General features: G+C 40.2%; 3 protein-coding genes across 7 annotated transcripts; 2 read left to right on the plus strand and 1 right to left on the minus strand.

Annotated features, from left to right (window-relative positions):
• The first annotated feature begins 3,989 nt into the window (after positions 1-3,989).
• On the plus strand, positions 3,990-117,608 carry LOC106093527 (tetratricopeptide repeat protein 21B). Of its 5 annotated transcripts, XM_059363475.1 has the most exons (8): positions 3,990-4,109; positions 4,161-4,540; positions 36,674-38,962; positions 39,035-39,176; positions 68,232-68,478; positions 107,351-107,548; positions 115,933-116,173; positions 116,246-117,608. In XM_059363475.1, exons 3-8 carry the CDS (start codon positions 36,860-36,862, stop codon positions 117,302-117,304), a joined length of 3,990 nt encoding a protein of 1,329 aa, XP_059219458.1. In that variant the 5' UTR covers positions 3,990-4,109; positions 4,161-4,540; positions 36,674-36,859; the 3' UTR covers positions 117,305-117,608. The 5 variants fall into 5 exon arrangements, 2 of the variants coding, with proteins under 2 accessions (XP_059219458.1, XP_059219459.1); XM_059363476.1 differs by lacking the exon at positions 4,161-4,540; XR_009397265.1 differs by lacking the exons at positions 39,035-39,176; positions 68,232-68,478; positions 107,351-107,548; positions 115,933-116,173; positions 116,246-117,608 and having other exon boundaries at positions 4,001-4,109; positions 36,674-36,850; positions 36,932-36,946.
• LOC106093529 (survival of motor neuron-related-splicing factor 30) lies at positions 107,554-108,571 on the minus strand. Its single transcript, XM_013260591.2, has 2 exons — positions 108,368-108,571; positions 107,554-108,313 (listed from the first exon to the last, which is right to left on the minus strand). Exons 1-2 carry the CDS (start codon positions 108,407-108,409, stop codon positions 107,630-107,632), a joined length of 726 nt encoding a protein of 241 aa, XP_013116045.1. The 5' UTR covers positions 108,410-108,571; the 3' UTR covers positions 107,554-107,629.
• Positions 117,609-128,744: 11,136 nt separating the features above from the next.
• LOC106093530 (nucleoporin NUP42) lies at positions 128,745-130,511 on the plus strand. Its single transcript, XM_013260592.2, has one exon. The coding sequence runs from the start codon at positions 128,896-128,898 to the stop codon at positions 129,997-129,999; it is 1,104 nt and encodes a 367-aa protein (XP_013116046.1). The 5' UTR covers positions 128,745-128,895; the 3' UTR covers positions 130,000-130,511.
• Positions 130,512-144,056: the final 13,545 nt, after the last annotated feature.

Below are 144,056 nucleotides of genomic sequence, written 5' to 3' on the forward strand. Positions count from 1 at the left end.
AGCCTCTGCTACGGCTTCTCTCATCTCACTTCGAATTACCTGCAAAATAGAGGCCGGGGTCTCTATACCCGCTCTAAAAAAAATCAAAACAAAAATATATGATGGTTCTTGGCCACCAAGGCCGAATACCGCTTAAGAACCTACAAAACAAAACGTGACTCCAATGATTGAGATCATAAATAGGGTCCCGGTCGGTAAATCGTTCAAACTATGATAATTCCATTCGTCTTCCAATGATAAAATATACAAATATCAGAAACTAAGTATCATAAACAAAAATGATAAATCAAAATAAAATGTTATTACAAATATATGAGTCTGAAGTTTTTTGGTAGGATTAGGATATGTACATCAGCCACTACAAAAATAAAATATCCCACTTTAAATCTTCCGCTTCAAAGAACTCCTAGCACGCTAATGATAAACTCCGAAGAAATGTTGCTACTATGAGAATTCGTATAAAACTCGCACAGGACTAAACAATAACTTCGCAGTATTAGAAAAAAAACGTCGTCCATGTTGGTGTAGCGCGATTCCTGGCCGTAATAACCAAAACAAATCGGACTATACGCCAACACTTCGGATCTGAATCTAAAAATATGAACGTTCGAATTGCTATTCGTAGCAAATTGAGGTTAACCGTAAAACGTTAAAACCTAATGACTATACGAAAACTCATTCATCTGCTCAAACGTTGGGCGCCATCTATAGTGTTGCTGTTTGTCCTCACATATGTGTGTCGAATCTTGCCATTGCGCTAGGTCTTCCCCCCCCAAACAGATCCTCTCGTATCCGCAAATTGGCTAGTGAGTGGATGAGGGGTTATGATTTCATCTGGCAAGGTTGCCATTCACTTAGCCAAAGTGGCAAACTAATCCTATTTCCATTAGGGACCAAAATACAAATAGAGTCAGCACACATATGTTATATCGACGTTGGTACCGGGCAGTGGTACTTTGATGTTTCCTTCCGACTTAGCTCAGCCTGCGTAGGTCCTTGGGTTACCAAGCCAATATAAAACAACACAATAGAAATATTAATAGTACCACCTTCAACTATTCGTTCCTTGTAGCATGATATCGTCAGCGAAATATTCCGGTGGGAATCCAGGTGTCGTTGGATTCTCCTATTGCCCTCCCATGGATCACACGATTATGACCCCCTTTGGACCATCTACCAAAATCTACGATAGCCCCCTAAAATGTAGTGGCGATAATCCTCCCTACCTTACCTCATCACAAATTTACCCCAAAATCATATTAAAGCAATTCACGTAAAATTTAATTTCAAGATGTACATGGATTTATTCATTTACCTAATTCACTCGTAAAAAAAAAAAATCCATAATTGGCTATTAATAACCGTAATACTTAAATATAGTTAGCGCTATATACAGACTAATACTGAAAGTTCGTGAAAAGGGCAAAATTTTCGTTTTTTTCTTTTACGAAAAACCCAAAATGCTAGAAACCGACAAAAATAATAAAAATCCCCAACTAGGTTCGAGCTCGATTCCTAATGGCAGGGGTCCACGTTTTATCTATAGAAATACTCTCACAAATATAGCAAATTTAACTTTGCCCTAACCACTGCTTATTTATACTAATATTTCTTATGAACTATGAAGCACAACGGCGTATACGATAGTTATAGAAACATTCTTTAGAGAATTCAAGACTCTGTCTTTTTTTATAACTTATTTGATAGTGATTTAAATCTAGTGACACGACGAAAAACAAAAGTTCTCAAAACGTATAATTGATGGCGAAATTTTGGTATGATTCCACGTAATTTATGGTGACCAATAATAATATAAAGTCATGGGAATTAATTACAGATGAATATAATTTTGATTATTTTTTTGGGACATAAAGAAATTCAATTACATTTAAATAGATATATTTCCTTCGGGTTCACGAAAATTTATTGCATTCACAGAAAAAACCCAACGCGAATGTGAAAACAATCAAACAAATACATTCCGACCGTTTGCACTCGTTTCTTTATAAAAAAAGCGATATGTAAAATAATCGTGTATATATTCGCAGCCAAAGTGTCACAAAATTACCAAAAACTAGAATTTATTTATGCCCGCACAGAAATTGTAAAAAAAGGATACGTATAAAGGAATGGTTTGGGAGGTGGAGGGTGACTAATACTAAGGTAAAGGTAGTTGGTTATAGGTGGTGTTTGTAGGCTGCAGTAGGAGGTGGGGTAAAGATTTCGATAATTCAGGTACCGTTACAAACGGAGCACACACAACCACGTGTGGTGATCACATTGGCTGTGGCCCTTTCAACGGTTTGTCGGTCTGCCTCTCCTTGGCTTATTTTCGGACTCACCAAATGTATTTCCTTTACCCTTGTTGCCATCAAATCTCACACTCGAATGCAACTTCTCACTAATGCGTTTCCCTCCAAACGATTCATCGATGCACAGCAAATGATCTCACGAGCTCCTGAACGGCGTTCACAGGTGCTCCTGCCGATCTCAGTGGCCTTGAATCAGAGTAATCTGCCCCTTCTGCCCACGTGCAAATATGTAAGACGTCCTCTATATGGCTGTGTTGGTGGTGGTGTTAGTGGAGTGACGCAAACTTTGCCCCGTGTCGCTGGTGGCTCGGTGGAATATGTCCAAGAAGACGGATACGCCGATAAAACCGACCGTGTATGGAAAATACCCCCTGATACACAGGTGGTCCACATAAAGCACACCAGAGTGCCTATCACCAATCCTCCACGAGGTAGATACACCCACCAACACAGTACCTAAAAATGGAAAATAACGAAGTAATTTAGAACTTCGTTTTCTGTCACCACCTGAGGCGTAAGGAAATCTTACCTTCTCCTTGTATACCAAGCGCCTATTACACAATTACAATCAATGTAAATAATAATTTCGACGGCAGCACGATTTACCAAGTGCCGAAATGTGCTCTTGGGCTCTAAATATAATGTCTCATTAAAAATTGGACTTTCTGAGCGGCACGATGTTAACGGAGTGAGTATCAAAAGGAAAAGAATAATTTACGAGAGCCTGACACCTGCGAAAGCTCGGTGGTGACCGTGATGCCACGTGGCGATGTAAAAAAAAAAAAAACCCTTTGACAGTTGAACAACCCTGTCTCCCGGTTCAAACTAAATGACTGCGCACTGAATAGCCGCGCACCGTGCCATGAATCGTAAATCATGTCACCTGCCCACCGCAAGATCAAGGGATACCATTACAGACAACACAAAACCAACTGTCATTCAGACTGGGGTCGTGGCATGACATATTTACCAGATAGTTTACCGTAAACAGCTGAGGACAAATCATCCTTGCACTAATCACTGGTTTTGACAGAAAGTGCACTCAATATTTTGCCCCTACTTGTAAATGAATATATCTTGGGTCGTGGTTCATGCTTAAGCAGCCGACTACGTTCGGTAATTGCCGCTAGATGGCGCTTCTAGCGATATCAAGGCGCACGCGACATTTGTGTCCAGAATTTTGACGTAATGGGAATTTTCGTTGTTGTTGGGCAAGTGAGCCAACTTTCTTAAATAAGTCAACCATGGACGCTAACTTTAATTTGATTCTACCATCTAGGCAAATTTATACAAGGTAAAGTCATTAGCCCAACAGCAACGAAACCAACTATATCCCTGTGCGAATGGTGGCGCAAATTTCCACTTGGCTGTCAAATTTCTTGACTCTTCCTAATTGACATTCTAGTTTTTGTTTGCATTATCATGTGTAGCATCCTCAAGATCAAAAGATTTATGATTATAAACGAGTAAATTATAAATCCAAACAATAAAAATATGAAAAAAGAAACAAAATGTAAACAAATCCTTTAAAATCTAAACAAAGCATTTGACCATGGTGCATTAGTGCATCCTGGAATTTGCATACAACTCTGGAATTCATCAGCTGGGCTAAAGACATAAATTTGCCTATTCTACTATGATTCAACCATGTTTGCGGGGGCAAAGAACGGAGAAAAAATGGCAACTCTGGTTATGACGTTGCCCATGGCAAATTATTTGGTTAATAAATGCAACGCAGAATAGGACATACAAGCAATTTGGTTTTAAGTGAAATTGGCTTTACGAATAAAAGTGCATGTAAGAGATTTTTTTATTTTTTTTGCACCAAATTGATTTTTTTTTTGTTAGGACGCAATATCATGGCTGTTAGTATATTGAGTAGATTCAAGTGGACATCTTTTCGTTTATTGGGCTGTATCATAAATTCACCAGAAGTTTTTTGTAAACCAATTTCTGAACCTCATAATACAAATCAGCGGAGTTCGCGATCCATTTATTTGCATAAGATGAGACATTTTTGTAACAAAAGTGAAAGTTCTTTCACCGACTTCGCAAATTCAATACCAAAAGTAGAGCATAATGCACACGATCAACGTTTTTTTGTTAATGTAAACGGAGTTGGATGTGCATACTTAGAATATGTCCGTGACGACAAGCTCATAAAACTTTTGCATACAGAAGTACCAACCTCACTGGGTGGAAGAGGAATTGGAAAACGATTAGCCAAGGTCAGTTTTTGGACACGCAAAAAATAATCGCTTGCTACAGTTTGTGTTTTCTTAACTAAAACCTCAAAGGCCCTTACTATGTTTGCGTTTCAAACTGGAGAACCCATGTTTTTCACGATTACTTTTGTGAAACACTACAAAAATCTCAATAATAACATCACTTTTATTAAAAGGTTATAAGTTGTGAAATGTCATACTGAATGAATTTAAGTTGTTTTGTTCCAAAATCTTTATTTTAAAAATATATGGATTTCCTGCGCGAAAAGCGAACATAGTGCCCGCCTTAAAAACGTTTAAAATTTAACAAATTTCCACTTTAAAATATTTACTACCCAATTTGTAATCAAACATTTTTCGAAAATTTCTCAGCTGGAGTGCAATTTTTTTTAAATCAACAATACCGTTTTCGATCATTACACAATGTCGCCAACCGAAACAAGGATACATTAAAGTAAGCTCCATACTATTTATACGAACAGGAGTGATGTACTTGAAAGTTTTAATAACCTATATACTAATAGTTCTCGCCAAATTTGATAGTCCAATTTACTCTCGAGAGAAGCAGATTAGATTTTATTTTGCTCTGCATATTTTTGAATTTTTGTTGTCAAAAAGACTTAAAAAATCCAAATTTCGTGCAAATTGTTCGAAATTGTATCTGCTGCACATTTGTTTATTTTTCTGTCGTTTCCTTCCTACACAAGAAAATCACTTCTGTGTATACAAACATAACAAAACAAATCTATTGCTGCTGTGTATAAAACAATTACATTAAAATGTGGAAAATAAATGAGAAAGCATTTGAAGAAAAGTTTTTGGAATAACTCTGAACTCGAGATACGCTTTGAGCGGCAGTGGTGTTAAATTAAAGACGCTTAAAAGCACAGAAGAGCGACTAAATACATATATCAATAAGGGAGGAAATGAGGTACTACTAGGGTGCGATGCGAACTCACCACATTTCGTGGGGTAGTACCAACATAGATATGTGGGGCCAAGCCCTGGCAGAATTCTTGAATACTAACGACCTAATAACTGAAAGGAAGCAAGAAGGAGGTCAGTATAGTTTTTGGTATCATAACCGGGCACCTAGGACTACGAGCTCACTTAAGTAAAATCGGTGCGGCAAGTGATAGCATGTGTAGGGCATGCGGGAAAGATGATGAGACGTTGGAGCATTTCCTTTGGCATTGACCGGCTTTCGCGTCCAACAGATACCGGTACTTAGGTGGAGACACAATATTAGACATGAACCAACTTATGGGAGTGGCATTGAAAACAATTAAGCATTTTGTAAATAGCACGGAATTCCTAACTTAAAATTTTCTTTTTAGAGGTTACTTTATAGTTTTTAGAGCGCACAACAAGCCGATTACAGGCTTAGGTGTATGTCCATAGTGGCATGGGGCGGATTAATATCTGCACCCTCTTTTAAACCTAACCCTAACCTAGCGACACTTAATATTGATAACACCACTACCTTTGTTAATAGTATTAGGGTGGAGGTTTTAGATGTGACAATATGTTCGGAAAATCTAATTGATGAGGTTCAAGATTGGAGGGTCTCCATGGAGCATTCCTTCTCAGGCCATCGCTACATTAGGTTTAGAATAGCTCGGCCAGCGCCGAATCCGATAAGCTTCCGTAATAAGTTGAAAACCAACTGGCCAACATTCGGAAGACTACTCAGAAGAAGACATGAGCAAGACAATTTAGATTTTCCAAGCATATAAGACATTGACAATGTCAACAGGATAACGACTGCACTAGTGGAGACTTTCGAAGATAGTTGTCCTCTTCGCGAAAGGAAATCATCCCAATAAAAACCCTGGATGACCGGGAACATTCGAAAAGAGGTCTGCAGACTTTTTAACACAGCACATCGTAAAAAATCGGAAGTATATTGGGATGTGTATTACACACGGCTCAAGGAATACAATTAGACTACCAGAGCGGCAAAACGTGTCTCTTGGAAGCTTTTCTGTCATCAGGTCGATAGCGTTAATGACGCTGCCAAGATGAAATAGTTTCTCTCAAAAACCCATGTCTAAACTGAAACGTTAGGAGACGACATGAGAGAGAGCAGAAACAACGGAGGCCACATTGAGGCTTTTGGTGAAAACGCATTTTCCACAGGATACGACGGGACTCACGGAGACACCAGAATTTATGGTCATGGAAGCCTTGAGAAGCTTCAAACCATTTAAGTCACCCGGACATGATGGAATATTTTCAGCGTTTCTACAAAAGGAGGCCGACTATCTGGCGCCTCATCTGGCAACTATTTTCACAGCGTGCCTAGGACTTGCATATACTCCGAAAGCCTGGCAGGAGGCAAGGGTGGTGTTTATACCCAAGCCCGGCAAGGCAATTTATGCGACATCAAAGGTCTACAGGCCTATAAGCCTTACGCCCTTTCTACTCAAAACCATGGAACGCATTGTAGATACCATGATTAAGAGTAGCGAACTGCTAAAATACAAATAGCATTCCCATATCAAGGTAAAGTCGGTGTAGACTGTCCTGCACGAGGTTGTGCATAAAATAGAGGAATCTTTCGATGCCACGACTTACACATTGGCGGTTTGCATTGACATCGAGGGGGCGTTTAACAATATGCAGACGGACATATTGATCCAATCTTTAGAGCAGTACCGGGTGGACCCGGTGCTTAGAGATTAGATAAACCATATGCTGAGAAACAGGTGAATAAATTGTAAGTTCCATGACATATATATAAGGGATAAAGTGACACAAAACACGCCACAGGAGGCATTTTATCGCCACTCTTATGAGTGACCACCATAAATGACCTATTAGGGATGCCGTCTTCTACGCAGACGTTGTAATAAAACTTCTAAGGGGTAAGGATACGAACCAGCTATGCAGAAGGGCCGAATGGGTCTTGCATATGGCATATGACTGGGCTAGACCCAGAGGTCTCAATGTTACCACAGAGAAGACTGAAATATGCCTGTTCACGAGGGGGACGAAGGTTGGCCAATTTGACGCACCACGTTTCCTCAACGAAACGATTTCGATATCTGACAAAGTGAAATACTTAATAGTGATCTTGGATAGGAAACTTAATTGGAAGTGTCATATTCAGGAGCGTACTGAGAAGGCTCACAGATGTTGGGCACTATGTAGACGGGCCGTAGGATCGAAATAGGTCCTTAATACATACTTACGCTTCAGTAATTTGGTGGACTGCTATGGAGAAAAAGTGCATCGTTAGGACCATACAACAAGTTCAGAGAACATGTCGTTTTAGCATAGGCGGAGCGATGAGGACCACGCCCACTAGGGCTGTGGAGACCATTCTAGATATCCAACCCATTGACATATTAAATGTGAGCCAGCCACCGGTTCTATGAGACTTAAGGCGATGGGAGAATGAATTGAGGAGGTAAGCAACTTATACCATCGTGGAATAATCGAGGCAACGATAGGAAACCTGGAAGGCGACGATAGGAAAGAAGGGAAGAGGTTTCCGATCGGATACCTGGGACGACACTTGAGGTCGAGTGCGAGGCACTGCACAGTATTGCCGTCTGGAAGATCATGTTACACGGATGGATCGAAGCTAGGGGAATCTATCCTATCTATCTGTTTTAGACTGCCTGACCATAATACGGTCCTGCAGGCAGAGATCCGGACGATCACGGAATGCGTGAGGTGGTGTGGTACTTATGCGAGGACATTGAGTGTGAACATCTTTACGGACAGTAAACAACCAGGACGGTAAGGCCACGAACAGTCTTGCAGTGTAAGAAGGAAACTAACGCCTTCTTTGAGAATGGCACAATCCATACAATGTTTGTGTGTCCTGCTACTCTAAGCATGGCCTTATATTTATGACGTTTAATGCCGAAACTCCCAAGCAACAGCAACGAACTCAATACCACAACTTCCAGAAAATTAACCATTTTCCTCTTGAGCGCGAATTACTGAAAATTGATTGGAACTTAATCTATTATATGCTGTCATCTGATTACCAACTTAATTTCATAAATGAAAAATTACTACACCTTTTAAATTGTGTGCCTCATTTTGTCACAAAAACAAAAACAGGACAATTAAAGATTTGAAAAACCAAAGAGACATTGTATACTGTCATTGGAAGAGATATAAAACGGAACGCTACACAATGAATTTCGAGCTTTACGCAATGAAGTAAAGAAAACTATACAAAGAGCTAAATCCTATTATTTTGCTATCAAGTTCCTGAAGGCAACTGCTTCGAGAAGCAAATGGAAAGCTATATGTGAAATTGGTGTCGGAGTAACACCTCGAGCTAAAACAAACGGGACTCAAAGTTTTCGTGATATTACAAATTTTGAATTTTCTTGCGTCCAGCCAAATGATGTATACCAAAGCTGCATGTGTATAAAACCAAACGCAATTGGACTGGATAATCTACACCTAACATTTATTAAATCTACGCTATCTTACATTCTGCAATACATCACACATATCTTCAACTCATTATTAACGACCACCAAATTCCCGCCTGCATTGAAACGCCCAAAAGTGATACCAGTTCCTAAATCCAAAACCGTAAACGATTACCGTCCTATATCGATCCTACCTTTTCATTCAAAGGCTTTTGAGAAAATTATAAATAACCAGACATGCGAAGATAGTGCCTATCCCTAAGTCTAAAACTGGATACGATTATCGCCTAATTTCTATCTTGCCATTTCTTTCCAAGGGTTTTGATCGCATTCTTCACAAACAAATGCACGGATATATAGATAAGCATTGCTTACTCTCGGACAAGCATTCAGGCTTTAAAGAAAATCATAGATGTGTTACATCTTTGATAGATGTCATGGATGACCTAAGATCTAGCATTGATGAAGGACTTGCAGCCTGTTAGGTACTACTAATGTGTTGACCACTATATTCTCTGCCTAAAATTAAAAAAACTGTCTTTCCCAACACAGCTATCGAACTACCTACGAGATAGAACTCAATCAGTAATAATTGGTACATCCAGGCAAAGCATATTTTGTGAGTTTCCAGTTCTCATCGGAGACCAGCAAATTGACCAAGTTTAACATGGAAGGATCACTTCATCGCAATCTCATGGCAGCCGGTTGTACGCACCGGATTGACCCGATGGAATCTTCATCGGCAAGGGCTGCCGCCTCAGTGTACGTGTTCCTCTTTTTTCGCCATGGGAGAGGCACATCCCGGAGTGCCTTCTCCGTATGCTTTTGGTCCGTGCCGGGATTGAAAAGAACCCCGGACCCTGGTTCTGTTCCGTTTGCCAGAACCGCCTTCATCATCGGTCAGTGTCGGTGAGGTGTAACAGGTGCTTGGAGTGGGTACATTTCCGTTCTTGCTCTGGCCTAACTTCGCTACGGGAGTATAGTCATACTGGCTATGTCGCTAGGTGCTGTGCGAACATAGCCAGCAGTGGGTCACAAGCGTCGCCGTCGTCGCCTTCGGCGTCCTCGTCGTCGGACTATGTGACCCCCCCGACCTTTCCCGTACGGCAATTTATGCAAAGACAGCACCCTAGCCCTACTATTGCCAGGCCAGTGTCGGGAAATGTATCGTTCCTGCAGTTAAACTGCAATGGACTGCGAGGCAAGATTGATGAGATTGTAGATTTTATGAGTCGGAAGAGCATATCGGTCGCAGCGATCCAAGAGACAAAGCTGACTAACACCTGCAGCTTGCACAGTTGTCACGGCTACAATGTGCTACGTAAGGATCGCTCAAGGAATGGAGGTGGGGGATTGGCCTTCGTTATACACCATTCCGTGCAGTATAGACCTATCTCGCCTGCGCTTGACGCTAGTGACCCATACATGGAATGTATGGGGGTAGCAGTCAGGTCTGGTACTGCCGAGATAGAGATATACAACGTGTATATACCGCCGGTTGGCAGCTGTGTCCCGATTAATGGCCAGGCCTACAGCCCCGACATAAGTGGGTTGCTATCTGGCCATAGTCGTCTGGTTCTGGGGGATTTCAATGCACATCACTCGTCATGGCATTCTCCCCTAGGCAACGACCAGCGTGGCATAGCTTTGGCAGAGCAGATAGATAGCTCCACGTTTTGCACGGTGAATGAGGATGCCCCCACTAGGATTACGAGGAGGTGCAGCAGCTCGCCAGACATCTCAATCGCATCCCCTGATCTCCTGAGTGACGTATCCTGGCAAGCCGTCATCTCTTTGGGGTCAGACCATCTCCCCATAATCCTCACCATCGACCGACCACCCGACTTCATAACCTCTGAGCGCCGAACGTTCATCAACTACAAGATGGCCAATTGGACTGGCTTCAGAGAGTATACCAATCGCCGCTTCAATGAACTGCCACCCCCCTCTGATGTGCTTGTGGCCGAGAGGAAATTCCGAGACATCATCAACGCAGCAGCCGCTCGCTTTATACCAGCCGGTCGAATACCGCAAGTGCGACCCAATTTCCCGGCGCAAGCAGTGGTACTCGCAGACGAGCGTGATGGGATTCGTGCTATGGACCCCGCTAACCCCAGAATCAGCGAGCTGAATCTGGAAATAAACAGGGTAGTCAACGAACATAAGCGGAATTTGTGGCTGGAACACTTGGAGCAATGTAACTTAGGCACCGGTGCAGGCAAATTGTGGGCCACTGTTAAGTCTCTCTCGAACCCCGGTAGACGGGACGACAGCACCTCAGTCACTTTTGGCGAGTTAACCGTGACTGATCCGAAGAGATGCGCCAGGTTGTTCAACCGTCAATTTATCGTGCATCCCGAGAGAGACAGGGCAAGGAGGAGAGCCATTCGCCGTATTCGTGGTCTCCGAGCCGATGAACAGCCATCACAATTTACCGTGGGCGAAGTTACGAATGTCATCCGTGGCGCCAAATCTTCCAAGGCGTTGGGCCCCGACGGAATCTCTACATTGATGCTGAAGAATCTGGATTTACCTGGAGTTGAGTACCTTACCACTGTCCTTAACCTGTCATTGAACACTCTTATAGTTCCCGATGTCTGGAAAATGGGCAGAGTGATCCCGCTACTGAAGCCTGGTAAAGACCCGAGTTTGGGGGAGTCGTACAGACCGATCTCCCTTCTCTCACCAGTGGCTAAGACGCTTGAGGCATTACTCCTCCCGAGCCTCGTAGGAGAATTTCCATTCGCCGAGCATCAACACGGATTTCGGAGACTGCACAGCACAACAACAGCTTTGCATGCCATCACCACACACATTTGCCGTGGCTTCAATCAACCCAGGCCATGTGATAGGACGGTCCTCGTGGCATTGGACCTATCGAAGGCATTCGACACGGTCAGCCATGCCAAATTATTTGAGGACATCGCCAACACGTCCCTCCAGCCAGGCCTTAAACGTTGGGTCGCGAATTATCTGTGTGGCCGCCAGTCATTTGTGGAATTTAGGGATAAGAAGTCAAAACACCGTAGAGTGAAACAGGGAGTTCCCCAAGGCGGGGTGATATCTCCGGCTCTGTTTAACCTCTACCTATCCTCCATCCCACCTCCTCCAGACGGCATAGAGATCGTATCATATGCGGACGACTGTACGATCTTGGCATCAGGCCCCCCACCCATTGATGACATCTGCGATAGGTTGAACGTCTACCTCAACAAGCTTGCCTCATATTTCGCTGCAAGAAATCTGAAGATATCCGCCACCAAATCTTCAGCCACACTGTTCACTACAAATACGCGTGAGGTGAATTCTGAGCTGACTGTGATGGTCGATGGAGAATTGATTCCGACCATCAAGTGTCCCAAAATACTTGGCGTCACATTTGACAGCTCCTACACTTTCTCCCCACATGCCACAGCAATCTGCAATAAAGTCAAAAGTAGAAACAAGGTCCTCAAGTCACTCGCTGGCAGCACTTGGGGTGCAGACAAAGAAACCTTGTTGACCACGTACAAAGCAATCGGCCGGTCTGTGGTAAGTTATGCAGCGCCAGTGTGGTCACGTCAGCTTTGTGACACGCAGTGGAATAATATTCAGATCTGTCAGAATGCCGCCCTCCGAACTGCGACGGGCTGCCTCCTTAGTTCTCATGTGGACCACCTCCACCAGGAGACAAAGATCCTACCAGTGCGAAGACATAACTACATGCTGTCTAAGCAATACCTTTTGGGCTGTTATCGCAGAAATCATCCAAATCATCATCTTGTGGATAGATACCCACCGCCCAGAAGCCTTAAGGTAGATCTACATGATCTAGAGCGTGAGGTCCAGCGCTACAAGAGAGAACCTCTAGATCAAGCGGCATATCAAGCGGGTCTGAACAACATTCATGCAGACACGGTAGCAGACGCGTTAACTGGCTACCGGGTGAATGTAGTCCTTGGAGAACGACCGCCACCCATTGCACCCGAAGAAATCGACCTCCCCCGGCAAACCAGAGTGATTCTGGCTCAATTACGTTCCGGCAGATGCAGCCGCCTCAATTCTCACAGAGCTAGGATTGATGCCGACGTGCAAGATGTATGTCCCGACTGTAACCAGGGACCGCACGATACACGTCACCTGTTTAACTGCCCGGCCAGACCCACTCGACTCAGACCCAGATCCCTGTGGACGCACCCCATCTTAGTCGCGGAGTTCCTGGGTCTTGATGACACTCAACAGAATCAAGCAGACGAAAGATAGTACACAATAAACTGCTACAACAACAACAACAACTTCATCGCAACGACAGGAAAAGTATTTGGAATGCTTAGGACACTATACCAAACTCAACTACTTAACCCGCATCATATCCGAACTCTTCTGACAAAATCTTACTTACTGCCAATACTGATGTATGGTTCTGAATTATACGGAAAACGTGACTCAAAAAACAAGCACAGATTGCAAACAGCTTATAATGCCATCACAAGATAAACCTTTTAAACATCAAAGCTCTTAGGATGATGCATAAAATTATTTATAAAAAAAATACCAATATAAAAAAATAATGAGATAAATTACAACAAGAGACTAACGCTAGAAATGCTACACATCATCAATACGACAACAACAAAACACATGAATTACAAAACAGACACAGAGGGATGCGCGAGCAACTATAGACTGTTGGTACAACAAGTCCAATAAGAAAAAGAAATGAGGGTTAAGAAGCCATTCATATTTGGACTCTGGAAAATAGGCTTCACATAAATCCACAAAAGCCAAGTTTTTAGTGATTTCCCACCGTACTCAAAACATCGATTGTGAGGAAAGAATATTAATTGCCAGCCTTGTTGAGAAAGCAAAAAATTGCCTGCGCCGGAAAATTGGGCCACACGTGGGGTATTTGACCGCCTGGTATAAAGTGAGCGGTTGCTGCATTAACTGTCTCGGAATTTTTTGTCAGCAGCTAGCACATTTGAGGGCGGTGTCAGCTTAATGAAGCGGCGATTGGTTGTTGTTGTTGTTGTTGTTGTAGCAGTTTATTGTGTACTATCTTTCGTCTGCTTGATTCTGTTGAGTGTCAAGACCCAGGAACTCCGCGACTAAGATGGGGTGCGTCCACAGGGATCTGGGTCTGAGTCGAGTGGGTCTGGCCGGGCAGTTAAACAGGTGACGTGTATCGTGCGGTCCCTGGTTACAATCGGGACATACATCTTGCACGTCGGCATCAATCCTAGCTCTGTGGGAATTGAGGCGGCTGCATCTGCCGGAACGTAATTGAGCCTTCGGGTGCAATGGGTGGCGGTCGTTCTCCAAGGACTACATTCACCCGGTAGCCAATTAACGCGTCTGCTACCTTGTCTGCATGAATGTTGTTCAGACCCGCTTGATATGCCGCTTGATCTAGAGGTTCTCTCTTGTAGCGCTGGACCTAACGCTCTAGATCGTGTAGATCTACCTTCAGGCTTCTGGGCGGTGGGTATCTATCCACAAGATGATGATTTGGATGATTTCTGCGATAACAGCCCAAAAGGTATTGCTTAGACAGCATGTAGTTATGTCTTCGCACTGGTAGGATCTTTGTCTCCTGATGGAGGTGGTCCACAAGAGAACTGAGGAGACAGCCCGTCGCAGTTCGGAGGGCGGCATTCTGACAGATCTGAATATTATTCCACTGCGTGTCACAAAGTTGACGTGACCACACTGACGCTGCATAACTTACCACAGACCGGCCAATTGCTTTGTACGTGGTCAACAAGGTTTCTTTGTCTGCACCCCAAGTGCTGCCAGCGAGTGACTTGAGGACCTTGTTTCTACTTTTGACTTTATTGCAGATTGCTGTGGCATGTGGGGAGAAAGTGTAGGAGGTGTCAAATGTGACGCCAAGTATTTTGGGACACTTGATGGTCGGAATCATTTCTCCATCGACCATCACAGTCAGCTCAGTATTCACCTCACGCGTATTTGTAGTGAACAGTGTGGCTGAAGATTTGGTGGCGGATATCTTCAGATTTCTTGCAGCGAAATATGAGGCAAGCTCGCTGAGGTAGACGTTCAACCTATCGCAGATGTCATTAATGGGTGGTGGGCCTGATGCCATGATCATACAATCGTCCGCATATGATACGATCTCTATGCCGTCTGGAGGGGGTGGGATGGAGGATAGGTAGAGGTTAAACAGAGTCGGAGATATCACCCCACCTTGGGGAGCTCCCTGTTTCACTCTACGGTGTTTTGACTTCTTATCCCTAAATTCCACAAATGACTGGCGGCCACACAGATAATTCGCGACCCAACGTTTCAGGCCTGGCTGGAGGGACGTGTTGGCGATGTCCTCAAATAATTTGACATGGCTGACCGTGTCGAATGCCTTCGACAGGTCCAATGCCACGAGGACCGTCCTATCACATGGCCTGGGTTGATTGAAGCCACGGCAAATGTGTGTGGTGATGGCATGCAAATGCAAAGCTGTTGTTGTGCTGTGCAGTCTCCGAAATTCTACGAAGCTCGGGAGGAGTAATGCCTCAAGCGTCATAGCCACTGGTGAGAGAAGGGAGATCGGTCTGTACGACTACCCCAAACTCGGGTCTTTACCAGGCTTCAGTAGCGGGATCACTCTGCCCATTTTCCAGACATCGGGAACTATAAGAGTGTTCAATGACAGGTTAAGGACAGTGGTAAGGTACTCAACTCCAGGTAAATCCAGATTCTTCAGCATCAATGTGGAGATTCCGTCGGGGCCTAACGCCTTGGAAGATTTGGCGCCACGGATGACATTTGTAACTTCGCCCACGGTAAATTGTGATGGCTGTTCATCGGCTCGGAGACCTCGGGATGCACAATAAATTGACGGTTGAACAACCTGGCGCATCTCTTCGGATCAGTCACGGTTGTCTCGCCAAAAGTGACTGAGGTCCTGTCGTCCCGTCTACCGGGGTTCGAGAGAGACTTAACAGTGGCCCACAGTTTGCCTGCACCGGTGCCTAAGTTACATTGCTCCAAGTGTTTCAGCCACAAATTCCGCTTATGTTCGTTGACTACCCTGTTTATTTCCAGATTTAGCTCGCTGATTCTGGGGTTAGCGGGGTCCATAGGACGAATCCCATCACGCTCGTCTGCGAGTACCACTGTTTGCGCCGGGAAATTGGGTCGCACTTGCGGTATTCGGCCGGCTGGTATAAAGCGAGCGGCTGCTGCGTTGATGATGTCTCGGAATTTCCTCTCAGCCACAAGCACATCAGATGGGGGTGACAGTTCTTCGAAGCGGCGATTGGTGTACTCTCTGAAGCCAGTCCAATTGGCCTTCTTGTAATTGATGAACGTCCGGCGCTCAGAGGTTATGAAGTCGGGTGGTCGGTCGATGGTGAGGATTATGGGGAGGTGGTCTGACCCCAAAGAGATGACGGCTTGCCAGGATACGTCACTCAGGAGATCAGGGGATGTAATTGAGATGTCTGGCGAGCTGCTGCACCTCCTCGTAATCCTAGTGGGGGCATTCTCATTCACCGTGCAAAACGTGGAGCTATCTATCTGCTCTGCCAAAGTTATGCCACGCTGGTCGTTACCTAGGGGAGAGTGCCATGACGAGTGATGTGCATTAAAATCCCCCAGAACCAGACGACTATGGCCAGATAGCAACCCACTTATGTCGGGGTTGTAGGCCTGACCATTAATCGGGACACAGCTACCAACCGGCGGTATATACACGTTGTATATCTCTATCTCGGCAGTACCAGACCTGACTGCTACCCCCATACATTCCATGTATGGGTCACTAGCGTCAAGCGCAGGCGAGATAGGTCTATACTGCACGGAATGGTGTATAACGAAGGCCAATCCCCCACCTCCATTCCTTGAGCGATCCTTACGTAGCACATTGTAGCCGTGACAACTGTGCAAGCTGCAGGTGTTGGTCAGCTTTGTCTCCTGGATCGCTGCGACCAATATGCTTTTCCGACTCATAAAGTCGACAATCTCATCGATCTTGTCACGGAGTCCGTTGCAGTTTAACTGCAGGAACGATACATTTCCCGACACTGGCCTGGCAATAGTAGGGCTAGGGTGCTGTCTTTGCATAAATTGCCGTACGGGAAAGGTCGGGGGGGTCACATAGTCCGACGACGAGGACGCCGAAGGCGACGACGGCGACGCTTGTGACCCACTGCTGGCTATGTTCGCACAGCACCTAGCGACATAGCCAGTATGACTATACTCCCGTAGCGAAGTTAGGCCAGAGCAAGAACGGAAATGTACCCACTCCAAGCACCGGTTAGACCTCACCGACACTGACCGATGATGAAGGCGGTTCTGGCAAACGGAACAGAACCAGGGTCCGGGGTTCTTTTCAATCCCGGCACGGACCAGAAGCGTACGGAGAAGGCACTCCGGGATGTGCCTCTCGCATGGCGAAAAAAGACGAACACATACACTGAGGCGGCGATTGGTGTACTCCGGTGATGGGCCACACTAACACTGTGGAAAAACCAATCTGTGTTTATGTTCAAACATCAATTAAATGAAATAGCTTTGAAATAGAGGCAGCCGAACTAAGCCGCACGATGTTGTTTATACTATCCGCGTGCTTCTATTCGTTTTGTGTACGGGTGTGTATGCTGCCCATCTATGGAGTACTCTCTAAAGCTGGCCCAATTGGGCTTCTTCCGATTGATAAACGCCTGGCGCTTAGAGGTTTTGAAATTGGGTGGTCGGTCGATGGTGCGAATTATGGGGAGGTGGTCTGATCCGAAAGAAATGACGGCTTGCCAGGATACGTCACTCAGGACATCAGAGGATGAAATGAAACTATCTGGCGAGCTGCTGCACCGCCTCGTTTTAACTACAAGCTGTTTGACGACGATAGAATAGTTAAACACATTAAAAACAATGTTTGCATTGGCTTGGTCATATTATCAGAATGGATGAAGAAGCTCCAGCAAAGAAGTCTTGAAGGCGATCATAGATTGATGCAATGGGCATCTATTCTACTTTCGGCTAGGGGAATAAATTTTCTCTAATGGCCAATTAAATTAAAGTGGAGTAATATACTCATAATATACAATATACCAGTCCATATTTTGATGTACCTACCATATAGATCGATCTACAGATTAAACATTTTAAGCATATAAAATGCGAATATATCGAATATGGTCAATTTCGGTCAAACTTTAGGTGTAGGTACCATATTAACCTAACCCCAATTTTCGGTATTTTTGCTCTGAAACCCACATTTTTAATCCAATTTGTCTAAAATTTTATAAGACACTTTTTCTCGGCCTAGCGAAAGTATAATCCATGGACGAATCGATCAATATTTTATAATATACTATTATAACTCCTATATTTTAGTCATAACTCACATTTCACAAATATAGATTTTTGCACCGAATTCAGAGAAGTCTAGTTGGAATTTAGAATAAATAGACTCCGATTTGGGGTAGGTGGTCTTTTTTCATGTTTAATGGTGACGACAACAACATAATTTGGAAAATTCTAGATTTTTGAAAAATGGACTTTGACAATGCCGAACACATAAAATCGGATAGAATAGAGAAATGTTTGTTTCTTTTTGGGTTTTGTAGAGGAAGTGATAGAGAATAAAAGTTCGTTACTCATATTTGCAATAAAATGTGATGTTCTGCTTGGGTTTTAACATTCAGAAAAACAAGAACTGCCAGGACATCTGGACCATTTCAAGCTTTAATTCATATATCAGAAAAAAAACTAAGCGGGAATGCGAAAACTTTTGAAATTTAGTAAAAAAATATTAGCCATATTGGTTTCAAGATGGCGGGGTGGTTAAGACATAAAAATGCGCAAATTTTGCTTTTAAAAAAGTTCTTAACAACTCCTCTTTATGAAAATACAAAGAAACAACATCTTGATGGTAAAAGTTTATAAAAACTTGTAGAAAATTAAAGTATCTTAAAGAAAAAAAGTCGAAACGTGAACTTTCGACTTTTTGCAAAGAAAAGTCGACTTGTCCACATTTAAATATTCAGTTGAAAGTTATACAGTTTGGAAAAAAACAAATGCGAAAAAGTATATTTTTTGCATTTTTTGGTCAAAAGAAGTATTTTCATTCATTAGTCTTTATTGAAAAAACTTGCGAAAATATCTAATTTTTTCACTTTTTGTCTGTTTTGCTTGTGAAGAGGACATATTGCAGTGGCGATATAAGTGAAATTTTGTCTATATAAGTCAACTAATACGGGTGCTTTATGTGCTTCAAAATAAGCAATTTTTTATTACAAAATTGGGAAAACTCGTCGAGGTCTCAAATTCCACTATATTTTTTTCTGCCCAAAGTTTTAAAATTTCAAAGAGTTATCTCTATCCGTTCTCAAATGGCATATTTTTTACTGGTTTCGAAATTCTCCCGAAATTCTTCTGTGCGTTGGTAGGTTGAACTTACATATATCGAATTCATTGCTTCGTTCATTTCGAATCTTTACACCTAGCGGAAAACACATTTTTGGTATTGAATCGGGGTTCTTTTTCCAATGCACGTGTTTGTGTGTTGTAGTGTCAGACTATATTTCCACTCAACGACATTTTTTTAATTTTCTGTAAAATTTTTAATTTTATTTAATTTAATTGTAAATTCGGAGAATTTTGTAATCTTTCCAATGGGGTGAACAGATTTGCAATTGGTAAAGAATAGTGCCACAATTCCAAAAAGGCCGACGATACCTTGACTTTCTAAAAAAATTGTTTTTACTCCAATATCTCATAAACCGTTAGCCATCTAGGCATGTTTATTGTAGGATTTCACGATCTCTATATGTTGCAAAAAGAATCATGACGATCGGCCACAGCCCACCGCAATTTGCGATAAAGTCAAAAGCAGAAACAAGATCTCAAGTCACTTGCCGGCGCACTTGGGTTGCTGACAAAGAAACCTTGTTGTACAAAGCAATTAGTCGGTCTGTGGTAAGTTATGCAGTGCCAGTGTGGTCTCGTCAGCTCTGTGACACGCAGTGGAGTAATATTCAGATTTGGCGCAATGCCGCCCTTCGAACTTCGGGCTGTCTTTTCAGTTCTTATGTGCGAAGACATGTTGTCTAAGCAATACCTTTTGGGCTGTTATCGCAGAGACCATCCAAATCATCATCTTGTGGATAGGACCAGACCAGAAGCCTTAAGGCGGATCTAGAGCGTGAGGTTCGGCGCTACAAGAGAGAACCTGGATCAAGTGGCATATCAAGTGGATCTAGACAACATTCATGCAGACACCCTAGCAGATGCGGTAAATAGCTACCATGTGAATGTAGTCCTTGCAGAACGACCGCCTCCAATTGCACCTGAAGAAATTGAACTCTCCCGGCAAACCAGAGTAGTTCTGGCTCAATACGACCCGGCAGATGCAGCCGCCTCAACTCCTACAGAACAAGGATTGATGCCGACATGCAAGATGTACGTCCCGATTGTGACCATGGAGCGCACGGTACACGTCGCCTGTTTAACTGCCTAGCCATACCCATCGCCTTAGACCCAGATCCCTCTGAACGCACCCCATTTTAGTCGCAGAGTTCCTGGATCTTGACACTCAACACAATCAATAAGTCGAAAGACAGAACACAACACTCTGCTACAATAACAAACATAAACGCCCCACGTCAGCCACTGGACCTATTAGGGTCTCCAAATTTTGCATTCTTTTTGGAAACTATCCCCACACTCACTATGTCAAGTTTCGTGTAGATATTTTTATCTGTTCAAATGTTATAAATTATTCCAAAGATTTTTCGACTGCGGGACATGTCTTCCAAACATTTCTTGAATTATGGCCTTTTTGAATTTTTTCCACTAAACGAAAATGGGGCAAGAACGGGCAGCTAAACTCTTTTGAATTGTGTTTAGGGACATTCAAATATGGCGAGAGTATAAATCGGTGTATTTTATTTTTATTTTTCATCAAATGGCTGGTACTATGGTCGTTTTACACCGTTGAAACCCCATGTTTTTCGCAATTACTTTTTTCAAACACTACACAAATAATGATAAAATAACAATTTTATTAAATTTTTACCACAAGTAATGAGACAATGTCCTACTAAATGAAATCAGCACGATTAATTGCTTTAAAATGTATTATCTAAAAAAGGTAATCGTCGAAAAATACCGCGGAAACAGTAAAAAAACGGTCCTTTTAAAAAAGTGATTTATCTAGAGAATATCAAAGAAATCATTTTTGTTTATTTTTTTTTTATAGTTCTACATTTGCTAAGTGTATCCAACGATAGAAAAATAGAAAATAACAATTCCTTTCTAGTTTTCGAGATATAACACTTTCAAACGGAACAATAACCTAAAAACAGTTTTTTTTTTTGAAAATCGGTAAAATTTGAACGGTCATATCTCCTGAACTAAAAATCTGACATTTCTAAACGTACCATTTTTGAAATCGTTGGAAACGTTTACATAAGGTAGGTTCTTTTTAAATTTCGTAGACGCACATGAAAATGTTGATTTTTCCACCTGTTTCCTCTGTCTGCGCCACTATGCGACGCTTATGACCCACTGCTGTCTACACTGCTTGCAACATACACGGTGCGAGCACCCACTCCATGCACCGAACAGAACTAGGGTCCGGAGTTCTCATCAATCCCGGCACAGACCAGAAGCATGCGGAGAAGGCACTCCGGGATGTGCCTTTCCTATGACTAAAAAACGACGAACACGTTCACTGAGGCGATATCGATGTTGTCTGCATAGGCGAGTAATATGGGTTTTCTTGTCAGTAGTGTGCCATATCTATTCACATCTGCATCTCGTATAATCGTCTCCAGCAGGATATTAAAGAGATAACACGATACGTTGTCTCCTAGTCTGAAACCTCGTTTGGTATTGAATGGTTCGGAGAGATTCTTTCTTATTCTTACCGCGGAACGTGTATCAGCAAGTGTCAACCTGCAGAGGCTTATAAATTTTGCAACGATACCAAACTCAGACATAGCTTGAAATACCTTTGAATGCATAGGGATGTCGAAAGTCAACGAAAAGATGTAAGAGTTGACCTGTCCCTCTCGGGTCTTTTCCAGTATTTGACGCAGCGTCAATATCTAGCCTATTTACCACCATAGTGTATATGCAACAAGATCTTTTAATTATAGTATGTAAAATTTTGTTGGTAAGAATAAATTGTTGCAAAAGTTGATTAAATAAATAAATAAACAAAATTCCATAAATCATAATAAGAAAAGACAGGAAATTCTAACCAAATAAATGAGTTTTTTGACATAAGTGGACATCGATAACATTAATGCAAAGAGACAAATATTAAAAATGATCATATAAAGCTCTTAAATTTATTTGCGTTGCCAATAAATTGAGATCCAGAGACGAATAGCATTGTAAAAAAATTGCCATTCTGATATGAAGAGACGATAGCGAATAGGTACCAATACAATTCTGATGCGAGATCTACCGATTTTGAGGTTGTTGTAGAGGTTTTTGGGAGATCTGGTGTACACTAGCTTAAGAATCATCGAGTGGTGTACACTAGCTTACGAGTCATTGAAATATTCAGTAAGTCACCAAAAGCAGTTCCACGAAAATTTTTTATGAACGAAGAAACACTTGTTGTAACCGCATTTTCATGTGAAGGTGGCGATCCTCGTCAAACTCCTGTAGATGAACAAGCTCATTCCGGTCCAAAGGATCGATCGCCGCGGGAACAGAGTGGCCATTGGTTTATTAAAGGCGCCATTACCTCGCCTTGTGATATCGAGCATCGTAGGCACTTAGTATTGGGTTGCCTAAAAAGTAATTGCCGAGTTTTTTAAAGAAAGTAAATGTATTTTTAATAAAACTTAGAATGAACTTTAATCAAATATATAATTGCCATTTTGTCCGATAACCTTTTGCCATCTTCCTGGCAAATTTAGTATTCCACGCTCGTAGAACTTCTGGCCTTTATCTGCAAAAAAACGGAACCAAGTGCAATTTTATAGCCTCATCATTGCCGAAAGTTTTACCAATTAAGCAGTTCTGCAAAGATCGAAATAAATGGTAGTCTGATAGTGCAAGGTCAGGGCTATATGGTGGATGCATCAAAAGTTCCCAGCCAAGCTCACTCAGTTTTTGGCGAGTGACCAAAGATGTGTGCGGTTAAGCGTTGTCCTGGTGGAATATGACACCTTTACAATTGACCAATTCTGGTCGCTTCTCCTTGATGGCTGCATTCAATTTGTCCAATTGTTGACAGTAAACATCCGAATTAATCGTTTGGTTCCTTGGAAGCAGCTCAAAATATACCACACCCTTCCAATCCCACCAAACAGACAGCATAACCTTCTTTTGGTGGATATCAGCCTTTGAAGTGGTTTGAGCTGGTTCACCATGCTTGGACCATGATCGTTTTCGACTAACGTTGTTGTAAACAATCCATTTTTCATCGCCAGTTGTGATTCGTTTTAAAAACGGATCGAATTCATTGCGTTTAAGGTGCATATCACAAGCGTTGATTCGGTTTGTTAAATGAATTTCTTTCAATACATGTGGTACCCATATAAAAATTGACGCCAAACAAACAAATGTAAACAAAATTTCTCGCACTTTTTTTCTAAAGCAAACTAAAAGTAACAGCTGATAACTGACAGAAGAAAGAATGCAATTACAGAGTCACAAGCCGTTGAAAAAATTTGTCAACGCCGACTATATTACTACTTTATTACCGACAATTACTTTTTGGGCAACCCAATATTTGTGCAAGAGCCGCTGCCTGCCGCAACATTGCCTAAAAAATTCACAGCCATATAGGGGCATAGGTACAAGATACGATTTCGCTAAAAGAGTTCTGATGTGCTGTAGTGTCTATAAGTGGGTTTTGTAGAGCGTTCTTAACATATTTTGCCAGTCACTGGTATTATGTGGTCCTTCCAGGTGATTGATAATTGCACCAACATTTTTTGCTTTATATACCTGTTTGGTTGCGTTATTTCCAAGTACGCGTTATTTCTAAGTGCGTGCGCGACGTACGCATGTAACTCAGTGGAACAGCGAAACGGTCGGTATGACGGAGAAAATCCTATGGGGAGATCTGGATCGTGAGAAGACGAGGCTGTTACGGAAAGGAAAGGGCGTAGACATAGGTCTACGAGCTAACTTATGCAAAATCGGTACGACAAGATGATGCGACGTTGGAGCATTTCCTATGTCATTGCCCGGCTTTCGCGGCTAACATATACCGGTACTTTGGTGGGGACACAATACCAGAGATGAACCAATATAGAGTCGTGGAATGGAAAATAATTAAGGCCAAAACAGAATGAGCTCGTTGAGCTTGTTGGCCTTGCGTTGAAAAATGAAACTCTGCAAACTAATCCTATAAATGCACGCGCAAAAATAAAAGAGGGGGGAGTACCCAAGTTTGTTTCTCTCTCCAGTTGCCACCATGCTCTGGTCTAGGAGCAACGGGTCTTCGCTGTAGAGAGCTTCTTTTCTAACTGTCGTTCAATTGTTGCTACGCTACGTGGCTACTCACAGGAGGCTCGCTTTGAAATTTCTCCTCACAGACTCGTTCCTAGCCGTAGTTCGATTTTATCGTGGGTTAACTCGTTTCGGGAGTGTGGAAGTGTCGATAAACCCAGAAATGGACTTCAACGGACCATCAGAACTTTGGGAAATATTGAAAGAGTGAGGCGCTGTGCGATCTCCCTAGCGTTTTTTTTTCGCAAATACGCAGTTGCTAGGGAAGTTTTGTTCGACGAATTATCCGTCAAGAACTTAAATTTCATCCGTCAAATGCATAATGCCGATCTCCAATGGCCAGCACGCTTTCCAGTATTGAGTCCATGAGATTCCTTTTTACGGGTTTATTTGAAATCCCTGGTTTATGTCGATCGACCACGGATCATAGCACACCTCAAGAATAACATTCGCAACAGTATTTGCGCAATGGGGTCTTCATTTACATGATGTCACCAAAAATAATTGGGACATTTTATTCTCAAATAAACAAAGAATTAAAACAATAAGTGAAGTACTTTTGTTTTTATTGACCTTTCAAATATGTAAGTTTCTCTGGCGCACCCTATATATATAGTATGATTTAATGAATATACCTTCTTCTATATACGGTGGTGGGTATAGAAATACAATTTTGCTAAAAATCTACCAAAATCGAAATGGGCCGTCCATCCGTTTGCAGAAAAACGTTGGTCACACAGCAATCAGTATTGATATTACCGCGGTCGTGTAAGGACATAAAATCGGAAAGTAACAATTTTCCATAAATTATTTATTAGATTACGAAAATATATCAAATACAAATTAAATTGCAAATAAAATCAAATTTTGGCCAAATTTGTTTCAACCAAGGCGTATTGGTTTCAACCAAGACGTTTTGGTTTCAACATATCAGAACAAGATGTTTATTTAATTTTAAGTGGCAATTATTAAGAAACGTACTCCAACACAAGTCAAAAAATGCCCACGATAGTAAAGGAAATCAAATGGTTAGGAATCAGGAACAGGCAGCTCATTAGACAGCTCTATTTCACGAGGATAGAAAAGGAAAGGTAAAGCCCGTCTCGTTTCCATTAAAACCAGGGACTACACATCACGTGTGTCATATACAAGAATCTCGGGTAGACAAGAGGTTTCCTCCTCTCCAAACGAATTTAGTTTATATGATCTTCAAAGGCAGAGTAATTAACACTCCAAAGGCCTTAAATAGGAAGATTATATCTAGACAGCATAAGGAGTCCTGTTTTGAAGATCTTGGTTATGCAGAGCAGAGGACGTAAGTTGGTGTCTACGAGGATGGCGTTATCTTTGTGGGTGGATGACTTCCTTATACTATTACATACATGTTTTATATATGATGCTGTCTAGATTAGCGATGGCTTATTGGCTTGGTATGAAACCCAGACATATTGAAGTAATACCAGAAGGACGAAACTTGGTGTGTTCAGTGGACCTGTACTGAATGGAGTGGAACTGCCGCTATCACTACAGGCATTTGCAATGTACTGGCCACATGAAGGGACGGACTTATCCGAGTTTATGGTGATGATAAGCTATAGACTACCTATCTGCCAGATATGGCAGATAGATAGGTTAATGGCTCCCGTTATGGTTAAAGGCATTGGATCCTTTCCTGTCTGGCACTGCACTGCTGTTAATTTTCCCTGTTTTCTGCGTTTTTTTTTTTTTACTTTTCTAGGGCGTTCACAATGGTCCTAAGGTTAAGGTTCGCGAGTGAAGAGGATAGCGATTGGGGGTGCTAAACGCTTGTCATTCAACCTTGAAATAAACTAAGATTAACAATCAGCACTGCAGAAATCACAAAAACAATTTTATAAAATCTTTATTTTGAAGTTTACATTTATGTTATGTTTTTGTAAGACGAATTCAAATTTTTTTAACATTTGCATTTCTATCAGCTATGGTGATGAGGCCTCCTCGCGAAATTTGAAAATAACAGTTATTTTTTGATCAGACTTCGTAAATTTCAGATTTTCGGTCATTTATTTTTTAATTTTCTTCAAATATCAAAAAACAATTTTTGGTTAATATTTAATTAAATCATATAAATTTAATTGTCCAAATCTCGACAATCTCATGTTAAAGATAGAACCAGTTTTAAAGCAAATTAATAAAAATTGCTTGGAATATTTAATAAAAATAAAAAATCCTCTTTAAAATACTTATAGCCTGTTTGTGGATGTCGAACAATAGTCCAGACGAACAAACCAACAACAAAATATTGCACTATCTGCCGAAATCAGTGATTAATGCAACTCTGATTTTGTATATGTAACTAGTTCGCGCCATTTTTGGTTGTTTGTGTGAGTATGGTTCTTAACTATAATACACACACAACAAAAACTTATTGACAGATAGTGCACTTCGCGAGAAAAAATTTTACTCAGCTGTTTACGGTACACTACATGGTTGCTGTTGTTGTTGTTGTAGCAGTTTATTGTGTTCTATCTTTCGTCTGCTTGATTCTGTTGAGTGTCAAGGCCCAGGATCTCCGCGACTAAGATGGGGTGCGTCCACAGGGATCTGGGTCTGAGTCGAGTGGGGGTCTGGCCGGGCAGTTAAACAGGTGGCGTGTATCGTGCGGTCCCTGGTTACAATCGGGACATACATCTTGCACGTCGGCATCAATCCTAGCACAGTGGGAATTGAAGCGGCTGCATCTGCCGGAACGTAATTGAGCCAGAACCACTCTGGTTTGCTGGGGGAGGTCGATTTCTTCGGGTGCAATGGGTGTCGGTCGTTCTCCAAGGACTACATTCACCCGGTAGCCAATTACCGCGTCTGCTACCGTGTCTGCATGAATGTTGTTCAGACCCGCTTGATATGCCGCTTGATCTAGAGGTTCTCTCTTGTAGCGCTGAACCTCACGCTCTAGATCGTGTAGATCTACCTTAAGGCTTCTGGGTGGTGGGTATCTATCCACAAGATGATGATTTGGATGGTTTTTGCGATAACAGCCCAAAAGGTATTGCTTAGACAGCATGTAGTTATTTCATTTTTCATTTTCATTTCATTTATTTAACACCAAGCACAACAAGATTATATCTTATATTTTACTGTGCTGGTTCACAACAGTGCAGTTTCATCAAATAATTCCATTATAAACTATAACTTATAAAAAAATAAATAAATAAATTAATTATAACTTATACTACTAGACTACATACAATTTCTACTTATAATAATCATGTAGCTCCTTTTTGAATTCAATAGCATTGCTTATGAGTTGTATATATGATGGGAGGGTGTTCCAGAGACGAATACTGTTTACAATAAATTGCCTTTCAGTGATTTGAGATTCAAATCTAGGTTGAATCAGTTTGCGCCCTCGATTTGATCTAGCAAATTGTAGGTGTTTGTAAAGATATTCAGGTTCTTTGTTATAAATAACCTTATGTAGTAATTGCAAGCATTTAACATTTAGTAAATTTTCAACTGAAAGATCAAAAATCTGATAAGCAAATTGTGATATGTGGTCATACCGTGGTCTGTTGTATACATATCGTGCAATATCATTGTAGGCAACTTTGATTTTCCTATTGTCATCAGCACTGCAACTTGCAAATAATTCACAATTATATAGAAGAGTTGGGATTAAGTAAGATTTAGCAAGAAGCATACGAATTTCGAAAGGAGTTGACAGACGAGCTGCCCACATATTCCGCAGCATACCACGAACTTTTCCCACAGCTGCATTTATATGGTTCGTCCAAGTTAAGGTAGAGTTGAATGTTAAACCCAAGTTTGTTGCTGCTTGAACACGGTTTACAATCGTGTTCTCAATCTTTACTTCAACTTGGTCAGGGATTGTTACACTTCTTTTGTGTATGATGATCAGCTTAGATTTGGTAGGATTTAAACGTAAGGCATTATTAACAGCCCAACAATATATTAAATTCAAATCATTATTTACATTAGAAATACATGTTTGAAAGTCATTCAGTTTCGTGCAGGTATACAGTTGAACGTCATCAGCATACATTTGTATCTTACATGTTAAAGGTACATCGGGCAGATCATTAATGTACATGGTGAATAACAATGGGCCCAAGATTGAGCCTTGGGGCACAGCATTTGGAACATGAAGCGTATTTGACCAGATATCATTACAATATACAGACTGAGATCTTTGAGACAGGTACGATGATATCAGTTGACAGGCAGTTCGGGAAAAATTAAATAGTTTTGAGAGCTTGACTACAAGAATTTGATGGTTTACAGTATCAAATGCTTTACTGTGATCCAATAGAAGGAGAAAAGATACCATCTTGTTGTCCATATTTTGTCTAATATTTTCAACAACGTCTATTAAGACAGATGTGCAACTTCTCTTTCTTCTAAAACCAGATTGCCATTCTGATAATAGATTTTGAGTGCACAGGAATTGTTCGATTTGATTCGCCATTATGCATTCTAGCGCTTTGGATAAGAACGGTAAGATTGCAATGGGGCGGTATTCATTATTCGATTTTCTAGTCGGTATGATTTTAGCGAGCTTCCATTCATGCGGAAAGGTGGACTTGGTCAGAACAGTATTGAAAATATATGTTACATATGGCAGCAATTTTGGCATGATAATTTTGATAAATCTTGGATTTATTCCGTCAGTTCCAGTTGCATCAGATTTTATTGAGAGTATGCTGTTCAAATCGTCAGTTTGGTCTACACAGCAAAAGGAAAATGGATTTTCCACTTGTACAGTGTTCATATTTTCATATATATTTTCATGGGGACATATAGAGCAAACAGATACAAAATGCTCATTCAGTTCATTGATGTTTAGATTGGGCGGAAAGTTGGTGTTGGTTTTCGCTCCTATGCCAATTTTACGAATTTCCTTCCATTTAGATCTGCTATTAACAGCATTCAGAAATCTTTTCCGAAAGAATAGCGTTTTGGCCTCGTTTATGCTTTTCCCAACATTTCGCCTGGCACACTTAAAGCGCTCATGCAGTTGTGTTGTTCTGTATCGTTTCCATCGTTTGTATGCAATATTTCTTTCATCGATTAGTGCACGTAACTGTTCATTAAACCATGGCGGTTGCTGATTTTTTATGGTAATGGTTTTTTCAGGAACACATTGACTATATATTAAGCTAATATAATACTGCAAAAATGCTGTTTGATCATCCACAGAATTTAACTGATATATAGAATCCCATTCGACATTATCAGTAAGGCTATTAAGAAGATTATAGTTCAGTTTTTTAAAATCACGTTATGTCTTCGCACTGGTAGGATCTTTATCTCCTGATGGAGGTGGTCCACATGAGAACTGAGGAGACAGCCCGTCGCAGTTCGGAGGGCAGCATTCTGACAGATCTGAATATTGTTCCACTGCGTGTCACAAAGTTGACGTGACCACACTGGCGCTGCATAACTTACCACAGACCGGCGAATTGCTTTGCACGTGGTCAAAAAGGTTTCTTTGTCTGCACCCCAAGTGCTGCCAGCGAGTGACTTGAGGACCTTGTTTCTACTTTTGACTTTATTGCAGATTGCTGTGGCATGTGGGGAGAAAGTGTAGGAGGTGTCAAATGTGTCGCCAAGTATTTTGGGACACTTGATGGTCGGAATCATTTCTCCATCGACCATCACAGTCAGCTCAGTATTTACCTCACGCGTATTTGTAGTGAACAGTGTGGCCGAAGATTTGGTGGCGGATATCTTCAGATTTCTTGCAGCGAAATATGAGGCAAGCTCGTTGAGGTAGACGTTCAACCTATCGCAGATGTCATCAATGGGGGGGCCTGATGCCATGATCATACAATCGTCCGCATATGATACGATCTCTATGCCGTCTGGAGGGGGTGGGATGGAGGATAGGTAGAGGTTAAACAGAGCCGGAGATATCACCCCATCTTGGGGAACTCCCTGTTTCACTCTACGGTGTTTCGACTTCCTATCCCTAAATTCCACAAATGACTGGCGGCGACACAGATAATTCGCGACCCATCGTTTCAGGCCTGGCTGGAGGGACGTGTTGGCGATGTCCTCAAATAATTTGGCATGGCTGACTGTGTCGAATGCCTTCGATAGGTCCAGTGCCACGAGGACCGTCCTATCACATGGCCTGGGTTGATTGAAGCCACGGCAAATGTGTGTGGTGATGGCATGCAAATGCAAAGCTGTTATTGTGATGTGCAGTCTCCGAAATCCGTGTTGATGCTCGGCGAATGGAAATTCTCCTACGAGGCTAGGGAGGAGTAATGCCTCAAGCGTCATAGCCACTGGTGAGAGACTCCCCCAAACTCGGGTCTTTACCAGGCTTCAGTAGCGGGATCACTCTGCCCATTTTCCAGACATCGGGAACTATAAGAGTGTTCAATGACAGGTTAAGGACAGTGGTAAGGTACTCAACTCCAGGTAAATCCAGATTCTTCAGCATCAATGTAGAGATTCCGTCGGGGCCCAACGCCTTGGATGATTTGGCGCCACGGATGACATTCGTAACTTCGCCCACGGTAAATTGTGATGGCTGTTCATCGGCTCGGAGACCACGAATACGGCGAATGGCTCTCCTCCTTGCCCTGTCTCTCTTGGAATGCACAATAAATTGACGGTTGAACAACCTGGCGCATCTCTTCGGATCAGTCACGGTTATCTCGCCAAAAGTGACTGAGGTCCTGTCGTCCCGTCTACCATGGTTCGAGAGAGACTTAACAGTGGCCCACAGTTTGCCTGCACCGGTGCCTAAGTTACATTGCTCCAAGTGTTCCAGCCACAAATTCCGCTTATGTTCGTTGACTACCCTGTTTATTTCCAAATTCAGATCGCTGATTCTGGGGTTAGCGGGGTCCATAGGACGAATCCCATCACGCTCGTCTGCGAGTACCACTGCTTGCGCCGGGAAATTGTGTCGCACTTGCGGTATTCGGCCGTCTGGTATAAAGCGAGCGGCTGCTGCGTTGATGATGTCTCGGAATTTCCTCTCGGCCACAAGCACATCAGATGGGGGTGACAGTTCATTGAAGCGGCGATTGGTGTACTCTCTGAAGCCAGTCCAATTGGCCTTCTTGTAATTGATGAACGTCCGGCGCTCAGAGGTTATGAAGTCGGGTGGTCGGGTGGTCGGTCGATGGTGAGGATTATGGGGAGGTGGTCTGACCCCAAAGAGATGACGGCTTGCCAGGATACGTCACTCAGGAGATCAGGGGATGTAATTGAGATGTCTGGCGAGCTGCTGCACCTCCTCGTAATCCTAGTGGGGGCATTCTCATTCACCGTGCAAAACGTGGAGCTATCTATCTGCTCTGCCAAAGCTATGCCACGCTGGTCGTTACCTAGGGGAGAGTGCCATGACGAGTGATGTGCATTAAAATCCCCCAGAACCAGACGACTATGGCCAGATAGCAACCCACTTATGTCGGAGTTGTAGGCCTGGCCATTAATCGGGACACAGCTACCAACCGGCGGTATATACACGTTGTATATCTCTATCTCGGCAGTACCAGACCTGACTGCTACCCCCATACATTCCATGTATGGGTCACTAGCGTCAAGCGCAAGCGAGATAGGTCTATACTGCACGGAATGGTGTATAACGAAGGCCTATCCCCCACCTCCATTCCTTGAGCGATCCTTACGTAGCACATTGTAGCCGTGACAACTGTGCAAGCTGCAGGTGTTAGTCAGCTTTGTCCCCTGGATCGCTGCGACCGATATGCTCTTCCGACTCATGAAATCTACAATCTCATCAATCTTGCCACGCAGTCCGTTGCAGTTTAACTGCAAGAACGATACACTTCCCGGCACTGGCCTGGCAATAGTAGGGCTAGGGTGCTGTCGTTGCATAAATTGCCGTACGGGAGAGGTCGGGGGGGTCACATAGTCCGACGACGAGGACGCCGAAGGCCACGACGGCGGCGCTTGTGACCCACTGCTGGCTATGTTCGCACAGCACCTAGCGACATAGCCAGTATGACTATACTCCCGTAGCGAAGTTAGGCCAGAGCAAGAACGGAAATGTACCCACTCCAAGCACCGGTTACACCTCACCGATACTGACCGATGATGAAGGCGGTTCTGGCAAACGGAACAGAACCAGGGACCGGGGTTCTTTTCAATCCCGGCACGGACCAGAAGCGTACGGAGAAGGCACTCCGGGATGTGCCTCTCCCATGACGAAAAAAGACGAACACGTACACTGAGGCGGCAGCCCTTGCCGATGATGCCGGGTCAATCCGGTGCGTACAACCGGCTGCCATGGGATTGTGAAAGCTGCAGGTGTTGGTCAGCTTTGTCTCCTGGATCGCTGCGACCGATATGCTTTTCCGACTCATAAAGTCGACGATCTCATCGATCTTGCCACGCAGTCCGTTGCAGTTTAACTGCAAGAACGATACACTTCCCGGCACTGGCCTGGCAATAGTAGGGCTAGTGTGCTGTCGTTGCATAAATTGCCGTACGGGAGAGGTCGGGGGGATCACATAGTCCGACGACGAGGACGCCGAAGGCGACGACGGCGACGCTTGTGACCCACTGCTGGATATGTTTGCACAGCACCTTGCGACATAGGCAGTATGACTATACTCCCGTAGTGAAGTTAGGCCAGAGCAAGAACGGAAATGTACCCACTCCATGCACCGGTTACACCTCACCGACACCGACCGATGATGAAGGCGGTTCTGGCAAACCGAACAGAACCAGGGTCCGGGGTTCTTTTCAATCCCGGCACGGACCAGAAGCGTGCGGAGAAGGCACTCCGGGATGTGCCTCTCCCATGACGAAAAAAGACGAACACGTACACTGAGGCGGCAGCGCTTGCCGATGAAGATTCCATCGGGTCAATCCGGTGCGTACAACCGGCTGCCATGGGATTGTACATGGTAATTATGTCATATAATGTAATTATGGCCTGCACATACGCAAGTCAATGTATATTACGATCTTGGGATTGCCAGAGGGGTGTTTTTTCGATTTCTTCTTCGTGTCCACAGGTTGCGGATAGTGAAGTGTTTCGTACCGAGTAGCTGCAACTACATTTGCGGACAGTCAGTGGTATAAGTTGGAGAGTCTCAGTGATAAGCACCGGATCTTGCATAAATACTGAGTGCCTATGATGATAACCAACCAATCTTGTTGCCGCGGCGATCGGTCCTTTGAACCGACACGAGCTCTCTCATCTATGGAGCTTGACGAGGATCGCCACCTACTCATATAGAAATGTGGATACAAAATCAACAAACTCTAGGAACAAAGGAATAATTTTCCCTTTGGAGCTCCTAGAAGCTCAAATTGGTGTCCAAATTTGCTAAAGTACTCTTAAGAGAAATGTCCGTAAATTGTTGTAGACAACCTTTCTTGGCTCCTAGTTTTTATCATAGAATCCGTAGTGGGCATCTAAAAGAGCGTTTACATTGGCCACTAAATACGGATTTATGGCAACTCCTGTGCTTTTTTTTGCAGGTTTTACCATACAAAAATAAATTCCGATAAAAATATCAAAATATGCAACTGTTTTTAAGACTTGTGTATGGATGTGACGCATGTACGCTTGCGTATGACAAATTTGTATAAATTTATAATTTCACTTGTGTGCTTTGCGTTTTTGGTTTGGTTTTGACATTTGCTTCGCATTGTTGACAATTGTTACGATATACCATGGTTGAATTAAGAAGCCTTGTGGGATGGTGGCACAAATTCCCACTAAGCTGTCAAATTTCTGGCCACTTCCTAATTGACATTCTTGTTTTTATTTCCATTATCATGTGTAGCAGCCAAAAAATCAAGATATATTCATTTACAGGTAGTGGCAGTTGCCTAACAACAAAATATTGAGTGCAATGTCTGTCAAAATCAGTGATAAGTGCACCTCTGATTTTGAGTATGTTACTAGTTCGAGCTATTTTTCTTTGTTTGTGTGTGCAATAGTTCTTTACTATAATACACACACAACCAAAACTCGTTGGCAGATAGTGCACTTCGCGAGAAAAAATTTTACTCAGCTGTCTACGGTACACTACCTTATGTCATGCACAAAATCAAAAGATTAATGATTATAAATTGTGAGTGACAACAATTAAAATGTGAAAATAGGAACAAAATGTGAAAAAAGTTTAAAATCCAAACAAAGCATTGGGAATTGGATCCAACTCCGAAAATGGAATATTGCATCAGCTGGGCAAGTGGCCTAATCTTCTTTAGTGAACCCTGTAGATATACATGAACTCATTTTTGTATGGAAATGTTTATGTTTTGTTCGGCTTGTCGTTCGATAAATTCTTCGTTAAAAATGAGATACGTTCGACGTCATCAGTCAGTCGGAGTTCCATCCGAATTTTTTAAGACGTTATTTAAGAATTCGTACAGAATTCAAGACGACACGTCATCCGGATTCAAAAAGAGTTTAATTCAGAATTCCCATTAGAAACTCCATGATTTATGTCCAGAATCCTGTCAGAATTCGCTGCGAAGTGTCGAGAAAAGCAACGGATTTCCCTCCGAGCGTTCGGTCAAAGGAAACGACAAGCAATCCATATATTTTTTGCAACAGTTCAGACATCGTTCAGTATTCTTCAGAACTATACGACCTAAAATTCCTGGCGTTCCAAAAAAAAAAAAAACGGAAAAAATAAACACAAAGAAAAAAGCTCTTAGTGGTTAGAAACCCGTACAGCACACAGTTTAGAATTGTCTCAGAACTGTCAGAATAAAAATTTCTTCAGACGGGCAGTTCAGAAATCGTTTAGAACTCCTTCCGAACTATCGGAATAATATATCGGAACGAATTCGGTTAGATCTTATCGGAGGAGTTCAGATTTTGTTCAGATGTGTCTGAAATTCGACATTTGGTTCACTGAGTAATTTTTCACACATTTTTTTGAACCGCTAGGAATTTTTGTTCCGACAGTTCTAAAGGAATTCTGAACGGTGTCTAAACTGCGTTTGTGATATTCAATATTTCTTTTGTGCTTGGGTTTGTTTTTCGGACGATCTCGTATATATTTCTTGTTCCGTTAGTGGTTTTGGTGAAAAGTGGACAATGTGGTGTTTTTATTTTTCATGTTTTGATATAACTGTCTTACTGCCTGGGTCTAACTGCCCGGGCAGACCCACTCGGCTCAGACCCAGATCCCTGTGGACGCACCCCATCTTAGTCGCAGAGTTCCTGGGTCTTGACACTCAACAGAATCAAGCAGACGAAAGATAGAACACAATAAACTGCTACAACAACAACAACATGTTTTGATATAAATATAGAATCGATCTCCCGATTTGACTTCTTGGGATTCTAGAGAGGTGGAATTCTTATTCGAAATTCTTTTTGAAATTTTGCACGTAGGGTTTTGTTTCAAAAACTGTGTTAAGTATGGTCTAAATCGGTTAATAATCTTATATAGCTGCCATATAAAACCAATCTCCCAATTTGACCTCCTGAGCCTCTGGAGGGCGCAATTATTACTTTATGAAAATTTTGGCGGTGGAATTTTTACTTGACTTCTAACAGCCACGACAAGTACGGTCCATGTCGCTATGTCATATCGAGCATCAAAGGCAGTCAGTATTTGTGCAAGAGTCAGTGCCGCCCGACATCTCACTGAGACTCTCTGCTTGATACCACTGATTGTCGGCGACTGCCATTGCAGCTACTCCGTATGAAGCATTCCACTATCCGCAACTAAGTGCAAAGCTTCTCTTGACAGCAATGAACACCACACAGATTGGACTTCAATTTTCAAGCCTGTGTGGTGCTTACAGCTATCCCGTGCCGGGACTGCTTTTGTAATATGACTTTGTTTGAGCTCAAATAAATGAATCTTATGTGAAAAGCAACAACAATTTGCTGTGTTTGATAATTTACTTATTTTCAAAAGTTTTAGCAAGAATTTTCAAATCTTCAGCCTTTCTCGCAACTACGTACCAAGAGTGATCATCGAGCACAATCCGTTTCGTCAGGGCGAATATCAGCCAGTAACATTACTACTTTTTGTTTAAGGTCTGTTCGCGTACTTTACCAGTAACAATTTGCAGGAGAGTAAGTACGGCTATTTATCTGAATTAAAGAGCTGATTTTCATAAAACATCTTTCCAATGCTGCAAATTTCTGCTGGCAAAAAACCCCCCGGTAGAAATTTGCAAGCTCTCAATTAGCTTCTTCTTCTACTGGCAAATAATGTACGCTAACGACTTCTAGTAACAATTTGTGCAAATTTGCATCAATTTTTGAGTAAACGACCACATTTATATATATTGTAGATTAAACAATTGCAGATTTCTTTTTATGCTTACTTATTAACATCACGCATTTTCTTTTCAGGAAGCGTTGGACTATTCAATTAAAACTGGTCTTCAGATAGAAATACATTGCGAGTTTATTCTTGATTTCGTATCAAAGAATCCTTCTCTGTACCCTAAATTTAAAAAATAATAAACGCATTCGATTTGGTTGAAATTAAGACATATTAAGGAGTGCTTTTTTGTCCTATTTTGTAGAGTGAGTATAATGGATATCCAAGATTTTGAGAATCTCTTACTATACTATGGACGATCGGAATTTTTTCACACTATGCAAAAGTTTGCTTTAGATGGGTTAGCTAAATACCCAACCCATATCGCATTCCGCTTGTACAACGGTATTGCATTAGTCTTAGGCAATAGAATGCAGGAAGGAATTCGTGAATTGAACCCTTTGAAAAACGATGCAGAACTTGGTGTTGGCACCGTGAAGGCTCTAATATATGCCCATAATCGGTGTAGTGTGGTTGATAGAGAAGCAATACAAATTTTGGAACAGCGTATGAGAGAGGACAGGGCCAATGTGAATGCAAATGGCTTCTACTACGGCGCGGTGTTTCTCTTTTTGACAAAAAATTTTACCAAAGCACGAGAGTACATCGATAAGTGCCTCAGGATAAACAGCGACCACGAGTCAGCGATTGTACTTAAAGCATGGATAGATATGCTACAATATAATGCTAATGTAAGTGGAAATGTAATGCATACACTTGAGCAAATATTAACAAACTCAAAAAGCATAGATGCTACCTTAGCGTTGGTTCGATTTTTTCAATTGCGAGGCCAGTTCGAAAATGCAAATAGCACACTTATTAAACTTTCGATAAAATATCCTCAACTTAACATACCACTTGTCGTTAAAATGGAAACACAGTTAGCAGCACTGGATTGGGAACGAGCTTACGAAACTGCTTTGCGTATTATAAACTTGGATCCCACTAATATTGCGGCACTTCGAATTAAAGCTTATATGTTGGTGGTGCGTGAGGGTAACGTCAAGGGAGGTATTTCAACTCTTCAGCAATTACTCGTAGCCACAGATCGTGTGGAATCAGGAAATTCGAAACTGTTACTGGAAATTTGCAAACTGTTTGCTCGCATTAGCTCACGTAATGCGGAGATGCTGGCATTAACGTTACGCTTCATCGACAAGCTCATTCAAGCTAATCCCACATCGGTTGAGTGTATAGTGGAATTAGGAAATCAACGCATGCTGCTTGGAAATATCAATGAGGCATCTATATGCTATCGTTCAGCAACAAAAATTGAACATAACAACTATGACGCACTATGTGGCTTAACCTTATGTCAATTATTAAAAAATGGAAATTCGGATGAAATATCTCAACAAGTGGAGTTTTTAGATAACTTACAGCCTGGCGATTTGGATCCATTACTGCTTCTTATAAAAGCAAAAGCCACAAATGTGAGTGAGGAAGCAATAGCACTTCTTAACAAAGCCATAGATCGACATATGGGTGAACTGGAGGGCACATTATATGGATATGAGTATTTTTTAAAATTAGATCCCGACTTTCTTTTACAAGTTGCAAAAGAACTCCTTCGTCACTCACCATTGCAAATGAATGTCAAGCAGGGTATAAATTTAATGCAGGATGCAGTCCATATAAGCTTGAAACATTGCATTTCGATTTTGGATGTTATTCTAAAATTTTGTCCTGCTCATATACACGCTAACTATATAAGGGCTGAGGTTCACTTCCTGTGTGCTGAGACTAATTTCGCACACTCTCTATTGCAACGCATAATTAATGAAATTGATTCCACATACACCGACGCTTATCTTCTTCTCGCCCAAATTCAAATACAAAACCAACAATATACAAAAGCATTACAATATTTGGAAATGGCCCTGTCAGTTAATTTCGCCGTTCGCGATGATCCGAAGTATTTTCTTCTCTTGGGTATTGGGCAACGACAACAACAGCAATATTCAGAAGCACAAAAGAGTTTTATATCAGCTATGCATATTTTGGGAAAAGACATAACAACAGATTCTAGGATTCCTGTTAAAAAGCGAGATCAAAATTTCCTTATTGATAATTTCACTGTTGCTGATAAAGTCACACTGTACTTGGAACTTATAAGTACCTACAAAGACATGGGTGATACCCAAGGTGTCTATGAGAGTGAACGCTTATTACAGTCTGCAATGGAGGAATTTAACAACACGACAGAAGAAGGTCGATTAATTATAGCACATGCTGAATTTATGCTGCAGAATTCAAATGTCAAAAAAGCAATAGAATTACTTTCTGCAATACAGCCGGGACAATCTTATTATATACAGGTAGCTTTTCTCTGTTATAATATAGATTGGTTTAAATTAAAATCCCTATAAATAATTATTTTCTTTCGAAAGGCGAAAACTCATTTAGCAAATATCTTTTTGCACAACCGAAAAGATCGCGTGGCATTTGCATCATGCTTTAATCAATTGGTTGAGTCGTGTCCCGAACCTCAAAGTTATCTGTTGCTCGGAGAAGCGTATTTTTCTATTCAAGGTATGTAAAAATAAACACTGCATTTTTTACCCTGATCTATGAAGTTTTCAATAGGTTGGGTGCGCGGATATTAATCCGCCCCATGCCACTACGGAGAACACCTAAGCCAGCAATCGGCTTGTTGTGCGCTCTAATACAAAAATTTTCAATAATAGTTCTATTTTTTGACTAAATTTTAATATAGCTGCTTGGCTTGCTAGAAAAACACAATCGGTTTATATAACTTCTAAAGATGTGATTTTATTGTACCTCATTTGTTATTGTTGTTGCCACATTTGCATCTGGAGGTGGCGATCCTCGTCAAGCTCCAATAATTGAGCAAGTTCGCTCCTGTCCATAAGACCAATCGCCGCGTGAAAACGATAGCAATTGATTATTTAAAAGTGCCAATAACTCGCCTCGTCATATCGAGCATCATAGGCACTCCGTATTTAAACAAGAGCCGGTGCCGCCCGACCTCTAACTAAGACTCTCCACTCGATACCGTTGATAATCCTGGACAATAATTACTGTTATTCTGGATGGAGCATTCCACTATCCGCAACCTGTGGACACGCTCTCAGCTAAGCTTCTCGTGATAACGATGAACACCACACAGGTCGGAGCTCATAGATTCAGCACGCGTGGTGCTTATGGTTGCAAGTGCTATCATTTGTTATTTGTAGATAGCACTTGCAACTTCCTGCAAAAGAATTTGTCCCTTGTACAAGTTGGAAGGTATTCAACATAATTTAACCGAGAGTGGTCTTTTATTTTGTGATTTTCGCAGTCGTTTGTGTGTAGATTTTTAGTCCAAACACTGATTTGGAATGTTGATTAAAATAATTTTGCAGCAACATGTACCAATAAGGCATTTGCATGTGTCGAAAAATGAAAAATTATTATTTTATATCTCTGTTTGGTAATAGAGAGCTAGGCAAATTTATACAAGGTGAGGTAACTTGGGGATTTTGGAGGCCAAGCAACTGTTCTGATTGGTTTGGACTTGGCAAAATCCAGGTTTATCGCGGCCTCACCTGGATAGCTACTTTTAACATCCGTTAGTGGTAGTGCGCTAAAATGTGCCACGAGTTCAGTTGTAGAACAAAAAAAGATGGGTTGGGGCGTTAGTAGCCCATCAACCGGAAAACTTAGAGAAATTACTATGAAAAAACGAAGAAGTTTAAAAACAGATCCCCCTAAGTTGACGATCCCCGCAAACGTTTAAAGACCATAATTTGCGTATCTGCACCTGGAATGTCCGCACTCTTTATAGAAAGGGTGTAGTATACGCACTGGCGGATGTATTGGAGAAATACAGGAGTATACAATACTGTCATACAGGAAGTGCGATCGCTCGGAAAGGATTCCACAACAACACCGAGAGGTGACACCCTATATTATAGCTCCCATGAAACGAGGCATGAATTTGGCTTTGGATTTGTGGTTAGTCGGAGACTGAAACACCTTTAGCTGTATTCACAAAAAGTTATGGGGGCTTTATAAACTGCAAATAGGCATTTGCACCAAAAACAGTATTCACAAACCTTTAATAGCCTATTAAGCGTTTAAAAAAGCTTTGTTCAGTGAGCATAAGTTATTGTACGCTTTGACCTTCTTTAACCAAATATTAACTTCATTGTAATTTCTCACTCGCAAAATAATAATACTATCTAAGAAAACATTTCTGTTGAAGAAACAGATACAATTTTTACGAGACTTTGGAAAATGATCTCCAAACGATGTGCAGATAAATATATTTTATACTACATTATTAATTAAACAATTTTTTTTAAATAATTAAAAAAAAATTGCCAAAACAATTCCTTTGCCGCTACGGCAGATAATCGAAAGTAATTGGAGCGGACGCGTGTACATATTATGAAACATGGCCACAGAGTCGGTGCAATTAACAAGAGTGTAATCAATAAGAGAGAGAGAGAGAGAGAGTTTCGTAGTGCGTAGGAATGTTGTTGTGGAGGACGGAAAGATTGCAGCGAGTTAATGATAATTTAAGACGTAAATACTTTCTAGAATCTTAAATATCACAGTTAGTCTCCTAAAATTATTACATTAGAATATCTAGCAACGATATCAGAAATTACATTTTCTAAAGCATCTAAGCGGTAAATATACAATTCCCACAATTAATTCATCCATTCCAGAATTGATTCTTAAAAACAAGACTTCACAATGCCTAGGCTCAGAAGATGACAAGAGAACTTTTGCATTAAGATCTCTTGAAACATACATACCGACACCCCCGCCGCGCATTCCACTCCGATCAGCTCTAAAAAATTTATATCCAGAAATGCTAACAGTCTTAGTAGAAACAAGGCTTCAGCCATCTATCAGCTACACCTATAATGCTAAGATAACCACTGCTCAATAAATTATTTATCTCGTCAAATTTTGAAGAGTAACGGGAAGGCTTCAAACATTGTGCATTGAAAAAGCCGATGTTCAAGAGGTTCCGGTTGGAGCAAAATTGTCTTAAAAATGAGTCATCACTGATATTCTCACCGATGCAATTAAAACTGAGACTCCTGGGTCTAGCCCAGTCATATGCCATTTGCAGACCCTTTCGGCCCTTCTGCATATTTAGTTCGGATCTTTACCCCTATGGAGTATTATAACATCATCTGCATAGCAGATCCCTCCTCAGTCAGCGTCCGTAATAGGTTATTTATAGTGGTCACCCAAAGGAGTGGCGATAAAATGCCCCCCTGTGGCGTGCCCTGTGCCACTTTCTCCCTTATATTTATGTCATGGGACCCGCAATTTATCCACCTGTTCCTTAGCATATCGTTAATCCAGTCTCTAAGGACCCGGTCCACCCGGTATCAATGTGTCGGTCCACACATTATTAAACGCCACTTCGATGTCATGCAAACCGCCAATGTGTAGGTTTGGCATCGAATAATTCTTCTATTTTATGCACAACCTTTTGCAGAGCAGTTTCCACCGACCTTCCCTTGACATAGACATGTTGTTTGCGTGCGGTGGTTTTGAGTAGAAAGGTTTTGGTGTCACATAACTTGCGTTGCCGGGCTTGGGTATAAACATCAGCCTTGCCTACTGTCTGCCTTTCGGAGTATATGCAAATCCTAGGCACGCTGTGAAAATATTGGCCAGATGAGGAGCCAGATAGTCGGCCTTCTTTTGTAGTAATGCCGGAAATATTTCATCAGGTCCGGGTGGCTTAAATGGTTTAATGCTCCTCAAGGCTGCCTTGACTATAAATTCCGTTATGATAAACCTTGGATCAACCTCATTATGTCTCCGTGAGTTCCGTCGTATCCTGTGGAAAATGCGTTTTCGTCCTTTCTCGAAGAGAACAACTATCTTCGAGACACCACTAGTGCAGTCGTAATCCAGTTGATGACATTGTCGTCAATGTATTCTATGTTTGGACAATCTAAATGATCCTGCCAAAATCTTCTTCTGAGTAGTCTTCCGAAATTTGTCCGGTTGGTTTTTAACTTATTACTTATTACTAAACCTAGTGTAGCGATGGTCTGACAAGGAATGCTCCATGGAGACCCTTCAATCCTGAACATTCTCGTTTATATCTTTCGAACATATTTTCACATCCAAAATCCCTGTGTAAGGTAACGGTGACACCAATATTAAGTGTTATTAGGTCGTTAGTATTCAAGAATTCTGCCAGGGCATGGCCTCGCTTATTAATGTTGGCACTACCCCACGAAATGTGGTGAGAGTTCGAATCGCACCCTTTTAGTACCTCGTTTTCTGTCTGTTTTTCTTTCCTCACCAACCGTTGCAACTCCGACTTGGGTGGCTCCCTGTCTCATCACTGTTGCATCCGACGTTGACAACTCTGGGGAAAATACATAATTTAAATTTCTATGACGAATGACGCAGGTTCTCGGCCGAGTATCAGTGTTAGTACCTCATACCTGTTAACATATAATATTCGGTAGTTGATATGGTTCAGTCAAGAAACTTTGTTCCGGGTCGTCCATGGCTCCTGAATTAAGGCAATATGAATCTTGCCTTGCTGATTTTCACCATCAGAGCGTGAGTAGCTGCCTCGCTCCGGTGGAGATTTATCTGTATGACCTCAATTATTGGTCCTCCATTACATGAACTTCTTGGGAGTAGGTTATGGTCTCATCGTCGGCTCCCTGTGCGTTAGGCGGCAGTGAGTTATCTGTCACTGCACTGCCTGTCTGTTAGGCGTTATTGAGTGTACCGCCACAGCATTGCCTGATGGCTCAATATGAGGATATTTGCCTATCCTCGTTTTCCCAATCCTGAAAAAGACGGCCATTGCCCCATTGATCAATGCCCACCATTGATCAATGCCCACCTCCTTCAACTCCCTGTGGAAAACCTTTCATTTCTCCACGACAAAATCTTGATTTTGCTTGTTTAACACTTCCATCATGCGTTCCGTCGCGATTTTGCCGCCCACATCCTTGATGAAGACCGTCGCCTTGGTGAGCTGTGGGATTTCGATCTTTCTCATAAGGTCGAGCTTTGCGCCCCAGGGAGTGTGGATACTTTCAACGAGCTTTTTGACAGTATCAATACATTCCGCTGTCGCATAGCGCAGCGTTAAGATGTCCCCTCTATTCTCATAACTCATAATTCGTTTGGGCGGACCCTCTTCAGAGTTCAATACATGTTCGATAACCCGATCTTTTACCAAATGCCTCACTTGGGACCGACGATCTGGTCGAATTCTACCGGATGCACAGCCGAAATCGATGACTCAAGTCATCTCATCTCTGTTGTGCTTCCTTGCCACTCCGGCGTAAGAGGGCGACTCCTTACCTTTCTCAGCGACCATCTTCCCCTTCCGTGATGACTGTGGCATACTTTTAGAAGTCACAGTCCTTCGTGAAGACTCTGGGGCCGTGCGCGCTTCCTTTATTGCTGTTCCGACTTTGATTCTGTCTGGTGTCTCCATTGCGGGGGTGCTGGCTTGGTCATCCCAGAGTACCTGAAAGCGGGAAGCTCTTTTTCTTCTTCATCATTTTAGCAGTGTTATGTTTTTCGTGAGATCTGAATCTCTTTCCAGCTTCCGTAGAAGTGCTTGAAATGTCAGTTCTTTCCCTTCCAGCATCCTGCACTTTCGCACGATTGCGCTGCCAGTACATACTCCTTCCTCGTGTCCCGCATCGCTTTCCCGGTCTGCTTGTGAGCTTAGCAAAGCCATCGCTCACATCTGCCGTCATCCCGCTGCTCTCATCTCTCGATTCCGCTGCGATGACTGTTTCATTGACACTGTCGCTGTCTGAATCCGACTCGGAAACACCATCTTCACTTAAAGGCTGGGGACGAACTGTGCATCCCTCTGGTTTATGCGTCTCTTCTTTATTGATTAGTTGTGCGCTTGGTGCATTACTTTCGACTACAGGTGCCAAGGCACCCACACCTATAGGAGGGGAGGACAACTGATGCAACACCGCAGCTGTTGGGTCTTTGGAGTTCATTTTGAGCCTACTCCAAAAAGGCTTTAAAATTTTTTCGTAATAGATAGTACTTATTCCGATATACGGATTTTCTTTGTTTTTTTTTGAGGAGCGAGATGAAAACACGCCTGCTCCACTCAACGGCTACTAAAATCATCGCAAGAGATAGCTACACAGAAAAAAAATTACAATTAAAAAATTTGTACATTCAATTAAAAAATTTGCTAAAATAGAACCTATAAAGGAATTTGTATTATTGATTATAAATTTTGCAATTTGGATTTATGATAAGCTCAAAAATCCAATGTAAGTGGTTAACTCAATTAACTATTAATTTGAAATTTGCAATTGCTTTTAAATAACGTGTTTACTGTTTTAATAAACATAAATAAATGATATTTTTTACATTAATAACAAACTTTTATTTCATTGGATTCATAAAAATCGATTTGTGTTTGTAGGTTTGTTTGTTTGTTAGTTTGTATGTTTGTGTGTTCCTTATAGACTCAGAAACGGCTGAACCGATTTTCTTGAAATTTTCACAGATGGTGCATAATGACCCCGTGGTGAAAATAGGGTAATATATTTTTTTATATCTGAAGGGGTTGGGGGGGGGGTTGGGTTGGCGTACCCTCCCCCTTACCCTAATTTTCAGAAACGCCAGATCTCGGACATGAGTGGTGCGATTTAAGCGAAATTTTGTGTGCTCTCATATAGTACCCTAAAAACAAAAATTTGGTATCCAAATTTCGGATGGGGTACCTAGGGGGGCTGCCCCACCCTAATACCTACAAAACATATATTTAGATCAATCACGACAATATGGGACTCAAATGAAAGGTATTTAGGATAAGAAAACGTATCTGATATCCAATTGTCGAACCAAGTGCTAGGGGGACCACTCCAACCCCAAAACACCCCTAAATCGGACATATTTACCGACCATGGCAATATGGGACTCAAATGAAAGGTATTTGAGTGTACAATTAGAATCTGATATCCAAATATGAGACTAAGTGTTTGGGGGGGCCTCCTTTCCCCAAAAACCTCCGCCAAAGGGGACATATTTACGACCATAGCCACATTGGGCTCAAATGAAAGGTCTTTGGGAGTAAAGCACAAATCTGATATCCATATTCGGGAAAAGTGTCTATGTGGCCACCCCACCCCCACAACACCACCCAAATAGTAAGTATTTGCTGACTTTTTCAATATGAGGCTCAAATAAGAGGGTTTTTAGAGTGGAACACGAATCCGATATATATTTTCAAGGCCAACTCACTGAGTGGCCGCCCATCCCCAAAACACCCCCCATGCCGGTCATGTTTGCCGACTATGGAAATATGGAGCTCAAATTAATATCAATGATATCAACATTAGCGACCAACTGTCTAGGGGACGTCCCACCACCATCACAACCCCCAAATAGGACGTATTTGCTCACCAAGACAATTTGGGTCTTTAAGAAAATGGAACTAAATATTTATAGTTTTTAGGGCTAATACCCCAAACCGGACATATTTGCTGACTTTTGCAATAAGGAGTTTAAATGAGATTTGAAAACGAATTTGATATCAAATTTTGAGAGCAATGGCAATATGGGGTTCAAATAAATGATATATAGATATATAAGAATAGAGCACGTTGCTGATATATTTTCCAGGCTTAGTGTTTGGGGGACCACCCCAATCCCCAAAACACCTCTAAATCGGCCATATTACCCACCATGTCAATGTGGAGCTTAAATGAAAGGTATTGGGGGGTAGAGCAAGAATTGATACCCACTTTCGGGACCAATTTTCTGGGGGTCAACCCCAAATACCCCACAAACAGCAATTTTTAAGTGACCATCGCAAAATGGGGCTCAAATAAAGGTATTTGGGAGTAGAATACGAATTTGATATACAAATTTAGGACCATGTATTTAGGGCATCACCCCTTCCCCAAAACACCCTCCAAAGAGTAAAAATTTTTCAACCATGCCAATATGTGGCTTATATGAAAGGTATTTAAGATTAGAAAACGAATTTCATAACCTATTTTGGGCCATGTGTTTGGGGGACGCCTCATCGGGTAAACTCCCTTGAACCAATGGCAATATTGGGTTTAAAAAATGGTATTTAAAAGAAGAGCATAATGCTGATATTTTTTCAAGGTCAAGTATCTGGAGGACCACCTCATCTCCGAAAACACCCCTAAATCAGATATCATGAGAGTAGCGGGCTGAAATAAAGTATTTTAAGAATGGAGTACACCTTACATCCAAACTTAAATTCGTATACCAATAAAGATCATATGGGATTCGGACAAAGGCACTTATATTGTTAAACAATTAGTCAAGCGATATACTATATTCGTAGCATTGTATTTCACTAAAAGCTCTTTAATTGTCGAAAATAAATATTCCAAGGACAACAACACATGAAAAACGTTGCTTAGAAATATTTATATCTTTTCTTAATGGTTTAATGATCACAGGCTTCTAAAAAAAAAGAAATCTTGTCGAAGCCGTTTTGAACCTCTCTTCGTTGTCGGCGACATCGTCTGTAAAGAGTATTATAAACAAAATAATTTATATATGTACATATTTAAAATCAATCGTATTAAATGCCAATCTTAGCATTTTGCGTAAAATATCATGAATCCACATGTGTTATCTCCCATCCTCAGCTCCTAAGTCAATATAATCTATATATGGATAATAAAATACTAAAAAAGGATAATAAAGGGTGATTTTTTTGAGGTGAGGATTTTCATGCATTAGTATTTGACAGATCACGTGGGATTTCAGACATGGTGTCAAAGAGAAAGATGCTCAGTATGCTTTGACATTTCATCATGAATAGACTTACTAACGAGCAACGCTTGCAAATCATTTTCAGTGAATCATTTTCAGTGAATCGACAAATTTTGTTCAGCGATGAGGCTCATTTCTGGTTGAATGGCTACGTAAATAAGCAAAATTGCCGCATTTGGAGTGAAGAGCAACCAGAAGCCGTTCAAGAACTGCCCATGCATCCCGAAAAATGCACTGTTTGGTGTGGTTTGTACGCTGGTGGAATCATTGGACCGTATTTTTTCAAAGATGCTGTTGGACGCAACGTTACGGTGAATGAACACATTTCGAACCGAACACTGATTTTGGTAATAAAATTCAATGATTTGCAAGCGTTGCTCGTTAGTAAGTCTATTCATGATGAAATGTCAAAGCATACTGAGCATCTTTCTCTTTGACACCATGTCTGAAATCCCACGTGATCTGTCAAATACTAATGCATGAAAATCCTAACCTCAAAAAAATCACCCTATATAAATAATATGCATTTATATAATCATGGTATTATTACATTCTACGCCGTCCTCCAATTTGTTGCGTTTGGCATTTATCCATAAATAACAATTTAATTTATGCCTTCTTTACCAATCACTTGTCGTGAAACAAAAAACATCGAATTTCTATATCAAAAATAATTAAAGCAATTAACACCTTGTATGAAAATATTTTTGTAAGTCAATACCATGTTTAATCGGTTAAATTTAGGTCTATATTTTTCCTGTGTATTTTCGGAGAAATTCTTTAAGTCACTCAAGGATAGCTACGATTGTTTTGTTATTCATTAGGCTATTGATGATCTACGTCTATTTCCAGTGGAGCGGCAGATCTAGAGTCTGCGAATAGGCTTAGAATAGTTTCCAAAGACCCAACAGCAACGGTGGTGGTATCAGGCCGTAGCATGGTGTCTGCTACCGAGAGCTCGACTGGTTGAGAGGTTGCGCCAGGCTCCACTAGCTGACAGATGACTGTTTAGCAGGGGTTTTTGACGAAGACACCGGGTTCAAGTCTTAAGGACAAAGCCGAACATATTTCCGGCAAACCAACACGCCCTTTAAGAGGTTGGAATTATATCAGGTTTATAGAGAGGCTTGGTGCAAATGATCCTAAGACTCTCACTAACAAGAAGAGAGACTCCCTAAACTGGGCTCCGCAATTCGCTGCACAGGCTACCCCAAAGACTACACGTCTATATTCGGAAACTGCATCGCAGTCAGCCAAAAGGCTGCGGTCATCTGGAGGGCATCCCATGCCTAAAAGAACTAGGGCGAACAATAGCAAGATGGGTCCAAGAACCTTTGCTAGTGTCGCTAGGGGCAGTTTGGTGATGGCTGTTGTCGACAAGGGAGAAGAACAGGGCTGCATACTTTACTTTACTTTAATTGGCTATGATAGAATATTTCTTCCACTAGCCGAACGTAGAATAGCGTTCCAAGCGCCTCGATCTTCTGCGCTCATTCTAAAATCTCTGACACCAAGTTTCGAGGTGTCTCCCACAACTTGATCTTTCCATCGGGCTTTTGGTCCTCCCGGTTTGCGTGTACCACCGGGTTTGCCTTCAAAAGACTTCTTTGCTGGAGCTTCTTCATCCTTTCTGGCAACATGACCTAGCCAACGCAGCCGTTGTATTTTGATGCGTGTAACTATGCTATCGTCGTCATACAGCTCATACAGCTCGTAATTCATACGTCGCCTATATTCTCCGTTAACGCAAACTGGTCCATATATTTTACGAAGAATCTTTCTCTCAAATACTCCAAGCATTGCCTCATCTGCTTTCACAAGTACCTATGCTTCAGAACCACATAACAGCACGGGTAGTATCAGTGTCTTGTAAAGTGTAGTCTTCGTCTGCCGAGAGATGGCCTTGTTTCTAAACTGCTTACTTAGTCCAAAGTAGCATCTGTTTGCCAGTATTATTATTCGCTTTATCTCAAAACTGGTGTCATTCGTTTCGGTTACGGCGGTGCCGAGGTAGATAAAGTTACTGACTATCTCAAAGTTGTGATTCCCAACTTTCTCCATGTTCTTTATCTGCTCGGTTGTACAAGGCTTTTTGGGAGTGGAGACCATCCATTTCGTCTTATCTCCATTTACTGCCAGACCCATTTTCACTGACTCTCTTTCGATTCTATCACAACGTGATCAATTTTGTTTCTCGTGTTTTGATCGGGTGACAGCCATGTGGCTTTGTGGATATTTTTATGTTGAAATCTGGTGCTACTAACTACCATGTTTTTTTGCCGCGGCGAAATCTATCAGCCTCAACCCATTACTGGACGTTATCTCGTGGAGGCTAAACTTTCCGACTGTTGGACCAAAAATTTCTTCCTTCCCTATTTTCGCATTAAAATCTCCCAGAACGATTTTAATATCATGGGCGGAGCAGCGCTCGTAGAAAATATCCTTGGTCTGCTCGTCTTTGTCTTCCGTCGGGGCATGGGCACATATAAGACTGATGTTGAAGAATTTGGCTTTTATGCGGATTGTGGCTAGCCTTTCATCCACCGGAGTAAAGCTGGAGACTAGGTGTTTCAGTCTTCGACTAACCACAAATCCGCAGCCAAATTCATGCCTCGTGTTATGGCAGCTATAGTATAGAACAGGGCTGCATAAATAGGTATAATTGGAGTGGGATAGTCAAAGGACTGTCATCAGTATACTCCGATGTCTTTGCGGAATTTGTTGGTTCTCCTTCAGTTTGTGACGACGCAGGCTGGTATCGGGGCCGATACAGACTAATTGCTTTCGGGGATCAACGCTCAATTGAAATGTATCGTTTTGCGCTAAAAAAGATTAGTGAGATCTGGCCAGGTGCAGCACCAGATTTAGTCAAGAAGAAAGATATTCCTTCTCGACCAATTGCGCATGCTTGGATACCAAGGATTCCCTCAGATCCTGAATCGATACTTGGTAGACTAAGGAAATGTTATCCCAATCTTTCAACCACCGACTGGAAGACTGAAAGATTGGATGAGGCTGATGGCGTGACATGCGATATTCATACTAAACTCCGGCTGTCTCACAGATTCAACAAGTTAAAGCTGAAGATCTATAGAAGCGGTGGGGTTTGGGAATCAGGAAATGATTCAGCAGTTGTTACTGAACACTTGTCTGAGGAACTATCGACCACATCTCTAAAGTCTTGAGTATTGCAGGAGACTGAAAATCACCCTGCCACAATCGAGACAGGAGAGGAAGGCGTCGAAACGGGACCCGAAAAGCCCTGTGTGGGTGGGTCATCCGGTTGGATTGCGCTAAAGGTGTGCGCCAGGTTGGAGGGACAGTATTAAAAAGGTACTTCTGCAGAAGCAGCTAGTGAAACATCTAAGGAGGTATCGTCCGCACCGCAAGTATCCGGAGTACTCAGGAAAATTGGTTCCACAGCTTTCTCAACTGTCCCCAGATGCGTAAGGAAACTCATCATGACAAGATCGAACGAATCTTGTGAGGATGAACTGATGGACTAAGAAGGCGACGCTAACACAACAGTGGTGGAAGTTCTAAATTCTGACTATAGCCCGGTTTATGCAGATAAATCTCCACCAATGTAAGGCCGCTTCGGCGGCACTAAACGTCTTTCTGATGGCAGGGAATTTCGACGTGGTTCTTATACAAGAGCCATGGGTGTGTGGAGGAATGGTTCTTGGACTAAGAATTCTTGGGTTTAAACCAGAGATCCGGAGCGGGTACCATTTTTCCGCTTCCGCTTGGGCAAAAATGTTTGCGCTCCGCTCAAGCAATTATTTTTTCACTCTGGTCCGCTCCTTTATATTTAAATTGACTATTTCTTTTTCACAACTTTATAAGGCAAGTTATATACAGATTCATTTTGTTATAACGTTTGCAACATCAAGCAATTTTCAGCTCCCATTTTTTGTATGTATTCTTGATTGCCGTATAAAGCCCCCATATAAACCGATTACCTGCAAACTTTTTGTTAAGTATAGTCTCAATCGGTCCATATCCGTAAAAGCTCGCATAAAAACTGATCTCCCGATTTTATTTCTTGACCTCCTAGAAGGCGCAATATTAATACGATGTGGCTAAAATTGCGCATAATTTCTCCTTCGATCTCCAACATTCTTACCAAATATGGACTGAACCAGTCTACAACCTGATGAAACTTCCATATAATCCGACCTTCCGATTTACTTTCTAAAGGCTCTATCACTTTACATGTTTTTGTCTTATGGCATGCTACTTTTTATATATCATTGATATTTCGTTAAGTGTGTCAAAATTGCCAATTTACATGTGATTTATCATTTTTGCTATCACACTAGTATGTTATTTCTGTTTGACATAACCTAAAAATTTGAGTAAAATCTGATTTTTACGGCTACCATTTGTTTAAGTTGTGAGAAAGCTGTTTAAATCATAAAGTTGGGAAAAAATTTAATTTGGTGTTGCATTCATTCAACTGACAACAAAAAAAGTTGATTTCTTTATGTTTTTGTCAGAAGGAATAGATATAATCATCGCTCTATCGCTCTAATCGAAAAATAGTGCTATTTTGAAGAGTGATGTTCATGTGTTATTTTCATTTGTATCACACTATGTGAGCAACTTTAACACAGCAAAGTTTGACATGTCATAAGACAAGAACCTGTAGTATGAGAGCGCAATTCTTATTCAATGTATCCTAAAATGTCCATAAAGATTTATCTTATAACCTCCAACATACATGTCAAGTAGGGTCTGAATCTGTATCTTAATTTATATTGCTCCCATATAAAAACGGATCATCCAACTTAAACATATGCCGGAAGCAATTCCCAAACTGATCATTTTAGTTTCTGTCTATAAAGAGAAACTGTGCGAAGAACTTGAAAAACGGTTGAACTTAATTCGGTCCGACCTAGCTTTTATTTATTTTTATACCCTCCACCATAAGATGGGGGGTATTCTAATTTCGTCATTCTGTTTGTAACTACTCGAAATATTCGTCTGAGACCCCATAAAGTATATATATTCTTGATTGTCGTAACATTTTATGTCGATCTAGCCATGTCCGTCCGTCTGTCCGTCCGTCTGTTCGTCCGTCCGTCCGTCTGTCTGTCGAAAGCACGCTAACTATCGAAGGAGTAAAGCTAGCCGCTTGAAATTTTGCACAAATACTTCTTATTGGTGTAGGTCGGTTGGAATTGTAAATGGACCATATCGGTCCATGTTTTGATATAGCTGTCATATAAACCGATCTTGGGTCTTGACTTCTTGAGCTAGAGGGCGCAATTCTTATCCGATTTGAATGAATTTTGGCACGACGTGTTTTGTTATGAAATCCAACAACTGTGCCAAGTATGGTTCAAATCGGTCCATAACCTGATATAGCTGCCATATAAACCGATCTTGGGTCTTGACTTCTAGAGCCTCTAGAGTGCGCAATTCTTATCCGATTGGAATGAAATTTCGCACGACGTGTTTTGTCATGATATCCAACAACTGCGCTAGGAATGGTTCAAATCGGTCTATAACCTGATATAGCTGTCATATAAACCGATCTTGGGTCTTGACTTCTTGAGCCTCTAGAGGGCGCAATTCTTATCCGATTTGAATAAATTTTGGCACGACGTGTTTTGTTATAATACCCAACAACTGTGCCTAGTATGGTTCAAATCGGTTCATAACCTGATATAGCTGTCATATAAACCGATCTGGGATCTTGACTTCTTGAGCCTGTAGAGGTCGCAATTATTATCCGATTTGCCTGAAATTTTGTACGACGGATTCTCTCATGACCATCAACATACGTGTTTATTATGGTCTGAATCGGTCTATAGCCCGATACAGCTCCCATATAAATCGATCTCTCTATTTTACTTCTTAAGCCCCCAAAGGGTGCAATTCTTAGTCGAATTGGCTGACATTTTACACAGGTCTGCAACCTATAAATTAAATTGTGGTCCAAACCGGACCATATCTTGATATCGCTCTAATATCAGAGCAAATCTTTTCTTATATAATTTTTTTGCCTAAAAAGAGATGTCGGGAAAAGAACTCGACAAATGCGATCCATGGTGGAGGGTATATAAGATTCGGCCCGGCCGAACTTAGCACGCTTTTACTTGTTTTATTTTATTTATTTACTAGCTGACCCGGGCCCGCTCCGCTGCGCCTTCTTTTACTTTATATGGAACAAATGTTTCCTTGGAATATTTATTTTCGACAATTAAAGATCTTTTAGTGAAACACCATGCAAACTTGACTAACAGTTTAACAATATAAGTGCCTTTATCTGAATCCCACATGATCTTTATTGGTCTACGAATTTAAGTTTGGATGTAAGGTGTACTCCATTCTTAAAATACTTCCTTTCAGCCCGATATTCTCATGATGTCTGACTCAGTGGTGTTTTCGGGGGGAGATATCAAATACATGGTCCTACATATGGATATCAAATTCGTATTCTACTCCCAAATACCGTTATTTGAGCACCATATTGCGATGGTCAATAAAAAATTGCTGTTTGTGGGAACCCAGAAAATTGGTCCCGAAAACGGGTATCAATTCTTGCTCTACCTCCCAATTCCTTTCATTTAAGCTCTACATTGACATGGTGGGTAAATATGCCCGACTTAGGGATGTTTTGGGTATTGGGGTGGTCCTCCAAACACTAAGCCCGGAAAATATATCAGCAATGTGCTCTATTCAGATATAACTATATATCATTTATTTGAACCCCATATTGCCATTGCCCTCAAAATTGGATATCAAATTCGTTTTCTAATCCCATTTAAACTCCTTATTGCAAAAGTCAGCAAATATGTCCGGTTTGGGATATTGGTCTTAAAAACTATGAATATTTAGTCCCACTCTCTTTAAGACCCAAATTGTCTTGGTGAGCAAATATGTCCTATTTGGGGGTTGTTATGGTGGTGGGACGTCCACTAGACAGTTGGCCCCTAATGTTGATATCAGATACGTGGTCTACTCCCATAGACCATAGTCGGCAAACATGACCGGCTTGGGGGGTGTTTTGTGGGATGGGCGGTCACTCAGTGAGTTGGCCTTGAAAATAAATATGGGATTCGTGTTCCACTTTAAAAACCCTCTTATTTGAGCCTCATATTGCAATAGTCAACAAATATTTACTATTTGGGTAGTGTTGTGGGGGTGGGGTGGCCCCATAGACACTTTTCCCGAATAATGATATCAAATTCGTGCTTTACACCCGAAGACCTTTCATTTGAGCCCCATATTGCTATGGTCGTAAATTTGTCCCCTTTGTGGGATGTTTTTGGTGAGAGACGGCCCCCCAAACACTTGGTCCCATATTTGGATACCAGATTCGTATTCTACATTCCAATACCCTTTATTTAGGCCCCATATTCCCATAGTCAGTAAATAAGTCGTGTTTAGGGGTGTTTTGGGAAAGGGGTGGACCCCCAGAAACGTGGTCCCACATTTGGATATCAGATTCGTATTCTACTCTCAAATACCTTTCATTTGAGTCCCATATTGCCATGGTCGGTGTATATGTCCGATTTAGGGGGTTCTAAATATATGTTTGGTAGGTTTTAAGGTGGGCCAGCCCCCTTAGGTACCCCATCCGAAATTTGATTACCAAATTTTTACTTTTAGGGTACTATGTGAAAGCACACAAAATTTCGCTTAAATCGCACCACCCATCTCCGAGATCTGGCGTTTCTGAAAATTAGAATAAGGGGGAGGGTCCGCCCACCCTTCAGATATCAAAAAATGTAGTACCCTATTTTCACCACGGTGTCATTATGCACCATCTGTGAAAATTTCAAGAAAATCGGTTCAGCCGTTTCTGAGTCTATAAGGAACACACATACAAACAAACAAACCTACAAACAAACACAAATTGATTTTTATATATAAAGGTTGCTTTCCCAACGCAGAACATAGTCTCCTATTCAATACGAAGTCGGAAACGCAGACCTTCTTAAATAGAACATACTCCTACATTTCTTCCTATTAGGTTAGGTAAGAGTGGCAGTCCTTTACAGACTCACTTAGACAATTTTAAGTTCATTGTGCTATCACAGTAGCGACAGACCAAGGCATCTGGCGAGAATCGAATTTACGACCCCTGCACTGATAATCCAAGCACGCTACCAACTCGGCTACTTGGGTGCCCTATTAAGGCTCATACAATTGATATCACACCATTCTATCAGCCTGTCAAAATCGTTCTGTATTATGATAGAATCAGAAGGTGAACAAATGGAAGAAAAAAGTTTCATATCGTCTGCATACATCCATATCTTTGAAGATCGAATAATAGATGGAAGATCATTCAAATATAGAGCAATAGAGTCGAGCCAAGATGACTACCCTGCGGAACGCCAGACATAACCATTTTTCGTCCCGACTCGCGTCGCGAGATCCTTTGAAACCTGTCCGAAAGATAAGATGATATCCACTTCAAGAGTGCCGGGGGAAACACCTTCAAGTTAAGCTTATGAAGTAAAAACCTAACATCTGTCTGAAATCCCCGTGATAATGATTCAGACACATAGATTGAAAACTAAAAAAGTTTGTTGCCGCCGATTTATTCCGTAAACATCCGTGTTGACTTTCTGAAATAATCTAGGGAAATTTCTGGTCAAGCCTACGCCTAACCAGTTGTTCAAGTAACTGTGGATTGACATTTAATTTAGCAAATTCCTCTGTAATTCTCTACATCAAACCTACTGCCACTCTTATGAAGAGGGACTATGTAACTCTCCTTCCAAATCAATGGAAAACAACCACGCGTTAAATAAATCAGTCAGTGGCATATACAAAGATCTCGCACAATACTTCAAAATTGCCGATGGTACGCCATCGGGTCCAGGAGAACAACTATACTTCAAGGACTTCAATCCAGAATAGAACCTCATCGTAAGTCAATGTTATATTTTATGTATAAAAATCAATTTGTGTTTGTTTGTAGGTTTGTTTGCTTGTTTGTTTGTATGTTTGTGTGTTCCTTATAGACTCAGAAACGGCTGAACCGATTTTCTCGAAATTTTCACAGATGGTGCATAATGACCCCGTGGTGAAAATAGGGTACTACATTTTTTTAAATATCTGAAGGGGGGGAGGGCCCTGCCGATTACCCTAATTTTCAGAAACTCCAGATCTCGGAGATGGGTGATGGGTCCAAACAGGACTTATTTACTGGCCATGGGAATATGGGGCTTAAATAAAAGGTATTTGAATGTATAGGGTGATTTTTTTGAGGTTAGGATTTTCATGCATTAGTATTTGACAGATCACGTGGGATTTCAGACATGGTGTCAAAGAGAAAGATGCTCAGTATGCTTTGACATTTCATCATGAATAGACTTACTAACGAGCAACGCTTGCAAATCATTGAATTTTATTACCAAAATCAGTGTTCGGTTCGAAATGTGTTCATTCACCGTAACGTTGCGTCCAACAGCATCTTTGAAAAAATACGGTCCAATGATTCCACCAGCGTACAAACCACACCAAACAGTGCATTTTTCGGGATGCATGGGCAGTTCTTGAACGGCTTCTGGTTGCTCTTCACTCCAAATGCGGCAATTTTGCTTATTTACGTAGCCATTCAACCAGAAATGAGCCTCATCGCTGAACAAAATTTGTCGATTCACTGAAAATGATTTCACTGAAAATGATTCACTGAAAATGATTCACTGAAAATGATTTGCAAGCGTTGCTCGTTAGTAAGTCTATTCATGATGAAATGTCAAAGCATACTGAGCATCTTTCTCTTTGACACCATGTCTGAAATCACACGTGATCTGTCAAATACTAATGCATGAAAATCCTAACCTCAAAAAAATCACCCTTTAGAATACAAATCTGGGGCGCCGCCTCTCACCAAAAACATCCCACAAAGGGGACAAATTTACGACCATAGCAATATGGGGCTCAGATGAAAGGTCTTTGGGAGTAAAGCACGAATTTGATATTAATATTCGGGAAAAGTGTCTATGGGGCCACCCACCCCCACAACACCACCCAAATAGTAAATATTTGCTGACTATTGCAATATGAGGCTCAAATAAGAGGGGTTTTAAAGTGGAACACGAATCCCATATGTATTTTCAAGGCCAACTCACTGAGTGGCCGCAATTCCCACAAAACACCCCCCAAGCCGGTCATGTTTGCCGACTATGGAAATATGGGGCTCAAATTATAGGTATGTGGGAGTAGACCACGTATCTGAAATCAACATTAGGGGCCAACTGTCTAGTGGACGTCCCACCACCATAACAACCCCCAAATAGGACGTTTTTGATCACCAAGACAATTTGGGTCTTAAAGAGAGTGGGACTAAATATTTTTAGGGCCAATACCCCAAACCGGACATATTTGCTGACTTTTGCAATAAGGAGTTTAAATGAGATTAGAAAACGAATTTGATATCCAATTTTGAGGGCAATGGCAATATGGGGTTCAAATAAATGATATATAGATATATGTGGAGCTGAAATGAAAGTATTGGGGGGTAGAGCAAGAATTGATACCCATTTTCGGAACCAATTATCTGGGCGTCTACCCCTTTCCCAAAATACCCCACAAATAGCAATTTGTGACCATCGCAATATGGGGATAAAATAAAGGTATTTGCGAGTAGAAATCGAATTTGATATCCAAATGTAGGACCATGTGTTTAGGGCATCACCCCTTTCCCAAAACACCCCCAAAGGGAAAAAGATCTTTCGACCATGCCAATATGTGGCTCAAATGAAAGGTATTTGAGATTTAAAAACGAATTTGATAACCAATCTTGTGGCCATGTGTTTGGGGGACGCCTCATCCTGTAAACTCCTCTTAAGCCAATGTCAATATGGGGTTTAAATAAATGGTATTTGAGAGAAGAGCACGATGCTGATATTTTTTCAGGGCCAAGTATCTGAGGGACCACCTCTCCCCCGAAAACACCACTGAATCAGACATCGTGAGAATATCGGGCTGAAATGAAGTATTTTAAGAATGGAGTACAACTTACATCTAAACTTAAATTCGTAGACCAATAAAAAAAATTGTTAAATTATTAGTCAAGCGATATACTATTTTCGTACCATGGTATTTCACTAAAAGATCTTTAATTGTCGAAAATACTTTCCATACTTTATATGGAAACTTTTGTTCCATATAAAGTAAAAGAAGGCCCAGCGGAGCGGGCCCGGGTCAGCTAGTTAGATATGTAATCACAAGAGCGAATATCATAGGGGTAATCACTTGTTTTTACTTGAGCTTGTTTTTACTTGATTCGACTTTAAGACGAAACCTTATAGAATTGGTAGAAATCTGTAGATATCATTATCGATGTCTTCGTTAACGATGATAGTTAACTCTAAAGTTATCTCCTGTTAATTTAATAATCTTAAATTTGTGCTTCAATTTGCCAAAATAACAAGTTCGTAAGCCACAAGAATTAAAACGTATTTAGTACAGCAGAGCCGAACTTTGGATATCCACCACCATGAACAAATTTATTATCCTATTTATTATAACTTCACTACATCCATAGCTATATCCGAATATGGACAGATTTGGATCATATTTGGTTTAGAACACGACGGGCTTATTATATGTGCCACTTTCAAATTTCAGTGAAATCGGGTAGCACATGCTACTGTTATGGGCTAAGGCGGTTGCGGTTTGGCGGTTGTGTGAACATAACTAGAAACTGGACGCAGGACATAAAGAATTTTTTAATAATTAGTCTCTTCGATCTTTCGTTAATTGCACCTAAATAAAATAAACAAAAAAATGATTTCAACAAAAACTTCAACCACAATGACCACCAACTCCCGTCCATCCAACCGCGTTCTAAAACCTCCAGGTGGTGGCCATTCGAAAATACTGAAATGCTGAATACAAAAAAAATACATATACAAGACCCGAAATTGGCACATCGGCCTATATGACAGCTGTATCTAAATAGAGTCTGATCTGAACCATATTCGGTTTCGATAACGAGAGGCCCAATACACTGTTTCAAATTGAGCAAAATCGGCTAGCAAATGCGCCTGTTTTGCCTTAAACTCCTATATCAGAAGATCCGTCTATATGGCAGCTATAGTTAAATAGTTATAAATATAGTTTGATCCAGGCCATATTTGGCATGGATATCAAGGGGTCTAATAGAACTCGCTGTCCAATTTCCAGCGAGATCGGCAGATCGGTCTATATGGTAGCTATATCTAACTTAATTCGTATGTGGATCATAATCTATCCGTATAGCGAGAAGCTTAGTGCTCCCCATTTCACATTTCAGTGAAATCGGGTAATAAATGCGCCTGTTACGGCTTTAAGACCCTATAGCTGTAAGTCAGTCTACATGGCAATTATACTTAAATATCCGATCCGATCGAGACCATATTTGGCATGGATGTCAAGGGTTGTAACATGACTCATTGCTCCGAATTTCAATGATATCGGGTAACTAATGGGCATTTTATAGGTTTAAGACCTAAAATCGCTATATCGGTCTATAAAGCAGCTATATCCAAATATAGTCCGATCTGAACCCCATTCGTTTTGGATTTTAAATTTTAGCAAAGAGTTGTTTAATTTTTTTTCTTCTTCCGTTGCTAAGCACTGAAGTTTCAGTAGTAGCCAGCCTTGAAATAAATATGTCTCGTTACTGGCTGGCTTCTCTATATATGGCACAAGATACAGAGATGCCGCCTTCAAGCCTTAAGTGGAAAAAGAGCGGATCGTGAGGGCCTTGAATTACTCGGACAAGGGCACCAACCGATGGGGACATGCTGAGAAAGGTTCAGAACAAATCCTGGGTGGAATTCTGCACACAGAAAAAATTAAAAACATGTTTCAATTAAAAAAAATCAACTCAATTAAAAAATTCGTTGAAATCTGACCTATAAACGAATTTGTATTATTGATTAACAATTCTGTAATTTGGATTTATGACAAGCTCAAAGAATCCAATGAAAGGGGTTATAAACTCAATAAACCAGTTAATTTGAAAGTTGTTCCTTCTCTTTATTATTAAAAAAATTTTATTGGATTAAATTGCGGATAAAACATGTAAAATTAAAATATTTATTTTTTACTTTATATTTCAAAAAGAAAGAAAAAAAATTGGGTTTCCTTTGTGAGCCTCTCTTCATTGTCGTGGATACCGTCTGTAAAATGTATAATGAACAAAATAATTTGTATACATATTAAAGTGAATCGTAATAAATACCAATCTTACAAATATGCGAAATATGCGTCTAAGACGCCATAAAGTATATATATATATATATATTAGGGTTAATCGTAAAAATACTAATCTTAGCATTTTGCTCACAATGCCTCGAAGTCTAGATCAACTTGAAGGAATACTGCATTTGTTATCTTCCGCCATCCGCGTCGTTTTCCAAACCAATATAGTCTCTATAGGGATAACAACATATTAAAATAAAAGAATATTTATAAATACCACTTTTACCTTCTTCCATGTCCTTAAATTTATTTCGTTTGGAATGTATCTATTTCATTTGTTCACTTATTAATTTGTTCTGCTTTACACTATTTCAGCATAACACGTTTTAAAATATATTGTGTTTACTTAATTATTAACGACTTTTGCAGAAGCTGTGAGGACATCCAAGTGGATGAGACTATAGAACACCTTCTGTGTGTGTGTCCCGCAATAGCTTTAGGTTCTCATTTCCTTGAGAACCTGTGTGATTTAGCGGATGTGAACATTCGCATGTTATTGGGCTTTTTAAAGCGATCTGGTAGGAACTAGAAAACATTTTCCTTCCATGGACGAAAACGTCTAAGTGAGTCTGATGGTAGACTGCCACTTAAACCTAACCTAACCTATTTAACAATTGTTATTTAATAAATTATGTTATGAAGAGATAAATAAAAACCACACTTTCTATTTTTCTTTATTTTTTTTCTTCTACCCACGCCACTATGTGTTTGTATATAATAAACACTAGACCTGTATTTGTCTCATTCGCACTTCTTCGCATTACATATGTATGTGCGGAAGAGGACACAACAGAACAATTTGTATTATTAAATAACAATTTAATTCGTACAATTGATAATATGTTCAACGTATGCCTTCTTTACCAATCACTTGCCATGATACAAAAAAATCGAATTTCAATGTCAAAAATAATTAAAGCAATTAACAATTAAGTCAATACCAAGTTTAATCGGTAAAATTTAGGTCTGTGCATCTCCATGGAGTATGCATCTGAGGCCTCTAGGCTAAGGAAGATCCTAATATCGAGACTTATTATGGTGGAATATATTCTGAAGTCAAGAAGTCAAACCCTTTTAAGTCGCCAAGTCCTGGTGATGTATCACCGGTTGAATTACAAGCTGTGTCCGGCAGACTGGCGCCTTGGCTTAGGGAGATATGATCAGCTTGTATCAGCATTTATATACCTGGGGATGGAGGGACACACAGGGTATTTTCATTCCAAAAGCAGGAAAACTGTACCACACGAAGGCGAAAGATTTTCGTCATATTAGTCTGTCATACTTTATGCTGAAGACTATTGGAAGGTTGATAGAAACATACATTAGGGCAAAGATCCCTGGAGATCGCCTGTCGTGACAGCAGCATGCATATAGTAAAGGCAAATAGTGGGCGACATAGAGGGTCCTCTTGCTGGCAAGAAATATACAATGGTAGCATTTCTTGACATTGAATGTGCTTTCAATAATGTGAAACCGACGTCAATCATGAGAAAAGGTGCACAAGTGGTCGCGTATGCTGATAACGTGGCAATTGCGGTAGGTATAGTTTCCCAGCACTATAAGAGATATACTTCAGGAAGCTCTATCCCAGGGAATTATAAAGCGGACGAGCTTGCGAGACTATGAATTAACTTACACATTCCAGGGGAATCTGTGGATATGCCTCTAGCGAAATGTAAGCTAAGTTTTCAGGATCAGGCCCGAAGGACAACGAATGATAGATGGTCACAAAGTGGGACTGTGAGCATTCCAAAACTATGTGGCCTAATGTAAAATTGAAGAGGTCTACCGCTTTTCTGTCACTGGCTAGAACAGAGGTCTCAGGCATTGTGTCCGTAATGACAGGTCACTGTCTAATCGGAAAACATCCTGCAGACTAAACGTCGAGGAAGAAGAGACTATAGAACATCTGCTGTATGTGTGTCCCGCACTGGGAATCAGAAGGAGTTCCACTTTAGGTTCTCATTTCTTTGAGAGCTAATTTGTATTAGCGGATGTGAACATTCACAAGTTGTTGGGCTTTTTAATGGATGGTTCAACGGTGGGAACTAGGAGGCATCGAAACTATGTGGCCTAATGTGAACTTGAAGAGGTCTACCACTTTTCTGTCACTGACTAGAACAGAGGTCTCAGTCATGGTGTCCCTAATGACAGGTCACTGTCTAATCGGAAAACATGCTGCAGACTGAACGTCGAGGAAGAAGAGACTATAGAACATCTGCTGTATGTGTGTCCCCCACTGGCAATCAGAAGGAGTTCCACTTTAGGTTCTCATTTCTTTGAGAACTAATCTGATTTAGCGGATGTGAACATTCATATTCCTTCTCCTGCTCCAGTGTTATCACAATGGACGAAAACGTCTAAGTGAGTCTGATGGCAGACTGCCACTTTCACCGAACCTAACTTATAAAGGAAACCGTCCCCACCCTAAAACTCAAGTGAAAGTTATTGGTGAGTAACCAGAAAAATATAGACCTCCATTTGACCGATTAAACATGGAATTTATTTATAAATAACTTTTCAAATAAGGTGTTAATTGCTTTAATTATTTTTGAAATTGAAATACGATTTATTTTGGATAATGGCATAAGTTGAATATATTTTTAATTGTACGAATTGAATTGTTATTTAATAATACAAATTGCTAGCATCTATTTCGGCGATCTGTTACATTCTCTTTCACACATATGTAATGCGAAGAAGCGCAAATGAGCCAAATATATGTCTAGTTTCTATCATATACGGACACATAGTGACGTGAAAAATAGGAAATGTAGTTTTTATTTATCTCTCAATAAAAGAAATTATTAAATAATAATTGTTAAGTAGAAGAAAACTTTTTTAAAAAGTGTTTTGCTGAAATAGTGTAAAGCTGAAAAAATTAGGGTCTGAACAAATGAAATAGATACATTCTAAACGTAATTGAGGTATTTATGGTATTTATTTTAATGTGTTATTATCCCTATAGAGACTATATTGGCTTGTAAAACGACGATGGTGGCGGAAAATAACATATGCTGTATTCCATCATGTGGATCAAGATTTCGCGGTATTGGGCTGAGATTGGTATTTATCACGATTCAATTTAATATGTATATAAATTATTTTGTTTGTTATACTTTTTACAGACGGTATCCACGACAATGAACAGAGGCTCATAAAGGAAATGCAATTTGTTCTTCTTTCTCTTAAAATACTAAAAAAAAAAAAACACTAAAAAAATGTCATACAGTCTCCGATCATTACAGCACTGGACTCATAAAAAAGGTATTCGAACGCAGAGCACGAAACCGAAACACCCCACAATCTATACATATATATCGATCATGGCAATATAAGACTAAAAAGTTACGTATTTGGAAGTAGAACGCGGATTTGGTATCCACTTATGGTGCCAAGAGTTTGGGTGCCTGTCCCACCCCCATATTGACACCCAGGCGTTGGGCCCCAGAAGCGAATACCAAATTCGTGTTCAACTTCCAAATACCATTCCTTTGAACCCCATATAACCATGGTCAAAATATGTCCTATTCGGGGGTGTCTTGCTCCTTCCACACCAATCTTCACAATCTGTGAAATTTTCACATTTTGTAGGTTTGTATGTTAATTTCGCACTCTACTTTAAATATATATCACTTGATCCCCACATTGTCATGATCGGTCGGTTAACTAACTGGTGTTCGTAATCTACTCTCCTTTGTCAGAATGGCTACTATTACGATTTGGGCACTGGACTTCTGGGAAAGAGCTTTTAGTGAAATACCATGCTACGAAAATAGTGTATCGCTTGACAAACAGTTTAACAATATAAGTGCCTTTATCTGAATCCCATATGATCTTTATTGGTCTACGAATTTAAGTTTGGATGTAAGGTGTACTCCAATCTTAAAATACTTTATTTCCGCCCGATATTCTCATGATGTCTGATTTAGTGGTGTTTTCGGGGGTGAGGTGGTCCCCCAGATACTTGAGCCTGTAAAAATATCAGCATCGTGATCTTCTCTCAAATACCATTTATTTAAACCCCATATTGCAATTGTTTTTGAGGGAAGTTTACAGAATGAGGCGTCCCCCCAAACACATGGCCACAAGATTGGTTATCAAATTCGCTTTCTAATCTCAAATACCTTTCATTTGAGCCACATATTAACATGGTTGAACAATTTGTACCCTTTGGGAGTTGTTTTGGGGAAGGGGTGATGTCTAAAATATGTCCGGTTTGGGGTATGGGCTCTAAAAACAATGAATATCGAGCTCCACTGTCTTGAAGACCTAAATTGTCTTGGTGAGCAAATACGTCCTACTTGGGGGTTGTTATGGTAGTGGGACGTCTCCTAGACAGTTGGTCCCGAATGTTCATGTCAGATTCATGGTCTACTCCCAAATACCCTTCATTTGAGCTCAATTTTTACATAGTCGGCAAACATGACCGGTTTTGGGGGATAGGGCGGCCACTCAGTGACTTGGCTTTGAAAATATGTATCAGATTCGTATTCTACTCTATAATACCTCTTATTAAAGCCTCATATTGCAATGGTCAGCAAATATTACCTATTTGGGTGGTGTTATGGGGGTGGGGTGGCCCCATAGACACTTTTTCCGATCATTGATATCAGATTCGTGCTTTACTTCCAAAGACATTTCATTTGAGTCCCATATTGCTTGTTCGTAAATTTGTCTTCTTTGGAATATGTTCTCGGGGATGGGCGGCCCCCAAAAACTTGGTCCCACATCTAGATATCAGATATGTATCTTCACTCAAATACCTTTTATTGAAGTCCCAAATTGCCATGGTCAGTAAATCAGTCCTGTTTGGGGGGTGTTTTGGGGAAGGAGCGGACACCCAGAAACTTTGTCCCAAATTTGGATATCAGATTCGTATTTTACTCGCAAATACCTTTCATTTGAGTCCCATATCGCCATAGCTGGTAAATATGTGCGATTTAGGGGTGTTTTGGGGGTTGGAGTGGTCCCCAAAACACTTGATCCGACAATTAGATATCAGATACGTTTTTTAAACTTAAATACCTTTCATTTGAGTCCCATATTGTCGTGATTGGTGTATATATATATATATTTGATAGGTTTTGGTTGGGGTGGTTCCCCTAGGTACCCCATCCGAAATTTGAATACCAAATTTTTGTTTGTAGGTTACTACAAGAAAGCAATCGCTTAAATCGTACCAATCATCTCCGAGATCTGGCGTTTCTGAAAATTAGGGTAAGGGGGAGGGTCCGCTCCCCCTTCAGATATCAAAAATGTAGTACCCTATTTGCACCACGGGATCAATATACACCATCAGCGAAAATTTCAAGGAAATGGGTTCAGCCGTTTCTGAGTCTATAAGGAACACACAAAGAAACAAACTCAAATTGATTTTTATATATAAGATTGTTTACTATCATATTAATATATTTGAACTTCATAAATGTAGATTTAGAATGAAATTAAAACTATAATGTTACATATATGAGAAAAAAATTTAATTTTTAACTTTTGTCATTTATTTGTACATTTGCAAAATTTTTGCTATTCATATGTGCAGATAATAAGTTAGGTAAGTTTGAAAAGAGGCTGCGGATATTAATCCGCCCCATGCCACTATGGTCACCTAAGCGAATAATCGGATTGTTGTGCGCTCTAAATACTAAAAAAGTAACCTCGAAAAAGAAAATCTAAGTTAGGAATTTCGTGCTACTTACAAAATTCTTAATTGTTTTCCATGCCACGACCCTTATTTGGTTCATATCTGGTACCACCTAAGTGCCGGCATCTGTTAGCCGCGAGAGCCAGGTAATGATATAGGAAATGCTCCAACGTCTCATCATCTTCACCGCATGCTCTACACCTGCTATCGCTGTTCCACAGGGTTACATGCGCATTTGTCGCCCTTACTCGGACTGCGTTGGCCCGAAAAGCGGGTTAACCAAGTTTATTGACGGCAGTCCTCTGGCCTTTACTGCCACTTCACTTTTTCATTCCCAGTTACTCTGCTATGTCCCGGCACCCAAACGGTGAATGAATTCATTTGAAAGCAACAAAAATATAAATGCGTTAAAAACCGAATGGTAACAATCAGTTCTCTAGTGTGTTTTACAAGAAAAAACTCTCATTAGTGTTTTTGTTTTTTTGCGCTAACCATTTAGTCTCGGCAATATTGCCTAACGAATGATTGCTTTGTGGTGTAGTCTTGTGTAGTTCTCTAGTATAGTACAAGAAATCACTAGTAGGTTACCTCAAAGACGATAATAGTCTATCGATGGGTCATTGTAAATTATGACATGATCACCTTATAGATAGACAAAAAGACAAATGCTGTACTCTGTACAAATCGACTACATTGAATGTGGAACATCTCATTTCGTCGTGTCCTCAAATGAAGGTACTTGAACAAAAAATTCTAATTGGCGAAAGTTTGTTGGAACTGTTGCAAAATCTAAATCATAATTCCAAGAACCCAAAACTAATAATTTTCTAAAATAAAAGCAGCCTTTTTAATTCTATTTAAATTTCCTCTTCCTAAATGCCTAAACATCTTTTTTCCACCTTTCGTTATAGTTATAATTTATCTTATAACTATAATGATGTAAAAAATAAACAAACAAAGCAATAACGCATGGTATGGATGATATATAATATAATTAGTACCGTTTGGTATTAGCGTTATTACCAAATTGCATTGGTTTTAATACCAATCTGTTGTTGGTTTTGGTACCATCCCGTTATTGAATATTCCACCCCTCTGATGAACCAAAATTAAAAACATTGAAAATATTTTTAATCTTATTTTATTTCGATTTCTTATGTTAATAATTACAAAAAATAATGTTACACTGTGACTAACCGATCGATTTTTTTATTCATATCCAATGATTGTAAGAAGTGGTTTTCATATGAATAAACCCACACAACATCGTTTACCACACGAGACACTTTATCATGTTTTTGATGTAGACAATTTCCTTAGAGTTTGTACTATTTTTATTTTCAACGCTCTCGCGTATTTGGACGCGTTTTTCGCACACAATTCGTATTAAAACTTTTTATTAAATTAAACAAGTATTTTAAAATGGCGTCAATATTTAAAGTACAAAGCTAAACAACACTTTTGCCGCGATGATAAATGATACCAACCGGCATTGTTAGTGCACTAAAACCCTTTACTTTGAGTTCAATATTGTTATGATCGGTCTATATGACCGTTTGCGGGGTTTTTAGCGGTGGGCCGCCCCCCAAATGCTTTGACCCCATTATTAGTATCAAATTCGTAATCTACCCGAATACTATTCATTTGAGTTTTTCGACGCTACCCAGCATTAGAAGGGGAAAACCACCATTGAAAATTTTTTCTGATGGTCTCGCCAGAATTCGAACCGAGGCGTTCAGCGTCGTAGGCGAACATGCTAACCTCTGCGCTACGGTGGCCTCCACTTTGTAGTATTTAGAGAGCGCAACAAGCCGACTACTTGCCTAGGTGAATGTCCATAGTGGCATGGGTGGATTATTATCCGCACCCTCGTTTCAACCTAACCTTACCTTATCCTTCCATCTTTTCCATTTCATTAATATTAATATCAGTAATATCAGTCTACATCAATATTTGTTATATATATCTTACAGAGCCGGATCTTGCAGTTGATGCATACAGAAAAGCATTTGAGATTAATCCACAAGATTCGCATTTGGCAAACAAATTAGGACGAGCTTTTGTCAAGACTCACCAATATACGAAAGCCATTACATTTTATCAACATGCCATAAAATCCCATTCTTCTTTAAGTTTGAATTTGGCTGAATTATACTTAAAGTTAAAGCAGTACAAAAATGCCCAAGAAATTTTGAATGAAAGTGAAGACAAGAAAGAAATGTAAGTATGAATGTATGTATCTATTTATGCAGTGCACTCTCTACAATAACTAATTGAAAACAAACTAGTTTACTTGGCGAAAAAAAAACAGAAGCTGTTATCCGAAAAAAAATCGGTGAAACAGCAAATTCTTTTGTTGAATCTTCTGTAAAACGGCACTCTCTCTTAACAGTCTCAATACGCTCAATCTCGCGATTTCGTTTTCGGCCCATTCCAATGCTTTATTAAACAGTTCGAGAGCTGCCTTGGAGTTAATAGCTCCTTTTGGCTCCTCCACACAATCGTCTTCATCAGAAAGGTTTTCCTCCATTTCATTCTCGTTACACTCTATGTTAACCTCGTTCCAATCGTAAACATTCAACCTGTAGTGAATTTAAGATTTAGACTTGTTTTTAATGCCCTTTTTCATAACACAAACCTACGGTAGCAGAATTCTCAAAAGATTAGTTGAAGTTTCTTCTAATTCAACCAAATTTATTGCCAAGTAATTTCTTAACACTTAAAGGAATATCATCCACAGGATTGTCTCCACTATGTACCATATACAAAACATTATTCCAAGATTTAGATAACACATTTGTTTCTAGTCTTCTCCATGCTGTTTGTAAAACTGTATTGCTTCTTTTAGTGAAGTTTGCTTAACCGACTCTAGCAAAGTACCCTCTTTTGAAGTAACGTCAGGCTAGAAGTCTATTCCTGTAATAAAGCATTTTATTCCTGATGGCGTTTTGATACGTGTGTTGTATGAGCAGGATATTTATGGTCAAGGAGGCCTTGAGGAGCTTCTAAGCATTTAAGTCACCCGGACCTGATGGAATATGTCCGGTGTTACTTCAAAAAGAGGCCGACTATCTGGCGCCCCATCTGGCCACTATTTCACATATACTCCGAAAGCCTGGCAGGAGGCAAGGGTAGTATTTATACCCAAGCCCGGCAAGGCAAGGTAGGTGACACCAAAGGCCTACAGACCTAAATATAAGCCTTATGTCCTTTCTACTCAAATCCATGAAACGTATTGTGGATACCATGATAAAGAGCAGGGCATCCAGCGAACTGCTCAAATACAAACAGCATGCCTATGTCAAGTGAAGGTCGGGGGAGTCTGCCCTGCACGATGTGCATAAAATAAAATAATCCTTCGATGCCAAAACGTACACATTGACGGTATGCATTGACATCGAGGGGGCGTTTAACAATGTACGGACCGACATACAGATCCAATCTCTAGAGCAGTACCAGGTAGATACGGTCCTTAGAGTTTGGATAAACCATATGCTAAGGAACAGGTGGATAAATTGCGGGGCCCATGACATAAATATAAGGGAGAAAGTGGCACAAGGCACGCCACAGGAGGGCATTTTATCGCCACTGCTATGGGTGACTACCAAAAAAGACCAATTACGCATGCTGACTAAGGGGGGATTTGAACCCGTCTTCTATGCAGACAATGTTATAATACTTCTTGGGGGTATGGATCCGAACCAGCTATGCAGAAGGGCCGAAAAGGTCTTGCGTATGGCATATGACTAGGCTAGATCCAGGTCCAATTTGTCGCACCACGTTTCCACAACAAAACGATACTTAGCAGTGATCTTGGATAGGAAACTGAATTGGAAGTGTCACATAAAGGAGCGTACCGAGAAGGCTCAGATGTTGGGCACTATGTAGACGGGCTGTAGAATCGAAATGGGGCCTGAATTCGAGCATAGTCCACTGTCTCTACAGGAGCGTGATTAAATCAATATTTACTTACTGCTGAGGCAGTTTGGTGGACTGCGATGTAGAAAAGTGCAATTTTAGTATATACAATCTAAGTATAAGTCTTGGCACAGGCGGAGCGATGAGGACCACGCCCACTTGAGCACTGGAGACTTTTCTAAATATCCGACCCATAGACACACAGATTAAGTGTAAGCCAGCCACTGCGGCTATGAGACCAAGGGGTCAGCAGAATGGATTGAGGATGGGAGCAGTTCATACCATCAAGAGGGTTTCGATCGGATACCTGGGACGACACTTGAGGCGACTGCCAGGCACAGTCTTGGGGGGCATGGGGGACTACATTGAGAACCCAAGGACTAAAATCTGTTTTATACTGCCTGATCATAATACGGTCCTGCATGACCTGGGTTGTTGTTATTGTAGCAGTTTATTGTGTTCTATCTTTCGTCTGCTTGATTCTGTTGAGTGTGAAGAGCCAGGAACTCGAATAAGATGGGTTGTGTCCACAGGGATCTTGGTCTGAGTCGAGTGGGTCTGGCCGGGCAGTTAAACGGTGACGTGTATCTTGCACGTCGGCATCAATCCTAGCTTTGTGGGAATAGAGGCGGCTGCATCTGCCGGAACGTAATTGAGCCAGAACCACTCTGGTTTGCTGGGGGAGGTCGATTTCTTCGGGTGCAATGGGAGGCGGTCGTTCTCCAAGGCCTACATTCACCCGGTAGCCAATTATCGCATCTGCTACCGTGTCTGCATGAATGTTGTTTAGACCCGCTTGATATGCCGCTTGATCTAGAGGTTCTTTCTTGTAGCGCTGAACCTCACGCTCTAGATCGTGTAGATCTACCTTAAGGCTTCTGGGCAGTGGGTTCTGCGATAACAGCCCAAAAGGTATTGCTTAGACAGCATGTAGTTATGTCTTCGCACTGGTGGGATCTTTGTCTCCTGATGGAGGTAGTCCACATGAGAACTGAGGAGACAGCCCATAGCAGTTCGGAGGGCGGCATTCTGACAGATCTGAATATTATTCCACTGCGTGTCACAAAGTTGACGAGACCACACTAGCGCTGCATAACTTACCACAGACCGGCCAATTGCTTTGTACTTGGTCAACAAGGTTTCTTTGTCTGCACCCCAAGTGCTGCCAGCAAGTGACTTGAGGACCTTGTTTCTACTTTTGACTTTATTGGAGATTGCTGTGGCATGTGAGGAGAATGTGTAAGAGCTGTCAAACGTGACGCCAAGTATTTTGGGACACTTGATGGTCGGAATCATTTCTCCATCGACCATCACAGTCAGCTCAGTATTCACCTCACGCGTATTTGTAGCGAACAGTGTGGCTGAAGATTTGGTGGCGGATATCTTCAGATTTCTTGCAGCGAAATATGGGGCAAGCTCGTTGAGGTAGACGTTCAACCTATCGCAGATGTCATCAATGGGTGGGGGCCTGATGCCATGATCGTACAATCGTCCGCATATGGTACGATCTCTATGCCGTCTGGAGGGGGTGGAATGGAGGATAGGTAGAGGTTAAACAGTGCCGGAGATATAACCCCACCTTGAGCAACTGCCTGTTTCACTCTACGGTGTTTCGACTTCTTATCCCTAAATTCCACAAATGACTGGCGACCACACAGATAATTCGCGACCCATCGTTTCAGGCCTGGCTGGAGGGACGTGTTGGCGAATGTGTGTGGCGATGGCATGCAAAGCTGTTGTTGTGCTGTGCAGTCTCCGAAATCCATGTTGATGCTCGGTTGATGCCTCAAGCGTCTTTGCCACTGGTGAGAGAAGGGATATCGGTCTGTACGACTCCCCCAAACTCGGGTCTTTTCCAGGCTTCAGTAGCGGGATCACTCTGCCCATTTTCCAGACATCGGGAACTATAAGAGTGTTCAATGACAGGTTAAGGACAGTGGTAAGGTACTCAATGTAGAGATTCCGTCGGGGCCCAACGCCTTGGAAGATTTGGCGCCACGGATGACATTCGTAACTTCGCCCACGGTAAATTGTGATGGCTGTTCATCGGCTCGGAGACCACGAATACGGCGAATGGCTCTCCTCCTTGCCCTGTCTCTCTCGGGATGCACGATAAATTGACGGTTGAACAACCTGGCGCATCTCTTCGGATCAGTCACGGTTAACTCGCCAAAAGTGACTGAGGTCCTGTCATTCCGTCTACCGGTGTTCGAGAGTGACTTAACAGTGGCCCACAGTTTGCCTACACCGGTGCCTAAGTTACATTGCTCCAAGTGTTCCAGCCACAAATTCCGCTTATGTTCGTTGACTACCCTGTTTATTTCCAAATTCAACTCGCTGATTCTGGGGTTAGCGGGGTCCATAGCACGAATCCCATCACGCTCGTCTGCGAGTATCACTGCTTGCGCCGGGAAATTGGGTCGCACTTGGGGTATTCGACCGGCTGGTATAAAGCGAGCGGCTGCTGCGTTGATGATGTCTCGGAATTTCCTCTCGGCCACAAGCACATCAGAGGGGGGTGGCAGTTCACTGAAGCGGCGATTGGTATACTCTCTGAAGCCAGCCCAATCGGCCTTCTTATAATTGATAAATGTCCGGCGCTCAGAGGTTATGAAGTCGGGTGGTCGGTCGATGGTGAGAATTATGGGGAGGTGGTCTGATCCCAAAGAGATGACGTCCTACCAGGATACGTCACTCAGGAGATCAGGGGATGCAATTGAGATGTCTGGCGAGCTGCTGCACCTCCTCGTAATCCTAGTCGGGGCATCCTCTTTCACCGTGCAAAACGAGGAGCTATCTATCTGCTCTGCCAAAGCTATGTCACGCTGGTCGTTACCTAGGGGAGAATGGCATGACGTGTGATGCGCATTAAAATCCCCTAGAACCAGATGATTATGGCCAAATAGCAACACACTTATGTCGGGGTTGTAAGCCTGGCCATTAATCGGGACACAGCTACCAACCGACGGTATATACACGTTGTATATCTCTATCTCGGCAGTACCAGACCTGACTGCTATCCCCATACATTCCATGTAGGGGTCACTAGCGTCAAGCGCAGGCGGGATAGGTCTATACTGCACGGAATGGTGTATAACGAAGGCCAATCCCCCACCTCCATTCCTTGAGCGATCCTTACGTAGCACATTGTAACCGTGACAACTGTGCAAGCTGCAGGTGTTGGTCAGCTTTGTCTCCTGGATCGCTGCGACCAATATGCTTTTCCGACTCATAAAGTCGACGATCTCATCGATCTTGTCACGGAGTCCGTTGCAGTTTAACTGCAAGAACGATACACTTCCCGGCACTGGCCCGGCAATATTAGGGCTAGGATACTGTCTTTGCGTAAATTGCCGTACGGGAGAGTACGGGGGGGTCACATAGTCCGACGACGAAGACGCCGAAGGCGACGACGACGACGCTTGTGACCCACTGCTGGCCATGTTCGCACAGCACCTTGCGACATAGCCAGTATGACTATACTCCCGTAGTGAAGTTAGGCCAGAGCAAGATCGGAAATGTACCCACTCCATGCACCAGTTACACCTCACGAACACCGACCGATGATGAAGGCGGTTCTGGCAAACCGAACAGAACCAGGGTCAGGGGTTCTTTTCAATCCCGGCACGGACCAGAAGCGTGCGGAGAAGGCACTCCGGGATGTGTCTCTCCCATGACGAAAAAAGACGAACACGTACACTGAGGCGGCAGCCCTTGCCGATGAAGATTCCATCGGGTCAATCCGGTACGTACAACCGGCTGCCATGGGATTGGGAGACCTGGGTGATCACGGAATGCGTGAGGTCAGTAAAATGGTCATAAAGGCAATAACAACCAAGACGGTAAGGTCTCGAAGTCCCAGTTAAGGGCGTGGGTGACGAATGCGCATGTAACACTGTGGAACAGTGAAATAATCAGTAGGACGGCGAAAATCCTATGGGGTGATCCGGTTCGTGAGAGGACTACGCTATTACTGAGAGGATAAAGACACCGGTACTTAAATGGGGATACAATATCAGACAAAAACCAACTTAGGGACGTGATATGGAAAACAATCAAGGTTTATGTAAGTAGCACGGAATTCCTAACTAAAAAATTTCGAAGTTACTTTTTTGGTTTTAGAGTACATATCAAGTCGATTACTGGCTTAGGTGTATGTCAATAGTGGCATGGGGCGGATTAATATCAGCACCCTCTTGTCAACCTAACCTAAATTGTTAAAAAAAACCGCGAGATTTTATGTACGCTGCATATAAACAACAGGTGCATATTAACAATGTATCCAATCTCTGCGCAACACAAGAAAGTAACACGCTGGGTTTCCCCTTACTAATGCTGGCAACATTTGTGAGGTATCCTGCCATTTAAAATCTTCTCTACCAAGTGGTGTGTCTATGCGGCATGTCGTTCGGGCTCGGCATAAAAAAGAAGGCTTCTTATCATTGAGCTTAAACTTTAATCGGACTGCACTCATTGATATGAGAGAAGTATCCCCTGTTCCTTAATGGAATGTTCATGGGAAATTTAGTTAGTAGTATGGGCCAAGAAGTAAAATCGCAACATAGGCTTATATGGGAGCTACACTTAAATATCAATGGATACGACGCAACAATTATCTGCTTTATAAAGGGTGATTTTTTTGAGGTTAGGATTTTCATGCATTAGTATTTGACAGATCACGTGGGATTTCAGACATGGTGTCAAAGAGAAAGATGCTCAGTATGCTTTGACATTTCATCATGAATAGACTTACTAACGAGCAACGCTTGCAAATCATTGAATTTTATTACCAAAATCAGTGTTCGGTTCGAAATGTGTTCATTCACCGTAACGTTGCGTCCAACAGCATCTTTGAAAAAATACGGTCCAATGATTCCACCAGCGTACAAACCACACCAAACAGTGCATTTTTCGGAATGCATGGGCAGTTCTTGAACGGCTTCTGGTTGCTCTTCACTCCAAATGCGGCAATTTTGCTTATTTACGTAGCCATTCAACCAGAAATGAGCCTCATCGCTGAACACATGAATGAACACATTTCGAACCGAACACTGATTTTGGTAATAAAATTCAATGATTTGCAAGCGTTGCTCGTTAGTAAGTCTATTCATGATGAAATGTCAAAGCATACTGAGCATCTTTCTCTTTGACACCATGTCTGAAATCCCACGTGATCTGTCAAATACTAATGCATGAAAATCCTAACCTCAAAAAAATCACCCTTTAAAAAGGAATCTGTTCAAAATTTTAAGTGGATGTCTGTCTCCTCTTTTTATTTGAAGACGGACGGACATATTTTTGAAACTGTTAAATCAGAAAAGTTGCTACATCACTCAAAACGCAAAAAATGCACAAATTCCTATTGCTATATGGTAAAGGGGAATTTGCTGAAGACATTTAAGATATATTTGGGTTGACGGTCGGTGACGCTAAGCGATTACAGGGGAGGTATATCATATTACATTAGAATATCGGAGCAAAAACAAGTAAAAAGGCATTAAGTACGACCGGGCCGAACTTTAGACACCTCCTACCCCGGGTATATATGTAAACCCGCATTCGTCAGAATCCGGTAAAAATTGGATAACCTATGCACCCAAATTCGGCACGGACATTGAGTGGTCTAATAAATATAAGTCACTGTTGAATTTTGTCTATCAAATTTCAACAAAATCGGGTAATAAATAAAGCTTTTATGAGCTTCAGACCTTTAATCGGCACATCGGTCTATATCTAAATACAGTCCGATCTCTGGCATATTTAGGTCGGATGGCGGGTGGCCTAAAACTACTTTCGTTTTCAAATTTCAGCGAAATGGGATAAAAAATAAAGCTTTTATTCACTTCAGACCCTTTATCGGGATATCGGTCTGTATGGCAGCTATATCTAAATACAGTCCGATCTTTACCATATTTGGGTCGAATGGCGAATGGCCTAAAACTACTTATTATTTCAAATTTCAGCGAAATCGGGTAATAAATAGAGCTTTTAGGGCTTCAGACCCTTTATGGGCAGATCGGTCTATATGGCAGCTATATCTAAATACTGTCCGATCTGAACATATTTGGGTCCCGTGTTAGGGGGCGTAAAACTACTCAATGTTTCAAATTTCAGCAAAATCGATTAAAAAATAAAAGCTTTTATGGACTTTAGACCCTTTATCTGACGATTGGTCTATACGGCAGTTGTACCTAAGTATCGTCCGATTTGATCCATATTAAGGTCAGATATTTGGAGGCTTAAGGTAACCCTCTGTTTCAAATTTCGAAATTGGGTAATAAATACAGTTTTTATGGGTTTCAGACCCTTTATCGGCAGATCAGTCTATATGACAACTATATATAAATGTAGTCCGATCTGAAGCATATTTGGTTCCTATATAAGGAAGCGTAAAACTTATTATTGTTTAAAATTTCAGCGAAATCGGTTAAAAAATAAAGCTTTTATAAACTTTAGACCCTTTAACTGGAGATCGGTCTATATGGCAGCTATACCTAAATATTGTCCGATTTGATCCAGATATCAGGAAGCTTAAGATAACCCCCTGTTTCAAATTTCAGCGAAATCGGGTAATAAATAAAGCTTTTATGGGCTTCAGACCCCGATCAGTATATATGGCAGCTATATATAAATATATATGGACTATATTTGGGTCAGATGTCGGGAGGCCTAAAACTACTCACTGTTTCAGCGAAGTCGGATGAAAAATAAAGCATTTATGGGCATTAGACCCTTCATTGGTCCGTTCAAGAACTTAACCAGCGTGCATCAAAAAGACGCATTTGTGCCAAATTTCAGCTCAATATCTCAATTTTTGAAGGCTGTAGAGTGATAACAACAGACGGACGGACAGACAAAATTTTAATTTAAAAAAAAAAATTTAATTTAAAAAACAAAATTTTCTAAAAATTCTAGATTAAATAAAAAGCAAAAGAATATGAAAACTTCATTGATTTAAAATAGTGTATTAGGACGTAAAAAAATTTTAAAGTTTTATAGAATAAATATGGGTAAGTTTCATGTTGAATTTTGGACAGGCATAAACCAAATTTAAATTTTAATAAGCGGATTATTAACACATTTTATAATAGCATTGCTTGCAACTTTTTCTAAACTCTCTAAAATTACTAATTTTTCTTCCATTAACCAAGGTAATCCTATTGTTGATTTAGATTTCAACACTGTGTAGGTGGATAAAATCCGTTAAAATTACAAAAAATCTGTTCATATTTTAAAGCTTTTGCATTAAGTTCATATTTTAAAGTATTAAATGGTAGGCAAAAGTTCATATTTTGGGGTGTTTTGCACTAATGCCAAAGCTGAATGAGCTTTGTTTTTGATTGTTCAGCACTGCACACAAAAGCAACGAAGAAAATTAAAATGTTTTCAACTTTTACGCTTGAAAACGAGCGTTGGTCATTCTGTGCTGCCATACGTAACCCAGCGGCGGAAAGACATACGCGCTCGGTTTCAAATTTACACGGCGTGTCATTGGCGAACAGGGCATCACCTTTCACTTCCAGTATTAGCACTTATATAAGCCCTGCTGAAATAGTGTGTTAATCAGGCCTCTTTTTCTTCATTTTTAGAAAGTCTTAAATTAAATTAAAAAAAAATTACTCAGCTTTTTTTGTTTTTTTTTCTTGTTTTTTTTACATTTATATGTTGTGTTTTTTATTAAACTCTTCACTTTGACCATTTTTCTATACATAACATTCATGTGGTTGAATCACGTTACAGCCTTGAAATATTGAAATTGTGAGCTGAAATTATTCGATTTCGCTGAAATTTTAAACTGTGAGTTTTTAAACTTCCCAAAATCTGACTCAAATATGGTTAATATCGGACTTTAGTTAGATAAAGCTGCACTATAGATCGATCTGCCGATTTAGGGTCTTAAGGCCATGGGCTTAATCTTATACATATATAAAAATCAATTTGTGTTTGTGTGCAGATTAGTTTGTTTGTGTGTTCCTTATAGTCTCAGAAACGGCTGAACCGATTGTCTTGAAATTTTCACTGATGGTGCATAACGATCCCGTGGTAAAAATGGGGTAATACATTTTTTGATATCTGAAGGGGGAGCGCACCCTCCCCCTACCCTTATTTTCAGAAACGCCAGATTTCGTAGATGGGTGGTGCGATTTAAGCGAAATTTTGTGTGCTCTCTTATAGTAACCTACAAACAAAAATTTGGTTTTCAAATTTCGGATAGGGTACCTAGGTGGGCGCCCCACCCCAAAACCTACCAAATATATATATACACCAATCACGACAATATGGGACTCAAATGAAAGGTATTTAAGGTTAGAAAACGTATCTGTTATCCAATTTTCGGACCAAGTGCTACGGCGACCAGCCCAAGCCTCAAAACACCCCTAAATCGGACATATTTGCTGACCATGGCAATATCGGCCTCAAATGAAAGGTATTTGCGAGTAGAATACGAATCTGATATCCAAATGTGGGACCATGTTTCTGGGGGTCCACCCCTTTCCCAAAACAACCCCCAAACAGGACTTATTTACTGACCATGGGAATATGGGGCTTAAATAAAAGGTATCTTAATGTAGAATACGAATCTGATATCTAGATGTGGAACCAAGTGTTGAGAGGGCCGCCCATCCCCAAGAACATACCCCAAAGAAGACAAATTTACGACCATAGCAATATGGGACTCAAATGAAATGTCTTTGGAAGTAAAGCACGAATATGATATCAATGTTCGGAAAAAGTGTCTATGGGGCCACCCCACCCCCATAACACCACCCAAGTAGAAAATATTTGCTGACCATTGCAATATGAGACTCAAATATGAGGTATTTTAGGTGATCACTGAGTCACTGACATAACACCCCCAAACCGGTCATATTTGCCGACTATGGAAAAATGGAGCTCAAATGAAGGGTATTTGGGAGTAGACCATGAATCTGATATGAACATTCGGGACCAACTGTCTAGGAGACATCCCACCACCATAACAACACCCAAGTAGAACGTATTTGCTCGCCAGACAATTTGGGTCTTCAAGACAGTGGAGCTCGATATTCATTGTTTTTAGGGCCCATACCCCAAACCGGACATATTTGCTGGCTTTTTTAATAGTGTGTATGGTATTTGAGATTAGAAAACGAATTTGATATCCAATTTTGAGGCCAACGGCAATATGGGGTTCAAATATATGAGAATAGAACACAAACAGCAATTTTTTACTGACCATCGCAATATGGGGCTCAAATGAAGGTATTTGGGAATAGAATACGAATTTGATATGCAAATGTAGGACCATGTATTTAAGGCATCACCCCTTCCCCAAAACAACTCCCAAAGGGTAAAAATTGTTCAACCATGTCAATATGTGGCTCAAATGAAAGGTATTTGAGATTAGAAAACGAATTTGATAACCAATCTTGTGGTCATGTGTTTGGGGGACGCCTCATCCTGTAAACTGCCCTCAAAAACAATTGCAATATGGGGTTTGAAAAAATGGTATTTGAGAGAAGAGCACAATGCTGATATTTTTTCAGGGACAAGTGTCTGGGGGACCACCTCACCCCCGAAAACACCCCTGAATCAGACATCATAAGAATATCGGGCTGAAATAAAGTATTTTAAGAATGGAATACACCTTACATCCAAACTTAAATTCGTAGACCAATAAAGATCATATGGGATTCAGATAAAGGCACTTATATTGTTAAACTGTATTTCACTAAAAGCTCTTAAATTGTCAAAAATAAATATTCCAAGGAAAATTTTGTTCCATATAAAGTAAAAGAAGGCGAAGCAAAGCGGGCCCGGTCTAGCTAGTAAGTATATATTTATGGATTTATTGTTTCCATTCCGTACTACAAAGCCAAACAAGTCATATTAAATACAATACAAAAAACTATAAAAAAAATATACAAAGATCTTACCGGGATAAAAATTTAGTTAATTTTTGTATCAATTGATGTTTAAAACCCTTAATTGCCCAGTTAGAATAGTGCTGGTAAACGCATTCTCAACAGAAAGTAATATATTTGCTTTTTGTAAATTTGAACATTTCCAAATTACTAAAAAAAAAATAAAAAAAAAAATTTTACTATATGTATGTGCTTTCTAAAATACAATATTTTAAACTTACCCAAGCAGGAGAAATTTGTACGTCTATTGTCATAGACTTTAATCAGTCTAGAGATGCTGGAAATATAAAATAATATAAAAATTAACATAATATTAAAAAAAAAAAAATTATAAACTAAGCTCGAAAAGTCAACCGGCTTGAACCTGTACCAAATAACGCGTGATCTTGTTTTAAGCTAGTTTGCCCTTATGTATAGTAGTAAAGAAGTATTTTGTTCTAACGGCAAAAGTTCAATGTCTTTCAAGGACAAATTAATCAAAACAATCACTTTACATTACGCATAGGACTTTTGCATACTATCAAGAAAATCTATGTATTGGGTTGCCCAAAAAGTAATTGTCGGTAATATAGTAGTAATATAGTCGGCGTTGACAAATTTTTTCAGCGGCTTGTGACTCTGTAATTGCATTCTTTCTTCTGCCAGTTATCAGCTGTTACTTTTAGCTTGCTTTAGAAAAAAAGTGCTCGAAATTTTGTTTACATTTGTTTGTTTGGCGTCAATTTTAATATGGGTACCACATGTATTGAAAGAAATTCATTTAACAAACCGGATCAACGCTTGTGATATGCACCTTAAACGCAATGAATTCGATCCGTTTTTAAAACGAATCATAACTGGAGATGAAAAATGGATTGTTTACAACAACGTTAGTCGAAAAGTCCAAGCATAGTAAACCAGCTCAAACCATCTCAAAGGCTGATATCCACCAAAAGAAGGTTATGCTGTCTGTTTGGTGGGATTGGAAGGGTGTGGTATATTTTGAGCTGCTTCCAAGGAACCAAACGATTAATTCGGATGTTTACTGTCAATAATTGGATAAATTGAATACAGCCATCAAGGAGAAGCGACCAGAATTGGTCAATCGTAAAGGTGTCATATTCCACCAGGACAGCGCTAGACCGCACACATCTTTGGTCATTCGCCAAAAACTGAGTGAGCTTGGCTGGGAACTTTTGATGCATCCACCATATAGCCCTGACCTTGCACCATCAGACTACCATTTATTTCGATCTTTGCAGAACTCCTTAAATGGTAAAACTTTCGGCAATGATGAGGCTACAAAATCGCACTTGGTACAGTTTTTTGCAGATAAAGGCCAGAAGTTCTATGAGCGTGGAATACTAAATTTGCCAGGAAGATGGCAAAAGGTTATCGAACAAAATGGCAATTATATATTTGATTAAAGTTCATTCTAAGTTTTATTAAAAATGCATTTACTTTCTTTTAAAAAATCCGCAATTACTTTTTAGGCAACCCAATAATAAACATGCTTTGGAGTTGCATCCCTCTTGCAGAACGACAATGTTCTGTTAAGCTACTCTGAATATATTTGCACGTATTAACGCAACAGCATGTTAGTTTACATTTTAATGTTAATTAATGCTGTAAATGATTTTACATCACAAATTAAGATCAACATCATGAAGAATTTAACATTGTCGTTAATATCGATTTTTATGAAATACTAACAGGCCCGGTGTGCTTCCCAATATGTGAGTCTCATTTTGGCGGTTTTTTTTTTTTGTTTATTTGGAGGGGAGGGGGAGAACCAAATTGCAGCTACTACAGCTTAGAAATCCATATCGGATGAAAGGTATATATGGTACAGGGACGTAGCCAGGATTTTATTATTATTTATTTTTTTTTTTTTTTTGGGGGGGGGGGGGGGCACCCCACATTGTTTCAAAATCGAACATTGCCAAAATTCTTCTGTTGCTGTAAAATTGGTATAGATTCCTCAAACTTTTTTGAAAATTTAGTCGCTACTGGATGTAGGAACTGGCCCACAGGCGGTGACATTTGGTTAAAGTCAGAGCTAAACTTTGTACTGCTTGCCAACACACTATTTATAGGCCGATCCTTATCTTTAAAAGCCTTTAAAATGTGGTTGTCTTTGCGAATATCTTAGTTTTATAGTGATAGTTTTACCGAATCAGCTTCAGTATTTTGATGAAATTGTTTCTTTGGTGGTCATTTTAATTTGTTCTCAAACTAGTTTTAAGATTTTAACAGGTTATTGTTTGTGTCGGTCAATTGATTTTAAATGATTTTTATTTGCATAAAATTGTATGCAAACAAATTGAAAAAAATTAGGCGACTATTATAAATGTTGCAAATTTTGCCCATTAACATCCACATTAATCCACTAAGGAAAAGGGGCAAACTTCTCACATATTAATGAGTGCAGTCCGATTCAAGTTTAAAACTCAATGATAAGGGGCCTCCTTTTTATAGCCGAGTCCGAACGGCGTGCCGCAGTGCGACACCTCTTTGGAGGGAAGTTTTACATGGCATTGTACCTCACAAATGTTGCCAGCATTAGGAGGAGAAAACCACCGATGGTCTCGCCAGGATACGAACCCAGGCTTTCAACGTCATAGGCGGACATGCTAACCTCTGCGCTACAGTGGCCTCCATTATAAATGTTAAATATTTCAAAAAAAAAAAAAAAAATGGTCAAAACTTTTTTTTTCAAATATTTATAAATGTTAAATATTTCGAAAAAAAAAAGTTTTGAGCAATTTTTACGACGAGCCATCTACGTTCTGCATAAATAATGCCGCTAAAAAAAATTGTTTGTTTAAATGCTCTAAATTATGAATATATGAAATCTCATCCAAATCGAACAAGAGAATCGAGTTATATGTTAAAATTTGTTTAAAAATATTTATTGAAAATTGTCTATAAAAAATATTTTACGAAGATGTTTTCGTTTGAAAAGATGTTATTGAAATTAATCGAAATCTTTCTAACCTAACTACGCCCGGGCCTGAGCAACATTTTGCCTTTAGCCAATATTTCATTGAAAGTTTGCCTTTGGAAAAGTCTTTAAAATTTTATACTTACATAGAAAAAATTTCATTTTGTGATATTTCATTCTGTTTTTGTTTCTATTTTGGACAGAAAAGCATAATAAAAAAAAAACTTTAAAAATGTTTTGGCAAACTGTAGTGTGGCTGAATGCATTGAGCAGGCACAAACAAATTTTATTGAAATGTTGGACTTATAAAATAATTTTGATGCAGGCTGGGCAAAAGTTTGTCTTAGAAAAATTTTCACTGAAATATAGTCTTTAGCAAATAATAACGTCCCTGATATGGTAGCTATATTTAAATCTAAACCGATTTTGATAAAATTATTCTCAAGTGTTGGGACGTCAAAAAAAACATTTCGTGCAAAATTTTGTAAAGATCGGACCAAAATTGTGGCTAGGCCATAGTAGCCAAAAAGACCATATCGGATGAAAGATATATATGGGAGCTATATCTAAATCTGAACAGATTTTGATGATATTTTTCGCACGTATTAAAACCTCAAAAAGAGCACTTCATGCCAAAATTTTTAGGGTATAAAATGCAAACTAAAGAAACAAATGTACTACAGCTCATGGAATAACTAGTAGTACTTTCATGAGCTGACAAAATGCTGCCTTTTAGGACTTCTATTTATAATACAAGATGCTAGAAGTTGAGTGTATATGTGTATCGGCTCTCTTGTAAGGTCAACTTTCAGTACTTTTTATGAGAAGGGCAACTGTTTTCCGCCGCTGGGTAGTAATGTTCTTAGCCGTCAAAGCTAGAAATTGTTTAACTTTTGAGAGTTGTCTTTTTTGACATTTGTTTGCAGATTTGCATTTTTCAACGCGACGCCCCTCCTCTGTTTAGGCCTTTAGTGTATTATTTTCGCGAGTGCCCTGTATTTCCGTTAAGAACATTTATACTGTCTTATTGTAGGGTTTTAAAGTACGGTTTCAGCAAAAAATATACAGTAAAAATATGCAGCTGAGTATGAACAGGCCATGGATGTGTGAAGAAATGGTTCTGGATTTAAACTGCTGCTCAAGGATACATTGAATGGAACACACAGAGCCTGTGTTCTTGAAAATAGTGGTCTAAACGATTTTCTTTTTCCGTCGCTAAGGACTGAAGGTTCTGCAGTAGCCAGCCTTGAAATAAATAAGTCTCATTACTGGTTGGCTTCCCTATATGAGGCACACGATTCAGAGATGCCGCCTTAAGCCTTAAGATGCTGGTTGAAGCCGCTTATGCAGGGAAAAATTGCCTCATTTTAGGAAGTGATGCTAATGTACATCAACAAATATGGGGAAGTTCGGATGTAAACGAAAGAGGTGTGCTAAGTTGCAATCTGGCGAGTTTTAATAAAGTAAATAAGCCGACCTTGATTACCAGGAACGTGCAGATGTTACCTTTGTATATGGAAGATATTAGCGGAAGAATATGCGACTGGGAAGTGTTGGTTGACCACAGCTTTTGTGATCACCGTTATATTAGTTTCAGCCTTGACGAAAATACTGCAGAAGTGGTCCTTCGGCTAAACAAAGGAAAGGTGTATTGGGATAGATTTCGGCACACATTGTGCACGACTTTCCCTTCTAAACCAGAAAAGGAAGTGGAAACTGAAGAACATAAACAAAATGGTCAAGCGGATCACGAAGGCCCTGAAAGACTCGATTGTGTCAGCATATCCTAGAACCAAACCAAGGGGGCAAAAAGCGACTGACATGGTGGACTCCAGAAGTGGTTGGTCTAAGGAAGGGCTGCAGAAAACTCTTCAACAGGGGGAAAACCATTAGGGCGCCGCACGTTTGGGACGTCTACAAGGCTGAGTTAAGAAAATACAAAGCCGAGCTGAAAAAGGCTCAGAACAAATCCTGGGTGGAATTCCGCAGCTCCGTGGAGAATACATCTGAGGCCTCTAGGCTATGGTAGATCCTGTTCTCGAGAGCTTTTACGGTGGAATATATTCAGAAGTCAGAATGAATTGACAATGTCTAGTGAGAAAACACAAGAATTACTCTTTGATATACATTTCCCGGAAAACTCTCCAACGGACAACGTGGCGCCAGAAGAGGTTATCGGTGGAATGCATTCGTTGGAGGTTATTGGAGAAATAGTGTATGAATCGAAAATCCTTTAGGCGATAAAGAGTTTCGACTCCTTCAAGTCGCCAGGCCCGGAGGATGTATCACTGCTTGAATTACAAGCTGTGTCCGACAGACTGGCTCCTTGGCTTAGCGAGATACACTCTGCTTATATTAGCATGTCGTATATACCTGTGGGATGGAGGAACACAAAGGTTTCATTCCAAAAACAGGAAAACCTTACCATGCGAAGGTGAAAGATTTTCGTCCCATTAGTCTGTCATACTTTTTGCTGAAGAATCTTTAGAGGTTGATAGAAACATATCTTAGGGCAAAGATCCCGTGAGATCGCCTGTAGCGGCAGCAGCATGCATATTGTAAAGGCAAATCCATTGAAACGGCCCTTCATGACCTAGTGGGCTACATAGAGGGTTCTCTCGCTGCCAAGGAATATACAATGGTAGCATTTCTTGACATATAAGGTGCTTTCAAAAAGATAAAACCGACGTCAATCATGAAGTAGTTTCTAGGCATCAACTCTACCGTATGAAAGTTTATTAATAACATACTTACCAAAAGATGCATTACGGCAAAATCTGTGGATCTAAAAAGCTGGGTCAGCAGAGGAACACCTCATAGAGGTTTACTGTCTCCTCTACTTTAGAATATAGCCATTAACAATACATTATTGTCTCTGAAAGAAAAAGGCGTAAAAGTGGTCGCGTATGCTGATGACGTGCCAATTGCGGTTAGGGGAAGGTTTCCCAGCACTCTAAGAGATATACTTCAGGAAGCTACGTGCAATAACGAAGTAGGCTACCGAAAGTGGTCTAGGCGTAAATCCGTGCAAGACAAAGTAGTTCTTTTCAGCAGGAGATATCAGTTACCTACAGTGGCACCTGTCTTTTGTTTTGTGTATGTTTTGCCGGATAGGAAATTGAACATAAACTCCAACATTTTGGAAGAGGCAAAAAAGACAACTCTTGCCCAATACACCTGCGAGAGAGCTATTGGCAAAAGTTGGGGTTTAAACCGCGTGTCATGCACTGCGTATATACTGCAGTTGTCAAACCTTATATATATGGTTGTTGTTGTTTTTGTGGCCACATTTCATGTGGAGATGGCGATCCTCGTCAAGCTCCTGAAGATCAGTAAGCTCGTTTCGGTCCAAAGGACAGATCGCCGCGGGAACACGTTGGTCATTAATTATTTAAAGGCACTATTAACTCACCTTGCCATATTGAGCATCATAGGCACTCAAAATTTGTTCAAAAGCCGGTGCCGCCCAGCCTTTCACTGAGACTCTCCGCTCGATACCGCTGATAGTTCGCGACTGCCGTTGCAGCCACTCCGTATGGAGCAATCCACTATCCTCAACCTGTGACAGCAATGAGCACCACACAGATCGGACCTCAAAGTTCCGGCCTGTGTGGTGCTCCCAGCTATCCCGTGCCGGAATGTTATATGGTGTTGCGGTCTAGTGGACGGCACTTTAAAAGTCCACTTACTGTTCAATACTAAACCGGATCCAAAGCACTGAATTTAATGCTGCACCTAGTGCTAGACAAATTGGTGCAATCACTGATATGAGGCTAATATCTTGTTTACACTTGGAGCACATCTAGATTTGCGACTAGATTTCGGAAATCTCGTATTTGTAACGAGTTTTCTCATACATTTTCATTGTGACCAAATCTACTTATTGAGGAGATTTGCCGGAAATCTTGTTCGAAGGTGGTTCAAATACAACGCCGCGATTTTATTGAATATCGATTGTTATCGTAATTTTTGCAATTTTTTCGAAACATCTGAAATTACTATTGAAATAATAGAAATTTAGAAATTGAGTTTTTGTGTCCGCTTAGATTGTAATTTGGTGTAAAATTAAATGGCTTCGCATATAAAGTGTTTCCAAACTAATTTGGGAACTAAACAAAGAAAGAAAACCATTCTTTGGAACTTAGATAAGACCTCATTTTTTGCAAGATTTGTTCCACAAGTCAGGATGCTGCGTGAGAAGAGGAATCCCTTAGAGATGAGCAGCTAATTTAGGTGAGATTTTAACAAAATTTATGTAAAGTTATTATAATACATCCAGCGCCATTTATTAGAAATGATATGCTGATATACCAGACGGTTGAATACCCCAAGTGCGGACCAATTTCCCGGCGCAGGCAGAGGTATTTGGAAATAAACAGAGGTGAATTTGGAAATAAACAGGGTAGTCAACGAACATAGGCGGAATTTGTGGCTGAAACATTTCGAGCAATGTAACTTAGGCACCGGTTTAGGCAATCTATGGTCTACTGTTAAGTCACTCTCGAACCCCGGAAGACGGGATGACAGGACGTCAGTCTTTTTTGGCGAAGTAACCGTGACTGATCCGAAAAGATGCGCCAGGTTGTTCAACCGTCAATTTGTTGTGCATCCTGAGAGTGACAGAGCAAGGAGGAGAGCCATTCGCCATATCCGCGGTTTCCAAACCGATGGACAGCTATCACAATTTACCGTGGGCGAAGTTACGAATGTCATCCGCAGCACCAAATCATCCAAGGCGTTGGGCCCCGACGAAGAATATGGATTTAACTGGAATTGAGTACCTTACTACTGTCCTCAGCCTGTATTTGAACACTCTTATAGTTCCCGATGTCTGGAAAATGGGCAGAGTGATCCCGCTACTGAAAGGACCCGAGTTTGAAGGAGTCGTGCAGACCGATCTCCCTTCTCTCACCAGTAGCAAAGACGTTTAAGGCATTATTCCTCTCGAGCCTCGTAGGACAATTTCCTTTCGCCGAGTATCAACATGGATTTCGAAAACTGCATAGCACAACAACTGCTTTGCATGCCATCACCGCATGCCGAGCATCAACATGGATTTCGGAGACTGCACAGCACAACAACAGCTTTGCATGCCATCATCACACACATTTGCCGTGGCTTCAATCAACCCAGGCCATGTGATAGGACGGTCCTCGTGGCACTGGACCTATCGGAGGCATTAGATGCGGTCAGCCATGCGAAACTATTTGAGGACATCGCCAACGTCTACCTCAACGCACTTGCCTCATATTTTGCTGCAAGAAATATGAAGATATCTGCCACCAAATTTTCAGCCACACTTCAAATCTTCAGTTCACTACAAATACACGTGAGGTGATGGTCGATGGAGAAATGATTCCGACCAACAAGTGTCCCAAAATACTTGGAGTCACATTTGACGGTCTTACACATTCTCCCCAAATACCACAGCAATTTGCGATAAAGTCAAAAGTAGGAACAAGGTCCTCAAGTCACTTAGGGTGCAAAGAAACCTTATTGACCACGTACAAAGCAATTGGCCGGTCTGTGGTTAGTTATGCAGCGCTAGTGTGGTCTCGTCAACTCCGTGACACGCAGTGGAATAATATTCAGATGTGTCAGAATGCCGCCCTCCGAACTGCTACGGGCTGTCTACTCAGTTCTCATGTGGACCACCTCCATCAGGAGACAAAGATCCTGCCAGTGCGAAGCTATAACTACATGCTGTCTAAGCAATGCCTTTTGGGCTGTTATCGCAGAGACCATCCAAATCATCATCTTGTGGATAGATATCCACCGCCCAGAAGCCTTAAAGTAGATCTACATGATCTAGAGCGTGAGGTTCAGCGCTACAAGAGAGAACCTGTAGATCAAGCGGCATATCAAGCAGGTGTAGACAACATTCATGAAAAACCGGTGTTAAATGCAGTTTTAAAAATTTGTACAGAAAACCTTAAAATTACACCGAAGATTATCTCGGCTAAAACAATTTTTCAAAAACAGCACACACAATCAGCGATTGTTGAATTTGAAAATGAAGATGCTATTAAATTGGTATTAAGGAACACAAAGCATCTAGCTGGAACCAACATTTCAATAGAAAGAGACTTAAATCCAAGAAGGCAACGAAATAAAGTGGCGATGCTTTTAATACGAAAGAAGATCTTGGAAGAAAGCCAAAAACATAAAATAATGGTCAGGGATGACAAATTGAAAGTCAAGGACAAATGGTTTACTTGGACAGTTAATGGAAAACTAGTGTGTGGAAGAGAAAATGCTGAAGTTGCACTTAAGATGCTTTATGGAAATGAGTTACAAAACGTATCATTTGATAACATTTTTGAGCAAATAGACTCAAAAAACTAAAGAAGCCCCAAGCCAATGCCAATAAAGAAACAACCGCTGGAGAAGTAGTGAATTTGAATTTAAAAATAGTGTCATACAATGTTAACGGATTAGCTAATAAATACTTGTATCCTCTTTTTTTTACCTATTTAAAATCTTTTGATGTTATAATACTGGTCGAGACTCATTTAATGAAGGAATCAACAAAACAAGCAGAAAAGTATTTTCCGGGCTTTGATATTTTTTGGACAGAAGCAATTAAAATTAACAGATTTGGAAGGGCTATAGGGGGCAAAATGCTGGGAATTAAAAAATCCTTAAAAAACCTAAATCTGTACTACGAGCTGGTAACAGCGTATCAAATTAACGCACTTTGCATTAAGGTAAATAATAAGAGGATAACACTACTCCCACTATATTTGAGAAGCGCGAACTGGGAGCAGGATTTTTCGTTGGTAAAGCAATTTATGAATGAGATGGCAGGTGAAAACCCTATATTAATAGGAGATATGAATATAAGAATTGGAGAGCTGCAACAAGATATCTCGATGCACCAAGACACGTTCTTAACTGCCACAGAAATCAGAAAATCTATGGACAAGGAAGTAAACCACAAAGGCAGAGTTTTCCTGGACCATTGTAACAACCATAGCATTGTTGTTCTAAACGGACATACGAAAGGAGATGAAGAAGGCAAATTTACATTTTTGAGTTCAGCCGGCGAGTCAGTAAATGATATCTGTGCTGTATCGTATAGTATGCTAAAATATGTCACAAGTTTTTCTGTTGAAGATTGTATATGGTCGGATCATTTTCCCATAGTCCTTGACCTTAAGCTGGATGTAGTAGAAACTGATGTTAAAAAACTAAGCCTCCTACCCAAATTGTTGTGGAGGCAGTCAGATTTGAGTAACTATCAAAGAAACCTCAATTGCCATTTGAGAAAAGCTCTGGAAGACCATACGATATGTACTCTCAAGGATTTGACAAATACAATTATTATTTCTGCCCAGCAAAGGGGCAATAAGCCGATATTTAACCCATTAAATAAGTGGTTTAATAGCAATTGTTATTGGGCAAGGAAAAAGTCATTTAAATCTCTAGCGAAATTCAGGAAAACCAATTCTGAAGAGCACAAGAAAACATATCTGGAGTCAAAGAAAAAGTTTAAGGAGATATGCGAGAGTAGCAAACAAAATTACTACAACAGCATCAGCCTAAGAATTAATGAAGTATCTAATGCTAAAGAGTGGTGGAGCATAGCTAGAGAATTAAATGGTCAGGATTTTAACATTGGCTCCAGTGTCTCTGCACGTGAATTTGAACAATATTTTAAAAAACTGCTTAACTTAGAGCAGAGATCAAGATTCATACCATATGCTCCACTGTTAATCGCTGACGAAAAGCTCGATAAGGATATTTCTGTGGATGATATTAAAAACATGTTGTCCAAAGTTAAAATGAACAAAGCACCTGGTGAAGACAGGACCCCCTATGAGTTTTTTGCCAACGCATCGGAAGAGTTTCTGACAGAATTGGCTAGGACATACAGCAGAATGTACAGCAACGGAACCATAGATGAAGTATTCATAAAAACGATAATTTTCCCTATACATAAAAAAGGAAGTTTAAATGATCCCGCAAATTATAGAGGGATATCTTTTATGAATGCGATAGCCAAAATTTTTATGGGTATCTTAAATGAAAGATTATATGCTTGGGCAGAAGAAAGAAGTATAATTGTAGAATATCAGGCCGGATTTCGAAAAAACTATTCGACCACGGATAACATTTACAACCTATCGGCGATAATAAACATTAAATTGTCAGAGAAGAAAAAAACATATGCATTTTTCGTAGATTTCAAAGCTGCCTTTGATAACATATCACGAAACCTAATGCTTTACAAATTATACGAACTGGGTTTATCATATAAATTAACTAAAATAATTGAAAGTGCCTATCAGAGGACAGAAACAGCAGTGTGGACTGGGAATGAATTGTCCGAATATTTTAACACGAATTCAGGAGTAAAACAAGGCTGCCTGCTGTCGCCATTACTTTTCACCTTATATGTCAATGACATACATGATTCTCTGGGAGGAGGCATAATGGTGGATGACATCAATATACGAGTACTTCTTTATGCTGACGATATAGTCATTTTGGCTGAAGACAAGGACGTTCTTCAAAGAATGATATACAATCTAGAAGATTACTGTGTGAAATGGAACCTTATCGTAAACTTAGCCAAATCGAAAATAATGGTCTTTAGAAACGGTGGTAGATTATCGGCGCAAGAAAGATGGACACTGAATAATGAACAAATTGAAGTAGTGTCAGAGTACAATTACTTAGGATTCATACTGACACCTCAAATGAAATTCAACCAACATGTCGCGGCCAGAACAACGCAAGCAAAACTTGCCTTAAATATGACCTGGAAAAACTTCCTAAGCAAGAACAATATATCCATGAATCAAAAATGGAATCTCTACATGGCAGTATGCAGATCAATCCAATCTTATGGTGCACAAGTATGGGGATTTGGCTGTTTCGATGAAGCTGATAAGTTGCAGCGGTTCTTTTTAAAAAAGGTACTAAAGTTGCCTGACTCTACACCCAACTACGCAATAACTTTAGAGACTGGAGTCGAAGAAGGCCACATTTATATGATGCAGATGCATTTGCATTATATCACTAGAACAAAATTTCAATACAAAAGGGAAAGGCTGCCTTACCAGTTAACCCAAAAAATAATACAAAAAAAACTATTTTGGGCACATCACTTAAACAATCTTTTAAGCCAGTATAACATACCCCACATTGATGAAAACTTTAGTCTGATTTCCTGGAATGCAATGGCAGCAAATTTAATTGAAGAAATGAGTTTACGCAACAAAAGTATTGCTATTCAAAGAGCACAGCAAAGTAGCACTAGACTATATAAATATTTGGACTACACGAGAAGTCATATGTACCTCAGTGGAAACTATACCAATGAAGAAATTGCATGGATATTTAAGGCCAGATGTGACCTAATATTTTTGAACGCTAACCACTTTGCCACACATACAAATGCCAACGACCAGTGTACGATATGTAACCTACAAGAAAGAGAAACGCTTCATCACTTTTTAGGTATTTGCCCAATATATCGACATTTAAGGAATGGTTTTTTCGGTAGATCTGCATTAAATGAGGACGCCATCATACGAATATTAGATGGAACAGACACCCAAGACTGGAAAAATCTTATCGGATATATAAAAGCGGCTCTACACTACCGTAAATTGATAACAACGGAGTTTGCCTAGACCTTTTTTTAACTGAATAAGTTCATTATACTACAAATTTTAAAATGGATAACTCATAAATATCCGGCTGACGACACAAGTCATAGCCGATTAATCTTTATTATTTTTTGATTTTCTTCTTACACTCACTCAATTAATTTTTATAATCACTGTTAAATTATATAATGAGAAATGTAATAAATAAATAAAGATTGTACTACTACTACTACTACTACTACAACATTCATGCAGAAACGGTAGCAGATGCAGTAAATGGCTACCGGGTAAATGTAGTCCTTGGAGAACGAAGTGTAGAAATATTTCTCTCAAAAGGATGCCGAAGTGGAAACCCTTGGAACATTTGCATTGTAGCGATAAACAGTTTATATATACTAACAAAAACTGTAGTTAATTCAGATTTGTGAAGTAATGTTAATAAAAAAAAATACATAAACAAAATAAAATTGTTGAGTTTTACCCTGGTCTAAAATATCATAAAATAAATAAAATTCAATGTATGTAAAACTATTATAACCTAACTGTTTTATTGACTTCCTGTTTTATTGACTTATTGGCCTGAAATTTTGCATAAATAAAGTCGGCTGGGATAGCAATGGGCCAAATCTGTCCACGTTTAGGTAAAGCTCCCATATAAACCGATCCTGCAAATATACTTCTTGAGTAAAATGAGTATAAAATTCTTATCCGATATGGCTGAATTTTGCATGAGGACTTTTGCTGTGATTATCAACAGATGTACTTAGTATGCTTTTAATCGGTTCAAAACCCGATAAAACATCCATATTAACCGAACTCCCAAATACTTTTCCAAGCATGTATAACACCCATGGGGATATGACAGCTCATTATCCTTTTTTAGTTTCTGCCTATAAAAACAAACCGTCCAAAGAATTTGTTTTACCTATAAATGGATACCGGGAAAGAACTTGACAACTGCAATCCATGGTGGAGGGTATATAAGATTCGGCCCGACAGAACTTAGCACGCTTTTACTTGTTTGCCTATTATATTTTGGAATTGATCAGCGCTTGTGTTGCAATCTGCCAAGTGACAGCTCTGTCGTTAAGCTTGACATTTATGAGGTTATACGCACTCAGAACGTTTTGACATACGTGCGCTATCTCGCCCAAAAGATGCAATTATTTATATATATATATATATGAACATTTTCGTGCGATTATTTTTTGCAAATTTCGACGTGGATTAACTAAACAACAACAGGCCGCCCCGGTAGCCGAGTTGGTAGTGCGCTTGGATTACCAGTGCATGGGTCGTGGGTTCGATTCCCGCTAGAAGCCTTGATCTGTCGCTACTGTGTTATCACAATGGACTTAAAAAATTGTCTAAGTGAGTCTGTAAAGGACTGCCACTCTTACCTAACCTAACCTATCTCAACAACAGTGCATCGATAAACTTAATTAAATTTTTGGCGATGAAGCTCCATCAAGGACCAGTGTTTATCGATGATATGGTGAATTCAACCGAAGTCGTAGTTCACTCAAAGACGAGTTTCGTGAAGGTCGTTGTTATTCCAAAAACCACCATTGATGCTATGCACCAACTGATATCAAGAGATCATCTTGTGAACTATCGTTAGATTGAGACAACTTTAGGCATTAGTGAGACCAGCATACATTCAATATTGCATGAACAATTGAGCGCCAAAAATTTGATCGCGATATTTTTTGGGATCCAACCCCAAAAAAATCGTCAATCGCTCACAAAAAGGCCCGCGACGATTGGTCGAAAGAAATGCTCCAAAAATACGAAACAACTGCATTTTTGAGCACTCAAAACATCGATTTGATGAGTCATCCGCCGTATGGTCCTGCCTTGGCACCGAATGACTTCTTTTTATTCTCGTGCGTAAAAAATAAAATGAGAGGTCAACGTTTTTCGACACCTAAAGAATCGGTGTGGGGGGGGGGGGGGTAATGGGGAATATTTTGAAAAACAATAAAGCGATTTTCGATGATTAATATTTGTTTTTGTGTTCTCTAATCCCGAAATATAAAAGGCAAGTCTCGTAGCAGGGAAAAACGCTAATAACACTAAGGAACAGGGGCAAATTTCTCACATATTAAGGAGTGCTGTCCATTAAAATTTAAGCTCGATGATAAGGGATCTTCTTTTATAGCCGAGTCCGAACGACGTGCCGAAGTGTGACACCTCCCCCAAAGACGTCACTGTTTGTCTAATAAAATAAATAAAAACACACTTAAGAACACAGAATTCGAACTAATCCGAGTCTACCACTATCTTTAAGCATAACAAATCTTGAAAATATAGGACCAAAATTTGCCTACTGCGACCATTAAAGGGCATATCGACATTAACGTACGTGGATGAGTATTTATTCAAACGACAAATACTGTTGCTGACAAGGACCGTAGAAAGAGAAAGAGACTAATGCCTTCTCTGAGGATGGCAAAATCCGTTTGGGTGCCGGGCCATAAGGGAGTAAGGGCGAATGAAAGGGCAAACGATTTGACGGTGAAGGCCAGAGGACTGCCGTCAATAAACTTGATTTACATGAAGTCTTTCGTGTCGACGCAGTCCGAGTTAAGGGCGTGGGCGATGAATACGCACGCTACATTGTGGAACCGCGAAACGGTCGGTAGAACGGTTAAAATCCTATGGGGGGTCCAGATCGTGAGAAGAAGAGGCTATTACTGAAAGGAAGTAAGAAGAAGGTCAGTATAGCTATTGGTATCATAACGGGGCACATAGGACTACGAGCTCACTTATGTAAAATCGGTGGGGTAAGTGATAGCATGTGTAGGGCATGCGGGGAAGATGATGAGAAGTTTGTTATTGCCGGCTTTCGCGTCTAACAGATACCGGTACTTAGGTGGGGACAAAATACCAGACATGAACCAATTTAGGGTCGTGACATGGAAAACAATTAAACATTTTGTAGGACGAAATTCCTACCTTGATTTTCTTTTTCGAGGTTACTTTTAAGTTTTTAGGGCGCACAACAAGCCGATTACTGGCTTAGGTGTATGTGTATAGTGGCATGGGACAGATTAATATCTGCACCCTCTTTTCAAACTAACTTAACCTAAATGTGTTTAAGTGCCAAGAAGTTTAAACGTTTCATGTGCAATGTCCTAGGTCATAAGTCATTTGAGTGCACAACGGTCAAAAAAGTGGGCAATTCCAAGAATGAGAAGACCAAGAGGGTAACGAATATATTAATAACCTGACGGATGATTGCCGGCACCATCAAAAGGGATTTTTAAGGATATAACGCTGTTTGACAAAAAGTATGGGCCCTGGTAGATACTGGAAGCGACGACACCCTACTTCAATTAGATGACATTGCCCTAGAACCCGTATTGAGGACATTTTTTGGCATAGGAGTCCAAATTGTTGATGCCCTAGGCTGGTTTAAGACAAAGGTGAAACTGCATGCCGAGCAGATGGAGATAACGTTTTATGTGGTAAAAGAATCAGATATATTTTACCCTGCGGTGTTGGGCAAATACTTTTGAATGAAATGAAATTGTTCGTAAATAAAGAGGGCGCTAAATTTAGAAGAAAGTTTCATCCATCTTTGATATGGATGAGAGTGATGCTTCATCAGATATGAATGATTTAAAGGCTGAAGTCAAAACAATTTACATATTTCATTTATTCCACATCATTCGATCGCTGTTTGATAGATGAGTTAGATATATCCCATTTGAACAAAAATATACAGGCACGTTTGGCGAATTGTGTCGGAAACTATAAACCGCAGAAGCTAGTGAAATTTGCAGTCGAAATAAAAAATATGATACCAAACGTGCTCATTTTAGTACCATACTTGATAGTAAAGCAACACCGTATGGTAACAAAGCATTACCGCATGCTATGGATTAGTATATAAAATGATTAGTAAAGTTTGGTACTAGCATTATTACCTTAACTGGTATTGGTTTTAATACCATTCTGTTATTAGTTTTAATCCCAACCCATTATTGAATATTCCACCCCAAATGAACAAAAATAAAAAACTATTAAAAATAATTTGTACCTCATTTTATTATTTATGTTAAGATTATGATTATGATTTGATTATATTATGCTACAAAAAATAGTGTTACACCACGACCAACCTCGATTCGTAAAAGTAATTGCGGATTTTTTAAAAGAAAGTAAATGCATTTTTAATAAAACTTAGAACGAACTGCAATCAAATATACCTTTTTTACACTTTTTTTCTAAAGCAAGCAAAAAGTAACAGCTGATAACTGACAGAAGAAAGAATGCAATTACAGAGTCACAAGCTGTGAAAAAATTTGTCAACGCGGACTATATGAAAAATCCGCAATTACTTTTTGGGCAACCCAATATTAAGTACAAAGCTAAACAGCACTTTTGCTGCGATGACAAGAATACAAATGTGACGCCGCCAATTCTTAATATCCTCCTTCGTCTGGTACCAAATTGGATACCAAATGATATTACAAATATTTGCCAATAACGCAAATAAAATAATTCCAGCCGGTATTGATAAAGTACCGTCCTTTTTTATCAGTGCCTCAGCAGATAATAGACCGTCAAGTGAGTGAATGGCTGGATGAAGGAATAGTTAAAGAAAGCTTTTCCAAATACGCTTCACCAGTGATCCTCGTATCTAAAAAAGATGGCGCGTCGTCTCAACAAATTTTTCATGATAATGTTCCAATGGCTGTTCTGGACGACGTCGATTGACTTGAAAAATGGTTTCTTCCAAGTCTCAATAGAGGAGGAATCACAGAGATACACTTTGTTACACAGAAAGGACAATATGAGTTTGGTTTTGTCCCATTTGGAATTTCGAATTCGCAGGCCGTGTTCATTTCAGTAGTTTTCCATAGATAGTAATTCCATCAGAAGACGAAGAGGAAGGCATGAAGAAGTTGGAGACATTTCGAGAGTGGCGTGGGATTTTCTACACCAACAAGCAGTACAACTGGGTGATCTGGTTGGGAACAAACATACCCAATACGGTACTGGAATGAAACTCAGACCAAAGTATTTGGCGTCATACAAGGTAGTTGCCAAATTTTACCACGATAGATACGAAGTGGAGAAAATCGGCGAATGCTGGGGTTCTAGAAGGTGCCCCACTCTCACCGAATACAAGAAGCCGTTGAACCCAACGTCGTGGGCGAGGGGTTCGACAGTGATAGCTTTGAGGACGCCAGTTGAGTGTTTTACCAGGAGTCAAAGAGTGACGATCGAGTAGTTGTTGAACTCGTGCGGAACAGTTGATAATATTATATCGTTAAATCTATAAACGGTTATTGCCATTAAATTTAAGAAATAAAGAACCTGTAAAGAACTTATTGAATTATAACAAGTAAAAGCGTGCTAAGTTCGGCCGGGCCGAATCTTATATACCCTCCACCATGGATCGCATTTGTCGAGTTCTTTTCCCGGCATCTCTTCTTAGGCAAAAAAGGATATAAGAAAAGATTTGCTCTGCTATTAGAGTGATATCAAGATATGGTCCGGTTTGGACCACAATAAAATATATGTTGGAGGTCTGTGTAAAATGTCAGCCAAATCGACCAAGAATTGCGTCCTTTGGGGGCTCAAGAAGTAAAATAGAGAGATCGATTGGTATGGGAGCTGTATCGGGCTATAGACCGATTCAGACTATAATAAACACGTAAGTTGATGGTCATGAGAGAATCCGTCGTACCAAATTTCAGGCAAATCGGATAATAATTGCGTCCTCTAGAGGCCCAAAAATCAAGATCCCAGATCGGTTTATATGGCAGCTATATCAGGTTATGAACCGATTTAAATCTTTTTTGACACAGTTTTTGAAAGTAAAAATAAAATACGTCATGCAAAATTTCAGCCAAATCAGATAGGAATTGCGACCTCTACAAGCTCAAGAAGTCAAGTCCCCAAATCTGTTTATATATGACAGCTATATCAGGTTATGCACCATAACCTGATATAGCTGATATTTGAACCATACTTGGCGCATTTTTTGGATATTATAACAAAATATTTCGTGCACAAATTCATTCAAATCGGATAAGAATTGCGCCCTCTAGATACTCAAGAAGTCAAGACCCAAGATCGGTTTATATGACAGCTATATCAGGTTATGGACCGATTTAAACCATACTTCGCACAGTTGTTGGATATCATAACAAAACACGTCGTGCAAGTCGTCGGTTTATATGGCAGCTTTATCAAAACATGGACCGATATGGCCCATTTACAATACCAACCGCCCTACACTAAAAAGAAGTATTTGTGCAAAATTTCAATCGGCTAACTTTACTGTTTAAGTTAGCGTGCTTTCGACAGACAGACGGACGAAGATCGACAAAAAATGTCACGACGATCAAGAATATATATATTGGGTTGCCTAAAAAGTAATTGCGGATTTTTTAAAAGAAAGTAAATGCATTTTTAATTAAACGAACTTTAATCAAATATATAATTGCCATTTTGTTCGATAACCTTTTGCCATCTTCCTGGCAAATTTAGTATTCCACGCTCATAGAACTTCTGGCCTTTATCTGCAAAAAACTGAACCAAGTGCTATTTTATAGCCTCATCATTTACCATTTAAGGAGTTCTGCAAAGATCGAAATAAATGGTAGTCTGATGGCGCAAGGTCAGGGCTATATGGTGGATGCATCAAAAGTTCCCAGCCAAGCTCACTCAGTTTTTGGCGAGTGACCAAAGATGTGTGCGGTCTAGCGTTGTCCTGGTGGAATATGACACCTTTACGATTGACCAATTATGGTCGCTTCTCCTTGATGGCTGTATTCAATTTGTCCAATTGTTGACAGTAAACATCCGAATTAATCGTTTGGTTCCTTGGAAGCAGCTCAAAATATACCACACCCTTCCAATCCCACCAAACAGACAGCATAAACTTCTTTTGGTGGATATCAGCCTTTGAGGTGGTTTGAGCTGGTTCACCATGGTTGGACCATGATCGTTTTCGACTAACGTTGTTGTAAACAATCCATTTTTCATCTCCAGTTATGATTCGTTTTAAAAACGGATCGAATTCATTGCGTTTAAGGTGCATATCACAAGCGTTGATTCGGTTTGTTAAATGAATTTTTTTCAATACATGTGGTACCCATATAAAAATTGACGCCAAACAAACAAATGTAAACAAAATTTCGCGCAATTTTTTTCTAAAGCAAGCTAAAAGTAGCAGCTGATAACTGACAGAAGAAAAAATGCAATTACAGAGTCACAAGCCGTTGAAAAAATTTGTCAACGCCGACTATATTACTACTATATTACCGACAATTACTTTTTGGGCAACCCAATACTTTATGGGGTCTCAGACGAATATTTCGAGTAGTTACAAACGGAATGACGAAATTAGTACACCCCCCATCCTATAGTGGAGGGTATAAAAAGAGTGTTTATTTAAAAGAATGACCAACGGTAAGATCCCATAACATATGTACAGACGTACTCTGCTCCTTGCAAGCGTTGCAAAGAAATGTTCAAAATTATCATACCCTGTGGTGATGGTTGTAGCCACATTTTTACATGAGGAGGCAGCACATTGTCAATAGGAACGATCGCCGCGGGAATGTTATGACCGAGGATTGACCCTTTGGAGTCTTTCATGGGCAAGAGCTGCCGCATTAGTGTCAACACAATGCTACAACTATTGGAAAGCGTCCACCGCCCTAAATTTTCAGGTTATATCTTCACGTTCTAGAGTCAGAGATCAAGCAGATCCTCACAGAATCAATGATGATGGAACAGCTCAAGTAAAACTCTAAATTCAAAAAAATAGCACTTTTATCTAAAGAAAAATTCGGTAGATTCACTTACCTTAACTTGCCTTATACATATGTGTTCTGCGTGTAACCAGGGACATTGGGGCACAAATCATCTATTTATCTGCCCCCATATATCACTCTGGAAGCAACTCATCCATTTGCGAACATTACAGAAGGGAAGTGACAAGCAGTTGTTCCTTATTAGACACCTTACTTTGGGGAAATCAGATAAAATAAAATTTTGTAGAATTGTTCCAGCAATAAAAATGCAGTAAATAACCAGCTGCCAAATAAAGTTCGGAAATTCGAACTACAAATCACTTTTAACATAGTGTAAACGGGTTTTGGAGATTATCCCGAAAGAAGTAGATTTGGTCTCTGGTGTAAACATGGTTTAAGGGAGCTTTTCTTTTGGTCATGCGGCGCCTAAGGACACTGTGTTATGCTTGTTACAATACCCGATATTCCAGGTAGTGTGGATTACGCTTTGCCTGAACCACTTCTGATAAAAAAAGTATTGTACCACTATTCCTGATAGAACCCATTGGAACTGTCATATCCCTGGTAATATAAGTTGCATAGACTTCTATACGTATGGTTCCAAACTAGACGACCAGGTGGACTTTGGGGTGGATAACTTTGACCGATCATATGGAAAAGTTAACCCGACCACTACAGGTTGTATCAAGGGAGATCCTTGCAATTAAAGAAGCGATGAAACGGCTAAGATATTATATATCTATCTTCTTATGTAAATATCTTCTCAGACAGCCACTAAATCCCTGGGGAACTTGTCTAATTAAGCGGATGTGAGCAATGGCAAGTTTCCGGGCTTTTTAAAGCGATAGGAACTAGAGGGCATCTTCCTTCTCCTGTTCCTGTGGTATCACAATGGACAACATCGTCTAAGTGAGTTTGATGGCAGATTTCCACTTAAACCAAACCAAGAACAATTGCAGGAATATATAATATATATATATATAAAATGGAGGCCACCGTAGCGCAGAGATTAGCATGTCCGACTATGACGCTGAACGCCCTGGTTCCAATCCAGGCGAGAATACAAAAAAAATCGGGTCGCAAAAAAGAGGTGTTGCACTGCAGCAAGAAAACATTAAACTCTTAATTCAACGAAAAATAATGATGGCCTTGATCTTTAAAACTAATGCACTCAAAATTTGGTGGGTTTTAACAACTAACACGAGTGACAAAATAAATGAGAGGAAGCGAGACAAGAAACATCGAATTGACGGACGATGAGTAAATAGAATGGACGGTTGATGGGTGAACGAGTGCAACTTAAGGCCTAAACAGAATGAGCCTAAATTGAAGAACGCTCTGCGGACAATTCTACTGTGCCCAATTTTTTTTCTTTAGGCCCCTTTCTTGTAATCGACACCAAGCCGGTATCTGTGGTGGTCGACACTTCCCGCTGCTGATAGCCGTCCCACCGTCCCACAATTGTATTACTGTGCTGCTGATAAGCCCTTGAAACAACGAATCAAAGTGCATTGTTCCGCGAAAGCAAACCCGCTCCGCTGCCAACTGCTATGCTGAGCAAATGGAGCCAGCATCACATCCCGCTCCATCATCGTCCATTTTTGGACGTCTCGCAATCCATCAGCCTACCCACCACAACGGGCAGGGCTTAGCGGGAACCAAGGAACCAGACCACTCTTTGGCAGCATCATCAACAAAAGTACAAACTTTATTTTTCATTTGAATTTGTTATTTCAATAATATTTTTATATTGAAAAAATTCGCAATAAATACTAGCTATAACATTTATGTACATTCATGTATGTGATAATATATTATAATATAAAATGCACGACAGAGCAAAATACAAAAAACTAATACAAAAACAGGTCGGGCGGTTCCGGCTCTTGCACAAATACTGAGTGCCTATGATGCTCAATATGACAAATAATTTAACGACACTTTCCGGGAAAATCAATTATCCGTAATGCCTTCGTCCCCGAGCATTCGGATAATCTATGTCCGACTGTTACAAGAAGATTGCCAGCCCAATTCTTGAAACTCCCTGGGAATAAACTCCTAGGGAATTAATTTCTCCTCGAAAAAATCCTCTTATTCCGATTAAATGGGGATTCAAATTTTCGAAAACATATTTTATTTTGTATAAACATTTGACAATATTTTTTTGTCCGTGCCGTCCGTTTGTTATCATCGGTCGGTGTTGGTGAGGTGCAACACTTACATGGACTGGGTGCATTTCTGACCTTGCTGTGGCCTTACGTCACTACCAGAGATGGTCCGTAAGACGATTTTTTAGGTTTCCGACTGTCAAAAAGTTGTAAAAGTCGAAAACGTCGTATACTTGTATAAAACGTAGAAAAAGTCGCAAACGTCATAAACCTTAATAACTCAGTGTAAAAGTTTGATTTTTAACAAATATTATTGTCACTTATTCGTTGTATATAGAAGAGTTTATATGTAAAAAAATTTCGCAATAAAAGAAATATTAAGTTTTTTTTTTTTAATTTTTGCATTTACATTTTTCACACAATAAATTGGAAATATACGCAAATTTCAAGTCAATTTATAAAGTAACGTTTAAGGATTTTTTTGTGAACCAAAAAATCAATAAATTATTAGTTTTCATCAATTATATTTAGAAATTGCAATTATTTTGTATCCTTTTGCAAAATTATTTGCCTCTCCCGTTTTAATTTGCTTTTTGAAAGCTGTTGTAAACGACATATGTTAAAAATGCATGACATCTGAGGAAGTGTCAAGTGAAATGGTACATGGAGTGTTAATTATGTTATTCAATAACAATACTTAAAAGTAACATTACTTATTCAATAAAATAAAGGGTGATTTTTTTGAGGTTAGGATTTTCATGCATTAGTATTTGACAGATCACGTGGGATTTCAGACATGGTGTCAAAGAGAAAGATGCTCAGTATGCTTTGACATTTCATCATGAATAGACTTACTAACGAGCAACGCTTGCAAATCATTGAATTTTATTACCAAAATCAGTGTTCGGTTCGAAATGTGTTCAAATTTTGACAAATTTTGTTCAGCGATGAGGCTCATTTCTGGTTGAATGGCTACGTAAATAAGCAAAATTGCCGCATTTGGAGTGAAGAGCGGCAATCGTTCAATAACTGCCCATGCATCCCGAAAAATGCACTGTTTGGTGTGGTTTGTACGCTGGTGGAATCATTGGACCGTATTTTTTCAAAGATGCTGTTGGACGCAACGTTACGGTGAATGAACACATTTCGAACCGAACACTGATTTTGGTAATAAAATTCAATGATTTGCAAGCGTTGCTCGTTAGTAAGTCTATTCATGATGAAATGTCAAAGCATACTGAGCATCTTTCTCTTTGACACCATGTCTGAAATCCCACGTGATCTGTCAAATACCAATGCATGAAAATCCTAACCTCAAAAAAATCACCCTTTACTTAACACGCCATCTTCCATTTCACTTGACATTACCTCACATTAGCATACTTAACACGCCATCTACCATTTCACTTGACACTACCTCAGATGTCATTCATTTTATAACATATGTCGTTGTCAACAGCTGTCAAAAAGCAAATTAAAGCGGGAGAAACAAATAATTTTGCAAAAGGATAAGAAATAATTAATAAATACAAATGTTGCAACCACCCAATAACTCGCAACAGCCAGAGGGATTTAGCGAGGGATTTTGCGTGTGCCACAATTCGTGAAGATCGGTTAACAAATGACCACATTATCGCAATATTGGTAAAAATCGTGTAAACCTACGGTAGCTTTTTCTAATTCTGAACCGATTTTTTCCAATTTCAATATTGTTCGTCTCCAAGAGGAAAAAATTACTTATGCCAAAATTTTTAGTTAATCAGATTAAAAATTCGACATATTTTCGTTCGAATTTTTTTTTTTCTGTCAGAAACCTAGTTTTTTGGCTAGGTTTACGACGTTTTCGACGTATGTAATATACGTCGGAAATGTATGTCATATACGTCACTGTTTCTGACAGGCCATCTCTGACCCCCACTAAGATTACGAGGAGGTGCAGCAGCTCGCCAGACATTTCTATTGCCTTTCCTGATCTCCTGAGTGACGTAACCTGACAAGCCGTCATTTCTTTGGGATAAGACTACCTTCCCATAATTCTCAACATCGATCGAATATCAGATTTCATAACCTGAACGCCGGACGTTTGTCAATCAAAAGAAGGCCGATTGGGGGCCGGCTTCAGAGAGTACCCCAATCGCTGATTCAGTGAATTGACACCCCCTTCAAATATGCTAGTTGCCGAGGGGAAATTTCGAGACATCATTCCCGTATCAGCCGGTCGAATACCCCAATGTGGCCCAATTGCCCGGCGCAGTCAGTGGTACCCCCAGACGAGCGTGGTCGGATTCGTTGCATGGACGCCGGAATCAGCGAGCTGAATCTAGAAATTAACAGGGTAGGCATCGAACATTATCGGAATTTGTGGCTGGAACACTTGAAGCAATGTAACTTATGTACCGGTTTAGACAAGCTGTGTTCTTCTGTTAAGTCACTTTCGAACCCCGGTAGGGACAAGGGACAAGAGGACCTCAGTCACTTTTGGAGATGTCACTGTGACTGATCCGTACAGGATTGCCAATTCATCCCTTCAGCCAGGCCTGAAACGCTGGGTCGCGAATTATTGTGTGGTCGCCAGTCATTTGTGCAATTTAGGGATAAGATATCGAAACTCCGTAGAGTGAAACAATTGATTTGATTTGCAATTTCTCGTCGGCTCTGTGACACGCAGTGGAATAATATTCAGATCTGTCAGAATGCCGCTTTTCGAACTGCGACGGACTGTCTTCTCAGTTCTCACGTGGACCACCCATCAGGAGACAAAGATTCTATCCGTGCGAAGTCATAACTACATGCTGCCTAAGCAATACCTTCTGGGCTGTTATCGCAGAGACCATCCAAATCATCATCTTGTGGATAGGTATCCACCACCCAGAAGTCTTAAGGTAGATCTACATAACCTAGAGCGTGAGGTCCAATCTTTTATGGTGGGTACACCACATATATAAACTAAAGGTGGAGAACTATCAACATTCGACGCCATCGATAGTGGATGATAGGAATTTTACAACCATCGATAGTTGACGATAGTACTACCGATAGTCCCATCCACAATAATACACGTATTTGGTTATTCAATTCATATTCAGTGGCCGTAGCACATAAATTTTTTTAAAAGACTCTAATAAAGTATATTGCATATTTTTTTCATGCAGAGTTTCAAGTTGTGGTAAAAGATTTTCCACTTTGCGGTAGAGCCCATATGCCACGGGTGTTATCAGCGAAAGAGTCACATATTTTCCGCCATAAATCTTTTCAGTTGCTTGTTGGTTGGTGCTTTGCTTGAAAAATCTGACTATGGTTTTACACTTTGTAACCAAAAATTTTATTAAATATCCGTTGTTGAATTTTAAACCATCTTGAACCACAAGATTCAACGTGTGAACAAAGCATGGAAGATTTCTAAAATTTTATATTTCGCATGCTTTTAACATTTAGCTAGCATTATCCGTAACAATACAAATGGTTTTGTTGAGTCAATTGTTTTTTTTTTTTTTGTGGCTAATGACACTGTTTTCAAATCATAATCATAAGCGAAATGGCATGTGACGGTCAAAAAGCTATGGTTGACTCTCGATATCCACAATTCACAGGTGGCAGATATATCAGAAATACCTTCTAACTTTGTTGTTAATTTAGCTGAAGTTTCCCTTTAAATATGAAGTATCAGCAAATCTCTAAAAGTACGTTTACATTGACCACAAAATCCGGATTTATGGCCTTTTCGAGATTAAAGTGCTAAATCCTGTATTTTTTTCAGGTTTTATCATACAAAAATAAATCCCAACTTTGCTGGATTTTATTTTAAATCCCAAATAAACCCGATTTTATGGCTGCAATAATCGATAAAAGTACCAAAATATGCAACTGTTTTCAAGAATTGTGCATGCATGTGTGTGATGTGAATATTCATTTATACGCATGTGGATGTCACTTAAATCCCCAATAACACAGTGTAAACGGACAGGATTTGTTTTTGGATTTAGTTAATTCCAGTTCATGAAAATTTCAATATAAACGTGCTATAAGGTGGGTTTTGCTTGGGAGCTTATATCGGGGACGTTTTCAACTATGTTATAAGGCTGCACATCTTTGGCAATCATTTCCGTCAAATCCTTGTTAATGTCATTGTTTCGCTTTGAGCTTATGTCATACAAAGCGGCACTTTGAAAATTTTTTGTCATCTGACATTTTTAAGTATTTCCATACTTGTGAGATTTTACTTTCTTTTTTTGTGTTCGTCTCTCGGTCAAAATATAGAAATTTGCAATTATCGATAGTTTGCCAGCTCTACCAACCATCGACAGTGCCGATAGGGTTATCGATGGTTTTCCACCTCTAATTTGAACCGGGAGAACCTAACAAAATTTGTATTTGCTTTTGATGAAAATAAACCGCTCGGAGACGGCTATCACCTCCTAATCCTGCCAATTTTGGTGATGTAGGTACTATGTCATTTAAAAAACTTCTGCCCAAAGAGATGTCACAATAATGCAAGCCGTTAGGAATGGGCTATAAAAAGGAGGGCCCTTATCATTGAGCTTAAAATTTGAAAAGTACAGCACTCGTCGATATGTGAGTTCATATGAAGTTTTTAGGACTATATTTTTAATAGGAGAGTAATCTTCGCGTAAATCGTGAAAGTCCAATCAAACATTCTACCTTGCAAACGACGCCAATCCGTCAGCATGAAAGAAACCCCTGGTCATAGCCCGTTGACTAAAAGTCGCACCTATGTAAAAAGTTTACACAATTATTAGAAATTGCAATTAATTACAAAATTTGCTCATAGCAATTTGATGCCGAAAAAGTACTAATATAATGTTCATATAAATTTAATTTTCAGAGACCTTTTAGACACTGATAGCTTGCAGCTTAGAACCAAACGCCTTTTATTGCTTGCACGCGTTCATGAAAAGGCTGGTAACAACGACCTTACTCTGGACAGTCTTAAAAAAGCTAAAGAAAATCAGTATATCATTCATAAGCGTGCCTCAATACATCAGGCTGGTAAACTTCACGATCACTACAAAATGTTATCAAAGTAAGTTATCTCTCTTCATCAAAAGTTTATTATATGAAAGATACATTTATATTAAACATTTAGTTTTCCCTAGTCTTAAAGTTACAGACCCTTTCGATGCTTTTCGCCAACAGTGTAATCTGTCATACCTTTACCCGCAACTCCACAAGTTCCAATTCCCACACGACCCTCCACATTTTCTGGAGAGGCAAATATGCTTTTCATTGATATTCCTTGCCGTTTGGAATGCTTTGAAGTAAAATTCAACCATTTGTTTTTGTCCAATTCACGTTCTTCCTCTAATTCTTTAAATCTTTGTTGTTTTTTTTGCTTTCGTTTTTTTAAATACTCTTTTTGATTTGGTCTATGTCGTTTGTTAGTGGGAAATACTTCAGTACGGGTTGTACGTTCACGAAGTTCCCTTAAATGGGTAGTTGAACGATTTTGGTATGCTTCAAAAATTACGCTTACTTCTCCATCATCGGAAATGCCTTCAATAGTAGCGTCATAATATTGTCCATCTTCTGTCCACTTGGCTTGACATGTGTCCCCAATTTTCCATATTCTACTAGGAGACACTAATTTTTCTGTTTGTAACAAAACAGATTCTATCTCATCATAAGAAGTTAAAGATTTCGAAGTAGTTGGTTCCACATACGCAAATTTACTTTGCTCCTCCAGTTGCGTTTTTACAAGATCTCGGGAAAGTTCAATAACTTCTTCCAAGTCTTTCTTCAACTTTAAAAGTTCTTCATTAGCAGGGTCTGTGAGTAAAGCAGCTTCCACCTACAAAAAAAAAATATTAGTATAGTTCATATGTATTTATAGAAGTTTTTTTGCCTGCTGAAGCTGCAATTTGTAATTTTGAAGGTCGTCAGTCATATTCAAAACTGTTTTTATGTAAAATTATCAAATACACTAGCAGCGGCCCAACAAACGGCAAAATTTAATTCATATGCACGAATCTTGGCTGACATTCAATATTTTTTTTTTTTGCCTGTCCGTCGCATGAAACTGTTTTATAGGAAGCAAATCCACAAGCAACATGCAGCAAATATGACAGTCTATGCGCAAAGTACGTACATAAGGGCTGCTTTATTTTATTAATTTCAATATAATGGCTAGTACTATGCTCGTTTTTTCTGTAAAACAAAAAATAACAAATGTTCTGGTAAAATAACAGTTTTGTAAAAATGTTACCATTAGTATTAAGGGAACGTCCTACTTAATGAAGTCAGCGTGTTTTTCGATTTAAAATCCATTAAAAATGACGCAAAAAGCGAACGTAGTACCAGCCTTAATACAAAAAGCCTAGTTCTGACTTCATTCGCAGCGGAAATGCCTATTAAATTATTGCGAAATCCAACAGACTCTATTTTTTGCATTGAAATTGGTTGATTGGTGCCCATTTCGCGGCATTTAATTACATTGCCAATTAATTATAGCGAAATTTGTTTTGGCGCAGCGACATGTCGCTAATATTTTGCTTATGGAATTCAGTGCAACTTCTTCGTAATAATTTTTTTATAATACTTTTTGACAGTTGTTCGGCCGAAAAGTCGAAGTGAGAAAAGCCTAATACTGACTTCATTCACAGCGAAAATGCCTATTATTGTGGAATCCGACGGACTCTTTTCTTTGTCAGAACACAAAAAAGTCAAACAACAACACACAACAAAGGCAACAGTATTGAATTGATTCGGCGCATTTTGTGAGCATTGCATTTGCAATTAAAATTGCGCGGAAATTTTGCTACTATTTTGCTCATAGAACTCAGTACCACTTGTACGGAATGTGTTCGCATTATCTTCGCCACCATTTTTTTGTAGTGCGTTTTGACAGTTGTTCCTGTGAAAAGTCGAAGTCAGTCGAACACAAACAAAAGTCGAACCAACACACACCAAAGATAACCTCATTGAAACAGAGTTGATTGGTGCCCATTTCATGAGCATTTAATTACATTGACAATTAACTGAAGCGAAATTTGTATTGGCGCAGCGACAGGTCGCTACTAATTTGCTTATATAAAGCCTAGTACTGACTTCATTCACTGCGAAAATGCCTATAAATTATATCGAAATCCGACGGACTCTTTTTTTTATCAGAATATAAACAAAAGTCAAACAACAGCAAAGACATCAATATTGAAGCAGAGTTAATTCGGCGCACTTCGTGAGCTACTTAACTATTCAAACGAAGATGACAGTTCTGTGTTTACACTCACAGCAAACCACCCCATTTTTTTTGCACGTCCCCTTTGTTTCTGTTTTTCTTTCCCTCATTTTACATTTACGCGTACACAGACGAGCGCAAGCTTTCTCTCATTTTAACTTCAACGCAAGTTTCTCTAGATGACGGATTGTACCATATGATTTGTGGATGTTGTACAAATGAGACCACCTTTAATTTTTTCGCCATGGTTTGTATGGAATAAAATTCTATACGCGATTAGCTAAGCGGCTAATCTTATCGCCGCCATCATTCAATCGAAATGTCTAAACTAAAAGAGGAAGAACGCAACATATTTATTCAATGATTAAACGTTCTGGAATGACAAAATTGGCCGGGATTTTAATATAATCACATTTTTGAACTCCGAGAAACATTTATTTAAAATTGAAATGACTTATTTCGTTTGAATAGTTAAGTAGCTCTTGAGTGGAGCGGATTCTTCTGTGTTATGCACAACCTCGTGCACGGCAGTCTCCACCGACCTTCCCTTGACATAGGCATGCTGTTTGTATCTGAGCAGTACGATGGATGTCCTACTCTTTATCATGGTGTCCACAATACGTTCTATGGATTTGAGCAGAAAGGACGTTAGGCTTATAGGTCTGTAGTCCTTTGGTGTTGCATAACTTACCTTTCCTGGGCATTGGTATAAACAACACCCTTGCCTTCTTTCAGAGTATATGCAAGTCCTTGGCACGCTGTGAAAATAGTGGCCAGATAGTCCGCCTTCTTTTATTGTAACGCCGAAAATTTTTCATCAGGATTTATATTTGTCGGATTTCCTTTCCCGAAGAGGACAACTATCTGCGAAAGACTCCACTGGTGCAGTCGTAATCCTGTTGACATTATCGTCAATTTCTTCAATGCTTGGACAATCTAAATTGTCTTGCCCAAGTTTTCTTCTAAGTAGTCTTCCGAAGCTTATCGGATTCGGCGCTGCTACTCTAACCTAATGCAGCGATTGTCTGAGAAGGAATGCTCCATGGAGACCCTTCAATCTTTACCCCAAGAAATATGGTGAGAGTTCGCATCGCATCCTATTGTATCTCATTTCCTGTCTGTTTTGCTTTCCTCACCAACCGTTGCAGCTCCGACGTAGGTGGCGGTGTCGGAGAGTTGAAAGGCAGATAAATCGATGACCGGTATGCTCCACTGTCTACCTGTCTCATCACCGTTGCATCCGACAATGACAACTCTAAGGAAAACACATTATTAAAGTGTTGATAACAAATAACGCAGGTCCTCAGCCGAGTACCAATGTTAGCATAGAATAATTGGTAGTTGGTATGATTCAGTCGAGAAACTTTGTTCCGCGTCGTCCATGGCTCCTGAATTAAGACAATATGAATCTTGTCCTTGCTGATTTTCTCCATCAGAGCAAGTGTAGTTGTCTCGCTCCTGTGGATGTTTATTTAGATGACCTCAATCATTTCTCCTTCATTAGTTGGGCTTTTTGGGAGTGGATGGTCTTATCGTCTATTCCCTGTTCTTTAGGCTTCATTGAGTTTCCCGTTACTGCACTGCGTGATGTTTTAATAATAGGATCTTTGCATATCCTAGTCTTCCAAATCTTGTGTAAATGGGCTTCTTGGGAGCAGTTTTTGGTCTCATCGTCGGCTCACTGTGCGTTAGTCGGCATTGAGCATTAGGATCTTTATCAATCCTAGTTTTCCTAATCTCTAGAAAGTCGTTGACGATTCCTTCGTCGGCTCCTATATATAAGTTCGATTATAACAAAATTTGGCACGACGGATTCTCTTACGGCTTTCAACATTTCGGGTGAATTTCATATAAATCGGTTCAGCTTTAGATATTACTTTATATTAATTGGCTATGACAGAATATTTGTTCTACTAGCCGAACGTATAATAGCGTTCCAAGCGCCTCGATCTTCTGCGCTCATTCTAAAATCTCTGACACCAAGTTTCGAGGTGTCTCCCACCACTTGATCTTTCCATCGGGCTTTTGGTCTTTCCGGTTTGCGTCTACCACCGTGTTTGTTTTCAAAAGACTTCTTTGCTGGAGCTTCTTCATCCATTCTGACAACATGACCTAGCCAAAAAAGCCGTTGTATTTTGATGCGTATAACTTTGCTATCGTCGTCATACAGGTCGTGGTTCATATGACGCCTAAATTCTCCATTAAGCAAACTGGTTCATATATTGGGTTGCCCAAGAAGTAATTGCGGATTTTTCATATAGTCGGCGTTGACAAATTTTTCCACAGCTTGTGACTCTGTAATTGCATTCTTTCTTCTGTCAGTTATCAGCTGTTACTTTTAACTTGCTTTAGAAAAAAGTGTAAAAAAGTATATTTGATTAAAGTTCATTCTAAGTTTTATTAAAAATGCATTTACTTTCTTTTAAAAAATCCGCAATTACTTTTGGGCAACCCAATATTTTACGAAGAATCTTTCTCTCAAATACTCCAAGCATTGCCTCATCTGCTTTCACAAGTACCAATGCCTCAGAACCATATAACAGCACGGATAGTATCAGTATCTTGTATAGTGTAATCTTCGCCTGCTTACTTAATCCAAAATAGCATCTGTTTATTATTATGCTATTATTATTCCCTTTATATCAAAATTGGTGTCATTCATTTCGGTTACGGCGATGCCGAGGTAGAAAAAGTTCCAAAGTTCCAAAACTTTCACGATTTTCTTTATCCGCTCGGTTGTACAAGGGGTTTTGGGAGTTGAAACCATCCATTTCGTCTTATCTCCATTTACTGCCAGACTTATTTTCACTGGCTCTCTTTCGATTCTTTTAAAGGCTGCAGTTACTACTTCTGGTGACCGACCTATGATGTCGATGTCGTCGGCATAGGCGAGTATTCACATCTGCATCTCGTTTAATCTTGTCCAGCAGGATATTCAAGAGATCATACGATAGGATGTATCCTTGTCGAAACCTCGTTTGGTATTAAATGGTTCCGAGAGATTCTTTCCTCTTCTTACTGAGGAACGCGTATCAGCAAGTGTCATCCTGCAGAGTCTTATTAATTTTGGAGGGATACCAAACTCAGACATGGCTTGAAATACCTTTGAACGTAAAGAGGTAGTCAACCAAGAGATTGTAGGTATTGATTTGTCCTTTTACGGTCTTTTCTAGGATTTGGCGCAGTGTGAATATCTGGTCTACAGTGGATTTACCAGGTCTAAAGCCTCATTGCCTTTAGGTTTTAATCTTTCACACAGTACTCTCAAGAGTATCTTGTATGCGATGGAAAGGAGACTTATTCCTCTGTAGTTGGCACATTTCGTCTTGCCTCATTTCATGTGTTGTCCCGTACACATGAATAGTATGCTGAGGTTCCAATCATCTTCTAGCCAGATTGCGCAGACAAGCTGATGCATACGCCTTATATGTGTCAGTTACCAGATTTCCTTCTTTGTCCGAATCTATATTTGCTCCACGGATCGATCGTACATCTAACACGCTGGATGAATGCCTTCCATCTATCACAACGTTATCTATTTGGTTCCTCGCGTTTTGATCGGGTGATAGCCATGTGGCTTTGTGAATATTTTTATATTGAAATCAGGCTCTACACTAAACTTTCCGTCTGTTGGACTTCGTAATAAATCTCCCAGAACGATTTTAGGCCATGGGCGGGACAGCGGTCATATTCTTTCTCTAGGCGCTCGTAGAAAATATCATGGTCTGCTCGTCCTTGTTTTCCGTCGGGGCATTGGCACAAATAAGGCTGATGTTGAGAATTTGGCTTTTATGCGGATTGTGGCAGCCTCTCATCGACCGGAGTAAAGCTGGACACAAGGTGTTTCAGTCTCCAACTAACCACAAAACCACAGCCAAATTCATGCCTCGTTTTATGGCAGCTATAGTATAGTTCGTCACCGTATGGTGTTGTAGTGACGCCATTCCCAGTCCATCGCACTTCCTTTAAGGCGGTTATATCTGCCTTGCGGGGTCCGTTTTGACTATTCCTTTGTTTCTCATAGTTTTCCGGGGGCGGGTTACTGGCCCAGCGCCCCAACCGCATGGGTTTTGTGATATTGCACATGTATCCCTCCTGTTGCCAGCCGTTTGCTCCAAGATCCGATTCTCGCCTTCAGCCCCCCTAACCTTGTCATCTCGAGTATCATTGGCACTCATTATTCAATTAAGAGTTCAACCTGACTCCTCACTGAGACTCTCCTCTCGAAAATCGCTGAGTGCCCGCGGCTGCATTCGCAGCTACTCCGCATAACAACGGAGCTTTTCACCATTCGCAACCGGTGGACGCGCCCGGTAGCTTTCAGCTAAGCTTCCCGTGATAACGAACTCAATGCAGACTAGCGCAAAGGTAGCAGACGATGAGATCATTACCTACTCCCAAAAAGCCCATTCTGAACTCAACTCAGAAGAAGACTTGGACAAAATAATTCAGATTGTCCAAGCATAGAAGACATTGACGACAATATCTACAGAAATACGACTGCACTAGTGGATTCTTTCAAAGATAGTTGTTCTTTTCGGGAAAGGAAATCAAGCCAAGAACGCGAAAAACCCTGGATGACCGGGGAGATTCGCAATATTGGGAAAGAGGTCCGCAGACTTTAAAATAGAGCACGTCGTAAAAAAGCGGAAGTATAATGGGATGTGTATTACACATGGCTCAAGAAATACAATAAAATTACCACAGCGGCAAATTGTACCTTCTGGAAGCTTTTCTGCGAACAGTTCGATAGCGTTAATAACGCCGCCTAGATAAAAAAAGTTTCTCTCAAAAACCCATGTCCAAACTGAAACGTTGGTAGAAGACATGGGAGTGAGAGTAGAAACAAGGGAGGACATGTTGAGGCTTTCGATGAAAACCCATTTTCCACAGGATACGAGGGGACGGGTTGATCGTAGATTTATCATAACGGAATTTATGGTCAAGGAAGCCATGAGGAGCTTCAAACCGTATAAGTCAACCGGACCTGATGGAATATTTCCGGCGTTACTACAAAAGGTGGTCGACTATCTGGCGCCTCATCTGGCCACTATTTTCACATCGTGCCTAGGACTTGCATATACTCCGAAAGCCTGGTAGGAGGCAGGGGTGGTGTTTATACCCAAGCCTGACAAGGAAGTTATGCGACACCAATGTCCTCGGGGCGATCACGGAATGCGTGAGGTGGTGTGGTACGGACAGTAAAATGGCCATAAGGGCAATAACAAGCAGGACGGTAAGGTCTTGCAATGTAAGAAGGAGATTAACACCTTATCTGAGGATGGGACAATCCGTATCGTTGTGGGATGGGAGAATGAAAGACCAGACGATTTTGCTGTGAAGGCCAGAGTATTGCGGTCGATAAACCTCGTTAACGCGAAGTCTTTCGGATCGACACAGTACGATTTAAGGGTGTGGGCGACGTAATGTCGCAACGTAACGTACGAATGTAACACTGTGGAACCATAACATAACTACCAGGTAGTGTACTGTAAACAGCTGAGTACAATTTTTTCTCGCGAAGTGCTGTCAAATAGTTGTGGTTGTGTGTGTGTACTATAGTTAAGAATCATAACACACACAAACAACGAAATATGGCGCGAATTAGTACCACACTCAAAATCAGAGTTGCACTAATCACTGATTTTGACAGATAGTGCACTCAATATTTTGTTGTCGGGCAACTGCAACTACCTGTAAATGAATATATCTTGTGTGAAACACCGAAATAGTTGGTAGGACGTCGAAAATCCTATGTGATGATTCGGATTGTTGGAAAGCAAGAAAGAAGAAGGTCAGTATAGCTTTTGGTGTCATAACGGGATACATAGGACTACGAGCTCACTTATGTAAAATCGGTGCGGCAAGTGATAGCATGTGGAGAAGATGATGAGACGTTGAAGCATTTCCAATGTCATTGCCCGGCTTTCGCGGCTAACAGACACCGGTACTTAGGTGGGGAAACGATACCAGACATGAACAATTAAGGATTTTGTAGGTAGCACGGAATTCCTAACTTAAAATTTTCTTTTTAGAGGCTACTTTATAGTTTTTAGATCGCAACAACAAGCCGATTACTGGCTTAGGTATATGTCTATAGTGTCATAGGGCAGATTAATATCTTCACCTCTTTTCAAACTAACCTAACCTAAGAGCGTGTTATGGAAAATTATCAGCAATTCTGTAAGTCGCTTAAGCATCTGTAATCCAAGAATTTTTTTGTTTCCTTTCAGAATATGCTTATTAATTGCCCAACATTGCACAAATGTTCGTAATACGGAAATGGCATTGGCTAATTTTAAGGAATGTCTTAAATATGATCCAAATGACATTGAGGTTTTAAAACCACTCAGTCGCGTGTACATGCAAATGAATGCAATGGATTTGTGCCGTGACGTCTGCTTGCAAATACTTCAAATAGACAGCAATAACGAGGCTGCCTCGGTAATGATGGCTGATTTATCATTCCGTAAGGTGAGATAATTTTTTTATTATTACAGGCATATACATATAAACCCAATACATACATATACTTTTTTAATTTAGATGGATTTTGAGAATGCGGCTTACCATTTCTCACAACTCTTGTTGACTCAACCTTGTTATTGGACTGCATTGGCTAGACTAATTGAAGTTATGAGACGTTCAGGAACTCTAGCGGATGCAACATTGTTTTTGCAAAAGGCTGAGCAAAGTTTGACAAATTCAGACCTTTCTCCTGGATTAAATTACTGTCGAGCTCTTTACGATTGGTACAATGGTAACCCCAATGGCGCTCTTCGTAGTTTTAATGCCGCACGAAGAGACAGCGAATGGGGACCACAAGCAATATTCAACATGATTGAAATATGTATAAACCCAGACGGAGACATTCCCAACGGCAACGAGTTGTTGGAACCAGATGATAATGGGGAATTAAGTGATGCACGCGTGATTGCATTAAAAACAGCAGATCGATTACTGAAAGAATTACGCCCTCGCCCGACTGTTATGAGTAACGAAGCCATAAATCATAGACTTTTAAAAAACTTTCTAAAGTTGGCATCTAAACAAAAGTTCCAGATTGATTCTGCATTGCAAGATTTTATTGAGTTAGCTAATCGAGAAGATTTGCAGGGCAGTGTTGGACCGGTCCTCGGGATGGCTACCGCTTTCGTTCTTACAAAACAAACTCAGCGAGCAAAAAACTGTTTAAAGCGGTTAGCACGAACAACATGGAGTTTTGAAGAAGCTGAATATTTAGAACGTAGTTGGTTGTTGCTTGCCGATATATACATCAGCTCAAACAAGTGGGATGTCGCGGATTCTTTAGTCGGAAAAGTGCTAGAACATAACAAATCTTGTGCGAAAGCTCATGAATTGGCTGGATATATAGCAGAGAAGTCCCAACTTTACCGTGATGCTTCTAAGCATTATCGTAATGCATGGAATTGTTATGGAAAGTCTAAACCCCATATTGGATATAAGTTGGCGTACAATTTCATGAAAACAAAACAATACGCTGAGGCAATTGAGATATGCCAACAAGTTTTGAAATTGCACTCTGACTATGGAATAATACGCAAAGATATTCTTGATAAATGCCGCAATCATTTAAGAACATAAGTAAAATTATTAATAAATACACTAGTATCTAGGTTGGCGGAGTCGGCCGACTCTCATACTGTCATCTGTCATTGTTTATTTTATTTACCCTTCAAGCCGATTTTCTCGCTTATGCTTACTAAGCGGCTTGCCTTATCCCTGTTGATTTTGGTCGAATGTAAAACGATTTCAGTTTTGTGTTCTTCTGCAAAAGGATTCCGCAATAAAAATGTCGGATTGATTTCTATTTCGCTTTTCTTTCCATTCAAAAGAACTTTTTTTCTCAGGAAAGCTTTAAAAAATAAAAAAATTATGTTTTTTTTAATCTTTGTTGTTTTTTTGGCATTGGTATGTTTGAATGCGTGAACGCACATGTTTAGCTTTGTAACCAGCTGTGCGAAATGATAAAACAAAGCAAAAATCATTACATTGCCGCCAAGAAACTTGTAAGTATTAAATTTATACATTTTAACCCAAAAAAGAAGCAAATTTCTTTATAGTTTTTGCAAGGGAAAGCACAAAAATAACAACCAAAACAACATGTTGCTTGATTTTATGCGAAATCATCAATATATTGCAAAAGGGTTTGTTAAAAGGGAGGGGTGGAAGAGCTGTGTGTATAAGGACTTAAGTAAACAACTAAATGCGACAGGATTTCCAAATAAAGATGTATCTAATTGGAAAGAGATTTCTTAATGAAATTTTAGTGTAGCATATATTTTATTTATTCTTTCATTTCACAGACGTGTAATGACAGCGCGTACTACTGTAGTGTTTTTTATTATTTATTTGTTAAGTCTATAGATTACAAATTCCTAACAGACTAAATTAACTGCTAAATATATATGTACAAACAAAAATATATGTATATATATTTTTTTGAGCTTTTAAGAATATAGAGGTTTAAATACCATATATGATCCAAGTATAAAACTAACTTCCTTTTTATCGACTCGCGACTTTCCGATAGATCAATTAGATTATAAAATTTGTTGAGTTCAAGGAAAAGGCGGCGCAAGGGGTCATTATTTGCATAATTGGTGGTATAATAATATATTTGAAGTAGTTGATAATGACGAGTTTGTCTGATTAGAAAATCAGGATATAAAGTCTGTCTAAAATAAAATCTGATAATATTTTATAATGAATAATGTTCATTAGAAAAGTTACATTCAGCATAACGCGACGACTTTTCAGAGTTGGTAATTTAATTAGATTCAATATGTAATTATAGCTAGACAAATCTTGCTGGATCCAGCCATGATTCTTGAGGCAAAATAATAAAAATTGTTTCTGAACCCATTCAATTGTATTAGAATGAATTAGGTAAACTGGGTCCCATACTACAGAACCGTACTTTAAGATACAACGCACAAAATAAATATACAACTGCTTAGTAACTATTGAATCTGAGAATTCTTTACTCCAGCGTTTTATAAAGCCTATGTTTTTATATGCCTTGTTAGTAATTGCAGAAATATGCTCGCGGAAGTCTAGTCGGTAATCCAAAAGGATCTCAAGATCGTTCATAGATGAGACAGATTCATTTAAACCTAATTAAGTCTAAAAAAGGCCATATGCATAAATTTAGAGTAGTAGAGTAGACAAAAAAAAACTGTTAAGATCAGATTGCAATAAACTTTGATACATCTCGAGATTATACGACAGATATATTTTGACATCGTCCGCATACATAAGTACTTTAGAATGGCGTACCTCATTCGGCAAGTAATGATCAAAGTAAAAAGTACAGGACCAAGTTGGATCCCTCGTGAAACCCCAGAACTCGTATTAATTTTATTAGACACTGCATTACCAAATTTCACCACTTGTGATCTGCCAACAAGGTACGACTATATCCAATCTATTAACGAAAGACCGAATCCCATGTCATGCAACTTGGTTAATAACAATCTATGATTTATCTTATCGAATGCCTTACTGAAATCAGTATAAATACCGTTTGTCTGGTATTTCTTTGTAAATCCATCGCTCACACCCGTAGTGAGCTTTATAATATTCGTTAATGTCGAACGATGTTTTCGAAATTCGTGCTGATATTTTGATAAAATGTGGTACCACAATATTATGTCGCTATGCACTTCGTTCAATATTTGATGTTTTGTTTTGTTACCGCTGGTCAGTTCCACAGCGAGATCAATGCATTCTTTCTTTGTTTTTTTTCTTTTTTTAATTCATATATAGGGCAATGGTTTAGAGTTCCAATTAAAATGTACATGCATTGTAATGAGTTTTGGCCAATGGGAATGAAGAATATTCCAATAGGAAATGCATGGAGTAAAATCTTTCAATAGAAACTATGAGTGACGAAACTTTACAACATCAAAATATTAAGTGCACTATCTGTCAAAATCAGTGATTGTTGCAACTCGGATTTTTTGTATGTTACATGTTCCATTACTGCGCCATTTTTGTTGTTTGTGGGGGGTATGGTTCTTAACTATAATACACACACACGACCAAAACTCGTTGACAGATAGTGCACTTCGCGAGAAAAAATTGTACTCAGCTGTTTATGGTACAATACCTGGTTATTATGTCATGGTGTATTTGTATGTATATGTAATTGTTATCTCAACTAGAGATATGCGCGTGAGTTGAGTGGTCAACGCTTACGAGAAAAAATTTTACTCACGCAACACTCAAGGTTAAACAAATATTTTTCCATGAAGCGAATAATATTTTTTTTATGCGTCTCAAATCCTATAATATTACAACGTACAAAAATTTATGTAGGTGTATCAGCCCTGCATAACCAGTTATTTGATATTTTCATTTTTTGATCTGAAAATAGATTTGTACGTTAAAATGCCGTACGAGTTGAGAGCATGCAAACATTTTCGTTATTTTTTTAAACCTCAGTCGTGTTTTTTTTAATGAGCCTTGAGCGTCTCGTGAGTCGTGAGCATAATTTCTCTCACTCACGCTCACGCACGTAGAATTTTAATTCAATCACGGTCACGCTCGTTAACGTAATTGGATTTGGATTCCACTCACGAATCACGAGTGTCACGACAACTCACGACTCACATGTACACCTCTAATATCAACTCTTTTCCTATTGGCTAAGAGTTGATCGATATTGACTATTTTTGTAAATATAGAATCATAGAACGTACTCAATTCTCGATTTAATAGCTCAATGTTATTAAAGTACGTTTACATTGACCATTAAATCCGGATTTATAGCCTTTTCGAGGTTTAAGTGCTAAATCCTTTGTTTTTTGCAGGTTTTGCCATACAGGATTTTTGCAGGATTTATTTTTTAATCCCAAATAAACCCGATTTCATGGCTGAATAATCGATAAAAGTACCAAAATATGCAACAGTTTTCAAGAATTGCCGAAAGCCGAACATAGAATAGCGTTCCAAGCGCCTCGATCTTCTGCTATTCTTTCATAATCTCTGACATCAAGTTTCGAGATGTCTCTCAATACTTATTCTTTCCATGGGGCTCTTGGACGTCCCAGCTTGCGTGTACCACCATGTTTGCCTTCAAAAGACTTCTTTGCTAGACCTTCTTCATACATTCTGACAACATGACCTAGCCAACGCAATTGTTGTATTATGATACGTTTAACTATGCTAACGTCGTCATTTATCTTATACAAATCGTGGTTCATACGACGCCGATACTCTTCATCAATTCAAACTGGTCCATACATTTTAGGAAGAATGTTTCTCTTAAACACTCCAAGCAGTGCCTCGTCTGCTTTCACAAGTACCCATGTCTCGGAACCATACAAGGACACGGGAAGTATCAGTGTATTGTATAGTGTGATCTTCGTCTGTCGAGAGTTGGCCTTGTATCTAAACCACTTACTCAATCCAAAGAAGCATCTGCTTGCCGCTATTATTCTTCGCTTTATTTCAAAATTGGTGTCATTATTTCGGTTACGGCGGTACCCAGGTAGATAAAGTTGCCAAATATTTCAAAGTTGTGGTTTCCAACTTTCTCAATTTTCTTTATCTGATCGGTTGCACAAGGCGTTTCGGGAGTTGATGCCATCCATTTCGTTTGATCTCCATTTACTGTCAGGCCTATTTTCACTGAGTTCCTTCCAATTCTTTCAAAGGCCGGCACCCAGAGCAGTTGAATTTTGAACGGTTCAACCATCTCGTTGACATTTGCTAATTGTCGTTATGACATTATATCTTAGCCATTCCACCACTTACTTAATTGCAAGGATCTTCACTTGATACACACTGCAGTGGTCAGGTAACCGTTTCGATATGACCAGTTCTAGATCTTTAGAGTACATCCCAAAGCCCACCTGTACCGTAATTCTGTAATTTATAAAGAATATCGTTTAGTTATATTTGTCGGCAAAAATATCATTTGCACTAACGATTATTTTATTCTTATTTCATGTAAGTTTTTTTGGCAACTCTACCTAAAAACCCGAAAAACACAGAAGAATCAACAAAATTATAAAAAATTCTTCTCATAGCCTGAAATAGTTCTTTTATTAATTTAGAAACATCACAAATATAAATAAAATGTACACATTTATTTAGGAAGTGCTATCGATACCAATTTATTCGTATAAATCTTTTGCAGATATGCTAACACGTTTTTTAATTGATTGTACCACACATATCCGAACTGTTTTAAGAAAAAACAAGTAAAAGCGTGCTAAATTCGGTCGTGCCGAATCTTATATACCCTCTACCATGGATCGCATTTGTCGAGTTCTTTTCTTCTTAGGCAAAAGAGGATATAAGAAAAGATTTGCTCTGCTATTAGAGCGATATCAAGATATGGTCCGGTTTGGACCACAATTAAATTATATGTTGGAGACCTGTGTAAAATGTCAGCCAATTCGAATAAGAATTGCGCCCTTTGGGGGCTCAAGAAGTAAAATAGAGAGATCGATTTATATGGGAGCTGTATCGGGCTATCAACCGATTCAGACCATAATAAACACGTATGTTGATGGTCATGAGAGAATCCGTCGTACAAAATTTCAGGCAAATCGGATAATAATTGCGCACTCTAGAGGCTCTAGAAGTCAAGATCCAAGACAGGTTTATATGGCAGCTATATCAGGTTATGGACCGATATGGCCCATTTACAATACCAACCGACCTACACTAATAAGAAGTATTTGTGCAAAATTTCAAGCGGCTAGCTTTACTCCTTCGGAAGTTAGACGGACGGACAGATGGACGGACATGGCTAGATCGACATAAAATGTCACGACGATCAAGAATATATATACTTTATGGGGTCTCAGACGAATATTTCGAGTAGTTACAAACAGAATGACGAAATTAGTATACCCCCCATCTTATGGTGGAGGATATAACAAAACAAGAGAAAACTAGTCTAAAGCCACTGTAAATAATTATCTTATTATCTCTATTTATTTCGTTAAAAACACCAAATCCGCCGTTTAGTTAACAAATTTATATTCTTTATCGAAAACAGCTGATTTTAACGATGTAGATTATCGTTAAAGGCCTGGTTATGCTCTCGTAAACATACCGTAAATGTAGGAAAACGCGCCAGCTGTTTTGTTATGCTTTATGAAAACACATGCAAACGATTACCGAATGTCTGTCGACCGTAATCGGAAACTAGAATTCAGTAAAAACAAAATTTTACATTCCGTTTTCGTGTCAGCGGACAAAATTCAAAACCAAAAATATATGTTTAGAAAACTGTCATCTCCTATACTATTCTCTGTGGAATTTATTATTGGGTTACCCAAAAAGTAATTGCGGATTTTTCATATAGTCGGCGTTGACAAATTTTTTTACAGCTTGTGACTCTGTCATTGCATTCTTTCTTCTGCCAGTTATCAGCTTTTACTTTTAGCTTGCTTTAGAAAAAAAGTGTAAAAAAAGTATATTTGATTAAATTTCATTCTATGTTTTATTAAAAATGCATTTACTTACTTTTAAAAAATCCGCAATTACTTTTTGGGCAACCCAATACAATTTATTTATTTATTGCGAAAGTGCAGGTTGCTAAAAGGGATAGAATTGGCATTTTAGGCACATCAATGGGAGCTGGAAAGAGAATCAGATCTCCCGAAGAGCATAACACTGGCAGAATTCTTGAATACTAACGACCTAATGACACTTAATATTGGTAACACCACTACCTTTGTTTATAGGATTAGGGAGGAGGTTTTAGATGTAACAATAATTTCGGTAAATCTAATCGATGAGGTTCAGGAGTGCATGTTTAGAATAGTGCGACCAACGCCGAATCCGATAAGATTCCGTAATAAGTTGAAAACCAACTGGCCACAATTCGGAAGACTACTCAGAAGAAGTCTTGGGCAAAATAATTTAGATTGTCCAAGCATAAAAGACATTGACGACAATGTCAACAGAAATACGACTGCACTAGTGGAGTCTTTCGAAGATAGTTATCCTCTTCGAGAAAGGAAAAGGGAAAGGGGATGTGTATTACACACGGCTCAAGAAATACAATAAGACTACCAGAGCGGCGAAACGTGCCTCCTGGAAGCTTTTCTATGACCAGGTCGATAGCGTTAATGACGCCACCAAGATGAAAATGTTTTTCATAAAAACCAATATCCAAACTGAAACTTTAGTAGACGACATGGGAGTGAGAGCAGAGACAACGGAAGACATGTTGAGGCTTTTGATGAAAACTCATTCTCCACAGGATTTGACGGGACTGACGAAGACACTGGAATCTTGGAATAATAATGTTGATCGAAGGCTTATCATACCGGAATTTATGGTCAAGGAGGTATTGCGCTTTAAACCATTTAAGTCACCCGGACCTGATGGAATATATCCGGCGTTACCGCAAAAGGAGGCCGGCTATCTGGCGCCCGATCTGACAATTATTTTACAGCGTGTCTAGGACTTGCATATACTACGAAAGCAAGCCTGGAGCCAAGGGTGGTATTTATACCCAAGCCCGGCAAGTTATGCAACACCAAAGACCTACAGGCCTATAAGCCTTACGTCCTTTCTACTTAAAATCATGCAACGTATTGTGGATATCATGATAAAAAGTAAGACATCGAGGAACCTGCTCAAATACAAACAGCATGCCTATGTCAAGAGAAGGCCGGTGGAGACTGCCCTGCACGAGGTTGTGCACAAAGTAGAAGAATCCATCGATGCCAAGCCGTACACATTGGTGGTTTGCATTGACATCGAGGGCATAGCTTGGTGGACTGCTTTTGAGAAAAAGTGAAACATTAGGACCACAAAACAAGTTCAGAAAACATATTGTCTTAGCATAGGCCAAGAGGATCACGCCCACTAGGGCACTGGAGACTATTCGAGATATCCGACCTATTGACATACAGATTAAGTGTGAAGCAGCCACTGCGGCTATGAGACTTAAGGCGATGGGAAAATGGATTGAAAATGAGAGCAGCTCATACCATCGTGGTATAATCGAGACGACGATAGGAAATCTGGAAGGAATGAAAGAGGTTTCCGATCGGATACCTGAGACGACACTTGAGATTGACTGCAAGGCACTGCTACCAGCGACTCAGCCTTTGACTGAAGGAACCCTAATATTGCCATCTGGAAATTCATGTTACACGGTTGGATCCGGTGAAGTATTGAGTAGTAGGAGGATTTTTGAAGCGCCGTCCACCAGACCACAACACCATATATGATAATAGGTTTGACAACTGCAGTATATACCCAATGCATGACACGCGGTCTAAATCCCCAACTTTTGTCAATGGCTCTCTTGCAGGTGTATAGGGCAAGAGTGGCCTTTCTTGCCCTTTCCAAAACGTTGGATTTGAAGTTCAATTTCCTGTCCAGCAAAACACCCAGGTATTTTGCGCTTTCTGTAAATGGAACATTCTCTCCACCCAAGAAGACAGGATTTATACCCAGATCACTTTCGGTAGCCCACTTTGCACGTAGAGCTTCTTGAAGTATATCTCTTAGAGTGCTGGGAAACTTTCCCCTAACCGCAATTGCCACGTCCTTTTTCTTCCAGAGACAATAATATATTGTTAATGGCTAAATTCCAAAGTAGAGGAGACAATACACCTCCTTGGGGAGTTCCTCTGCTGACCCATCTTTTTACATCCACATATCCCAAGCCTACAATAAGAAATTCCAACTCCTTCATGATTGACGTCGGTTTTACTTATTGAAAGTGCCTTCAATGTCAAGAAATGCTATCATTGTATATTCCTTGATAGCGAGAGAACCCTATATGTAGCCGACTAGACCGTGAAGGGCTGTTTCAGTGGGCTTGCCGTTACTATATGCATATGCCCTAAGCTATGCTATATGCCCCAAGATATGTTTCTATCAACCTCTCAGGAGTCTTCAGGATTAATGATGACGGACTAATAGGTTGAAAATCTTTCACCTTCGTGTGGTAGGGTTTTCCTGCTTTCGGAATGAAAATGACCTTCGTGTCCCTCCATCCCATAGGTATGTATGACATTCTGATTTAAGCAGAGTATATCTCCCTAAGCCAGGGAACCAGTCTATTAGACACAGCTTGTAATTCAACCGGTGATACATCATCAAGGTCTGGCGATTAAAAGAAGTCGAAACTTCTTATCTACCAAAGGATTTTCGGCTCAGACACAATTTCCCTAATAACCTCCGAGGAATGCATATCAGTGACAACCTTTTCACAAGCGAGTCATTCAAGGCCTTCGTGATCCGCTTGACCATTATGTCTATATACTGTAGTTTCCACCTTTTCTAGTCTAGAAGGGATAGTGGTGCAGAATTTGTGCCGAAATTTATCCCAATCCGTCTTTCTTCTGTTTGGCCGAGGGATTACTTCTTCAGTATTTCCCAGTCGCATATTCTTCCACTTATATCTTCCGATACAAAGGTAATATATAGTACCTACTGGCTGTTCCTGGTAATAAATGTCGGTTTACCCCTTTATTACAAATCGCCAGTTTGCAACTTATAGTATATTCAATAAGCCGCTCACCACTTTCGTTGACATCCGAACTTCCCCATATCTGGCGATGTGCATAAGCATCACTTCCTATAATGAGGCTTTTCTTCCCCACAAAAGCAGCGTCAACCAGCGACCTAAGATTTGAAGCGGCATCTATGAATCGTGTGCCATATATAGGGAAACCAGTCAGTAATGAGACTTGTTTATTTCAAGGCTGCCTACTACTAAATCTTCAGTGCTTAGCGACGGAAGAAGAAAAACATTTAGACAACCCTTTGCAAGAATACAGGCTCCATGTCTCCCATTCCCCGTACCCTTGAGAAATTTAAATCCCGGAATTCTTAGTCCACGTACTATTTCTCCACAAACTCATGGTTCCAGGATAAGAACCACGTCAAATCCCCCAGCCATCAGGAGGACCTAGAGTGCCGACGAAGCGGCCTTACAGTGATGGAGATTTACCTGTAGAAACCGGACCATAGTCAGGATTCAGAACTTCCACCACTGTTGTGTTAGCCTCGTTTTCTGACTCCACCAGGAGTTCATGCTCACAAGATTCATTAGAACTTGTCATGATGAGCTTCCGTACGCATCAGTCTCCTGCAATCCGCCAGAGTTTAGCGATGTGGTCGATAGTTCCTCAGGCAAGTGTTAAGCAACAACTGCTGATTCCCCAATCCCACCGCTTCTATAGACCTTTAGTTTCAACTTGTTGAATTCGTAGGATACAACCCCTTAAGACTTGTTGAGGTCTGCGAGACAGCCGGAGTTTAGTACGAAAACTGCATGTCTCCGTCTCATCCAAACTTCCAGTCGGTCGTTGAAAGATTGGGATTACATTCCCTTAGTCTTCCAAGCATCGCTTTCTGGGAATCTTTGGTATCCAAGCATGCGCCATTGGTCGAGAAGGAATATCTTCGTTCTTGACTAAATCTAGTGCTGCACCAGGCCAGATCTCACCAATTGTTTTTAGCGCACAACGAAACATTTCAATTGGGCGTTGATCCCCGAAGGTAATTAGTCTGTATCGGCCTCGATACCAGCCTACATCGTCACAAACTGGAGAAGATCCCGGAAATTCCGCAAAGACATCGGAGTCTACTGACATCGACATCTTTAAATTCAGCTGTTTTCGCTAACGAATAGAAATTCGTTAACTAAACGACGGTCAATTATTTGGTGTTTATTTTAACGAAATTAATTAAGCCAAATATTTAAGATTATTTTTCTCTTGTTTTAAGATTATTTTTTTTGCATTTCCCGGATATGTGTGTGTCAGCACTAATAGAAGGTTAAATCACTTGCGAAAAAGTGGATAGGCCCCATGAACATCATTAAGGATGTCAAATCTGTCGATTGAAAATGTCATCATATAGGAGAAAACGTAAACAAAGAATTAATGTAAGAAGAGAACAAGTTGACATTCTCAAGGCCAAGTAATGCCAAAAACTAAAAAAAATTCATGTTGGCTGATCGCTTGCCTTAACCTTATTAAGTGAATGCTGTTTGTTTGTACAATCAATTAATAAGCGTGGTAGAGTGTGTTTCTTAAAACCCCTTTTACACTGCCCTTTATATCCGGATTTAATGACTCGATCATCTGTTTTTCCTTTGTAATATCAGCAGCCGTATTTAATGAGCATTGTAAACGGGGTTTAATACGAAAAAAATGTCCGTAAAAGTTTTATATGAATAAATTGGTATTAATAGCACTTTTTCTAAATAATTTTGTACATTTTATAGATTTGTGATGTTTTAAATTAATCACAAATCACATAAAAAATTACCTGTTTTTGTTGTCAGTCTATTGAAAACAACCCCAAATTAAATTGTTTTCACAAATTTATGATTTAAACAGCTTTCTCAGAACTTTCACAATTTTTACGCATAAAAAATCAGTTTTTGCTCAAATTTTTGGGTTTTATCATACAAAAATAACATACAGAAGTGATAGCAAAAATGATGAATCGTATGTAAATTTACAATTTTGACAAACATTTTATATTACATGTGCATATAAAAAAGTGACGTCATAAGATATCTACATGCTGTGTAATAGCGCCTTAAGTTGGCAACATGGTTTGTTGTGAATGTCATCTTAATACCGTAATACTGTTATATTAAAGGATTTTAAACGTGCATGGCGAAACAATTACAGGTGGTCTCATTACACACCAAACACAATTCATATAGTGCAATCCGCCATCTTGTCATCAATCTGATCGACGTTTTGCCAACACGCAAAAAGAATTTTGTGTGTGTGTGTGTATATATGTGTGTACATGAGCAGAGAATATGCGAGAGAGAATATAACAACAAAGAGAATGCAAACAAAAATTTGACATTTAAATACTGTCAAACCTGGCCGGCTGTTAGCAGCTGCTTGTGTGAGACCACCTTATTAAATACGACTTGATAAACGAGTAAATTATAAATTAAAACAATTGAAATTTGAAAAAATTAACAAAATGTGAAAAAAAAATTAATCCAAATCAAGCTTTTGACTTTCTAGTGGGATTTGGAAACAACTCTGGAGTTGGGCAATTCCATCAGCTGTTCAAGTGAGCCAACCTTCTTAATTCAACCATGCCTACAACTTTGCTCTCGATTGGCACACAGCCTTGATATCGATTGTGACATTTTCCATCAGATCAGCCGCTTAAAGCAATCGACCAATTTAATTGTTTTATCCACAACTATGGTTTTGTGCAAATTCTACCAGCATGGAACTTGTCGATTTGGTTCTAAGTGTCACAATGAACATTTTGACGTTCGGCAAATTATTAAAACTGATGTGGAGGCAGCTATCAACGGTAAACAATGGCCACTTTCATCCTATGGTCCTTTTAAGGATAAACCCAGCATTCCCAATTTTATTGATGACCAATTATTTGAAGAAGTGCGTATGCTATGTTATGAAGCTAAGCAGAATAAATCTCTCCAACAATTTCATTTGAGATTTACAAATGAGGTTTTAGAAGCATCTAATAAAATGAAAGCTTTACTGAATATGACTCCTGATATTGTCGATATAGTAATAAAATGCTATGATGCCCCCGCTGTAGACAATAATTCTGCCCAAACTGGTATTCCGTTTGGAGCAATATCGTCAGGCGGTGGTTTCTTCGGGAATTCGTTGGCGCATATCTCTTCGAATGAAAATGTGTTTGGTGCCGGTAAACAGGATAACAATAGCACATTGGAAATTAAAAGTAGCTTTGAAGGGGGTTTTAATAACTCTTCGAACCAGAGCATATTTGGTTCATCGACTGTGTTTGGAAATACAAATGTTCAGCAACAAACTTCCAGTATGTTTAGTCAGCATCATCAGCCCTTGTTTTCGCAATCTCAGCAACAAAGCTGTGGTAATGGCTTTGGGTCTTTCTCTCAGCAAGTTCCAAAATCATTTGAACAATCACAGTTTAGTGGCAATATTTTTACGCCAACGGCTCCATCAACCAATACTCTAAACCAGACTTCCTTGCAGCTTGAAAATCGACATGAAATCATGGGACAATCATCTATACATCCAATGCCGCAGTCAAATAACCAACCTGTGTTTGGACAACAATCGCAAAATCTGTTTGGAACGCAGTACACACAACATGATCCAATAAGTATACCACATAGTATAAATTCAACGATCAATAATCCTCATAGAAATGGGCACGATATTGAGGTATCAAGTGTATACAGCAATATAGAAACTTTAACTGCAGTCGAGATTGAAGCATTTAAGTCAAATAGTTTTCAACTAGGAAAATTGCCAAAGAATCCACCACCTAAAGAGTTAATCAACTAATTCTCCAAAGCGCATTTATAGAACGTACCATTCATTATTCCGCAATAGTTCTTGCTGCAATTCATTGGCAAGTTGCAACCATCCTGAAGTTGAAATGTGGGATCACAACAGAAATAAAAATTTGTATTATGGCTGGTATTGTGTTTGTTTTTCACATTGGAAAGCCCACATTTTTCCCGATTACGTTTTGAAACACAAAAAAAATTCATTGATAACAATACTTTTATTAAAATTATTTCATAACTTATGGGGAAATGTCCTACTGAATAAAATCAGGACTTTTTTGCTTCAGAATCTATTATCCAATAAAAGTAATCATGAAAAATTTTCTCGAAAAGCCAACATAGTACCATCATTTACGCATATTATTTTATTAATGCCGGTAATAGTGCTTCAGCAGTCTGGAAAATGAAAGAAAAAATAAACAATACAAATAAATCAACATAAGAAAGTATAGATGTTATAAAATTTCAACAACATAAATGTATTTTAATAGATTATATACTGCTGTATTTTGTTGCTTTTTTAGCAGTGTTTTGTGTCCCATCCATTCGTCTGCTGGATTTTGTTGGGGTGCGTCCGGAGGGATCTGGCCTTAAGTCGTAAGTAAGGGGCAGTTAAACGGGTGGCGTGTGTCTTGTGCAGGGCAACCAAACGTGGTGATTTAACATCATTTTTAAAATTTTTGACCTTTTGAATCTGCGTGAAGTTAGTGACGTCGCTAACTTTCGATAACAAAAATCAGAGTTGCACTAATTACTGATTTTGACTAATAGTGAACACAATATTTTGTTGTTGGGAACTGCCACTATCTGTAAATTAATATATCTTGTGAGTTATCTACTTTCAGCCTGGAGGCCAGGGGCGGACGTTCAAAAAAGTACGTATACTAAGTCAAAGGCGAGATCAACACCTTTTATTTGGTGTATCACACATGTTCCATAACTGATTTTTGAAGATTAATACCTCCAGGCAGGACACAAATTCCAGTCTGGAAACCATAAATGGACTTCGTTCAAAAAAATGTGTGTATACCAAGTCAAAGGTGTACCACGCATTTCCCAGAACTGTTTTTCGTAGAACAATCCTTCCAGATTTCTATTTCGAAACTGGAGGGCATGAAACAAAATCCAGCCTGAAAGCCATAAACGGACTTCGTTCAAAAAAGTGCTTATAACAAATCAGAGGGAGATCAACACCTTCAAATTGGTGTACCACACATATCCAAGAACTGTACGACATGACACAAAATTCAGTCTGGAACCCATAAATGGACTTCGTTCAAAAAAGTGCGTATACCAAGTGGAAGGGGAGATCAGTACCTTTAATTTGGTATACCACACATATCCCAGAACTGTTTATCGTATAACAATCCTTCCAAATCTCTAGTTTGAAACTGGAGGCCAGGCAATAAATCTAGTCTGGAAGCCATAAATGAACTTCGTTCAAAACAATTCGTACACCAAGTCAAAGGAGATTATTTTTCTAGTCGTTAAGTGGAGCGGACATGTTTTTATTTCACTCCTCAAAGAAAAAATATTCGTATCTCGGAATAGGTACTACCTATTAAAAAAAAATTGAAGGCTTTTGGAGTAGGCTAGAATTGGATTGCAAAGACCCAACAGCTACGGTGGTGGCGTCAGACCGTAGCGTGTTGTTCTCCCCTCCTATAGGTGTGAGTGCCTTAGCACTTGTAGTCGAGAGTAATGCTTCAAACGGAAGACGGATAAACCAGATGGATGCATAGTTCGTTTAGGTAAAGTTGGTGTTTCCGACTCGGATTCAGACAGCGACGGTGTCAATGAAACAATCAACGCAGCCGAATCGAGAGATGATAGAAGGGATAGAACTGACATTCCAAGCACTTCTACGAAAACCGGAAAAATAATCTTGGAAAGAATCAGATTAGAAGAAAAAAAACTAGCCGCAAGTACTCAGAGAAAACCAAACCAGCCATCTGCCAATGGAGATTCCAGACAGTGTCCTGCGGAAGTAGAAAAAGTCGGAACAGCAACGAAGAAAGCGCGCACGGCCCCTGAGTCTTCATGGAGGACTGCGACTTCCATGGTAAGGTGCCTCCCTCTTACGCCAGAGTGGCAAGGAAGCACAACAGAGATGAGCTGACTTATGCAATCATCAATATCGGCAGTGCATCCAGTAGGATTCCACAAGATTGTGGGTCTCAAGAGGAGTATCAGTTAACTATCGAATTATCCAACATGCGTGAAACTCTGTAGAGGGTCCACCCATACAAATGATGAGCTGCGGGTATAGAGGGGACATCTTTACATTGAGTTTTTCGTTAGCGGAATGAATTGAGACCGTCAAACAGTTCGTCAGAGCTATCCACGCTCCCTGGGAGGGCGCAAAGCTCAACCTGGTGAGAAAGATGTACATCCCCCAGCTCACAGGCGACGGTTTTCATCAAGGGACGGGGCAGTAATGCCAATGGGCAAAATCGGTCCATGTTTTGATATATTGTAGCTGACATATAAACCGGTCTTGGGTTTTGACTTCTTGAGCCTCTAGAGGGCGCAATTCTCATTCGAATTGGAAGAAATTTTGTACAACGGCTTCTCTCATGACCTTCAACAAAAGTGTCCAATATAATCTGAATCGATCAATATCTTATGCAGCTCCCATATAAACCGATCTCACGATTTTGCTCCTTGAGCCTCTACAAGGCGCAATTCTTATCCGAATGGACTGAAATATTACACAATGACTTCTACAATGTTCAGCAGTCAATTCATTTGTGGTCCGAATCGGACTTTAACTTGATATATATAGCTCCAATAGCATAATAGTTTTTGTTCATTATTCTTTGTTTGCCTAAAATGCGACAAATGCGATCCATGGTGGAGGGTATATAAGATTCGGCCCGGCCGAACTTGTTTTAATATAAAATAAATATATATATATTAATTTAATTATGCCTAAAAGGCTTTATAGAGGCTAGCTGGCAAAAAAACAAATTATGTCTCCAATTTTTATATTAAAATTAACAATGGCAAAATAATATATTTTTTTTCGTTTTTTTTTTTTTTAATTTAGGACAAATAATGTACAAATAAAGTTTTACAAAGGCAGAAGTATTTCAACATTTTCAATCAAATATTTTTTAATTTTGTTCAAAGCATGAACATTCTGTAATTTCTTTTAATGATACTGGGAGCAAATTATATGATTATATTGATTGTCCTGTGATTCGATGTGTGGTATTAAAATTTGAGTTAGATTGTACAGTATGCGACCAAACACATCTGATGCACTTAAAAACATACAAATTTATTTGTTGTTTATATAAAGCTTTAATTGGAAGTACATTAATAGCATAATTTTTAAAAAGGTCAGAAGTACAGTATCTTCGCCGTAGGTTAAATTTCAATTTTCAATGCTGTATTTTGAGCCGATTGTAAAGATCTAAGGGCCGTTGCATCTTTTGCTGCATATATCATCGGCAAATAAGTGAAATGCGAGTAAACTAAGGACTGATAAGTCATCATTTTTAATTCAGAGCTGAGCTTGTTTTAGAATTTATATAAAACTCCTATTCCAGATGCAATCCTAGATTTCAATTTAAAAATGTGTTCTTCCCATGATAAGTTCTGGCTTAAATGCATTCCAAGATATTTTACTCCCGCTGACTCACTAATATGTTGGCCACCTATATATAAAATAATAACGTTCCTTGAAGCATGAGGTCTAAATCGTACAAACCTATTTTTATTTGAGTTCAATAAGAGTTTATTGAGTCTTAAGTATTCAACGAGAATAGATGCGTCATACCCTATTTGAGTTTGCAAATCCCTTGTGTAATCGTAATGGTATATGAGACAAATGTCGCCTGCACATAAAAATAATTGGCCAAAAAACTTAATATCCTTAAAATCATTTATATTAATCTTAAACAACCATACACTACCTGGTGGTACACCGCATGGAACCGGACATATGTCGCTAATATCCTCTTCAAAAGCTATTTCTATTCGCCAAATAGCTTTTACACAATAAAATGGTGTTGGCTGTGCTCAGTGACCTTAAGTTTCGGAATAGGCGTTATCTTCTACAGCTTAAGTACATAGGAAAATTTGCCTCGTCTATCAATAGATTTAAAATCAAGGTCAGAAATTAAGCGACAATATGCTTTCTCGTCAATAAAATTTTATCGAAACCAGAAGCCCTAAAGTTACCTAAACTTTCCATTACATTCTGAATGACATCCAAAGAAACCGGCTCCAGATGAAAATACGTATTTGTCGGGACCAACGCCCGAAAAGCATTTATGTCATCTGTCGCAGAACACGGTATTGTAGAACGTAAATACAGCATAAAATCAGAAAAGTACAGATTAAAATATTGAGCTTTATCCTTATGCCACAATAGCAGAATGCCATTCTCTGTTAGAATACCTGGTAGGCTTGCTTTTATTTCCCAGTCTGTTTATTTAAAAACCTCCACGTCTTATTTATATCACCATTGCATTTCTGCAAATTATGCCGACAGTAATTATTTATTAAATTCTTACTACATTATTTTATGACCTTACCCACTCTTTTGAGTATCCCATTTATGCATTTCTTATCCCTATTGTTCTTTAAATTTAGATTGTCCAAGCATAGACGACATTGACGAAAATGTCAATAATATTACGACTGCACTGGTGAGGTCCTTCAAAGAAAGTTTTCCTCTTAGGGAAAGGAAATCAGCCCAAGAAAAACCCTGCATGACCGGAGATTTTGTAATATAGGGAAAAATGCCGCAGACTTTTTAACAGTACACGTCGTAACAAAGCGGAAGTTTATTAGGATGTGTATTACACACGGCTCAAGGAATACAACGACCTGGGAACAGGTCGATAGCGTTAATGACGCCGCTAAGATAAAAAGTTTCTCTCAAAAATCCATGTCCAAACTGAAACGTTAGTAGACGAGATGGGAGTGAGAGCAGAGACAACGGAGGACAAGTTGAGGCTTTTGATGAAAATCCATTTTCCACAGGATTCGACGGGACTCGTGGAGACACCGGAATCTACAAATAATGATGTTAGCCGAAGGTTTATAATTACGGAATTTATGTTCAAGAAAGCCTTGAGGAGCTTCAAACCATTTAAGTCACCCGGACCTGATGAAATATTTCCGGCGTTACTATAGAAAGAGGCAGACTACCTGGCGCCCCACCTTGGCGATATTTTCAAAGGGTGCCTGGACTTGCATATACTCTAAAAGCCTGGCGGGAGGAAAGGGTGGTGTTTATACCCAAGCCCGACAAGACAAGTTATGCGACACCAAAGGCCTATAGACCTACAAGCCTTACGTCCTTTCTACTCAAAACCATGGAACGCATTTTGGACACCATGATAAAGAGTAGGACATCCAGTGAACTGCTCAAATACAAACAGCATGCCTATGTCAAGGGAAGGTCGGTGGAGACTGCCATGCACGACTTAGTTAAAAATGTGCGTATACCAAATCAATCGTAGAACAATTCTTCCAGATACTGTTTATTAATTGGAGGGTAGGACACAATATACAGTCTGGAGACCATACATGAACTTCGTTCAATAAAGTGCGTATGTATGTCAAATTCAGGAGGAATTCGGTACCTTTAATTTGGCATACCACACTTACCCAGAACGGTTTTTCGTAGAAAATCCTTCCAGATTTCCGTTTCGAAAATGGAGAGCAGGACACAAAAATCAGTCTAGAGGCCATAAATGAACTTCGTTCAAAAAAGTTCGTATAGCAAATCAAAGAAGAGATCAGTACCTTTCATTTGATGTTCGCTGAATAATCCTTCCGGATTTCTATTTGGAAACTGCAGTGCAGGGCAAATGCCAAGGTGGATTTAAAAATGTGGTCTCACGCGGATTTAAAAAGGTGGTCTCACGCGAACCTCCGTTAACAGCTGGTCAGGTTTGACGGCATTAAGGTGACAGATTTTTGTTTGCATTATCTTCGTTGGTATCTTCTTTCTCGCATATTCTTTGCTCATGTACGCATACGTATACAAACATACTAGCAAATTTCATTGTGTGTCTTGGCCAAACGTCGATCAGCTTGATGACAAAATGGCGGATTGCACCATATGATTTGCAGTTGTTGTAAAAATGAGACCACCTTTAATTGTTTCGCCAAAACGTGACAACATTGGATTTGTATTCAATTAAGTCGAAAATATTTCCAATGTGTGTACGCCGTTTTTCATTCCAAACTAAAATATCGTTTCATTATAAATTTGCGAAAGATCACAAGTTAGTTAGCATGTAAAAGTGGACATAAGTTTCTGTTTCACCGTGCAAACTATCACGATTTCTTTTTGTATATATTGGGTTGCTCAAAAAGTAATTGCGGATTTTTCATATAGTCGGCGTTGACAATTTTTTTCACAGCTTGTGACTCTGTAATTGCATTCTTTCTTCTGTCAGTTATCAGCTGTTACTTTTAGCTTACTTTAGAAAAAAAAGTGTAAAAAAAGTATATTTGATTAAAGTTCATTCTAAGATTTATTAAAAATGCATTTACTTTCTTTTAAAAACCCGCAATTACTTTTTGTGCAACCCAATAATAGATTCCGAAGCAAAAAACTTGCAGATTTCATTTATTGTATTATGTTGTCAGTGAGAATTTTGCAGTTTTTGAAAAAAAGTAATCGTATAAATCATGGGGTTTTCATTGTGAAATAGGAACTTAATACCCACCTTAACCTGATAACTAACTTGTGAAACAAAGCCATGCACAAAACCTATGTCAGTGAGAATTTTGCAGTTTTTGAAAAAAAGTATTCGTATAAATCATGGGGTTTTCATTGTGAAATAGGAACTTAATACCCACCTTAACCTGATAACTAACTTGTGAAACAAAGCCATGCACAAAACCTTTCATTAAAGACTGTTTTTGGTAAACATGTGAACACTAAACCCACATGATGTTGTATTTCAGACTACTGAAGTGCGAGACACCAAGATATATTAATGTACAAGTACTGGCAGTTGCCCAACAGCAAAATATTCATTGCGCTATCTGTCGAAATCAGTGATTAGCGCAACTCTGATTTTGTGTATGTTACAAGTTCGCGCCATTTTTCGTTGTTTGTGTGTGGCATGGTTCAATACAATACACACACCCAACCAACACTCATTGATAGATAGTGCACTTCGCGAGAAAAAATTGTATTCAGCTTTTTACGGTACATTACCTGTTAATAATGTCATGATACCAACCCTTACTGGCCACATTGATATTTCGATAATACGCAATCTGGTTACTACGCGATAATTCCTCCATTGATTTCTGCTTAAAGGCGTTATTACACAGCATGTAGATGTCTTATGACATGCCAACTTTTGTATTCACATGTAATTGAAAATGTTTGTCAAAATTGTCAATTTACATATGATTCATCATTTTTGTTATCACACCTGTATGTTATTTTCGTAAAAATTTGAGCAAAAGCTGATATTTTTGCGCTAAAATTGTTAAAAGTTGTGAAAAAAAGCTAGTTAAATCATAAATTTGGGAAAACAAGTTATTTTGGGGTTTATTTCTTTCGACTGACAACAAAAACAGCCAACATGTGCTAAATTTGTCATAAGTCAACTACATGCCGTGCAAAAGATCATTAAACTGTGCAGTGTTGACAAACACAAACACACATACATAACTTGATATTTGTGAGATAAGACACATCCATCTATTAAACAATCAAGAAGTGGAGTTAATGTTAACAACAAATGAGAAACAAGAATGACAACAAAGAACAGTAAAGAAATTTCGGGGAATACTAGAAACAATGTGTGATGACGTAATAAGAAAATCTTTACAATTTGAAATTTAAAATTGCGGAAATTTAACTAAAGGGACCTTAATACTAATGAAACCCATTTATAGCAATATTTATCCTGTAGGACTCAACAGGTCGTATTTAAAGGTATTTTATCCCGTCCAATATTTGTTTCATCTGGAGTCCCACAGCAAAGTCATACCATCCGTTGTATGGGCCTGCGGGATTTCGATGTATGCGGAGGATTTTAAGCTTTTTTCTCCTATTAATTCTGCCATTGATTCAGCTGTCCTCCAGAGGGAAGTAAGGATTTACTTGTTTTCTATTGCGCTTGTGAGTCAAGTCGTCTTTAAGAGCCCTGTTCAGATGTGTCCTTTACAACCATGATCCATTTGACATCGTCCGCTGATGATATTTCTTGACCGAAATTGAAATCACGAAAGGATAAGATTTTAAGACAAAACAAAAAAAGGCGCAAACAGGAACGTAATATAGATATCAATATCAAACCACTTTAGAACAACGCAAATCAATTGTATTGAAAAGAGGGTGCGGATATTAATCTGCCCCATACCACTATGGACACACACCTAAGCCAGTAATCGGCTTGTTGTGTGCTCTAAAAACTAAGAAGCAACCTCGAAAAAGAAAATTTATGTCAGGAATTCCGTGCTGCTTACAAAATCCATAATTGTTTTCCATACCACGCCCCTTAGTTGATTTATGGCTGGTATTGTGTCCTCACCTAAGTGCCGGGCAATGCTCCAACGTCTCATCTTCCCTGCATGCCCTAAACAAGCTATCACTTGCCGCACCGCTTTTGCATAAGTGAGCTCGTAGTATGTGTCCCGTTGTGATACCGAAAGCTATATAGACCTCCTTCTTACTTCTCTCCCCGTAGGGTTTTAGCCGTCCTACCGACCGTTTCGCTATTCCACAGTGTTACATGCGCGTTCGTCCACCACGACCTAAACTCGGACGGCATCGACCCTAAAGGGTTCGAGTTAACCAAGTTTATTGGTGGTAGTCTTTTGGAGGCCATAGTGGCGCAGAGGTTAGCATGTCCGTTTGCCAAACACCTGGGTTCAAATCCCGGAGTGAACATCAAAAAATTGTCAGCGGTGATTATCCCCTTACTAATGCTGGCTACATTTGTAAGGTATCCTGCCATGTTAAAACTTCACTACCAAGTGGTGTCGCTATGCGGCGCGCCGTTCGGACTGTGCATAAAAAAGGTTAGGTTGAAAAAAGGTGCAGATATTAATTCACCTCATGTCACTATGGACATACACCTTGACCAGTAATCGGCTTGTTGTACGCTCTAAAAACTAAAAAGTAACCTCAAAGACAACATTTTAAGTTGGGAATTCCATGCTACTTACAAAATCCTTAGTTGTTTTCCATACCACTCCCCTAAATTGGTTCATGTCTGATATCGTGTTCCCACCTAAATACCGGTGTCTGTTAGCCGCGAAAGCCGGGCAATGAAATAGAAAATGCTCCTACGTCTTATCATCTTTCCGGATCACCCTATAGGATTTTTGCCGTCCTACCGATTGCTTCGCTGTTCCACAGTGTTACATGCGTTTGTCGCCCACTCCCTTAAATCCGTCTGCGTTAACCAAGTTTATCGACGGCAGTTCTCTGGATGCGGTTTGTTCCATCCTCAGAATCCTGGTTGTTATTTCCCTTATGGCCAGTTTACCGTCCGTAAAGATATTCTCATTCAACGTCTTCTTTTTTCCATAGCAGTCTACCAAATTATTGAGCCGTAAGTAAGCATTGGTTATCACGCTTCTGTAGAGCTATTGAACTATCCTTGGATTCAGGCCCCATTTCGAGCATACGACCCGTCTACATAGTGCCCAACATCTGTGAGCTTTCCTAAATGTGGCACTTCCAATTAAGTTTCCTATTCAGGATCACTCCTAACTATTTGAACTCATTAGATGGTGCGTCAAATTGTGCCAAATAAGTCTTCCTGTGAACAGGCATATTTCAGTTTTCTCTAGGCTAACATTGAGTCTAGCCCTGTCATATGGAAGACCCTTTCGGCCCTTCGGCATAGCTGGTTCGGATCCATATTCTTAAGAAGTATTATAACATTGTCGGCATAACAGAGTATTAAAATTCCTCCTCAGTCAGCATCCGTAATGGGTCATTTATGGTAGTCACCCATAGGAGTGGCAATAAAATGCCCCCCTGTGGCGTGCCCTGTGGCACTTTCTCCCTTATATTTATGTCATCGGACACACAATTTATCCACCTGTTCCTTAGCATATGGTTTAACCACTCCCTAAGGACCGGGTCCACCCGGTACTGGTCTAAGGATTGTATCAGGGTGTCGGTCCGCACATTGTTAAAAGCCCCCTCGATGTCAATGCATTCCGCCAGTGTGTACGTTTTGGCATCGAAGGATTCTTCTATTTTATGTACAAACCTCGTGCAGGGCAGTCTCAACCGACCTTCCCTTGACATAGCATTGCTGTTTGTATCTGAGCTGTTTGCTGGATGTCCTACTAAGGACGTAAGGCTTATGGGTCTGTAGGCCTTTGGTGTCGCATAACTTGCCTTGTCGGGCTTGGGTATAAATACCACCCTTCGGAGTCCCAGGCACGCTTTGAAAATAGTGCCCAGTTGGGGCCTATCTGGCGCCTTCTGTAGTAACGTCGGAAATATTCCATCAGTTCCGGTGACTTATATGTTTTGAAGCTCCTCAAGGCTTTCTTGACCATAAATTCCGTAATTATGAACTTTCGATCTACCTCGTTATTCCAAGATTCCAGTGTCTCCGTGAGTCCCGTAATATCCTGTGGAAAAAGGGATTTCATCAAAAGCTCTCTCGCTCCTTGAAAGCAGAGACAACGGACAACATGTTGAGAAACCCATTTTCTAGAGGATACTACGGGACTTACGGAAACACCGGAATCTTGAAATAATGATGTTGATCAAAGGCTTATCATTACAGAAATTATTTATTTAAGGAATCCTTGTCGTCTACTAACGTTTCAGTTTGGACATGGGTGTTTGAGAGAAACTTGTTCACCTTGGCGGAGTTTTTAACGTTGTTGGTCTGTTCGCAGAACAGCTTCCTTAGGGCTCGCCGGTTGTGCCCATGGCAGCAGGTTGTACGCACCGGATTAAACCGATGGAATCCTCATCGGCAAGGGCTGCCTCCTCAGTGTACGTGTTCGTCTTTTTTCGACATGGAAGAGGTACATCCCGGAGTGCCTTCTCCGCACGTTTTTGGTCCGTGCCGGGATTGAAAAGAACCCCGGATCCTGGTTCTGTTCGGTTTGCCAGAACCGCCTTCATCATCGGTCGGTGTCGGTGAGGTGTAACCGGTGCATGGAGTGGGTACATTTCCGATCTTGCTCTGGCCTAACTTCACTACGGGAGTATAGTCATACTGGCTATGTCGCAAGGTGCTGTGCGAACATAGCCAGCAGTGGGTCACAAGCGTCATCGTCGTCGCCTTCGGCGTCCTCGTTGTCGGACTATGTGACCCCCCGACCTCTCCCGTACGGCAATTTATGCAACCACAGCACCCTAGCCCTGCTATTGCCAGGCCAGTGCCGGGAAGTGTATCGTTCTTGCAGTTAAACTGCAACGGACTGCGTGGCAAGATCGATGAGATCGTAGACTTTAGGAGTCGGAAGTGCATATCGGTCACAGCGATCCAGGAGACAAAGCTGACCAACACCTGCAGCTTGCAGAGTTGTCACGGTTACAATGTGCTACGTAAGGATCGCTCAAGGAATGGAGTTGGGGGATTGGCCTTCGTTATACACCATTCCGTGCAGTATAGACCTATCTAGCCTGCGTTTGACGCTAGCGACCCATACATGGAATGTATGGGGGTAGCAGTCAGGTGTGGTACTGCCGAGATAGAGATATACAACGTGTATATACCGCCGGTTGGTAGCTGTGTCCCGATTAATGGCCAGGCTTACAACCCCGACAAGTGGGTTGCTATCTGGCTATAATCGTCTGGTTCTGGGGGATTTTAATGCGCATCACAAGTCATGGCATTCTCCCCTAGGTAACGACCAACGTAGCATAGCTTTGGCAGAGCAGATAGATAGCTCCACGTTTTGCACGGTGAATGAGGATGCCCCCACTAGGATTACGAGGAGGTGCAGCAGCTCGCTAGACATCTCAATTGCATCCCCTGATCTCCTGAGTGACGTATCCTGGCAAGCCGTCATCTCTTTGGTTTCAGACCATAATTCTCACCATCGACCGACCACCCGACTTCATAACCGCCGGACGTCCATCAATTAAAAGAAGGCCGATTGGACTGGCTTCAGAGAGTATACCAATCGCCGCTTCAGTAAACTGCCACCCCCCTCTGATGTGCTTGTGGCCGAGAGGAAATTCCGAGACATCATCAACGCAGCAGCTGCTCGCTTTATACCAGCCGGTCGAATACCCCAAGTGCGACCCAATTTCCCGGCGCAAGCAGTGGTACTCGCATACGAGCGTGATGGGATTCGTCCTATGGACCCCGCTAACCCCAGAATCAGCGATCTGAATTTGGAAATAAACAGGGTAGTCAACGAACATAAGCGGAATTTGTGGCTGGAACACTTGGAGCAATGTAACTTAGGCACCGGTGCAGGCAAACTGTGGGCCACTGTTAAGTCTCTCTCGAACCCCGGTAGACGGGACGACAGGACCTCAGTCACTTTTGGCGAGATAACCGTGACTGATCCGAAGAGATGCGCCAGGTTGTTCAACCGTCAATGTATTGCGCATCCCGAGAGAGACAGGGCAAGGAGGAGAGCCATTCGCCGTATTCGTGGTCTCCGAGCCGATGAACTGCCATCACAATTTACCGTGGGCGAAGTTACGAATGTCATCCGTGGCGCCAAATCTTCCAAGGCGTTGGGCCCCGACGGAATCTGTACATTGATGCTGAAGAATCTGGATTCACCTGGAGTTGAGTACCTTATCACTGTCCTCAACCTGTCATTGAACACTCTTATAGTTCCCTATGTCTGGAAAATGGGCAGAGTGATCCCGCTACTGAAGCCTTCTCTCACCAGTGGCAAAGACGCTTGAGGCATTACTCCTCCCGAGCCTCGTAAGAGAATTTCCATTCGCCGAGCATCAACATGGATTTCGGAGACTGCACAGCACAACAACAGCTTTGCATGCCATCACCACACACATTTGCCTTGGCTTCAATCAACCCAGGCCATGTGATAGGACGGTCCTCGTGGCACTGGGCCTATCGAAGGCATTCGACACGGTCAGCCATGACAAATTATTTGAGGACATCACCAACAGCCACGCCTGAAACGATGGGTCGCGAATTATCTGTTTGGTCGCCAGTCATTTGTGGAATTTAGGGATAAGAAATCGAAACACCGTAGAGTGAAACAGGAAGTTCCCCAAGGTGGGGTGATATCTCCGGCTCTGTTTAACCTCTACTTATCCTCCATCCCACCCCCTCCAGACGGCATAGAGATCGTATCATATGCGGACGATTGTACGATCATGGCATTAGGACCCCACCCATTGATGACATCTGCGATAGGTTGAACGTCTACCTCAACGAGCTTGCCTCATATTTCGCTGCAAGAAATCTGAAGATATCCGCCACCAAATCTTCAGCCACACTGTTCACTACAAATACGCGTGAGGTGAATACTGAGCTGACTGTGATGGTCGATGGAGAAATGATTCCGACCATCAAGTGTCCTAAAATACTTAGCGTTTCTCCCCACATGCCACGGCAATCTGCAATAAAGTCAAAAGTAGACCACGTACAAAGCAATTGGCCGGTCTGTGGTAAGTTATGCAGCGCCAGTGTGGTCTCGTCAACTTTGTGACACGCAGTGGAATAATATTCAGATCGGTCAGAATGCCGCCCTCCGAACTGCGACGGGCTGTCTACTCAGTTCTCATGTGGACCACCTCCATCAGGAGACAAAGATCCTACCAGTGCGAAGACATAACTACATGCTGTCTAAGCAATACCTTTTGGGCTGTTATCGCAGAAACCATCCAAATCATCATCTTGTGGATAGATACCCACCGCCCAGGAGCCTTAAGGTAGATCTACATGATCTAGAGCGTGAGGTTCAGCGCTACAAGAAAGAACCTCTAGATCAAGCGGCATATCAAGCGGGTCTGAACAACATTCATGCAGACACGGTGGCAGAGGCGGTAATTGGCTACCGGGTGAATGTAGTCCTTGGAGATCGACCGCAACCCATTGCACCCGGCAAACCAGAGTGGTTCTGGCTCAATAACGTTCTGGCAGATTC

The sequence above is a fragment of the Stomoxys calcitrans genome, chromosome 2 (genome assembly GCF_963082655.1).
Source record: "Stomoxys calcitrans chromosome 2, idStoCalc2.1, whole genome shotgun sequence".
In the NCBI taxonomy this organism is placed as follows: Eukaryota; Metazoa; Arthropoda; class Insecta; order Diptera; family Muscidae; genus Stomoxys; species Stomoxys calcitrans.

What these genes read in the sequence shown, in the direction of transcription:
- LOC106093527 (XM_059363475.1), top strand. Translation starts at nt 36,860, where the DNA reads ATGGATATCCAAGATTTTGAGAATCTCTTACTATACTATGGACGATCG. An exon ending in AGCGTATTTTTCTATTCAAG is followed by an intron (nt 39,177 to 68,231) that starts GTATGTAAAAAT and finishes TATATCTTACAG; the next exon opens with AGCCGGATCTTGCAGTTGAT. An exon ending in CTGATTTATCATTCCGTAAG is followed by an intron (nt 116,174 to 116,245) that starts GTGAGATAATTT and finishes TTTTTAATTTAG; the next exon opens with ATGGATTTTGAGAATGCGGC.
- LOC106093529 (XM_013260591.2), bottom strand. Translation starts at nt 108,409, where the DNA reads ATGACTGACGACCTTCAAAATTACAAATTGCAGCTTCAGCAG. An exon ending in ACAAATTGCAGCTTCAGCAG is followed by an intron (nt 108,314 to 108,367) that starts GCAAAAAAACTT and finishes TTTTTTTTGTAG; the next exon opens with GTGGAAGCTGCTTTACTCAC.
- LOC106093530 (XM_013260592.2), top strand. Translation starts at nt 128,896, where the DNA reads ATGGTTTTGTGCAAATTCTACCAGCATGGAACTTGTCGATTTGGTTCT.